Genomic DNA, 120000 nt, shown 5'->3' on the forward strand with positions numbered 1-120000 from the left:
TCATCGCTATCTTCCTCCTGTGTAGACGCATTGAAGTCGAATGGCATGGTTGCTGTTTCTTCAGAATCGCCTTTGTGACAATTCTCGTCGCACCAGCGATTTTGTAGCAAGGCTCTTTCAAGGAGAAAGCTGATACGATAACCTTTGGACCATTCGTCATCGCTATCTTCTACCTGTTGTGCATAAAGACAGTTGGAGAATTGGTCCGGTTTTTGATGCTGAAAGGCAGCACAGATACTCGAAACCACGAAAACAGCTGTATAGTCACTTTTACTTGCTGCCGTTGTCATGAGAAACTCCCACACCTGCCAGTACTTATCAACAGGACAAAGCTGTCCCAGAAGGGTGGCCTCGTCCTTGTCAGTAGTTAGCAATTCATGAGCCAGGTGAAAAGCGGCGAAATATTCCTGACAAGTCTTGTGGATAACTGCATAGGTTGTCTTCGGTTTGATTTTGCTTGCACTGGCCTCTCGAGAAAGAAACCCAAGCTCAAGGAATTCAGTTGACTGACTTTTCAGCTCCTCTAAAGTGAAGGTTAATTCATTTTCTAAGAGAGCTTCTAGGGCCAGCTCTCCTAACTGATTTAGCTGGTCTGTGTACTTCTCTACGGGGTCTTTGTAGTCCAAAGAGATTTCTTTTTTAGAACAATATCTTTTAAGAACACAGTTGACAAGTTCACAATACAACGTGGTTTTGTTGTGAGGCAATATTCCACCTGTATCTTCAAAAACAAGACACAGAAGAGCTGTGTTCAGCGCATCGGCAGTCAATTCTCTAAGCTGTGAGTCCCTGTCTATTTCCATGATCAGTTTCTCAACAAGAATCGGTTTCTCGTGGCTTCTAAAGTACTTAATAATATAATCGTCTGCGTCTTCCTTGGTGTAGCCCACAATCTCAAACAGCGCGTCACAGTGTCGCCGAACTTTCATCCCTGCTTCGTGTCGAGCTGTTAACATGACATAGGTCAAAGGAAATACTCTCCCTGAAATCAAAGGCATAAATTCTTCGAGCAGGTTCTTCGGTAATTCATCCAAACCGTCAAGCACCAACAAGATTCTTGTTTGGTTGTGGCGAATGAAATGGAAGAATTTTTTCTTGTCTTTCTTGTCTACAGTAATCGGTAAAAGTTGATTATCGATAGCATCTTCAATTTTAGCAGTCTTCATGTCACGACAAGTCAGCCGAAGAAGCATGTCCACTTTAGGAAAAGAGGATTCAGTTGTAATGTTCCCCACAGACCAATCATATGCAAGCTTCTGACAGTAAGTGGTTTTCCAATCCCAGGTGGCCCCTCGATCAACACCACTCTTGGTTTTTCACGTTCACAATCACATTTAGATTCACAATCACATGCTTTGTATGGTCTAAACACATCAGTCCTTTTGACGGGAACATTTGTCAACTTCGCTCTTTCTTTCTTCCGGCTAACAATTGTCAGTCTCGTAAATATCTTGGACAGTTCAAACAGCAATTCATCCTCACACTAAGGGAAGGGACACAGTACAGTCCCTTTGTACTCGCGTGTGATCACTTCAACAAGTATATCTCTGGGTAATCTGGAAAGTTAAATTTAACTCTGCTATGATAAGTCACTCGACACACACGCGGTCGCCCGTGATCCTCGTCTCCATCTCCCCCCCTCTTTCCTTAGCTTACTCCGCGTCCTTAATTGTTAGAGAAGAAAGAGAACGCGGCAGCGCAAAAAAGAGAGAAGACAAACACAAAGAACTATTTCCCTGACAACCAAATGAGTCAGCATACGCTTGCTTGCCATTTTTTTACCTGCTTACTCGGTAGCCTAGCAAGGGTTACCCCCCCCCCCACCCACCCTCTCTTATAAAAAGCCACGCCCCAGACCATAAGGGAGATCATAAGGGAGATTCCTAAAGATGGTGTCCGCTATTTCAATCCGTTTTCTTCTAAGAAATACCGATCACATCTTTATACTTAACGCGTCCGTTCAACATTCTGGGGTCCATATTAGAGATAAGTATGTTTTGAGGAATAGGACTGTTTGAAAAGCTTACCAGTCGACTTGGGGTTTTCCGGGCATTGCATAGTTACGTCAAGTCCTACCGATTTTGTTATGTCTTGCACTTCATCTGCAAGAGACAGTCTGTGTTAGGAAGACTTCCACAAAGTGATAAAGATTGAAAAAGAACTAGACGCATTTCTTCCAAATAGCTTAACAGCTCCATTATCAATTCTCAGTTCGAAGGCTTTAATCTAAGTAACAAAGTATTTGCAAATTGTCGTGACCTCTGTTAATAGCTAAAATGATCGTAAATAAACCCTCATAGCAAGTCCAACCCTTACAATCCATCTCAAACCCCTCCTACATAAATCTTGTAAAAAGTGCACTCAATCCTTTCACTCCAAAGTGACCAGATAGGATTTTTTTTCGCAACTCCATCGATGCATTTTCAAGCGGAAGGGCACCATTTAAGAATTTTTTCACGCTTAGAGTGCGTGTGTATCGAGTAGCGGACGCACGCGGGAAGTCTGGAGAGCACGAAACATGCGTAAGAGTAGCTTTTTAAGGGCTCTCCAAACTTCACGCGTGCATCCATAACTCGATATAGGCACAGCTAAAAGCATGAACAAATTATTTAATAACAGAGTGACAATAACGATCTGCGCAAAGAAGCTTTTTTATTGTGATGGAGTGCAAAATTCTCACAACGCACAAAAAAAGTAAACAAACGTCCCTAAATGGCTGGTCAAAAACACGCCACATATTATACTTTGGTTTGTGCGAGAACATTTGATCCAGTTAACTGATAACTTTGAATGAAAAGCTCAAACGTAACGGGAAAAATGGTGAAAATCAAAGCTAAAGACCAATTGGTGACTTTTTTCTTCCCAGTGAATGTCTTTCGGCCAAAATTTGCTGCAGTTGGTCTACCGGAAAATTTGCGAAACGCGCAACTTGCGAGTTTTTTCGGCTTTTTTTGGCTGCTTGTTGGATCAACTTTATCCTTAATATCGTCATATAGTTGAGAGTTTTCCCTAACAGTACACGCTCTCATTGGTTACTTTGGGGTCATATGGCTAGAGTATCACAGTGGGCAAAATTGCAAAATCAATGATGCCAAAGGGTAAAAGTGCGATGTTATCAGCGAATCTTCACAGATGACCGTGTTCTCTCGTTGGCTTAAAAAATTTCACACTATTCCCATGGCAAATAGTTTCATTAATTTTTTCCCTTTGGACCAGTCGCTAATTGTTAAAAATTTCTCTAAAAGAAATGAAAATAATATAACACAAAAACTGTAAAGTTTAGGTTTTAGGACAAAGCATATTGATAGAAAATGGAACAATGATAAAAATATTAATGATGATGATAATAATAATAATAATAATAATAATAATAATAATAATAGACCAATAACTTGTCTAAACACCTGATATAAGTGGTACACTTCGTGCTTTCTTATTGATGTAAATCATCACCTACTGAGTTATGGTCTAATGCAAGGAGACCAAAGAAGGGCTAAACAGGACTGTTCGGGGACTGTCGACAACCTGCTCATTGATCGCATGGTGTGCTAGGATGAACATAGAGGTCATAGAAATCTGAGTATGGCGTGGATTGATATCTCTAAGGCGTACGATTCGGTGGATCATCGATTGTTAGTTGAGATGTTTAAGCTTCATAGATTTCCGGAATGGTTTTGCGTTTTGATAGGAAAACTCTCTAGGAGTTGGAAGACATGAATCATTACGGCAACTAAGCAGGGCTACGAGAGTTCAGAGATTATCCATTTCAAGAAGGCTCTGCCACAAGGTGATTCTCTCTGTCCGACACTTTTCACCCTGTGCTTAAACCCTAGTGCTTGTAAGTTGCAAGCCACCAGTGGTTACAAGTTATCAAAACCGATCTCCTGTAAGGTCACACATCTGTTATATAATAAGGATTTGAAGATGTATGTATCATCAGAAAGCAATTTAGAACGTCATGAGAACTGTAAAGGGAGGAATGGAATGCATCGGATTGAAATGGAACGAGAAAAAAGTGTGCGGTAGTGCATGTGAAGAGAGGGTGCGTAAAAAAAATGGTGAACATGAAGATTGATGAGCTGAAGTCGATGAAGAGCCTTGGAGAAGAAAGTACGTACAAGTTTCTGGGTGTAATAGAGAGTTCCAAGCAAGAAGATATGCTGGTTCTTGAAAACGCGTCGAAGGAGTACTTGCGCAGATTAGCGATTGTTTCTTCCAGGCTACTCTCAGACCATGCTACGGTAGCTGCAACTAACCAGTATGCCAGTATGCGCTACCTGTATTATCGTATTTTATGTGGACGCTGACGTGGCCACTGGCGCAGCTACAGCAAATAGACAGAGATACAAGAAAGATCATTGTAGACGGGGGAGGGGGGTGAAATCACCTTCAAGGATCAACAGCTATACTATACATGAGCAGGAAGTGTGGGGGCAGAAGATTAAGATTGGTGGAGACAACATACAAGGACATCAAGATCAAGGCGGCTATGAAGCTCTACAGTAGCCCAGATCCATCTATGGAGGCAGTAAAGATGTTTGAAGAGAAGTCAGCGAGAGTAGCGTGTCATTCAGTTATCAAGGATGGAAGCAAGTATGCTGAGGAGATGGGACTTCAACTCAAACTAGTGCACCCGAACCAACATGCATCAACGAGGACGGAAAAGCAGTAAAAGGAAAGAAAGTTAAAGGCTGTATAGCTAAGGCGCGTCAAAGAGAAATGCAAGCCAAAGAGAAAGACGAAAAGTGGCGGGGGAAGATGATTTGTAACAAATGGGAAGATGAGCAGTTAGACCAAGGAGATTGCTTTGCTTGGCTTAGCTGTTGGAAGGCGGCACCCACACACGTAGTTGCTGGTGTACAAGAACTTTACCAACAACTTCTTCCAACAGACGTTTTCTATCATAGGAAGACTGGGACGAGTGTTAGCGGAGATGAGAGGCGTCGAATGTGTGGTAAGACATGAGAGAGTGTCTCACATATCTTAGCTGGTTGAGGGGCTTTAGCTCAGACGTTGTATTTGGCAAGGCATAATAACGTTCTTGGGATTTTATTTTTTCAAGTGATCAAGGCGTTGGATCTAGTTGCATCAAAGGTTCCGCGGTTTTCACAGACCCAGCCAAAGCCTACGTATGAGAATGAGAGGGCAATAGCATATTGGGACATTTCCCTTTACGCAGATGGCACGCATGTAAAGGCGAATAGGATCGACGCCACCATGGTGGACAAGGAGAACAAGAAAGTATCGGTGATCGAGATGAGCTGCCCGTGGGTTGAAAACAGGGAGGAGAAAGCTGCCTAAAAAACAACAAAGTATGGGCCACTGCGCAGGGAGCTTGCACAGAAATACCCAGATTATCGTGTGACACAATACAATATTATTGTGGATGTAATCGGAGGTTATTCAAAAAATGTTAGAAAGGCACTTAAAGAGCTAGTGGGAGATGAGAGCGACACAACAGCTCTGCAAATACAGAAGTCAGTCATCACAAGCTCGCTCAACATTGCGAGGCGCTTTAAGATTTTGAGATAAGGGATAATAGATGTTTTATCACATTAAAGCGTTACCATGGCGATGTTAAGATCTTTCAGTATTTAGATTTAGGATTTTACTAAGTAGTGATTACGTTTAGGACTAAGGTTTTTATGATTACGAATTGCCATAGTTCGCTCAATATGGCGAGGCGAATTAAGATTGAAATAAGAGATTTTAGATATTTTATTACATTTGAGCGTTTCAATAGTGATGTATGGAACCTTTAGTATTTTGATTGAGGCTTTTCCTACATAGTGATTAAGTTTACGACTTTTATTACTAGGGTTTCAAGATTAGGAATTGCGATAGAAATTTTAACTGTAAGGACTTTGGTCGTTGCATTGATTGACTATGGCTTGCCGCCGCATCATTGTTTAGGATATCTGGGCATCCAGAAGGTTTTACTGCCATAATAATAAACATGGCTCTAATAGAAGAATCCAATTATAATAACAAGGGTTAACTATATATTTCGCTAACCCTGTTTGTAACTTCGAATTCTCTGTTGAACCCGCTCGTCTTGAGTCACAGAGGCAACAGGAAAAGGACTCTTTCCATATTCAAACCTGAATGGGAGAAGTGACCACTTGGGGTGCCTTTATTCCAAAAACAAACATCACATCAGTTAATTACGACCCCATAAATTGATTTCACTGATAAAAGTGGAGAAATAGACAGTCAAAGACTGCTTGTGGCTACTGATTAAGCACAATTTGTATAGCATCACTCTGTTGAATAACTCAACATATCGTATATCGCAGCTTGCTCGCTTCACAAATTTAGCAGCTCTTTTCCACATACGTCACTGATTCAAACAGTAAATTGCTCTCTTTTTGCAGAGAAAAAATTTCCTCAAAGCGGCCATGATGTGCAGATCCCATCTAATGAGATGTTTCTGCAAGAAAAACTTTTGATTTTAATTAGATGTAGGTGGATGCCTCCGTGAAATTATTTTGAGATGTTTATCGTCTTTAGTAGTGTCACGCCTGAAACAGAAAATGTTATGTCTACCTACATTTTTTTTCCAAGATTGAGGTCGTGCACAATCCTGTTCTTTTTTCCAACTAACTTTCATTTTTCATCATCTTTCTTCTTTTTTTATTGGTTATTCTATTCTTAGGTGCTTTTTGAACATTGTATGCTATGGGTAATCAAATGATTTTGAGTGCCTACTGAAACAGAGAACCGCAGGCAAAATTTTCAGACATACACAGTTGCACCAGTCCATTTGACAACAAATCGTGTGGTAACTTATTAACAATGTACCATACTCGTCAAATATACTTTAACCAAAAAACATACATAGAACGTATAAAACATTACATGCAAGTGTGTATAAAAAAAATTGCACACTAAAATTTCGCACGTGCGCGCATAACCTTCACAAATCTTCCTCAACAGTATGTATGAACAAGGCATTTTGAATAAGTGAATGAGTGAACGAGATGAGTGACTACCCGGAGAGCCTTTCAGAGCTGAAACAAACATAATATCAGTTAATTACAACCCCATCAATTGATTTCAGTGTTCAACATGGAAAGACAAGGGGATGGTTTTGAAAGATATCCTGGCCTACTGGTGAGCTTTACAAGGCATGCAAGTTTGGGATACTTGAAAATGAACAACAAAATTTGGCATCGTTTAACATCCTGATATTACCTTCAAGGTGATCAAAATGAAGCAGTGCCCCTCTGAGTTGTTTAGAAAGGTGATCCCCAAAAACAGTGCAAGGTGACCTCTTATCTTTAGCAGCAATCACAGGTCTGCCTTCTGAACCTACAGGTACAAAATCACAGACTTATATCTGACAGATTGATTCTCCCTATAATTTGCTCATAAGTTCTCTTTTCTAGGTGCATGTAGTTGCATCTGTCACTGAATAATTATAAACTTTTATAGTAAGCAGAGTGTGATTGTGGGGTAGGGTGAAGGAACATGAAATTGTAGCAGTGCAGTAAATTGCAATTGGTTTCTTTCCACATCCTGTCCTCTACTTTCCTTGTCCTGCTTTAATTTTATAACACATCACATTAACATTGGTCTTGAGGCAAACATGCTGAGTTTAATATGTTCCCCATTGGACCACTTGCTGAGTGTTTTAAAACATTTCTAAAAAAGAGATATAAATTAAAATAATTATACAAAAAAACTGTAAAGTTTAAGTCTTTGAGGACAAAGCCTTGATAAGAAAAAAACTGTAAAATTTACGACTCTGAGGAAAAAGCCTTTAAAAGAAAAGGAAATACAATAATAGTAATAAGAATAATAATAACAATAATAATAATAATAATAATAATAATAAAAACTGCTTTACATGAAAAGTTTAAGTATGATAATAACTCTTCATGACTAACTTTCAGTGTGACCTCCCTCTTGAACAAGTTTGTCTTGATTGACAGAGGTCGAAGGAAGAGGACACTGTCCATATTTCATAGAAGAGTGAGGAATGAGATGACTGACCACCAGAGGAGCCTTTTAAAGCTGAAAGAGACACAGCCCTGTCACTTAAGTTCAATAATAAAAATTAAAGGAAAGACAAAGGCATGGTTTGGAAAAATATCATGGGCTAGAGGTAAGCTTTACCAGGCATGCCAGCTTCGGAGTCAATTGAAAATGAACAAGATGACTGACGTCGATTAATATCTTGATATTACCTTCCCGCTGGTCATAGTTAATCGGTTTTCCTCTGAATTGTTTAGAATGATCATCACCTAAAACAGAAGAGGCTGGTCGCTCATCTCCTTTTGCACTAACAGGTCTGCTTTCTACACCTAAAATGCAAAATTACACTATTATAATGTGCTTCTTTTAACATCTGGTGGTAATAAACTAGCAATTAACTTACCAATACTTATACTTTGTCTGTTTATTTGTTTTCTTGCTAAGCCATCAAAAGTTTATCTGAGACACCCACACTTGCAAACAACCACTTCATGACCACTAATGTGTCTGCAGGTGTGAAGATGACCACTGGCCGAGGGTATTTCCTCAGCTTAGAGGTACCTCACTTTTATCATTAAATGAGGCTAAATGAAATATAGGCAAGGTTAAAATCAAGGCACGATGGTCAGCGGAGGACATGCTACGGGGTGCCCCCTTTGCAATTGCAGGGTCACGAGGTTTTCAATACGTTTTAAGATCGTCGCGGATCCTAACGTGAGCCGCCTCTTGTGCTGAAACATTTTACCGTATTTTCCGCTTTCACTCCGTTCGGATTAATGGAAGGACGCCAGACTAGAAATAGCCTTTCTGCTGCCTGCTTCAGCGTCAATGAAGGCCATCCAACATCGGCTGTTGCGTCCACGGTAGTTCCGTCCTCGTCGGCATGTAATACGCCACCTCTCGTAAACTCGCCAAGCATGCCGTCGGATATGCTTGAAATGGTTAGGCTGGTGGCTTCTCAAGCAGCTTTAGCGGCAGTAAATTAATTACAGGGCTGTTCACTACCATCCAGCACCACGTCAGCTACGACGAGTGGGAATTTGCTCGCTACGACCACTCCACCCTCGTCAGTGTCGAATCCATCGGTGGGCAACCACGTGGAAAGCTTCCTGGCAGCAGGTTCTACCTTGGGGTTCTCTGAAACGACTTTGCCAATCTCGGCTACAGGTACGTCTGTTTCTTATTCTGTACCGGAATTTTTGAGCACGTTCCCTATGCCTACGACGAACTCTACTCCGGTTAGAATGGCGATGCCAGTGACGGTCTGTAGTTTCCCCTCGCTTTCATCGAGTTTGTTCGATCAGCACTTCGTTGTTGGCCCGGGGTTTTCTCCAATCCCTCCAAAGATCGTCAATTAAATTTTGGCGGGCAAATTTACCGACCTGAGTGAGCTGCTTACGCCAAATCTTCTCCAGGCGCAAACCGAGCCACAGTTGTTGTTCGACGGCAGAGTAGTTCTAACGTCGAGCGGAAAAAAGCCTCGCCGTCGGATCGAAGACGTCGTTAGTTGGGTCGAAGCGTTTACAATTTTCATGCTGGTCATTGCATCGTCATTCCCGCATCGGTGGCGTGATCTAACGGCATATAAGCTCTTAATCCTACGCACGTACCGCCAATTTGGTGGCCAAGTTTGGCTCAACTATGACCTAGCGTTTAGGCAGCATGCCGCCGCGACAAAACTGACAGACTGGTCAGCGATGAACGTGCAGTTATTTAATTTCCATGCGGCAGGGACAACTAACCACTCTTACCCTGGCCGTGTGATCGTCTAGGGGGAAGCGACTGGATCACATTCCTCTGACATCATTTGCAGATCCTGGAACCGTGGCCAGTGTTCATCTCCTTATAAGTCCTGCAAATTCGCTCATAAGTGTAGCTCCTGCAATGGAGATCATCGCGCTGCAGACTGCCAGAGCTCAGCCTCCAGACGAAGGTCACGCTCCCCAAGCTATTCTAGGGATAGTGGGAGAAGCAAGAAACGCTAAGCACTGGCCTTTAAGGGCCCAATCGTCCATAGACGTTGTTCTTGTTGTTAGTTCTAATTTGTAGCATTAGTTGTTATAGTTCTTTAGACTACCTCCTGTCACCAGGTTCTGTTATCCACGAAGAAGGCGAATAAATACCATATATTTTGGCTATACAGTGACTAGGGCTGGGGTCAACCCCCCTACTTAATTTTTATGTGTCTTTCACCCACAGTCAGCCTCCCCCCAGTCTCTGTAGTGTCTCCTCTGAAACCAGATCGGTTTGAAAATGAGCTCAGGAGTCATCCAGATAGAGGGCAAGTCCTGTATGTCCTCGAAGGACTGCGTGCTCGCTTCAGACCCCGCTTTACTCCTTCGGGCAATCTTAAATCGGCAAAACGAAACAAGCCTACAGCATATAAACACGATGGAGTAATCGATTCCTACCTAGCTGACGAGGTCAGATTAGGAAGAGTAGCGGGCCCATTCGCATCCCCCTCGTTGCCCAAGTTGCATATCAGCAGCCTCAGCGTGATTCCAAAAAAGGGTCAAACAGGCAAACGGCGCCTTATAGTGGACTTATCCTCCCCTCAGGGGCTCAGTGTTAATGATGGCATAGACCTGGAAGAATTCTCGATGCACTACATACGGCTGGATGAAATTATCAGGATGGTAGGCGCACACGGGATTGGGGCCCTGATGGCAAAATTCGATGTGGAATCAGCCTATCGTAACGTCCCTGTGCATCCAGAGGACCGTTACCTGCTTGGACTTAAGAAGAGAGGCCAGTACTACGCTGACTTAGCACTCCCCTTTGGTTTGTGGTCCGCTCGCTATATTTTGAATTCCCTTGCGAATATGGTTCAAGGGATCCTTGTACACAACTATAAAATCTCAGACATGGTTCATTACGTCGATGATTTCATATTAGTGGCCCCCCCTGGTTCCCAGGTGTGTCATCATAACTTAGCTACAGCCATCACAGTCTGCCAACAATTAGGCCTCCCGTTGCATCCTAAGAAGTGTGTGGGCCCATCAACTGCTCTTACTATTCTCGGCATTCACCTAAATTCGGTTCGACAATCAGCAGAACTTCCGCAGGATAAGTTGGCAGCGCTTAGGGAGTTAATCGCAGCATGGACTGCGAAGCGCTGGTGCACCAAGAAAGAGCTGGAATCCCTGATAGGTCACCTTCACCATGCAGCCAAAGTCGTCTGGCCAGGTCGGGCCTTTATTCGGAGGATGATCGATCTCCTGAACTGCTTCCGCAGGCAGGATCACCCTATTCGGTTGAGTCAGGAGTTTAGACTTGACCTCAAGTGGTGGCGCCAGTTCCTGTCACAGTGGCACGGTGTTGGTTTCTGGCTATTCCCGGGGTTGCCCCTCCCCCAGACTTGGAAATTATGACTGACGCATTAGGGGCTATAGGATTCGGGGCCATCTGGGGCTCAGTGTGGTTTAACGGTTCGTGGCTACATCAGCAAATTGATAAGTCCATTGCCTATAAAGAGCTATTTCCCATTGCAATTGCCGCCGCAGTCTGGGGCCATAGGTGGCCAAGGTTGCACATAAGATTTCGATCCGACAATGAGGCAGTGGTCGCCGTCCTCAGTTCGAGAACATCAAAGGTGCCAGCCATCATGCACATAGTGCGCCATCTTTTCCACTCAGCCGCAAAGTTCCAGTTTTCCTTCTCAGCGCTGCATATCCCCGGACTCTGTAATTCAGTTGCTGACGCCCTTTCCCGTTTTCATTGGCAGGACTTCAGACGCCTGGCCCCAACGGCACTGGCAGAACCAACCCCAATCCCCCCAGATGTGATATGCGACTTCACGTCAGCTCTCTAGAATCCAAGTGCATGCATTTCTTCCAAGAAGGCCTAGCTCCATCCACACGACGTTCCTAGGCTTCTGGTCAAAAAAGGTTCATAGAGTTCTGCCAGCAACTGGGTAAGCTTCAACCCTCTGGGTCTCCTTGCCCAGTTCACGAGTGGACATTGTGTCTGTTTGTGTCCCACCTGGCCGGATCCATTCCGTACTCTTCAATCACCGTTTATTTGTCTGCTGTGCGTGCCCTTCAGATTGAGCAGGGCTTCAATGACCCTTTGTTAAATTGCCTGCGCCTACAGCCAGTTCTTCGGGGGATCAAGCAATCTCAGGGCGCAGTCAAACGCGAACGTCTGCCGATCACAGACAAGCTCATGATGGTGATTGTCAAATCTTTGGATCTACACAATTTTGACCACTGCATGTTCTGGGCGGCCTTTTCCTTGGCATACTTCGGTTTCCTAAGAGCCTCGGAATTCACAGTTCCCTCCTCATCCAAGTTTTCCCCCTCGGTGCACCTACAGGTGAAGGATTTGGCCGTAGACGCATCCCTAGACCCAACATAGACCCAAAAAAAAAAAAAAAAAACATGCTTACAGATCTTCATTAAAGCCTCAAAAACAGACCCTTTCAGAAATGAGGCAACCCTTCACTTTGGCAAGGGATCTCCGCCCTTGTGCGCGTTACAGGCAGTGTTATCGTACTTTTCACGTAGGGGAAACGCACCTGGCCCTCTGTTCAGGCTCCAATCGGGAAAACCGTTGTCTAGACCCCTACTCAACAAGTGGCTGAGCACCATTATGGAGACAGCGGGCATCCTTGGGAAGTTTTCGAGCCACAGCTTCAAGATTGGGGCAGCCACGGTTGCAGCTCGCAATGGGATTCCAGACCATCTGATTCAGACACTTGGTAGATGGTCGAGTAATGCATATCAGATGTACATACGGACACCGGCAGATGTCTTGGCTAGATTGTCACAGCAGTTGTCCTGACTACCGGTATGTGCATATTAGTGTATAAGCAAAGGTAGGGGGAATGGTGCTTGGTGGGGTCTCGGGTTGGAGGTACCATGGCTCAACCTCGGTCCCTCTTGTTTCAAGCACCATTATGGGGGTGGACCGAGGTTGTGTTGCCATGGTAACCTCCCTGCTGTGGGTAGTCAGCGCGACTGCCACAGTGCTACGGCACCTTCCTCCAAGCTCATCAGTGCCGATGAGTTTAAATGAGGCTAAATGAAATTTAGGCAAGGTTAAAATCAAGGCACGATGGTCAGCGGAGGACATGCTGCGGGGCGCCCCCTTTGCAATTGCAGGGTCACGAGGTTTTCAGTACGCTTTGAGATCGTCGCGGATCCTAACGTGAGCCGCCTCTTGTGCTCCCACCCTCCCTCCTCTATGGTGGGCCAAGAGCAGGTAAGTATAAAACAATTCCACTGACTTGTCAGTGTGACGGGTGCCAGGGGGGTGGACCGAGGTTGTGTCGCCATGGTAACCTCCCTGCTGTGGGTAGTCAGCGCGACTGCCACAGTGCTACGACACCTTCCTCCAAGCTCATCAGTGCCGATGAGTTTAAAGAAAAATAATCCTGCTTAACCCTTTCACCCCTCACAGTAACTATCTTCTAATTTCTCCTTTCAGTATCACCTTTGATTTAAACGGAAATGATCAACAATTTATGAAGCTCCTGATTTTTTAACAAGTAGGTAAGAAGTAGATATCAACAAATTCACTTTTCTTAATTAGAATGATTTTCCCAATATTAATGTAAAATAGCTTACCAAATATTAGACTGTACATCCTCTCTACAAGACTTCTAATGGGCTCTTCCCAGCTGTACATCTCAAGGTACTTTTCACAGAGTAACTTTGTTTCTGCTAGTCGTTTACTCCTCTTTTTCTGTCGCACAGCCTTGATTTCTTTGGCCCAGTCTTTGGGATCTTCAGAGTCAATTACACACACTGATCCAAAAGGCACCTCCCTCAGAGCTTCTCCAAATCCTGAATTACCACTGACAAGTACAGGCAAACCTGAAGATTAGGCTTCAAGAGCATTGACTCCAAACCCTTCAGTCTTAGATGGTATTATGGCAAGATCCACCTCACAGAGTATATCAGCAAATACTTCTCTACTGTCACTGAGGCTGTGGATGAGTAGCTGATTACGATCAATGCCATGCTGAGGGAACTTATCTGCTATTTCAGCTCCTTTCCCTCTTGGTGCACCAACAAACTTCAGTTGGTAGGATTTATCATTTAACTCAGCAATTGCTTGAGCTGCAAGGTCAAAAACCTTTCAAAATAAAATCTTCACAGCAGTCACCACTTCCAATGACTAGGACACGGAATGTTCTTTCTTCAGCTGCTTCCTCCAAATCCAGACATTCAGAGAATATGCCTGGAGTGACTTCAAAACCACTTTCATTGCTCTTTATTATTGTGACGAAGGTAACGCTTGTAAGTGTCTGCCAGCTTGGGTCCAATTGCCACAACTTGATCAGCCTTCTTACACAATGCTACTTCAGTTTTTTGCAGTTGTTCACCTCGTGAAATGCTTTGTACATTCCAAGTTCTTCTGGGGCAGTGTGAACAACTTGGATCCATTTGCATTGGTGATGTTTTCTGATGACCTGCACTTATTTGCCAAGAGTTACTCTATGTCCTATTACACAGTCCATGGCATGTCCATCTGGGACAACCATTAGACAGTCAACTGGATTCATACCAGGTAGTGTTTCAGCAACAACAAGCCGAACATCATGACTTTCTGCATTGTTCCTGTCTTCTTCACTACATTGTGGAAGAAAGACACTAACTTCCTCATTGGAGTGTTTAGCCAACTGTACGGCAAGCTCTCTGTTGATGGTTGACAGGTCTCCATCAGTTGATGATCTCCACTCCCTGCTCAGCAAAGTGACTTTCAGTGTCCTGTTTTCTTGGCCTTCATGTGAATCAGATATAGAGGCTACACTGGGAATGTCAAAATCCTACGAAAGCAAAAGGAAAAGTATTCAAAATAATTTGCAAGTCTGCTCAAAGGAACTGCTTGTTTAATTGTGTAAAAAATATATTCTACCCATTTCTGTCTAAATTTGCTTCCCGCTGTGTTCTTCCTAATGCCACAAAGTCACGTACATGAATGAGACGCATCAATTCTAAGTTTAATCAAGCTCCTAATTTCTACATAAGGTTTAACTGTCGATATAATGCATATAACAGATATCTTCTTCTTTAGGACTAACTTCTTTTTTTTTGAAACTCAACATGTACCAGGAGGTGACCATCCTATTTGCTTGTTATTGGTTAGATGTTGTAAAACATGTAACCAAAGATGGTGTTTTCTTGTTTAAAAGTCTAGTAGTATTTTCCGTGGTGCTAAAAATTAAACTACACAGCCTCACAAGAAGATTCAGCTATCGCATTCCTCTTACCTTTGATAGCCCAGACATCACTGAAGACTTTTACTACTAAATGCTGCAGCTAAAAAGGAAAAAACAATAAACTGTCAAACTACCTTCACTTCTCTACACTGAGCGATATGGGGCTCAACAGGTGAGTTGTAGAAAATTGAGAGGTTCAAAAATAGATTGAAAGTGTGGTTTTCCGCTGGCTGAGGGACGAAAGAAGTGAAAAATGTTTTTCTCACACACAGCTGGGAGAATGGGTTCGAGTGTGTGGGGGTCTCCAGGTCACATGGCATTTCAAGGTTCAGTTCAGTTGTTTTATTGCCCTCTGCCATTGCCTGACCTTCCCCACCCACCCACTCTCCATATGTTTTAAGGGATATAGGATTTCAAGTAGTGCCTTAGTTCCAGTTATTTGTGCATGTCAATCTTCTGTGTCTAGGCTCAGTTTCAGCTGTTTTGTTAGTGTTGTAACCCTAATGGCTCATTGTGTTGATAACATAAAGGTCGGGCTGCATGGTCGGCTTGGCATGGCTCCCAGTTGTGTGTGAGAATAAGTTTTTGTGTAAGAGAAAAGTTAGAAATCTAAAACATGGAACACCTTGAAAATAATCTAAATAGCAGGAAAGTTAGAGCAAAGAAAACTTGAACAGGAAGGTACAGTTAATATCAACCAATTCCAAAGAGTCTAATGCCAAAGAGCCATTAACTGGAAGAAAACTTTAACATGAAAAGTTGTTGGAGTAAACAACAATACCAAAGAGGAATTACCGGTACCTTGCACCCCTCTGGTCATCCACAAGAGATGTCTGTTGTGCAGTAAGGATTCCATCAAGATCTTGAATCCCAGTATGACTCTCCAACCCTTGAAGGTAACTGTACAAAAATAATTATTGTAACGAGATGTAACAAAGTAAAGATCAGCATGCATATTCTCCATACTGTTCTCTGTACATTTCCTAAGGTTCTGATAAGGAAATTCCTTTGGCAACCTAGAGCTCCTGAAACTGGTGATGATTTCCTTTATTCTTGTAACATCTGTGTGTGATTCAAGGGTGATATTGTACGGAAACATTACATGTAGATGCTAGTCATTCTTAAGTGTTAAAGGTCTAAGAAATATGCTAGGATGACTTTGTTTAATATCTACTGGAAACATTTCTACTCAAAACATTTCAGAGTTCTGTGGGAAAGTAGAATATTATGGCGATGTTTTGCAATAATTCAGACTTAAGTCAAGAAGTAGCTTAGACACATTAATGATACTACAACTGACATAACACTTTGAAATTGAAAACTAAGTTTATTTAATTGCTCAGTCTTATGGAACGCCATAACTGTCTCATGATATTTTTTTTCTTATCCGTGGTACTTTTCTTATCATCTTCGGTGCTTTTATCATGATGTTCGGTGCTCTGGTTGCTATAATCGGTGCCAGTCACCTTATACTCGGCTCTTTATTCAAGGTGCTCGGTACTTTCCACATTATACCTGGTGTTAAAGCCATTATACTCACTGCTAACCGCTTTATACTCGGTGCTTAGATCAATTTTAGCGGTGCAGCTTTCTTTATATTCGGTGGCTAGTTTGTCATGCTCTGTGCTTTTTCCATAGTCAGTTTGCACCTGATTTGCGGTCAGTTTAGCATCTGGTTTGCTGCGAACATCTTGTTACTCCGTGCAAACAACTTGCTACTCGGTGCTCAGCGATTCGGTTCATATGCATTATATTTGGTGCCTTTGCAACATGGTGGTCGCCGAGCCAGTACATCTGGTCATCTAAACTACTCCAAAGCTCATGCTCGCATCGTATTCGTGAGACTGGTCCCCAGAGCCCACCGTTGAGATTGATCACGTGGTCACCGCGCGGCTACGGTCAGTGAACATGTACGATACATGACGTACAGACCGATAACGCGCCAAGAGCAATTTCTTCCCGCCTCCCGTCTCCTCTACTTACTATGGTACAAACCGTAACCTTACAGGTCATTTTCATCTATTAAATTTATGGATGACATACCTCGAGAACTGAATTTGGGAACTCTAGTTGACAGATTTAATGATGAGAAAGTGGAAGTTGACACCGTAATTTCAGCTTCAGACAGCGAGTTAGCTCGACTTAGTGTTTGTACCATCGGCGAACGCATATGTCTTCGCAGTCTTTACAAGGCAAGGAAGGAAGCACCCGTGCCCTTCTGCCACATCCTACTATACGGGTGAAGTAGTGAATATTTAAAGCGCAACCAAAAAATTATCGAAAAATCTGTCTCGAATGATTGTTCTGTTGTATTTGAGGTACCAGGATGAGGAGCACTCGATGAAATCTCTATTTCCAATTTGTTTCAGACACACACTCTTTTGATCACTCCTCTAACCCATTTTGAAATGCACCTTATGTAATATATTCATACGTCATCATACCCATGATGCATTGTGAATAAAAGGAGAGAGAACACACCATGTGGTTGTTGTGGTTTTCTTAGCTAAAATACAACATTTCTGGCGACGAGGATGGCTGCTAGTGCACCTTTAGGTAAAGTCGGGGAGTTTAGTCCCGACAAAGAGACGTTCAGCGCCTATGTTGAAAGATTTGAGATGTTTTTCACTGCAAACGGTATCGTCGAAGGAGCGGGCGAACGTCAAGAGGCGGCCAACGAACTGGTCAAAGAAAGACAAAGGGCAATTTTTCTCACAGAAGTTAGGCCAGAAGTTTATTCTACACTAAGCAATCTTGTGGCGCCCACGAAACCGAAGGAAATTCCACTGACCGAAATAATCGAATGTCTGGAAAAACACTACAACCCGCGTCCACTCGAGATTGCCGAAAGTTTTCACTTTGGCACACGTAATCACAGGTGGCCCAAGCTCTGTCACAGGCTCTTTCACAGTGAATAATTAAAGAGTTTGTATAGTGGTTTAGTTGGACTTGCTTTTGAGCTCCGTAAATGTAAATTTGTGGGAAATTATCAAAGAACTAAAGTCTTACCTTCGTAGATAGTAGTCTGTGTTGTTCTCCTCGCGATTTGAGGCCGTTTTGACGTGTTTTAGCTTGACGCCCTAAATTACCGCGCATAAAATACGGGAAGGTCGAAAACTTCTGTTGACACATGCTCGCCAAAGTCGCTCGAAAACAACACTTAAATACTTTCCCTCGATTCAAAAATCGGCAGCACGAAAGCCAAATAATTGCCCTTTAAGTTCACGGAAAAAAATCCCACAAAAGTCGGTTTGTCGAGCAACCAATCCAGCGAGAATTTCAAATTAACGGCCGTTCGGAATTCTTCTAACTCGTGGAAGGAACTTCTTGTGCAGCTGAGAGACAGTTGTCAACCTGGAACCTAGTCAAATCTCTCTCAACAGGTCCTCCCCATAGTCTTCTAACACCAACTCTTCACACATACTAAGGTACCCCAGGTAAGAGGAAATTTGTTAAATCCATTGAAAACTGTAAAGATGGACAATGTCGACGATCTAGTCAAGTCGATGAGTTTACTCGTGGTACCTTAGTATGTGTGAAGAGTTGGTATTAGAAGACTATGGGGAGGACCCGTTGAGAGAGATTTGACTAGGTTCCAGGTCGACCGCGCATTAACGGTCTCTCAGCTGCACAAGAAGTTCCTTCCACGAATTAGAAGAATTCCGAACGGCCGTTAATTTGAAATTCTCGCTGGATTGGTTGCTCGACAAACCGACTTTGGTGGGATTTTTTTCCGTGAACTTAAAGGGCAACTATTTGGCTTTCGTGCTGCCGAGGTTTGAATCGAGGGAAAGTATTTAAGTGTTGTTTTCGAGCGATTTTGGCGAGCATGTGTCAACAGAAGTTTCCGACCTTCCCGTATTTTATGCACAGTAATTTAGGGCGTCAAGCTAAAACACATCAAAACGGCCTCAAATCGCGAGGAGAACAACACAGACTACTATCTACGAAGGTAAAACTTTATTTATTTGATCATTTCACACAAATTTACATTTACGGAGCTCAAAAGCAAGTCCTACTAAACCACTATACAAACTCTTTAATTATTCACTGTGAAAGAGCCTCTGACAGAGCTTGGGCCACCTATGACGTAGTCAAAAGCAAGGTGAATCCGTGAATGACTTCATTGTTGCAATAAAGAAATTGTCTATACACTGCAATTATGGACTGTTTCTGGACAGAGCTCTGAGAGATCGATTTGTTTGTGGTCTCAACGCTGTCAAGATACAAAACTAGTTGCTGAATACCGAAGACCTTACGTTTGATCGAGCATGTCGGATTGCAAAGTCCATGGAGATGGCTGAGAAGAATTCACAAGAATTTCGCCCTGCTGCTGCCGTAGGAGAAAGTGAAAGAGGAACTGTTAACCAACTTAAAACTGAGAAAAATAGCGCAAAGGAACACTCGTCCAACAAATCATGTTTTAGATGTGGAGGAAAACACAACTATAATAGTTGTAAGTTTAAAAGTGCTAAATGTTTTAGGTGTTCAAAAATAGGGCATATCGCCGCAGTATGTCGTGCTAAAAGTGAAGAAAACAAAGTCAACTCGTTTTCGCCTAAGGGTAGCATTCAAACGATACAAAGTAATGATGAATATGATAAACTGGGTTTATTTTCTGTCGAAACCACTGTCTCGAAGAATCATAAGTACAAAGTTAACATGTCACTCAATGGTTGTATGTGCGAGATGGAAGTGGATACTGCAGCAGATCGCTGAATTATGAGTAATAGTACTTACTTACTAAAATTTAGTAACTTCACCCTTGCACCTTCAAACGCTATACTTAAGACCTACACGGGGGAGCTGGTAAACGTGAGTGGAGAAATGAGATGTGATGTGGTATACAAGGGCCAAACGTACTCGTTACCCTTGTTAGTTGCAGATTACACAGAGAAACCAACTTTGCTTGGGAGGGATTGGCTTAGTTGTGTTAAGTTGGATTGGGAAAAAATCTTTCAGATTAGAAGCCCACTGAGAACCTCATGGAAACACAAGTCAGCTTGACAACTTAATTTCAAAGCACAATTTTCTCTTTGAGGATAGTTATGAAGGTCTTCAGGGGTTGGAAGCCCATATAACTATTAAAAAAGGGGAAAAACCTGTTTTCTTTAAACCCAGAAAGGTGCCATATGCCTTAAAAGATGCAGTTGAGAGTGAGCTAGATAAGCTGGAGAAGAATGGTGTCATAAAGAAGGTTGAGAGGTCTGAGTGGGCAAGCCCAATAGTAGTAGTACCCAAAGCTGACAAATCAGTCAGAATATGCGGTGATTATAAGGTCACTATAAACCAGTCAATGGAGGATGAACCATACCTTCTTCCAACTACACAGGACTTGTACAATGCTCTTAGTGGCTCCAGAGTCTTTAGCAAACTTGATTTGTCGCACGCTTACGCTCAACTTAGTGTTGACAAAGAAAGCCAAGAATACCTTACCATAAATACACATAAGGAGCTGTATTCTTACACCAAGCTTCCTTATGGGGTTAAATCCTCCCCAAAACTCTTCCAGGCAAAAATGGACCTTACATTACAGGGAGTAGAAAGGTGTGTTTGCAAGCAAGATGATATTCTCATAGGTGGTGCAGACTCTCAGGAAAAACTGAGAATCCTTTCAGAGGTATTAGAACGCCTGCACAAATATAATGTACACTTGAAGCTATCCAAGTGCGAATTTCTGAAAACAGATGTAGTTTACCTTGGCCTACGAATAAGTGAAGCTGGACTACAGCCGGTCGAAGAAAAACTTGAAGCAGTTAGAAAAGCACCAGTACCACGTGATGTAAGTGAGTTAAGCTCATTCCTGGGAATGATCCAATATTACAATTCCTTTCTTCCAAACCTAGCGAGTACTCTAGCACTCCTTCATGATCTTTTGAAGAAGGGAAAGGCATGGGTTTGGACTACTGAGTGCCAAAAGGCCTATGATGCCTGTAAAGAAGGCCTTAGAAGTGACTCTCTGCTAGTTCACTATGACGTCACTAGAGAGCTTAGGCTGGCCTGTGATACCTTCAGTTATGGGTTTGGAGCTGTCATTAGTCATGTGATGGATGACGGCAGAGAAAGGCCCATTGCTTATGTCTCAAGAACTTTAACGTCTAGTGAAAGGAATTACGCCCAGACTGAGCGTGAGGCACTGTCTATCATCTATGGGGTAAAGAAGTTTCATCAATTCTTATATGGGCGGAAGTTTACTTTGGTCACCGATCACAAACTCTGCTGTCAATTCTTGGACCAAAGTCGGCCATTCCCACATTAGCTGCAGCCCGGATGCATCGATGGGCCCTAGTTTTGTCAGCATATGACCATGAGATTGTATTCAAACGATCGGAAGATCATGCCAACTGTGATGCATTGTCACAACTGCCACACAAAGGCTCTGATCTAGCTAGTGAAGTTTCAATTTATCGTGTAAGTGCTGTTGATGATGATTTTCCCATCTTAGCCAAAGACATTGCTAGAGAAACCCAACATGATCCAGCAGTGAGCAAGGTCCTTCATTTTATGTCTAGATGGCCAAACAGATGTGAAGATGAAACACTAAAACCTTATCACAATCGTAGGCTAGAGTTGTCCTGTGAGCAAAGCTGTATTCTTTGGGGTTCAAGAGTAATCATCCCACCTTCTCTAAGAGTCAAAATGTTGAAGGAGTTGCACTGGGAACACCCTGGTATGTGCTTTATGAAGGCAATTGCACGCTCATGTGTGTGGTGGCCCAAAATGGATGAGGAAATAGAGGATGTAGTGAGGTCTTGTACAGTGTGTCAGAGCACTAGGAGTTCTCCACCATGTGCACCTTTAATTCCATGGAAATGGCCAAGTAAACCATTCCAGAGAATTCATGTCGATTTCTGTCAAAAAGAAGCTGATTACTTCCTAGTAGTTGTTGATAGCCACTCCAAGTGGATAGAGGTCAAACATGTGACCTCAACCACGGCTGATAAAACAATTGATGAGTTACGGTTGATCTTTGCAGAGCATGGTTTACCAGAAGAGCTAGTCTCTGACAATGGTCCACAATTTGTGTCCCATGAGTTTTCTGAATTTATGCGTAAAAATGGAATAAAGCACACTTTGGTCCCTCCCTATCATCCACCATCCAATGGGGCAGCTGAGAGGTCTGTAAGAGTGTCGAAAGAAGCATAGATAAAGCAAGTATTGGAGGGAGCCAAGGGAATATCCATGAAGCATAGATTGGAAAATTTTTTGTTTAGGTATCGCACAACCCCTCACAGCACCACTGGTGTGACCCCAGCAGAACTCATGGTAAAGCGTAAATTAAGAACAAGGCTAAACTTAGTTAAACCTGATCTAGAACAAGCTTTTCAACTCAAGCAAATTAAGCAAGAAGTTTATAAGGATCCTAAAGTTGATGCAGAGAGATTTTTCCAAGTATATGATAGACTGCATGTACGAAACACCAAACCAAAATCTCAGGTTGATAGGTGGGTTCCAGGGACAGTTGTTAAAGTCTGCGGTCCCAGAACATATATTGTTAAGACAGGATATCGGAATCGTTCTGTTCACACTGATCACATGATAAGGGCTTGTGTCAATGCACCTGATAAGGTTGAGGAAGCTGAAGTTATGGTTCCTGAATCATATGAACAGCCTGAGCAAGAGGAAAATCCTGACAAAACCTCAGAATTGTCACAGATACCAGATAACTCAAATCCAGTTGTGCCAATGGCACCTATTTGTTTAGGTCATGAGGCCTCCGCCTCTCCATGTGTTTTGAGGAGATCCGAAAGAATGAAAAAACCTGTTGATAGACTTAACCTTTGAGCATCTAGGTATTTTCATTTGTTGATTGTTATTGTTGAGTTATGTTGAAAAAGAAACCCCATTTTGCTTTGTGGGGGAAAGTAGTGTAATATATTCATACGTCTTCATACCCATGATGCACTGTGAATAAAAGGAGAGAGAACACACCATGTGGTTGTTGTGGTTTTCTTAGTGTGATTATCCTAAAATACAACACCTTACCTATTTTTATTTAAAGTTTTCCCTCCCGTGAAGTGGCAAATCTCATGGTACAGTAGTAAAGCACTGGATTGGTAGACTGACAGCCCGAGTTCGAGGCCCAGCAGCCGCGAGTACCTAACTGAGATTTTCTCTTATCCCCTTCTTTTTTCTACTTTTCAGTTCTACTGCTTATACTTTACAGCTATTACCTTCTTTCCTTTCTCCGTAGAAACTACTGTTGAACTTCCATGTACCAGCCTTTGGGCGAGAATGGATGTTTGCTTTGAGATCTCATCTGTTTTTTGTATCGATCGATCGATCATCTACTTTGCTGCTTTCGAAAAATATCTGTTTTCTGTTGCTTTCAAGTCGTCTCCTTTTTGCTCTGTGGAAATACCCTGTACACTACTTACTTATCTGATTTAAAGTACGGTAATCTGCTTTATAGATTACTGACCTGATTTGCATATTAAAAAAAAAATTGCGGGCACCCACAGAACCTGTGCCTAAGTTTGATTTTGGGTTAAGGTGGCTCAATGAGGTTATGCAAGATCACGAAGCGCGCGCCAGTGACATCAGTCGAAAGTTAATATTCTCGTTGTTTTTGCTATTTTTCAAATCAAAGCTACTGAAACATAAAAAACAAGGGCCTAAAGTTGTTGTACAACAGTTACCTCTGAAGTCAAGGCTTTTAGTTCCAAATTAAAACTACTCAAATATCGCCATTTTTTGACGTCTGTTTGACTTTGATTTCAATTTTCTTCAGTTTCCTTCGGTAAAATTTTCTATTATTCTCCGACCGGGTAGAGTTTGACAAGACGAAACTTTTAAAATCGAAAAAAATAGGGGTTGTCAAGGTAGTTTTTTCGCTTTTAGCATTTTTGTTGTTTTTTAGCTGAGCGAAAAACTTGTCTTACAAATTTTTCTGATAAATTCACAGCAAGAAAAGCTAAAAGGGTATAACATCTCTGCCAGATTTTAAGGAATTTCACCCAAGGAAATACGAGAAATCTGAGGGGGAACTTTCTATTTTCTCACCTCAATGGAAAATTACGTCATCAGAATAGGAACTCGCCAAGATCGCTATTTGAGCATGCGCGAACTTTCGAACCACGCGGTTTTGTCGAGGACGAATGTGTAAACACGGGAGGTCTTTATCTTTGACGTTTTTGTACAAACTGCTTTTGACCTGAAAGTCAGTTGAGAACATACCTTAATTCACTATGTCGCAGAATCCTTGGAAATCTCTACGAAGTGTTTCAAAATTGCGGAGATTATTCTAAACGTGTTTGTGACCCTTGGAAGCGATGAGCGACTGGACAATGGCGGTCTCGTCAAAATACACACAAGACCTTTCCGTCCAAATCGTTGGTGCAAATTATTTAAATCCTCATATCTCAGGCCACTGCCAGAAATTTTTTCGGCAATGCGTTACCTTATTGGGCTATCCGCATGACCTGGATTGTACAGCTTTCCTCGAAAAGACAGGAGTCTCTGATGACGGTAGTCAACTGAAGATATTTCAGGTCTTCGGCGGCGTCCTGACAGGGATTACAGAGCTTCTGTTCACCAGCATTTCATCAGACAAAGCCAACCTAGACGAAAGCAAGATTCTTCGAAGAGCGATCACGTCCTCTAGGGCGTCGTGGGCATCAAAGGTGGTTTGAAATAAATGTTCGTAAACAGAACTCTGCCCAGGCTTTGGAAATTTACCTTCTGCGCTTTGGAGGGAAGAGTCCTTGCTTTTGATGAGTGATTTCATCAGTGTCAGAGTGTCTGCAAACCGGATGGAACTGAGCTCCGCGATAAAATTTTCGCCACCGTTTCGAAGAAGTATTGGAATATCCAATGTGGCGGCGTTGTGTCCAGCCAAGATTGTGCAAACGGAGCTTTGTGGACCGTGTTGAAGCTGAATCTATGCTGGCCCTCAAAAAAGTTAAGAACTGCCTAAGTACTTGCGATAACTCAAAGGCTTCTACTCGTCGATTATCTTTGAAAAGTCGGCGGATTCCATTGACAGTTTTAACTGTAAGTTTTTTTACCTTTGACGCGTGAGAATCTATGTCTCTGGTTGGTAGAATATAGCATGAGAGTTGTTTACCTGACCTATCCACGGCAGCGAGCTGACATACTTCTGCTGATTTCCCCGTTGAATTTGTCTCTATGTCAAATAAAGCAAAGTGATAAAATTTTTCCTTTTGAACTGCGGGTCTCGAAGTGTATTTCGGAACTGCATTTTCGTACTGTTCTTGTTGTTGTTTCGTGATAGCAGTGGTTATATCATAAAGATCACTGATTGAAAGTTCAGAATTGTTCAACTCCATTGTTGTCGCAGAAGAGTTTAGGTTCAGGCCAATGCCACTTTCATACATAGTACCTTCTTTGCCCTCGTTTTTCGAGGTTTCTGAAATCTAGTGTTTGTGTAATTGTGATCGACGTCGCTTCAATGCAACTGTTGATTTCCTTTGTTTGTCCTTCGAACTTTTCATGTCCATTTTCGTATTATGGTCTACAAAGAAAAGACCTGGCTCTATGTTAAGTGACGCTAGAGTTTGAGGAATATACCTGTAACCTAAATTTACTTGAGGGACACTGCAGGACACTCGATAATCATTGCTTTCACTTCTCCCGTAAAAGTGAATTTTGGTGTTCTTCGAGCCCACCACACTGTTCAGAGACTCATTACGTTGAGAATTTGCTGCAGGTGCAAGTTTGTTTATAACAATGTCTGTGCTATATTCAACAAATAGAGATTTCAGGGCTGATTGAAGGCTATCTCCTTGGAGGTCTTTGCCATAGGGAAGATCTCTGTGACAATAATGAGAAGGGTCTTTCTTGTATCGACACCATGTTTCTCTACAACCAGTATGGTCACCAAATGCATGAGGCACAATGCTTTGAATTGCAGATTTCATGTTTGTAGCATCCCCCTTAATTTGTGCAATACAGTATGTAAAGGATTTGACAAGGTAATTTATGACTTTCTGTGACAACACTGAACTGTTGGGGAACTTACTTTGTTGGCTCAAGTTGTGTAGGCGTGTTGTAAGGGATCTTTTTATGTGAACTGTATCACTCAATTTTTCCACACCATAGGGTACCTTTTACTTTAGGTGAGATTCAGTCATTGAATCATCATCCCTGGTGTAAATTGAAAATTTGACTTTTGATTTAGTTACCTTATTGAAAAGTTCAACTGCAGCTAAAGGCTCCAATGACTTTGAAAAGCCTGAATGATTTTTTCTACAGTCGTGGTCATTTGGTTGTTTTCCTTCCTTTTTTAGCTTCGTCACGGGAGCGGCATATTTTATTTTTAGTTGTGTTGTCAAGGACCTTACCAGTTGAAAGGCCCATGACTGCAGCATGTCCAGTCTTAGAGTTGAAACCTCGCCCCCGTTTCTGTCACCCCATGTCGTAAGAACAGGCAATAGGTACAAAATTGTTCTGGTCAGTCTTGTTACCATTTTCAATTGCCTTCTCTCGTTCAAGGTTTAGGAATTGCTGGCAACTATTCTTTGCTACTAGCTCTATTGCCTTTCCAGCTTCCCTTTCCCGATTTTTAAAAGTTGATGAGTTCAGTGCAGGCACATTGAGGATTGAAAGTAAATGTTTTAAATGGGTGTTGCCCACTCTTGTGTGTAAACAGCCAAGGGCAGCTCTTGTGTTCACATCAAAGGTTAATGGACTGCGTGCACCAGATCTGTGTTCTTTTGATGTTTTATGGTGTTTTCCGCATTGCATTGGCTGCATATAACAGTAAACGTGCTTGCTAAGCCACTGTGCTGTTCTTCAATAACATTGCCAAGAGACAAAGGGCCTAGAAATATTGTAAAATACACTGTAAACTAACAGGGAAAAAAGACTCCATCCACAATATTTGTTATGTTCTTTTATATGATAATGGTGTAAAATATGCTATAGTACAGTTAAAAATAGTGAGAATTTACCGCTATGACAAAATGAGCATTCCTTCAGACCATCTGCAAGGGTTTCTGAGTCCACCAGTCTGGATCCTTGTGGCAGGTTTGCCTTCCTGTTAGCTTTACTCTGCTGATGGGAATCAGGGTTGGAGTCAACAGACCAGGTAGGCCGATAATTAGGACAAGCTGGGCAGGAAAGTCTTACCACAAATTAAGACTTCTGAATAGAGAAAAATGTACTGACCTCACGTGCTCGTGTCATTCGTTTTGCTGGGGGTTCGTTTTCCTTGGATATGTTATCATACTGGAGCTTTCTTTTGGCATTCACGTTTTGAACCCTTCGTGTAACCTTTTTATTTTTGTTTCTTTCCTGGTTTCGATCGCTTCCACTTTCCGAAAACGACCTGACGCATTACGGATGTTGTGTAGGCGTGGTGTAAACTTCTGGTCTTTGACTGTCAATATTGTGCTCATTACTGTAAAGTATCGATGCCGTTTCACTCTCGTCAAGTAAACTTCGCGATTATGTGGCAAAAATTGTGCACTCGCGTGAAGCCGCCATGTTTGTTTATATGTTTGATGCCATTTCAAAGCTCGCGCCATTTTCTTCGCGCGGCCAAAAAACCCTATTGAGCCACCTTAAGTCTAAAAGCAACTCGCTATTCCAATACCACACCCCTCTCCCTCAACTCTAGAAACCCTCTAATTCCGTTTGCCATGCTTATTTCTTGCCTAGGCCTGCACTGAATACAGCTACAGTTGCTTTTAGACTTTCCACTTTGGCCCCTAACATATGTCTTGTATCACTCGATTCTTTGAATGATACACAGGGATTACTGACTTTCAGGATTCATGACATCATATTAGCAATTTCTGAGATAGGGATGTCTTCTTCCAAATAACATTCAAGCACTGACTTTGGAACATCGAAAGCAGGAAGTCCGAGATCACTTGGAAAGTTCATTGCTTGTTCCGCATCAAACGTTACACAGGCTATTCTTAAAGTCATTATGTCGCACCGATTTTGTAGCCCAAGTTCCTTGAGTTCATGCAGGGGCAGTTTACAAACAATGTCAGGCGATATTTTTTCTTCTTCCAACCGATGTAACAAACCTTCCATTTTCAATTTTCTCAACACCAAAGACATAGTCAACATTTTGTGATTGGTGAATATACGTCATGTTCACTGACCGCAGATATCGCCAATTCTCGTCCCAGAGCCGCTCGCTGACCACATGATCAATCGAAACGGTGGGCTCAGGGGACCATTCTCACGAATACGATGCGAGCATGTGCTTTGGAGTAGTTTAGATGACCAGATATACTGGCTCAACGAATACCATGTTGCAAAGGCACCGAATATAATGCTCTATGAACTGAGTATAATGCTCTATGAACCGAATCGCTGAGCACCGAGTAGCAAGTTGTTTGCACCGAGTAGCAAGATGTTCGCACCAAACCAGATGCTAACCTGACCACAAATCAGGTGCAAACTGACTATGGAAAAAGCACAGAGCATGACAAACTAGGCATGCACCGAATATAAAGAAAGCTGAACCGCTAAAATTGATCCAAGCACCGAGTATAAAGCGGTTGGCAGTGAGTATAATGGCTTTCACACCAGGTATAATGTGGAAAGTACCGAGCACCTTGAATAAAGAGCCGAGTATAAGGTGACTGGCACCGATTATAGCAACCAGAGCACCGAATATCATGATACAAGCACCGAAGACGATAAGAAAAGCGCCACGGAGAAGAAAACAAAATATCATAAGACACTTATGGCGTTCCATACAGTCTGCTATTTACCGAGGTTTCAATAATCAGAAATCTCTGATGGAGTGCTCTACAGCAGAATTTGAGGAGCAAAGTACCATTCACTCATCACAATAAGAAAATTTCACAATGCCATCCTACAATACAATACAATGTAAGATGCTACTTTTATCATGCAGGACTAGTTCTACAGTATGAATTTTGCAACCACATACACATTGCTGCATTTCTTTTGTTCACCAGATGACCTAAGTAATAAAACATAATTATGCAGAAAAGTTGTTCGCTTTGTCAATGTTGAATTCAGAGATCACTGCTCAGTTAATTGTGTACACAACCTTCTACTCTGATCTCTGTCTTATTGTGAACAAAACTTTAAAACTGATTCACATTGAGCATGCACAAAGTAATATGTTTCAGTTGAAGTAAAACAACAATCATACATTAGCACTCACAAATAGGTCTCACACGTACTCGTACATTTAATTACAGGTAACATAATACTGGTGCCACTGAACGTTTCTATGTAGCACAATTGTTGTTTTGAGTTGATCTTTGCAGCCCAAAGAACCAATCAAACCACTGAACTCTAAATATTAGAGACAGAAGGCTTTCCTCGAAGAGAAAAATTAATGATATAATGTTGCCCAGGTTAAGGTTCTGCATGCACGTAAGATATGATAATTCAAGCAATATTTTATATGCACTCAACTGTTTACAAATTTTTATAACATCTGCGATGTGTTGTTATTTCTTGTTACCTAATTTTCCCTTTAACTTTTGCCTACATTCTTAGAAAAAGGGGTAATTTAGAGCATCACAAACATATACAGAAAAATCAACAGAAGAAAGTGACACAAAGAATTAAAAACTTAAATTAGTCTCAAAGAAAATTACTACAGAGGTTTGAAGTGAAGCCTCACAATGTGTTAGCCAATTTCCACCTCCGCTTTTCAAGTGTTGTAACGGGATTCAATCACTAATTGGGTTTTCCTGTGTAATTGTGTGTAATCAATTACTTTTATATTTAATTCTAAGAATGCCTAATCGACACTTCTGAGCAAAGCAGGTCCACATGTACATACATTCACAAATAATAGTGAAATTAATACACCTAATAACTTCCAAATACAGCAAGAATAAGCCGATCAAGGAACATTCCACTAGAAACGCACTTCTAGACTAAAAACGTAGTACGTAATCGAATCCAAATCTAACATTTTTAGGTTCTTGGATAAACTGAAAGCTTCGAACAATAGACTTTTATTTTCCAGTTCCAGTACTACAATAAGACCCGAGTGGTGCTGATGAAAGTTGCTGCAGCTTATTGTGAAAAACGAAACAGGTTTTTCAAAAACGAACGCGAATAGCCATCGAAACAGGCCTCATATCCCTTGTGCTCACGCGGAAGTTATATATCATTAGACCTCAACTCAAGACAGCTCAGATTTTAACCAAATTCGCCAATGTACATTTTGGCTAACGCGGTGATTACTCTTCTGGATGTTCTGCAGTTTTCTTTTTCCTTGAAAGGCGCGTTTTCGAGTTTTTTCTTCTGATCTAACAATGCGATGCGTAATCAAAATATCTCAAAACGGCTCGTACAGCTCGTACACGCTCTGAAAGCTGCCTCGTTATCGCGTTGCTGAAAGAATGGGGCGAGCTTTACTGCATTTCCTCGGATGAGCGCCTAATGCCGAATAATCCCCGAGACGAAGTCGAGGGGATTATTCGACAATATTCACCGAACCTGAGGCGAATAATTCTTTTAGTATAATTTCAGAGCTAAACAACAGAGAAATCTCTAAAATCATAACATTTTAGTAACATTTATTAACATTTTAGTTTAACATTTTTTTATAAATCGCGCTGAGCGGTTTATATAGCGTCATATAAGGAACCGCTCGACCAATCAGATTGCTGGAAACTCTTTACTCAGCTCTGAAATTATACTAAAGGCGCTTATTTAAATTACTCCCAAAAGGGGGGGCGCTTATTAAAAAGGAGAGGGACTAGATACATACATACCTACATACATACATTTATTGAAGCTCCCTTTAAAGGGCTTTTCAGTCACAATATACTAAAATTACAAGATAAGACAAAGGAATGAAAGGTAATAACTAATGAAACGACAACTTTGAGTTTAAATTTACAAGACATGTTTCGACATTCTCATGTCATCTTCAGTTGCAAATGAGTATTTAACGGTTGTACATTTGAATTTATATTAAGGTACGTTACAAATTACGTGTCAGGGCTTACGTTACATTTGAATGTTAAAAACGCGAGAAATGTAAATAGCGCGCTTGACTAGATAAAAAAAAATTAATAAAATAATAATAATAATAAATTAAAAGACCAAGGAACAACATAATTAAAAGGAAAGAGACAATTCTAGATGTTTTAATTGCTGAATAAATTCAAATGTACAACAGTTAAATGCTCATTTGCAATTGAAGATGACATGAGAATGTCAAAACATGTCTTGTAAATTTAAACTCAAAGTTGTTGTTTCTTTTTTGAAAGTTATATTAAGGTACGTTACAAATTACTTGTCAGGGCTTACGTTACATTTGAATATTAAAAACGCGAAAAATGTAAATAGCGCGCGCTTGACGAGATCAAAAAATGATAATAATAATAAATTATTACACGACTCGGGGAGTCAGAGGGCCAATAACTAAAATCAACCAATCAAAATGCTCTATTGCCGGTCCAATATTCTCTAAGTATTGGACCGGACACTGTCCCGAATGGTCCCGAATGATACCACACATGTGTCGCTTTGAACTTCAGTCGTATAATAAATCTCTTATTAACCAAGCTTGCTCGGGACCGTACTGGAAGAACATCGGCCCTCGGCCTTTTTTGTGCGGACCTCGCTGCGCTCGGTCCGTACTGTCAAGACCTCGGGCCGATATTCTCCCAGTACGGCCTTCGCGCTTGGTTAATAAGATATATATAAAAGACCAAGAAACAACATAATTAAAAGGAAAGAGACAATTCTAGATGTTTCAATTGCTGATTAAATGGGTTTTCCCACTTAAGGTTACTTCCTATCTTCGCGGATGTCCATTGGGAAAAATTCGTACGCGCGCTAGTTTGAAGAAAACCCTAGCAAACTACGCATCAAAACAAAGATTAATAAATACAGTTTACGTTAAAAATATAATTTAGGCGATTTTTCCATTTAGCAAGTGGCAAGAGCCGGTAAGGCGCGAGACGACGGAGCGTCCTACTATTGAATTTATCGAGTATCGGATCCCGCGGCTCGGGAAAAATGGCTGCACAGTCTCATTCCCAAGGCATCAATCAACAAAAGCGTGTCAGGCTTTACCGATGTTCTGATTGGTTGTTTAGATATTCGCATCTAAAGTGAGAGTAGCAAAAGTTATGCGAAGCGTGTTGCGTATATGAACACCACGTAAAAATATTTCAAATATCAAAATTTCCTGACACACTTTTGTTCGTCATCATCCCAGGAATGTTTTAGCGAAATTTCACGAAAATCGGTCAAATCTGCATACCCTATAAATTCGCTCAAAGTGGATGTGTTCCTCTCAAAATTAAATGCGAGATTTTAGCTGCTGAAGGTTTCTAACAACCTCTATTCCGTTTTAAAATGCCACGGAAAGTCAAATTGTAAGTGAATGCAAATATGTGTTTTGGAGTTGTCAGTCTGCTTGTTTGTACCTTGCTGGAAGAGGCGCTTATTTGTTAACTTCCTCTACGGTCCACGTAAAAATAAAGTCCTCTGCGCTCGGCCTGTTAAATCTTCTTCGGGCATGCGCCTGGCAATTATCCAAGTTTGTGGATGATCTGATTTGCAAAACCGGTCAGAACCTGTTTTAAACACGATTTTATGCACACGCATCCTATTTAGCTATATAGCAAGACCGAGTACTACCGGGAACTAATTTGTTTCTAAGCAACAGGCCGCGCATGCTTGACGAAGATTTAACAGGCCGAGCGCAGAGGACTTTATTTTTACGTGGACCGAAGGGGAAGTTAACAGATAAACGCCTCTGCCAGCAGGGTAGCTTGTTTGTGTTCTGTAATGGCGTGTGTAAATCGGTTTTTCTTCCACCAGAGTTAATTAACTCTGCTTCCACCGAAAAGCTGAAGTCAATGAGACTCTTTCTACCTAGACACAAGGAGATTTAATGCGACTTTTATTTATCGAATTCCTGCGTTTCTGCTGTGAAATTTACGACGAAAGTGTATTTTAGGATTTTGAACTGGTGCTGAATAAAATTCTCTCTTAGCCTAAACTTGTAAAATCGTTTGTATCTGGCGCTGTGTCAAACCCATTTGTGGCTTAAAGGTCAAACAGGGATTGTCACTCACTAAACCGTCGAAATGCATTGGCATAACATTAAATGGACAAAATTTTTAAAATTGGCTCGCCATTAAGTCTTATGATTGCCTTTGTATGAAAGTGTTTTGTTGTTGCTGTTGTTGTTAAGTCCGCGTTCTACTAGTCCGCGCTTTACTAGTCAGCGTTTTACTAGTCCTCGTTTTACTAGTCCGCGTGTTACTAGTCCGCGTCTTACTACTCCGCGCTTTGCTAGTCCAGTCCAGTCCAGTCCAGTCCAGTCCAGTCCAGTCCAGTCCAGTCCAGTCCAGTCCCCGAAATACCATATGCCGTCATAGTTCCAATTTGTTGTATAACTTGCCATGGTCTAAACTCCAGTATTTCATAAACATTAGATTTATCTGAGTATTCAAGAGAAGTAAAGAAGTAATGGCTCTTCCGTGCTACATAAAACTGTAGGCGATTTAAGAATAACGATAATTTTGAGCATGTGCCTTTGATTAAAATTTCGTAAGATTAAGAATGACAAAACCCGAGTTAACGATCTTTCAAACTATGTAAAGTTTACTTTGGGGAAATGAATGTGGAATTTTTAAGAATTTTTTGAAAATCGTCAACGAAATACTTAAAATCACGCCATGTTGTGTATGCGTGACCATTAACAAAAACAAAATCGCTTTTGTTTTAGAAATCATGGCAACTCAAAAAGCGTAAAGAACAATGCAAAGGACTGACCCCAACTCGGATATGATATTTTCGAATTTTCAAAGTGCTTCATTTTACCGTCTGGTTAATTTCATTCGTGAGGTTTATTATGAACAGAGAAGCCGGCCGCTGCAGCCACGATCAAAACCGGCTTAGTTTTCAACGAATTCTTCGTAGCTCACTTTTCAAATTTGTCTTCTTTATACTGTTAATACAGATTTTTCTGAAAATTCTGAAGGAAGCCATAAAAGGGCTGACAATAAAGCCAACTAGTTCAAGCATGTGTTCCCGTGCAGTTTACTGTGGACCGTTTTGAGACTATATGCAAAGACTGCAAATTACGTCTTGCTCACAAAGCACCACAAAATTTGCATATCAGGCTGAGCCAGAGTTCGTGACAGTAATTGGTACATAGGGTGGACAAGGTTGGGTCTTTTAGCCATATGCCTCTTTTCTTTTGTTTCTGACGATCGTTGTTCCGAAGTTTTCATTCAAATCAGTTCAAAGCAGGAAAGAGGTCTCGATGGTTTTCAATTGACAGAACTACCCTACGTAATTTGCATAGCGCGACATTATAATATGATAAATTTGCGAACATGGACTAGCGACTATACTCCCGAAAGAGCAAAAACCTCGACCATTTCTCCAAGAGCAGGAACACGCAACGTATTGTCTTTCTTAAATTTAGAATTTTTATTTAGTTCACGCGGGAAATAAAACATGCACTAATGAGGTTAAATTAATTACATAAAATTGAAGTGTTCGATTCTTCGAAAGTTAGTAACAAGAAGGATAAATTCTTGGTAAAATAGTTTATTAGTGATCTAAAGAGAAATCTGGTACCCCAAAGCAACGCATTGTAGAGAAAGATGCCGCCTGCCGTCGTTTTTGCTAGAGGTAATTGGCGTGAACGAAAAGGATCATTCAAAATCAATTTCCCCCCCCCCCCTCCTCAACGGGTTCAAACCACGTCAGCTTTGATTTGATGAATAGGATCAATGAAAAAGTCTTGAATTCTTACTTTTAAAACAGTCTACAGCCGGTCAATGAGTCAAAACTTTTTATAGTTCTCTTATATCCAATGAGAACTCAAAGTACAAACAAGCAAACTGCCAGAAGCGCGGGATAATGCGAGTGACTAAGTCGCGGTTGGTTATTTAGTTTTGTATCTGATTGGTTTAACAAGTGGCGCGAGATTTCTGAAATAATCACACAATGTAGTAGACGAAAACCAAAGAAATCTCGGATAACTTACATCTCACAACTAAAAATTTCTCTACAACTGAACGACTCTCTTCAAATACACACTAGTATTTCTGAACGCTCTCGCTCTGTAATGATACAAAAACCCAGACTGCTGGAGCAAGAAGTCTGAAAAAAAAATGAGGACAGCTCGCATGAAGTTCCAAAATTCTAATATTTCATTTAGTCCTGTTTGGACCTACTCATAACAGCGAGACAAATTCTACGGGCAGGTAATGTTCATGAATTCCTAATCCACTTTACGCCGGGGGTGAAAACAACGGACCTACATTCGTCCGGTTCCAATCGGCCGCCCAAAACCTCGAAGAGATCTCTTCCTGACTTAGTCATCGGATTTTGTATCAAGCCTAAAAACATCAAAGTCTTGTTGCGCTGAAGAACCTCTACAAATTCTTTAGCCCCGTCATCGCTGATAAAGTTTTCTCTCAGCTGCAAATGCGTCAGGGTCTGATTTGTTTTCAGCGCCTGCGCAAGAGCTACTGCACCTGAACAGTCAATGCGGTTTTGACTTAAATCTAGACGTTCAAGAGTACCATTGACCCTGAGACCCTCTGCTAGGATTATAACACAAGGTGAGCTGATTGAGATATGGTTTAGAGCTAAACGGGCCAGCTGAGTGTCACCTGACTGAAGAGCCTTTGAAAACGCTTTTGCTGATGAATCACCAAAAAAAGGCATTATAACTTTGGAATACACCATACTCAAGAAATTTGGAAGAAATTGCGCACACCCCACGTATAGATGAGTCAGAGAATAGTTTGACTGAATAGCCTTTCCAAGCTCAGCTAATGATAAGTCACTAACACGTTGTTCATGAATATCTTTTAACCTTTCATCAACAAAAGGCCCATAAAGATATTCAGTACAAAAATTTAAGCACCTTAATTTTCGGTTAGACACCAAAGCTTGAGAAAGTGCTACGGCTCCCTCATTACCAATGTTATTCCGTGCGATATTCAAGTCCTCCAATACTCTATTGAACTTTAAAGCTTCTGCTAAGGCTTCAACTCCGATATGTGAGATCTTATTATCAGCTAAGCACAAATGAGTCAATGTGTGATTTGACTGCAGAACTCTTCCGAGTGCTTCGGCTTCCACATCACCAACTCCAGCTTCACGCATATCTAAATGCGTTACCGTGTGATTGGCCTGAAGAGCTGGAGTAATTGATGTGATGTACGAGCCGTTCGTCAAACGTAAGTGCTTCAGAGTATGACATGCTTTAAGAACACTTACAAGTGCTGCTGCAGCTGATACATTGAGTTCCCAAGTTAATTTGTTCAGTTTGCAGTTGCCATTAAGAAATTCGAACATAACAAAAAATTGAGAGTTCAAGGTAAAGTAATGACCATTCACTGTTATTTCATCCATTGGAAAACAGCGTGCGAGTGCACCGGCCATCTTGATTTGGTAGGGTTTGATTCCAGTATTAGGATGTTCACATTGAGCAATAGCTGCAATTGTTTTCACTACGAAAGACTCCCTGCCGACTGGAAAAGGCATCCCCCGATTAAGTGGTTCCCAATAATACTTAGCATCTCTGCAGACATCGTCGTATTTATAGGGAAGAGTGAACAACACTGGTTTGTCATCCCTGTCTTTTGCTTGCTGTACATAAGGACGGTAAAAGAATTGACCTGGTTTTCGATGCGGAAAGGCAGCGCATATACTGGAAACCAGGAAAGCAGCTGTATCATCACTTTTACTTGCAGCCATTGTGATGAGAAACTTCCATATCTGCCAGTACTTATCAACTGGAGTAAGCTGTGCCAGCAGGGCGGCTTTGTCCCTTTCAGTAGTTAGCAATTCATGCGCCAGGTGGAACGAGGCGAAATATTCCTGAAAAGTCTTGTGGATAAATGCGTACGATGGCTTCGGTTTAATTCTGCTTGCACTAGGCTGTCGAGAAAGAAATCCAAGCTCAAGGAATTCGGTTGAATGACTTTTCAGCTCTTCAAAAGTGAAAGATAATTGATCTTTGAGCAGAGCTTCGAGAGCCAGCTCTCCTAGCTGATTTAGCTGCTCTGTGTACTTTTTTACGGGATCTTTGTCGTCCAAAGAGATTTGTCTTCTTGAACAATATCTTCTAAGAACACAGCTGACAAGTTCAAAATACAACATGGTTCTGTTGTAAGGTAATACTCCGCCTGTATCTTCAAAAACAAGACATAGAAGAGCTGTGTTAAGCGCACTGGCAGTCAATTCTCTAAGCTGTGAGTCCCTGTCTATTTCCATGATTAGTTTCTTACCAAGAATCGGTTTCTCGTGGCCGCTAAAGTACTTAGTAATATAATCGTCTGCGTCTTCTTTGGTGTAGCCCACAATCTCAAACAGCGCGTCACAGTGTCGCCGAACTTTCATTCCAGCTTCGTGTCGAGCTGTTAACATGACGTAGGTCAAAGGAAATACTCTCCCTGTAATCAAAGGCATAAATTCTTCGAACAGCTTCTTCGGTAATTCATCCAATCCGTCAAGCACCAACAAGATTCTAGTTTGATTGTGGCGAATGAAATGGAAGAACTTTTCCTTGTCTTTCTTGTCTACATCAATTGGTAATAGCTGATCATCAATAGCATCCTCAATGTTCGCAGTCTTCATATCCCGACACGTCAGCCTAAGGAACATGTCCACTTCAGGAAAAGAAGGTTCAGTTGTAATTTCCCCCACAGACCAATCATATGCAAGCTTCTGACAGTAGGTGGTTTTGCCCATCCCAGGTGGCCCCTCGATCAACACCACTCTTGGTTTCTTACCTTTACATTCGCATTCACATTTGCAGTCACATTTTTTGAGTGCTCTAAAGACCTCAGTCATTTTGACGAGGTCATCTGTTAACCTCTTTCGTTCTTTCTCACGGGAAACGATCTTTAGTCTTGTAAAGATCTTGGCCAGTTCGAATTCCAATTCATCCTCACACCAAGGGAAGGGAAACAATACAGCACCCTCGTACTCTCGTCTGATCAGCTCTACAAGTTGCTCCGGGTAATCTGAAAAATCGAATCACACGCTGTTGTGTTAACCTAATAATTACAATTTTTTCTTAGTAATTTACTACTTATTTAAATAACTCATTCCTTAACCCGTTCCCCCAAGAAATACTTCCTTTTATAAGAGCAAGGTTGTCTCAACAGAGAAATTTAACCCTCTCAATCATATGTTGTCCCTCTCTATAACTGTGATAATTGTGTCTTCTTACTGATTGTTAGAAAGTTTGTGATTTTAACAAAGTTCTTTAGACTGAATGTCATTCAATTTCTCATTAGATTTTTCCATATTATTTCTAACGAGCACAAATAAAGATTGTTGATATTGTCATGTCCTACCAAAAGAAGACTGACGAGTAGAAGTACTGTTTTACCCGCAAACAAATTATAATTACTGGATGAAGTGGAGCATGCTAGGGAGAGATGTGTGCGAGGGCGTTGCTAGAGGGGGAGGGGGAGCCCTGGCGTGCATCAGACCCCCTACCTCAGTTGAATAACGTGTTTTCAACATACAACCCATGCATAAATTCAGGTGGATGATACACGTGCTAGAACATCGGTATAAGCCACCTCATGAATGACGGACAGAAATTACAAACCGTGATCCACCGCAGTGAAAACATGGATTGTTCACGCCGTAAGCCTTCGGATGGCCGGGGAACTAGCATTATGATATGCTGGTTCTTCCGCTGCTTTTTCTGACTCCGACAATTTAGTTTTTAACGGATCGTCAGCGTCGCAGTCATAGGCGAAATCGGAAGAAAACAAACCTGTTCTGATTCTTCTCGCTGCGACTCTATCTAGCTAACGACTCTACTTACGGCTCCGAATTTCGATTATTCACCGATTGCAAACGTTCTTACGATTCCGACCACAACCCCAATGTTGCCAGTTGAAACCAGCCCTAATGCCAATTCTCAAGGCTGTCAGATAGTGAAATAATCACACAAAAAAAGACAAAAACAAAAAACATTAAATAGTGCTAGACCCTATTGACGCAAAACGTTGCGATTATCGGTGTCTTGGAAGCAAATTATTAACCGAAACCAAAGGCTGACGAAAATCATTAGCTTCTTAGAGCATACAAGCCCACTTTTCAAAGATTTAAATGTTATCAAATTATTTGATGAAGTAACTGTCCACATTGCGATTTTTATGTATAAATTTAAAAACCAACTTCTTCCCACTAATTTTAATGTTTTTTTCACTTCAGTAAAAGAAACTCATAATTATAATACAAGCAGGGTCCGAAATTGCGACCGACTGGTCGCCAATGCGACCAAAAATTAGGTGTTGGCGACCAGAATTTTAGAACTGGTCGCCAGGAGGCGACTAACATTTTGTCCCCTCGGCATTTGAAATTCCAAGGTAAAAGGAAAAGAAAACTTAAAGCTCCCGTGGATAACTGTAGTAAAACGAAGCGACGATCGCCATATTTACCTAGCGCCATATTGTTTCAGCGGCTTCTTTCAATACGGATATCGCGGACAAAATCCGTGACGAGATCGAAAGCGTCGGCAGAATCACATGCGCTTAGTCCTCCATCAGGCGGTGTGCGCACTGGGATTGCGATGCATTGTGAATGTACAATTTTCAAGATGGCGGCGAAAACTTGTTAAGTTGGTGAGTTTCGGAGAGCATTTTCGACCTAAAACAGAATGTATCTCTTTCGTTTTTTTGCCGAAATGTCTCTTTCAACTTCCCAACAGTTAAAAAACATGGTTTTTGGGTTCAAACAAAAAATGCTCTTCTGTTTTTAATAGCCCATTTTATCTACGCTATTTTACTGTGAAATTGACACCTTTTCTTAAAAGCTTAGAATTTCTTACCTCTGTTACTTTGAATGATAAAAAAGGTGTAAAAGGCTTTTTTGATCTTCGTTCTAACCCTGTATATAAACGCTCCCCAACGCTCCCCAGTGCATCTTCAGATATAACCATTTGAACATGGTTAACTTTTAGGGAAATATGGCGATCAAAGACAACAAACGGCCTTACGCCGGCGCTCATCACCGTCCGTAGAAAGCTTTGAAATATACTATCAAATCTTCAATTGAAAACAAAACATACTAGACTTTTATAATCGAAAAAACACCTTCCTAAACGAAGTAAAAGGATCATCACTAAAATTTCTCACCTCTCTCGATTTCCACGTTCACTTATGGACAAATACAAAGCCTTATGTATCCAACAAGAAGCATCGATAGCCGCAGTTTGGCCAGAAAATTCACGCAAATTGACTTTTCTGCTGATTTTTTCCAGAAAAGGCCAGAGACAGTTGATTCCCATTACGCATTCAATCAGCTAGCCCCGAAGAGATGTTTACCCCACGGCGTCTGCATGCAAATGACTTAGATTTCAAATTTCACCCATGAATCAGCGTGATCCCAGTGAGCACACCGCCTGGTCCTCAATAGTTTACTTAAATACCGGTTCGAGCAATAAGAGTGTGAGGGCCTGGCACAAGCACATTGATCGTCGTTGCGTTTTCGTTCCGTTTCAACGAAGCACTCTTAGTTGAATCTAGGTATAGAAAGAGGGCCCCCATATGTCTTATACACAGAACTTAACAGGGTACCAGCATAGTTCCAACTAAATGGAAATAATAAGAGAAAGACACCCGAAGCCTTCACAAGAACGTTCTTCGAACGGACAATCACGCCCATTGAGATGTAGGACTCTGTTACCGTTACACGGCTTTTGTGAAGTATGTATATTGCGTTAAATGAAAACATTTTGTTGAAAGGTTAAATTTTGTGCTTTACTATAAATTAAGGTATACCGTGGCCGGTATGGACAGATTACGTACGTTATTTACCCAAAACACATGCAAACTTAATAATTGGCGGACAAACTTAACTAAAAGCCAGCCAACTTAATTAAATGCACGCAAACTGTAAAAAGCGCGGACAAACTTAACCACCACTGAAATACTTGTTCATGCATTTGTATCTTCAAAATTGGATTATTGTAATTCATTACTCGATGGACTACCGAACTACCAAGTAAAAAAGTTACAGCACGTCCAGAACGCCGCTGCTCGTCTCATCTCACTTTCAAGAAAACATGAACACATTACGCCTATTCTAATAAATCTTCACTGGCTTCTGATACATTATCGCATTGTGTTTAAAATTCTACTCATCACGTACAAAGCTCTTAACAATCTTGCACCATCGTACATTCGTGATCTACTCACACATTACGTTCCAGCTCGTCAACTGTGTTCATCATCTAAGAATCTCCTTGTGATTCCTCATTTTAATTTGAAGACATACGGTGCAAGATCTTTTTCTGTACCTGCCCCCACACTCTGGAACGCTTTGCCGTCTGATATCATGGACAGCTCATCAGTGTTCGTTTTTAAAAACAAACTTAAAACTTTTCTTTTTAAAAAAGCCTTTTTCTAATTTTACAATTGTGTCACTCTTGTTAAGCGCTTTTAAACTTTGAGGAAACTAGCGCTGTATAAATACTTTATTATTATTAACTATTATTATTATTATTATTATTATTAATAAAGGGCATGCAAACTTTACAAAATAACGCGTACAAACTTTATGACAAGCACGCAAACTTTAAAAATAGCACGCAACGTCAAAGTGAAACACATACAAACCAAAAATGAAACGCATACAAAGTTAAAATGAAAAACACAAACTGAAAATGAGACACGCAAACTTAATAAAACGCGCGCAGACTTAAAGTGAGACACGCAAACTTAATGAAACGCGCTCGAACTTAAATTGAGACAAACAAAAATGAGAATAAAACTTGAGAATAAAGACGCACGCAAACTTAATATAGAACGTACACAAACTTAAAAAAATACGAACACGTACGTTCTACTTTAAGTTTGCGTGCGTGTTTACTCCTAAGTTTGCAGGCGTTTCATTTCAAGTTGGTGTGCATTTCATTTTCAGTTTGTTCGTCTCATATTAAGTTTGTGCGCGTTTTATTAACTTTGGGTGTCTCATTTTAAGTTTGTGTTTTTAATTTTAACTTTGTACGCGTTTCATTTTTAGTTTGAAAGCGTTTCATTTTAACTTTGCGTGCTATTTTTAAAATTTGCTTGCCTGTCATAAAATTTGTACGCATTTTACTAAGTTTGCATGTCCTTTATTTAGTTTGTGAGCGCTTTTTACAGTTTGCGCGCATTTAATTAAGTTTGCTGGCTTTTTGTTAAGTTTGTCCGCAAATTATTAAGTTTGCATGTGTTTTGTGTAAATAACGTACGTCCCTACCGGCCACGGTAAAGGTAAGTTATACCATGGGTTCCAGAGGGATTGTTTTCTTTAGTTTGCGGCAAATTCAGCGGCGAAGCCGCGATCGTGGCGATGCAAGCAAGAAACCAGAAAAAAAGGAAACAAACAATTAGTTTTGGCGACCAAACCCGTCCATCTGGCGACCAAAATTTTAGGTTAGTCGCCAGTTGGCTCCCTTAGGAATAAGTTAATTTCGGACCCTGAAAAGGCTTTCCTCTAGAACGACTTTATCTCTGCCAAAGACAAGAACAAACTATGGTATTTTTAATATTAGATATCATGGCGCTAAGGTTTGGAATGCAATCAGTGATGACATTAAGCTTCTATCACTTAAACAATTTAAGAAGAAGTTAAAATCAAGTATTCTTGCAAGTTACTAACTGACTTAATTATACCACACACTTTCTTTCTTCGGTTAGTTAATCTGCCTAACAAACTGTATTTTCCTGCTTATCTTCGCTAATTTGTATTTTTAGCTTGTAACTAGTTTTTGTTTGTGTGTTTCTGTGTTTGTTATACGTGTTACTTTAAGAAGTCTTAAGTACCTGACACCGTTAGTCATTACAGTATTTAAAATCTTAAGGATGGCTGTTCAATTATATTAGCCTGGTGGTTATTTTGGGCAGCCATGCACTTTATTTTATTTGTTTTATTACTTTTTTGTAAATTTAATTTAATTCAGGGGTGCAAATAAAGTTGTTGTTGCTGTTGTTGTTGTTATTGTTGTCGTAGAGTTACAAGGTTTTTCACACAAGGTTGTGAAATTTCTCGCCATCATTTTCAGTGTCATCCAACAACTGCTTAATTAATGTTTACGAGGTAATATAGGTTAGTTGTTATGTATCACCAACACAAGGATAAGTATGGAAGGGGTGTATGGGAATAATAAGGGAGACAGCCGACGGATCCTGTAGCTATCACAAATCCTTTTTTGTCCCCAGAAATATCAGCCTCGTCGTCTACTCCAATCAGTTCATGTTTGGTTCATGGAGAAGATCAATACGTTTTACAATGTAGATATGAAGTTCATATATTTTGAACTGCGGTATTAAATACGTATTAATACATTTTGATACAAAATTATTTTGGTTTTATCAACTGAGTTTATAATGTAAATTGGCCACCGTAAAGAGTTTCTATAACTATGAATATTTGCACTACACCGGCATTGCAGAGGTCATGAGTTCAAGTCTCGTACAGGCCTGAGTGATTTTTCAAGCTTTATTTTCACTACTGCTTAAGTAGTGTCCATTACTGCAAAGATCGCTTTCACAATCATCTCTTAAACTGCGGTTCACATAAATGATTTTCATACATTCACTGGGGCGGATCCACGATTTAGTCAAAGGAGAATTGTCCGAGAGCATGCTCCCCCAGGAGATTTTGAAAATTAGGTCTTCGGAAACATGATTTCCAGCATTTTGCGGGACAATTAAGGGATTCAACCGAGCCACGCGAACCACCCCTGGATCCGCCTCAGATTCAGAGTCATAATCTAAAGAGACAATACCTACACAAAAGCTGAAAAGTTTAGGTTTCATGAAAAAAACGTAATAATAGAATATACAATAATAATAATGATAACGAATTAATAGACAATGCTTTGCATGAAGAATCCAAAGTATAATAATAACACCTTGCTGTAAATGTCACTAGCCCTGAGTGTGATTTTTCTCTTGAACAGGATTGCCTTGAGTCACAGAGGCTGAAGGAAGAGAAAACTGTCCATATTCAGTTGGTAAATGAGATGAGTAACCACCAGAGGAGCCTTAGACCCAAAACAGACATAGTATCAGTTAATTACAGCCCTGTCGGTTAAGGGGATAGTTTTGAAAAATATTATAATTATATTATGTACAGCACTAGCGAGCTTTACAAAGTAAGCAAGTGTGGGATGTGAGAGTCATTTGAAAATGAACTAATTTATTGGCATCACTAAATATCTTGATGTTACCTTCAAGGTGATCATATTTAATCAGTTTTCTTTTAAATCGTTTGGAATGATGATCAAGAAAATCAGAAGAAGATGGCCTCTTATCTCCAGTTGAAATAAGTGGTCTGCTTTCTGGACATAAAGGTGCAAAAAAGAAAAATTACACGATTAGAATGTTTCTGTCAACATTTAATATTTGTCAACTGGTACTTTTTAATTGAGAATATTAATAGTTGACAGAAAGATTCTAATTGTGCAATTTGAAGTTATAACTTCATTTTCTTCAATTTTGTCCATTCATCTTTTCCTTTAGAAACATCAAGAGATAAAACTGAATCCCATCAACTTTCTCAAAACAACCAAATTTAAACGCTTACAGTGCATGTACACGTATAGGCATCTACATGTAAAATAAAACATCTACTCCAGTTACTACAGCTCAGTACACCCAAAAAAAGGAAGCTGAGCTTCATCTACAACAGTTACTTTAATTTGGTCGACAATAATATTTCTTATTGAGATAAAGAATCCAAATTCTATAACCACATCTTTACCATTGATTTCACTAACCTTGAGTGCAATTATTTTCTCTGTTGACCAGGTTTTTCTTGAGTCACAGAGGCTGTGGGAAAAGGACTTGGCCCACATTCCATATATGAATTTGAGGAGTGACTACCAGAAGAGCCTTTTAAAGTTAAAACAAACATCACATCAGTTAATTACAACCCCATCACATGATTTCACTGTTAAATCATATGCAAAAAAAAAATGTCAAGTTTATGTCTCTGAGGACAAGGCCTTTATAAGAAAAGCAAATACAATAATAGTAATAATAATAATAATAATAATAATAATAATAATAAACAATGCTTTACAAGAAAAGTTTAAGCGTAGTAATAACTATTCACCACAAATTTCATTAACTTTCAGTGTGACCTCCCTCTTGAACAAGTTTGTCTTGAGTGGCAGAGGTCGAAGGAAGAGGACACTGTCCATATTTCATAGAAGAATGAGATGACTGACCACCAGAGGAGCCTTTTAAAGCTGAAAGAGACACAGCCCTGTCACTTAAGTTCAATAATAAAAATTAAAGGAAAGACAAAGGCATGGTTTGGAAAAATATCATGGGCTAGAGGTAAGCTTTACCAGGCATGCCAGCTCGGGAGTCATTTGAAAATGAACAACAAGACTGACATTAATTAATATCTTGAATTATTACCTTCATGCTGATCACAGTAAATCGGTTTTCTTCTGAATTGTTTAGAATGATCATCACCTAAAACAGGAGAGGCTGGTCTCTCATCTTCTATTGCAATGACAGGTCTGCTTTCTAAACCTTAAGATGCAAAATTACAAGAAATTATAAACCCTTTCTATTACAAAGCCAATGATAACGAAAACAGCTCATAACCTCTTCTCTTTAGCCTCCCATCCTCCTTGAACAATGCAGAAGTAGTATATATAATTAGCTTATTTTTACTCTCCTTCTTTTCTTCCTTTTCTTTTCTTTCTTTTCTTTTCTTTTTTTCTCCCATTTTTCTTTTTTATTATAAATTCTAAATGTAGTATATTATTGCATTGTATCAATAAGTCTAGTATTCATTCCATATATTTATATTAAAAACTATTCTCTTAATACCCTAATTTATTATTACCTCACACTTGTATCTTGGATCTCTCTATTTACTTATTTGGGACAGTGACCAACACAAAAGCTACGGCTACTTTGGTCACTGTGCACACATGTACAAACCTGCATGATATCTACTCCTCATTATCTTCTTCACCTGGTTCTTTAAGTCATCTTATACTGTATTAATTTGAATAGTGCAAAATAAGCTTGGACTCTGGACTCTCTACAAATGACATCATCAGAATGTGCTTCTTTTAAGATCTGGTGGTAATAAACTAGCAATTCACTCACCAATACTTATACTTTGTCTGTTTATTTGTTTTCTTTCTAAGCCATCAAGAGTTTATCTAAGACATGCACACTTGCAAACAACCACTTCATGACCACTGATGTGCCTGCAGGTGTGCAGATGACCACAGGCTTAATGTATTCCCTAGGCTTAAGGCACCTCACTTTTATCATTAAACAAAATAAATCTCTTTAACCGTTTCACCCATCACACTAACTATCTTCTAATTTCTCCTTTCAGTATCACCTTTGATTCAAATGGAAATGATCAACAATTTACAAAGCTCCTAGTTTTTGAACAAGTAGGTAAGAAGTAGATATCAATAAATTCACTTCTCTCAGCAAAAATCATTTTCTGTAGCTTACCAAATATGAGACTGTACATCCTCTCTACAAGACTTCTAATGGGCTTTTCCCAGCTGTACATCTCAAGGTACTTTTCACGAAGAATCTTTGTTTCTGCAAGTCGCACACTCCTCTTTTTCTGTCGCACAGCCTTGATTTCCCTTGCCCAGACTTTAGGATCTTCAGAGTCAATCACACACTGTGATCCTAAAGGCACCTCCTTCAGAGCTTCTCCAAATCCTGAATTACCACTGACAAATACAGGTAAACCTGCTGATAAGGCTTCCAGAGCATTAATTCCAAATCCTTCAGTCTTGGATGGCATTATGGCAAGATCCACCTCACAGAATAAGTTGGCTAAAACTTCTCTCCTGTCACTGAAGCTGCGAACAGTTAGCTGATTATGATCAATACCATGCTGAAGAAGCTTATCTGCTACTTCATCTCCTTTCCCTCTGGGTGCACCAACAAACTTGAGTTGGTAGGATTTATCTTTCAACTCAGCAATTGCTTGAGCTGCCAGATCATAACCTTTCAAGATGAAATCTTCACAGCTGTCACCACTTCCAATGACTAAAACACTGAATGTTCTTCTTTCTTCAGTGGCTTGCTTTACCTTCAAAAATTCAGAGAATACGCTTGGGGTCAGGTCAAAAACATTTTGCTCTTTTTGACTGCAACGAAGGTAACGCTTGTAAGCATCTGTCAGCTTGGGTCCAATTGCTACAACTTGATCAGCCTTCTCACACAATGCAACTTCTATTTTTTGCAGTTGTTCGCCCTGTGAAATGCTTTTGTACATTCCAAGTTCTTCTGGGGCAGTGTGAATGACTTGAATCCATTTGCATTGGTGATGTTTTCTAATAACCTGCACTTGTTTGCCAAGAGTTACTCCATGTCCTACTACACAATCCATGACATGTCCATCTGGGACAAGCATCAGACAGTCAAGTGGATCCATACCAGGCAGCGTTTCAGCAACAACCAGCTGAACATCATGACTTGCTGCATTGTTTCTGTCTTCTTCACTGCATTGTGGAAGAAAGACACTAACTTCTACATTGGAGTGTTTAGCTAACTGTATGGCAAGCTCCCTGTTTATGGTTGACAGGTCTCCATCAGTTGATGATCTCCACTCACTGCTCAGCAAAGTGACTTTTAGTTTCCTGTTTTCTTGGCCTTCTTGTGATGTAGACGCTACACTAGGAATGTCAAAATCCTGCAAAAGCAAACGAAAGGGCATTCAAAATAATTTGCAAGTTTCCTTTGGGGAATTGCTCATTCATGCGTAAAATTACATATTCCATCAATGTCTGTCTAAATTGGCTGCTCCTAATGTCACAAAGTCAGGTGCATGTACATGTATGAGATGTATCATTTCAAAGTTTCATCAACCTTGTGACTTCTACATAAGGTGTAACTGTCCATGCAATGCATGTAACAAATAATGTTCTCCTTGAAGAATAACTTCTTTTCTTTTTGAAACTCAATATGTACCAGCAAATGACTATTCTGTTTGCTGGTTGTAAAACATTAACCAAATAATTGGGTTTTCCAGTTTAAAAGTCTAGTACATGTAGTCTGATAGTATACCGTTGAACAGAAAATGAAAGATATATATGCATTTCTTAATTAAGCAGCATTTTTCTTCGTGATAAAAATTAAACTACACAGTCCTACAAGAAAATTCAATTATCACATTATTGTTACCTTTGATACATGTAGCTCAGACATCACAGAAGACCTTTAATACTGAATAATGCAGCTAAATAGAAAAAACATTAAAATGTCAAACCATGTTCACTTCCTTTCACTAGGCAATAATTTATGGGTGAGTTGTAGAAAATTAAAAGGTTCAGAAATAGAAATGAGTTCAGTGTAAGGGAAAATATAGAAATGTAAAACATGGAACATTATTTCATAAATCAATGTAAAAAGTGGGAAAGTTGCAGCAAAGAAAACTTGAACAATGAGGCACAGTTAATTTCAACCATTTCCAAAGGGTGTAACGCCAAGAAAGCCATGCACTGAATGGAAACTTTTACATGAACATTTGTTGGAGTAAACAACAATAGCAAATTAGAGGAATTACCTTACACTCTTTCTAGTCATCCACAAGAAATATCCATTGTGCAGAAAGGAACCCATTGCAATATTGAATCCCAACATGCCTCCCTCGCCCTTAAAATTGACAATAGAAAAATAATTATTCTAACGAGATGTAAGGAATTAAAGATCAGCATGCATATTCTCTATACTACTTTATCAACATTTCCTAAGATGTTGAGATGGAAAATTTGTTATACAATCAACAACTTCTCTAGTTGGTGATCATTTCCTTTATTCTTGTGACCTTAATGTGGGATTCAGGGGTGATATTGTAAGGAGAACTTAGATGCTTATATCATAATTATAGTCATTCTTAGGGGTTAAAGGGTTCACGGAGAAGTAAAATTACATGAAATATACTGAGATTGCTTTATTTTTTCTACTGAAAATATTTCATAGTTCTAGTGAGTTAGGGATTGTAGAATGATACCCAGAATCTGCATTTCAGACTTATGCCAAGAAGCAGCTTAAACATATTACTGATTCTACAATTGACACAGCACTTTAAAATTGAATTTTAGGATTATTTAATTATTTATATATTAATCTGCTTTCTTACTGAGGTTTGAATGACCAGAAATATTGGCTGGAAGTGCCTAATAGCAGAGTTTGCTGAGCAAAGCACTATAGCTTAGAAAAACTGGTAACTCATAACACCAGGAAAATGAGACTGCACTGTACTCTCACACATCACTTACAATCTCCTGCATGGACATTTACTGTTCAATTAATTGCATATGGCCTACTCTGATTTAAATCTTGTTGTAGAGAAAATTTTATATAGCATCACATCAAGCATTGACAAAATAGTATGTTTTCAGTTTAAATGAATCAACACTCACAAATGCATTCAAACACATAGAAGTACAGATAACATTATACTGAATGTTTCCATTGCACAATTTTTGTTGATGTTGTTGATGTTGATCTTTGCAGCCCAAAGAGCCAATAAAACCACTGAGCTTTAAATATTGGAAACACAAGGCTTTCCTCAAAGAGAAATAATAGAATGTTCAGTATGCACTTAAAATCATAATTCAAGCAATATTCCTTTTATTTATTCAACTGTTTACAAAATTTTTATAACATATGTACAGTATTGTTACCTTTTGTACCTTAGTTTAATCTTAAGTTTTTCCCTCAAAATCCTGGAAAAAGGGGTGACTAAATGAATCACACATATACAAACAAATCAACAGAAAACAGTAACATAGAGAATTAAGAACTAAATAATCTTAGAGAAAATGATCGCAGAGGTTTGAAGGGAAAATCTTATATTGTGTTAGCTAATTTCCACCATTGCTGAAAAGAGACAGTCGCTTGTGGATCGAGTTTGTCTTTGTAATTAACAATTATTCGCAGAAGGCGAGGTGAATATCGTTGAATAATCCCTGAGACGAAGTCAAGGGGATTATTCGACAATATTCACTGAGCCTGAGGTGAATAATTGTTTTAGTATAATTTCAGAGCTGAACAACAGAGAAATTTCTAAAATCATAACATTTTAGTAACATTTATTAACTTTTTATTTTAACATTTTATATAAACCGCGTGGAGCGGTTTATATAGCGTCATATAAGGAACCGCTCGACCAATCAGATTGCTGGAAACTCTTTGCTCAGCTCTGAAATTATACTAATTGGAAATATCAATCACTTATGTGCAATTAACTACTTTTATATTATTCTAAGAATGCCTGGTCGACATTTTTCATCATCATCATCATCATCATGACTTTATCATAGTGTCAAAAAAAGCTATAAGCCACTTAGTCAAGGGTAAACAAAACCCTCTACTAATTGGGGACACTGAAATAAAACCAATTTTAAGTTAAAACAATTAGCCTAGGTAAGTATACTAGAAAATAAAAATAGATAACTATTAATAATAATGAATTCACTTGATATTTACAATAAGATAATACATTATTTAGATTAACTAGAGTATATAACAAATAATAAATAGATAAATAGATAAATAAAATAATATAAAGAAATAGATCAGTATGTATGTCAATTGCTACATAATAGGCAGTTCTCATAGTCAGGTTTAAGCTTTAGCGAAAGATTGATACCATGAATCTGTCGTTTAAATTATTGCAATGATGGTAAATTTCTAAGATTGCTAGACAAGCTATTCCATAATTTTGGTCCTAGATATCTCAATGAATGTTTCCCAGAAGTTACCGAATGAATTCTGGGTATGTGAAAACCAGCCCCTCTAAAGTTGTAGCCAGTGCTATTTAATGACAACAAGTTGCTGATGCTCTGAGAACACATGCCATGCTTCAAGCATGCTGTATCTTGAAGCCTCCTTTCATACAGCTTCTCGTATTTGGATTTACCATCCCTAAAGACTGCACGCAGACCCCTCTCCTGAATGCGCTCTAGTTTCCTTTTGTCGCTCACACAGCACAAGTGCCATGTAGGATGACAATAAGTTAGACTAGGAAGTATTGCAGCTTTGAAAAGTTGCAGTTTTGCAGCCGTGGCACTATTTTTTAATCTCATCAATACACCAATCCTTTGCCTTGCTTTTTTACATGTGATATGTAAGTGTTCACTAAAATTAAGCTTGTTATCGATGGTCACACCTAATAACTTAAAGCTATACATGCATATAGTCCGTTCCTTGAACCCTTACGCCAAACTCATCGCCTACTTGTTTACTGGTGATTAGCATAGTATGATATTTGGAAAGGTTCCCCTTGAGTAGATTATAGATTCATACCATACTGAGGCTTTTGTGGCATTTGCATTAAGGCTATGATTAACTGTAGACACATTTTCATTATCTCATAAAGCTGATGGTCATCAGCATATATGCTGAGGTTCTGATCAATTTCATAAGCTAAGTCATTTTGGAAGATGTTCCACAATAATGGTCCCAATGCTGAACCTTGGGGACAGCCACGGTTAACTCTTCTCTGGGAACTTTTTTGAGATGCCAACTCACTCTGTTGTAATGGTCGCACAAGTAACTACACAACAGTCTGATTAGGCTTTCTTGGAAACCATAAGCTCTGAGTTTACTTAGTAACAGAGCTGGATGCATCGAGTCAAAGGCCTTCGACATATCAGTTGTTAACATTCCCACAGTCTGTTTGTTGTCCCTTGCCAGTCTCCAGAGCTCAGTTAAATTAATTAGGGTGGTCTCACAGCTGTGAGTTTTGCGATAAGCTGTTAGAGTCTGTTCCAGATGATGGTCGAATATCCCCACTAGCTGTTTAGCTACAATCTGCTTAAAAACTTTGTCCACCACAGGGAGGACAGTGATGGGTTTATAATTCTCCTTTAGTAAGGGATCATCACGCTTGAAGACCAGCACCCATTCTCTCTTTTTCCATAAATGGAGCCAATGTTCCTCATATATACCTCTGTTTAATAAATTGGTGAGTGAGGTAGCAATTTCTGCTGTTCCAACTCTTAGCACAAATGGGGGGATAGAGTCATAACCAGATGCCTTCCTAGCTTGCAGTGTTTCCATCACTTGTTGAACTTCTGCTTTTTGAATAGTTTTGAATGCAAGAGCTTCATGTTGGATAGAATGCTGTGCTATTTTTAAGACACTTCAAGGGTGGTTAGTGAAATCACTCTCGGTTTGAGAATTAACATTCTCCCCACTGATATCGTTGCAAAGTAGCTGCCCAGGGTTTCAGCTACTTCATCTTGATTCCTGATAATTTCTTCACCTACTTTAAGATCTAATTGGGAGCTGTTTTTGTCCGTCGTTGTGAAACAACGTTTTTGTTTGTCAACAACTGACGAGGTCGTAGACGAAACTAGTTTTTAAGTTTTCGCAGTGGTGTGTTGAAAGTAGAAGTTAGTTGGAGTTTGTTCACTTACATGGTTTATCTGGTGTTTTTGCCCGCCTCTGAATTTAAGAATGGCATAAAAGTTCTATAGAAGTCTGCTGGGTTCTCCTTAAGATGATTTGATTTATCCCTCCAATACGACTTGATTGCTCTTTGTCTCTGTCTTGTGGCTTTATTACAACATTTGACTAGCTTATCCCAGTTGGAGGTTGATCTATCCTTGTAATAATTTGCTAATGCCTTTCTCTTAGACCTGATAGCATTCTTCCAACTTGTTGTCATAATTATTAAACAGTAAGAGAGGTTCAAGTTTCAAAAGACTGTCAAATATTGAATGGAAACCTAATATTAATTGCTTTTGCAGGATGTTGACATTCCCAGAGTAACCTCTTCATCACAAGAAGGCCAAGAAAAGAGGAGGCTAAAACTCACTTTGCTGTGCAGTGAGTGGGATGAATCTCATCAGTAATATTAGTCAACAGAGTACAATACAATACAAACTTTATTGACACTCCCTAAAGAGGGTTTATTGGTGACAATGATCTAAAATTACAAAATTACAGTATTAAAAAGTATAATAGAAAAATTAAGGAAGCTAAAATGTTGATAAATGTTCGCCAAAGTTAAAACTAAGAGTGATGAGAAAGGAAAGCAGCAAGTAATTTGGCTCTAAGTTTACGCTTAAAATCATGAGAAGAATTAGAGTTTGAGGGTATCATCTAAACAGGGTATCATCTAAGCTAACAAGCCAACTGGGAGCAGGCCATCAAATTAATTCGATATAAACCCGTAGATGATAAATCAAACAACAACAAACATATGAAACATATGTGTGAACTGCGGTTATGAGACGTATATGAGAACGATCCTTCGCAGTAAAGCACTATTTGAGCAATAGTGGAAATCAGACCTGAAAAAAATCGAAGGATCGTTCTCATATACGTCTCATAACCGCAGTTCACACATATGTTTCATATGTTTGTTGTTGTTTGATTTATCATCTACGGGTTTATATCGAATTAATTCGATGGCCTGCTCCCAGTTGGCTTGTTAGCTCAATTGGTAGAGCGCTGCACTAGTATCGCAGAGGTCAGTGGTTCGAATCCCGTACAGGCCTGAAATTTTTTTCAGGTCTGATTTCCACTATTGCTCAAATAGTGCTTTACTGCGAAGGATCGTTCTCATATACGTAGAGTTTAATGTTGTATGAGCAAAGAGAAAAACTGATAGTAAACAAGGCGGACAAATGCAGCTAAAGCAATCCATATGTTGAAATTCTCTGTACTGCTTTGGAGTAACCTTGCCACACTTTATGTGGCACCATGAGTCACACTGGTCACAACTTAATGCTCAATGGTTGCGAGCGACAGTTTTGAGAAAGACAGCGCAATTTTTGGGCCCTGGATTTTCACTGCTGTCCAGGGCTCGATACTAATGGTGGCCCACTAGCCACAGCCTAGTATAAATTCAGTTTTGGCTAGTGGTTTTCAATTCTCACCAGCCAGTTTGCCTAGTAAACAGACTGAAATTGTCGTAACATCTAAAAACATCTAAGATGTCACTAGCCACTTGGCTAGTAATTTGAAAAGTTAGTGTTGAGCCCTGGATGTCGCCGCTAACAATCAGAGGGATTAGTTGAAAACTACGTTCCAAATCAGAGTAGTAGTGCACTCTTGAAGCAAAATATCCTTTACCACGAGGGAAGGATCCAAGATGGCAGACATGCTTCCAAAGGCATGCATACTGCTTTTGAGGTGGAATTCCCTTTGTGTGGCCGCCAGAATTCAACCGAGAGTGGAAAGGGCCACTCCGAAGGCTTCCCAATGTATTTTCACTCACATGCGTTGAGATAAGTGCCAGAAAAATAAGAAAAAACTGAGAGCAAAGAAGAACTCGACTTCTCGCCGTGCTAACCCTTCAAGCAAAGCAGTACTACCTCTCGCCTGTACTTTAAAACTTAAAGTAGTACTAGTTTCACATGCACATACTTTCACACACAATAATGACATTCAACAGTAAAAACTTCCAAACACAGTTTGAATAAGCCGATCAAGGAACATTCCATAAGGGACACTGATCTAGATCGGGAAATTATATACGTATTTTGTATAGTAAACAAATCCAAAGCGAAAGTTGTTGTTTGGTTCTTGGGTACAAACTAAATGCTTTCAATCAAGCGACTTTTATTTTCAGTTTCAGTGCTGCTATATGACTCTAATGGTGATGATGAAACATGCTGCTGCCCATAGTGAAAAACAGAACAGGTTTTTCGAAAGTAAAAGCGAAAAACCATCGAAACAGACTGTACATACCTTAATGCTTGTGCGGAAGTCAAATGTCATTGCACTTCAACTCTTACTGTTACACACTCAAATCAACCAGATTAATGAAACACAAGGTTATATTTATTTCCAAAACTTCGAGCACATGCGTTTTTCTCCCTTTTACCCGACACCCTTTTGGGTTCATGAACTCGACAAAACATGTCACGCACTCTACACACTCCCCCGCCGAAAATGAAAGTGTTCTTCTAAATATTACAAAACTATTTATCAGGGTTCTCTGCAGCTACTGTAACTGTTGTTTGATATTGTCTCCTTCAGCATCTTGTGTGCTTTTGATTTTCTTTTTTTTTTTTAATGTTTGAGTCTTATAAGAGGCTCCTCTCAAGCCCTCGAGTAGTAGACAGGTTGGAAACAGCATGGCCACACCCAGAAATACAGGGGTGTTCCCGGAGGAATAGCTGTGATAGCTGGAGCTTGAATGGCGTTAACGCGTGAACTGCTGAATCCTGGCTCAGCCGACTGGTACTGTGGGTTTCCCAGGGAGTTGTAAGTTAAGATCTGCGGCGGTCTCCTTTGGCGCTGCGGCCGAGTCCACATGTCCTGCTCAGCAATATCCTCTCCCTCTGATCCGTCATTGTCAGCACTTCCTTCATTTGCAAGTTGTATTTCGCTGGATGGCCCATTGGTGCCCTCAGTAGTCGCAGAATCCTCAATTGACTCTGAAGGCAAATCGCGTCCTGGAGACACTGAGTTTGAAGTTCTTACTTCAGTAGGTATTTCCTCTACAAGGTCCACACTACCGAAATCATCATCATCTTTCCCCGAATTCTGTAGGTCATTTCCCGAAACAGACAAAAGTCGTTTCTCTACTGCTGATTTTGGGGGTCGTGTACCAAATCCCAGATTTGGGGCATCTGCTTCCAAAGCGTCACAAGGCAGTAGTAAATTCCGGTGAAGTACTCTTGCGCGGCCACCTCCACTCTCGGGCTTCACTTTGTAGACTGGGCTTTGAGCCCCCATTCGTTTAACCACAACGTGGATAGCGCACTCCCAATGGGATCGTAATTTTCCGGGGCCACCGCGCTCTGTTAAATTTCTAACTAGCACCCGATCGCCTGGCTGAAGAACGCCACCTGAGACTCTCTTGTTGTAATATTGCTTGCCGCGCTCGGCAGTCTTCTTTGCATTCTGTTGAGCTATCCGGTATGCCTCCTTCATATCATGCTGCCAGTTTTGGACGTAAGTGTTATAATCTCCCTCTGCACTCTCTTGATTCAAATTGAAAATCAGGTCGATGGGCAGGCGGGGTGTTCTTCCAAACAACAAGTAATACGGAGCGTATCCTGTCGCCTCATGCTTCGTGCAATTGTACGCGTGGATCATCTTGTTGAGTGATTCATCCCACTTTCGTTTCTTCAAATCTGGGAGTGTTCGCAGCATAGACAATAGCGTGCGGTTCATCCTCTCCACTTGCCCATTCCCTTGAGGGTGGTAGGGGCTGGTGCGAGACTTGGAAACGCCAGACAACTTATGTAGTTGATGGAAGAGATTGTTCTCAAATTCTCCTCCTTGATCACTGTGTATACGGGCTGGGAATCCGAATCGTGGTACAAAGTCATTGTAAATCTTTTCAGCCACCGTTCGTGCTGTCTTGTTTCGGGTTGGGTAGGCCTGTGCAAACCTTGTGAAGTGATCTACTATCAGCAAAATGTATTCAAATCCCCGTTGGCTTTTCTCCAAATGAAGAAAGTCTATAGACACCATCTCAAAAGGGGCAGTTGTCGTAATGCTCTCCATTGGTGCTCTAGGGGAGGTTTGGGGCTTCTTTTGCTGGATGCAGTGACACTTGTTGGCGATGAAATACTCGATTTCCTCTTGCATGTAAGGCCAATAGAACCTAGATCTCGCTAGGTCCACCACTCGATCTGCACCCAGATGACCCATTTCAATGTGAAGCTCTTGGTAAACCAACTGTTTAAACTTTGTGGGTAATACTAGCTGCAATCGACTCTTAGTTTGGCGCCACAGAATCCCGTCCGCTGATATATGGAGTTTATTCCATGCTCTCAAGTAGCAAGATGTTGTACGAGTCTCATTTTTCCGCTCTCCTCCTGGTGGGGGATATCCCCGTTTCTTGTAGGCCAGGATTCGTGAGATGTCGGGGTCTTCCCGTTGAGCCCTTAATATTTCTTCTAAAGTAAGTTGGCGAAAAACCAAATCTGTGACGCCCGGTTCTGCGTGAGCAATGCCAACTCTTGCTGAAACTGCTGCCACCCAGGGTGTGGCGTCTGTTTCCTGATGTATCACTGCTTGACTTGTTGCACAAATTGCGTCCTTTTCCATTTCTGCAATACAGGTTTCCATGTATGCACTGAAATCTAGCGGTAGGCGGGATAGTACATCCGCATCAATGTTAGATTTGCCAGGCCGATACTTGATGTTAAAATTAAAATCTGTCAGTTCTGCCACCCACCGGTGCCCTACTGCAGACAACTTAGCTGACGACAGAATGTAAGTTAGTGGATTGTTGTCGGTGTAAACAGTGAAGAAGGTGGAGTAGTACAAGTAATCACGGAACTTCTCAGTTACTGCCCATTTGAGGGCAAGGAACTCCAGTTTTCCCGCGTGCATGTGGTAATTTTTCTCTGCTGGAGTTAGTGTCCTAGAGGCATAACCTAGAACTCTGAGCTCCCCGTCCTGTTCTTGATACAATACAGCTCCAAGTCCCTCTTGTGAGGCGTCTGTGTGAAGTACAAATGGCTTCGTAAAGTCGGGAAATGCCATCACTGGAGGAGAAGTTAGTCGGTCGACCAGCATGTCAAGCCGCTTCTGATGTTCCTCTGTCCATGTTACCTTATGATTATTAGCCAATAGATCAGGGCCAGCCATTAGATCGTACAGGGGCTTAGCTATGCGTGAGAAATCCTGGATGTATTGCCTATAGTAACTCAGGAACCCCAGCAGTTTACGCACATCACCCACTGTTGCTGGTTTTTGTTTCGCCAAGTTGTGTACGGCGGCCGTGTCCTCTGGGTCTAGAGAGTAGCCATCGCCAGAAACAACCCGCCCCAAATATCTAACTTGTCGTTGGAAGAGCTTGCACTTTGATGGCTTTAACTTTATCCCATGTTCCTGCAGTCGACGCAGGACTTGTTGGACATCCTGAACGTGTTGCTCAAAGGTTTTACTATACACCAAGACATCATCCAGGTAGGGGATACAGATGTTGTCACGTAAGCCATCTAGGCATTCATTCATGCACCTTTGGAATGCCGCCGGTGCATTCATTAGCCCGAACGGTATTCTATTCCATTGATACAATCCCCAGGGGATCACGAATGCAGTCAGGGGGCGGCTTTCTTCTGTCATAAAGCCTTGGTGGTAGGCCTTCCCTTGGTCCAGAACTGTAAACCATCTGTTGCCGCCTAGGCCATTTAAGATATCCTGTATACGGGGAATCGGCTGTCGTTCTGGATATGTTTTCTTGTTCAATTCTCGATAATCAATACAAAGTCGCAGACTTCCATCCTTTTTGCGAACACAGACCATGGGTGAGGAGTAAGCCGAACGGGACTTGCAGATCCAATTTCGATTAATCAAGTCTTCTAAGTACTCTTTCACTTCCCCATAGAGTGGCTTGGGGATGGAGATATAGTTCTTCTGTACTGGCTCATTGTCCTTTAACTGGATATCCAGCACCAAGTTCTCCACGCAGCCAACATCATCGTCGTTTCTTGCAAAGGCTCCAGCTTCTTGCCGTAGCATTTCGTGGACGATCAATTGTTCATTGTCTTCTAGCTGACTCAAGTCAACTGGTGGCTCCCATCCATCTTGTTCCTGACCAGGATGCGAGGTAGCTTCAGGGTAAGAATCCTCGTCTCCTCGAGAGTACGAGTCGGGAGTGTTTGGAATTGGTAGAACTGACTTTACCAGGTGTATCCGGCCCAATTCTGTTCTGCGCTTTAACAAGATGTTTCTGTCTGTATTGTTTTGGACCACGACGGCCACGTGACTAGAGGTTCCCGGGGTTATTTTAGTAAGTTCCTCGCCCAATTCCAGTCCGTCTGGGAGCTCGCTGTCTTCCTTGGGCTCAAATATTACTGGCATCCCCTCTGGAACTGGTCCGAGGTGAGTTTGACACTTAACTGTCGTTGCCTCTCCTTTTGGCAGCATAACATCTCTCTTTCCGACTTTAACAGCTGCAGTACCGGTATCCTGTGTTCTTGACTGGATCAGATTGATCAGGGTACCTATGCGAGTATGATGAATTGAAGGGAATGACTGCTGAATGATGTTACTTGCCGCTTGGTGGTTTCCACCATATTGAGCGAGGATTTCTTCTATAACATTGAAGCCAATGATTGGGTACTCTTGTTCCTTTTGTCCCACCAGTACTGGAACTGTCAGCTCATGAGCAGTTGTATCGTCCCCAGCCAACTTAAACCCGATCTCAATCCAACCGTCAAATGGAATGTTTGTCCCATTCATCGCTTCCAAATTCAGCTCTTCTCCTGCTCCCAACAACTCTTCAACATTTCTTAACACCTCCTGCGGTAAGTGAGTTTGTTGCCACTTCCTTGACACAACACAAACCTGGGAACCTGTATCCCATAATGCCTCCACTTCCTTTCCCTGCATTAGGCATTTTACCACGCACCTCCGTCCCACGATTTTTGTCAGTCCGAGCTGCTGCCTTGGCGTCAGGTGGCAGGGAAACGTCGTGTTCAAATCATGGCCATCATCTCCGGCTGTTTTCTGTTTCTCAAGTTCCTGTATAGCCATGCAAACTGGTTTATGCACAGCTCTGTATTTTACTTGACATTCTTTTGAATAATATCTATTGGTCTTACAGGCTCCGCCGCGGTTAAGTGGTACATGGTCTGTGCTTTGTTTTCCACACTGCACGTAACGGGACTTGTTTTCTTGCCTGGTCACACCCTGTCCCATGGACGTGACCTCTGGCCGTTTCCCTGGAATTCTGCTGGAGAGCGTCGGCTGAATTGGGCATTACACTCGCGTACATAATGGCCACTCGCCCCACACCTGAAGCAATGGTTGCACGGCCATCCATTCCCACTTTGTTGGCAGGTCCTACACCGTGGGGGTTGTCTCATAGGCTGTTGTGTGAGGGGGGTTTGAACCCGGAGTGGGGCCCGAACTCTCTCTTTGACTGCGGCCACCTCTGCCTTGAGCTCCCTTAGTTCTTTCATGAGACCTTCCTCCACCCCATTATTCTTTGTCTCCTGCTTGTCCCCTCCCTTTTGAACAGTATTTACCTTGGGGGTTAGCTGTGAACCGAATTTCTGTGATCGCTCCAGTTCGTCACTGAAACACACATTTAATTTCTCGAATAGTTCTTCATCGCTTATAAATTTCTTTTCCAAGTAGGGCTTCATTTCGATCTTAATATTCTCATTTTGCAGGCCAAGGGAAAAACTATGGACAAACATGCCATGTACTAAGGTAGGATCATATTTCAGGTCCGAGTCAGTTTCTTGAGATGCAAACAAGATCTTCTGTTTCAAATCGAGAAGGCGGATCAAGAATTCTTGAGGTTTTTCCTTTGGCTGTTGGACAGTTGAGCTCAACTGATGATATAGTTCGGTTGCTGTTCTCTCCTGATAATGAGAACGCATAATTCTCCTCAATTTGGCCAGTGTTAAATCTACCTTACCCTCCAAATAACTTCTTAGGCTTAACGCCGGATTTATCGCTTTTATCACAGCCTCTTTGATTTCATCCTCTGTATAGTCGTTCTTTAACCCATTCTCAATTTGATGTACTAGCGAGGAAAAACTCAAACGATCCTTTTGCGACGCGTCGCCAATCTGGCCCGAAATCTTGAAGTCGCGTTTGAATTTTGAAATTGACACCGCGGGATTTTGCTCTATTTTGACGGTCGCCTTACTATTTTCAGAAGCTTTCGGCGGTTCCGTTTTCTGTTCCGGTACAAATTTTCCCTGCATACTTAGAGATGACGACAACACTTTGAGCTTCTCATTATCTAATTCTTCCGTTTCGAGGTATTTATTTAGAGCTCGGATAAAAACCAACCTTCCCTTGCTCTCAGGCGGTACAGTAATGTTCAGCCCACTACAAACTTCTTTAAGCCTTTCCTCGCTCAAGGAACACAACGCGGCCTGAATTTCGATCTGCAGACTCTCGGTGTCCATCATACTTCCAAGAAATAATCTTTCGTACTCACCAATAGTGCAATCAGCCGTTCACAAAAGAAATGCGACACTTTACGTCAAGATCAGTCCGCCGTCGACAGCAATCGACCACAACCAACTCGCGCTCGACGAATCAATCAAGCGTGCCAATTACTTTGTCCTTCACAACCCAAGGCAGTTCTTCGTCGATGATAAGCCTCTTCGGTCCAGTCCTGGCAGGGTCGCCAATGTTACACACTCAAATCAACCAGATTAATGAAACACAAGGTTATATTTATTTCCAAAACTTCGAGCACATGCGTTTTTCTCCCTTTTACCCGACACCCTTTTGGGTTCATGAACTCGACAAAACATGTCACGCACTCTACATTACCAGCTCATTTTTTAACCAAATTCGTCAATGTACATTTTGAATAACGCAGTGATTACTATTCTGCATGTTCTGCAGTTTTCTTTTAGCTTGAAAGGCGCGTCTTCGAGTTATTTCTTCTGATCTAACACGATGAGGCAAGTTTCGAATTGTTAGTGCGAGAAAGTCTGGTAACTAGTTTTTAGCACCAAGACGAGGCTGAGGGGAACAGAAGTCGTCTCAGCAAGGCAGCGAACCATGCCTACTTTGCCGATATGAAAGTATCTGAGCTTCAAAAGTTTTTAAGAGAAAGAGATATTCAAATTTCGATTAACGGTAAGAGTAGGAGAAGGGCAGAACTACTGGAGCTATGTAAGAATGCAGCGGAAATAAAAGTTCCAAAAATTGAAGAGGAATCAACGAACCGCGATGAGTTAATTAATTCCAAAATAACACTGCCAGGAGGAAAATTACTTCCCCATCCACTTGGGCTCAGACTCTATCTAGTTGCATCAAATACTGCCGAAGGTTACTAGTAGTCTAGGCACAATAATTCTCACACTCTTCGCCGCCCGTGCCGTAGTGCTAATAAAAATATATCGACTTGTGTTTACGAACATATGGTCACGTGACAGGTCAAATGAGGGTCTCAGTGACGATAACCCTTTGATCAAAACATTAAAAGAATTCTCGAACGTGATTGGTTACTGAGTTTATAACGTTAACTGGCCACCGTAAGGGGTTTTAAAATCACACGTTTCCAGCGTTAGCCCTTCGTCAGAGCGAATGACGAAGGGCTAAAGCTTGAAACGTCAGCTATATTATTAACTTTGTTGATAAAACCAGATTACCTTATTAGCCCTACCGACGCAGCACAACAGTTTGTTTAGAAACTTACTCCCTGAATTCATTTGCGATTGGTTATTGACCAACCCAACTTGAGCACTAATAGGGCAATTAAATAGCACAGTGTACCCGTCTGTTGTAGTCCTTAATGAGATAGCTTTCCTCAGTAATAATGTAATAACATTTCGTCCAAAATGATTAGTTAAGCTCAAAACAGAATGATAAAGTACTTGAAAAAGCTTTGCGTCTGAAAAGTCTCAATTTTTTCTTTTCTCTACTCTTAATTCATTTTACAGATTTCTATGAACGTTTCAATTTTTTTTCACTTCTTTTGCAACAGCGTTTGATTCTTTATGTCTTCGCTTAAAATTTGTGCGCAGCTGGCCAGAATTGATCCCCTCGCGCATGCCCAACGTTTGACCGCTGATTTCAGTCGTTTTACAGTTATGCCTTAGAGCAGAATGCTTTGCACGTTGCCTCCAACAAGGTCGAGCTATGCTTCATAGACGTCTTCCGCTAAAGCAGGGGGTTTCCTGTTCCCTTCTTAGTTTTCACGATCTTTATGGGCCACACACCTATCTCGCATTAATGCTAATAATGCTGAACCATAACGGCTAAAACAGTATATCTCATGTTGAATCAATGCAAGTTTTAGCGTTCTTAATTCGATCTAGTTTTACTCACATCTCAGAGCGAGAAAGCGTGAGCACAAATTTTACAACCTTTAACATAAATAGCCATTTTTAAAGTGCAGGTCAGCAGCTTCTTCGTCATTTACACCTGATAAATGTAAGTCACTGAGTATATAATTTGAGCAGACCAATGCAGTACCTTTTTCGTCTGTCGGATTTGTTGCATGCATCTCAAAATCAAGACAACATATTTTTTCTCAATTATGTTCTCTTATGGAGGAAAATTATCTTGTCTTTATTCATGTAATCACGAGAATATTCGAGACTTTGGAAGCAATATCTCTCTAAAGAGCTGTCACAAGGTCTGAATTGGGAAACAAAATGTGCATGTTATCTAGGTCTGATTAAGAAAGGAAAGATAAAAATTGTACATCCGAGCCTGCAAATTGTCCGACCTACAAGTCTGCAGACTCCCTTGTCTAAGTTTGTAATTTAGTTGATGACTTGTCAACTCCAATACTGATAAGAACACATGCTTACTACTGTGACGTAACGACGCCCATTCCCCTCTTGCTCGGCCAGACATTTTATCTACGTATTATAGCGCTTGATGAAAATTCAGAAAACGGTAAAATACCGCTAATGTTGCTAAAACATGTTCTAGAGTCACATTTTGATGTAAAATAATAAAAAAATAAGTGTCATAGAGACTTTAAATGCTGCACTGGTTGCCGCTGCACTTCCGCATTGAATTTAAAATTCACTCTTTACGTATTAAAGTTATCAAAGGATTAGCCCCTTTATATCTTTCAGATTTAATAGAAGTTCTCTCACCGCCAAGGTATAATTTACGCCGTAATAGTAACGGTATTCTATGAGCTAAGAAGACAGTGGGTGACCATGGGTGACAGTGGGTGACAGTGGGTGACAGTGGGTGACAGTGGGTGACAGTGGGTGACTGTGCGTTTATGAATGCTGCTTCAAATGAAATGGAATAGACTGACTTTATTTGTTAGACAAGCAGCCACCGTTAGTACTTTCAAGAAATTATCAAAACCAAAAGATTACATACAGTTTATAATCTCTCATAATGACTCACTTATTTTCTGAGATATATGATTGGGTTATTACATTATTTCATCGATTACTGATGTGGAATTTTATCAATTCATTTACTTAATGTTTATTACTGCAATATTTATCACAAGGCTTAATGAATTGATGGAAGTTATATTTTAATGCATTTATCGTTATCTGTAATGAGTTTTTACTATTAGTATCAATATTTTAAGGAATTGATATGAGCACAGGATTAGTTTATGAAATATGCGCCATACAAATGATTAATATCATTATTATTAGTAAGCGACCGCGACTTTCTGGTCACTAAACGAAATGGGGTTAAGGTTAAACTCTTAAACGAAGTAAGGTTGAACTTTTATGTTTACAACAACGTATCCGTGTTTTCACTGAACAGATTTTATTCCTAAAAATCTACAGCATATTTAAGTCTCACGGACACGATTTCTTTATCACTCAAGTTGAGAACAACTCCTGAATAGAATCTGCTGATGATTTTTGTTAAGATCTCTTTGATTTCTTTCCTAGCTTAATGGGTTTCTATGTCTAAGTGTTGCGCATGCGTTGTGTTAAAACTTCCGACGAACTAGAGCAATGCTAAGGTGTAGACGTTCCCGGATTCAGTTGTCCGCGAATACTATAAGGTGGCTGAACACAGTTTTTGATACCTTTGTTTCTTTCACCATTTTCTCAAAAACCCTTGATCTCTCGGTCACCAAACTGGCAGCTAGCAAATTAACAACACAAAATTTCTTTTTTCGATAGTTAAGCTGACGTATGTGACGTTACCATGGCGACATGAACAGATATAAATAGGCGATTAAAATCGGTTTTGTTTCTTTCTAGAAAATCTAGTTATTAGATTTTCTTTCTAATTTACATGCAACGAGCTTGTAACGATACTCACAAGTTAACACCATTTTGCTGACAATTTAACAGAGAGATCTTTGATTATCCCTTTTGATTATCCCTTGTTGATTATCCCCTTATTTCCTAAAGTATTTTCGTGCCAAATTTCGTGAAATTCTAATGAGTGGTTCTCAAGGAATAGGCATATTTCCGAGAAAGCAATTTTCATTCAGTCGCAATTTTTTTACTTACTACGCATGCGCTGCATTTGACTGGGTTCTTTCGGTAAACGACGAAAAAGCTGAGAATTGCTGGGTTCTTTGCACCGTTAACTTTTCTAACATATCTTTGCAATAAAAGATTAAAGCTCTCAATATACTGTGCTAACTATAGAGAAAAATAGCACAGATAGTGCGGATACGTGTTGAGTAAATAAAATAACCGCTCTATTGACGGCATGTTTGTTTTTTGTAATCCTTGTGCGCGCGCTGAATTGCATCAGCAGAAACGCGCGCGAAAACTGTGTTCAGCCACCTTAAGTGGCACCTTGTACCTACGGCGATACGCCATCATACGTTTTCGGCTTGATGGGTTACTATCGAATTCGTTTAGGACGAGGCTTCGCGCGCCCTACTTCATTATTCTTCAAACACGCATTTATCTTATTCTGTTCACTCACTCATTTTAGACCAACATGAAAGAAAGCAGAGACTAGGAGCAAGTCTGTTCAGGGATCTTGTCGCATGTATCATTATCGCCTGATTTTCACATATCGTTGCACCACTGCCTAGATTCCCACCGAACACTACATGACTAGCCTCATCTTCTTTGAAGCGAGATTCATAGCTCCTTGGTGGAAAAAATCTCAGCAGATTGTTGATCAAAATTACTACTGGAAGATCGCGTATTTCGGATTTCCGCTTCGCTAGGCTGCCATTGAAAGAAACCTACAACCTGCCATCCCTTTCGCCAGAACTAACGAGCGGGAACAAAATTAAAAGGAACTATTTAAATTTAACTCCCCGGGGAAGGCTTCCCCGAAGGTTTCAAAGACGGTTCCTCCACTTTACGTTGACAGTTAAAAAAACCTCACGCATGAGCTGAATGAATGGGATCAGCGAACAAGTTTCGAATTTTTATTTCTTAAACGGTCAAACCTCTTAATTCACTTATAATCTACTGAAACTCTTAAAAACCGGACAATACATTTTAAGGTGTCTGGATGACAATTGTTGGAATAGAGCGCATGGACCATAGAGCGCTTTTGGATTAAGTGTCGTAAACCCATGAACCAAAGTATCGATAATCTAAGGGACCAATCATGTCACATGAAAGGAAAATATCGTAAGGGCCAATAAGAACTCGAAGTAGAAACAAGCAAAACTGCCAGAACCGCTGGAAAATGAGAGTGACTAAGTCGCGGTTGGTTTTAGTTTTGCATCTGATTGGTGTAAAAAGTAGCGCGAGTTTTCTGAAATAGTCACACAGCGTAGTAAAGTAAAACCAAAGCAGTCTTAGATAACTTACATCTCACAAGTGAAAATTGTGAGATGTAAGATTGTGAGATAATTAATAATTGTGAGATTTCGTCTTAGTAAGATTCAAAGTTAGCTTATTTCCATGTAGCCACTGGGCAACTTGCAAGAGATCATCATTCAGTGCCTCTTCCAACAGGTGTGGCTCCTTAGCAAAGTAGTACAGGACCGTGTCATCAGCATACAAAGTCACCTTGCAATTATTTATAGCCAGAGGAAGGTCATTAATATAAACCAAGAAGAGAAGCGGTCCTAGAATACTCCCCTGTGGCACCCCAAAGGTCATCGGGAGAGGGTCAGACATAGCATCACTACAGGCAGTCTGCTGTTTACAATGACTCAGGTAGGACTTGAACCACTGAAGCGTGCTAGGCGAGACACCGATAGCCGATAATTTAGATAACAAGATCTTATGGTCAACGGTATCGAATGCCTTGGTCAAATCTAAGAACACTGCACCACGCAGTTCTCCACTCTCCATATGCAATAGGACCTCATCTGCAAAACTGGTGAGAGCTGATGTTGTAGACAGTTTGGAACGGAAGCCAAATTGTTTGTTTGAAATGAGGTTATCTGAATTTAGAAAGTCATAGAATTGGAAGTGGACGACTTTTTCCAGTATCTTACTCATCGTTGGCAGAATAGAAATTGGGCGATAATTTGACGCATCTGTCCTATCTCCAGTTTTGAAAAGTGCAGCCACTTTCGAGCATTTCCATATTTCAGGAAAATTGTCAGTGCGAATAGAGAGATTCAATAACTTGGTGATCGAGGGACAAATAACACGCGCGCCACACTTTAAGAGTCTCGCACTGATGTTGTCCAAGCCAATAGCTTTATTTGTCTTCAGAGATAGCAGATGCTTGAGTACTGTTTCCTCATCAACTTCGTAAAGCGAGAAATACTGTAATTTCGTGGTCGATCTGACTGGGAACATAACAGTAGCTGATATTTTATGTGCAAGACTTCTGCCAATGGAAGCGAAATAATAGTTGAGCACGGATGCAATAGAGGCTGGAGTGGTGTGTTCAACACCATCAGCTACGATACATTGTGGGCTCGAGGATTTAGTCTTGTGAGAAGACACCTCATTCACCGCCTTCCAGATCTTCCCTGAATCCCCTTTTGCCTCTAGAATCAAGTGACAATAATACCTAGATTTTTGCTGCCTTGACTTCGCGATTGACCCTATTTCTTAGCTTCTTATAGCAAGCCCAATGATAAACAGAATTGGTTTTCACAGCTTTACGATGGTGAAAATCACGATCTTTCATCACCTCGCTGATTTTATCATTCAACCACGGGAGCGGAACACCTCGTATTCTTCGCCTTTTTACAGACGAATCCAGGTCAGCTATTTCAGAGAACAATTGATTCCAAATAAACACGGCGTCGTCGATATCTTCCTCGTTTTCAGTAACGTGCCATGGGACGCTATTCAAGTCCGCTAGGAAGGTGTTCTCATGAAAGTTTTTATAAGAGCGGTATTCAATTGTTTTTGGTGGTGCCTTAATTATACCTGCTTTTAAAACACAATGGACGAGGTAGTGATCACTCAGTGAAACAGGAACAACACCGGAGTCAGTGATGCGGTGATAATTGTTCACTAAAATCACGTCAAGCAAAATTTGAGAGGTTTCCGTCACTCGGGTAGCCTTAGTAATGAGTTGCGTAAGATCGTGTGAAATTGCAATTTTTTTAAGCTCTTGTTTTTCTTTCTTCCTTGAATATGGCAGCATATTTGCATTAAGGTCGCCAAGAAGCACGAAATCACATTTATCCAGGTTAACTTTTATCATAGATATCTCCAAGTTTGAAATATAGTTCGCAAAGTCAAAAACGGGAGCTCTGTATGCACAACAAATCAATACTGGGCGACATTTAGTGCGCGTTAGCTCAATCCAAAGGCAATTATTTGCGGCTGAGTGAAGATCGTTCCTAACACGAACCGACAAGCCCTCCTTTACATAGATTGCTACTCCGCCAAATCCTTCTTTGATTCTAGACCTATCCAGGCGAATGCAATTGTATCCCGGAATAGTAACACGAGAATCTCCATAGCAGTCATCTAGCCAAGTTTCACTGAGTGTAAGAATAACGATCGTTTTGTTATCCAAACCCTCCAGGCGCAGCGAGTCGGATCTGTTTTAGATTAGCAATCTTTAGTCCTCGTGAACTTTTAACATCCTCCAAACTCCTATATCCAGGGTCGAGTGCAACATCTCCGGAGAGCGCTATTAGAGCCAAGGCTAGAGATGCATGAAGTAGAAGCTTGCACGTAATAAAGCCTTTCTGGAACGCTCCGACTGCTCGGTGTTTTGCTGGTCGTCGTGCCAGAGAGTGAAAATATTGAATTTAAACCCCGCAAGCTTATTGGTAAGCAAAATATAGGTTGCAACTATTGCTTAGTAGCTTCATTGATGTTTAGTCTTGTTTTATGCCGTTCACGATAAGAAACAGGAATTCGGTTTAACGACTTTTCAGCTCTTCAAAAGTGAAAGATAATTGATCTTTGAGCAGAGCTTCAAGAACCTGCTCTCCTAGCTGATTTAGCTGGTCTGTGTACTTCTTTACGGGATCTTGGTTGTCCAAAGAAATTTCATTTATCTTCTAAGAACACAGCTGACAAGTTCAAAATACAACATGGTTCTGTTGTAAGGAAATACTCCGCCTGTATCTTCAAAACCAAGACATAGGAGAGCTGTGTTTAGCGCACTAGCAGTCAATTCTCTAAGCTGTGAGTCCCTGTCTATTTCCGTGATTAGTTTCTTAGCAAGAATCGGTTTCTCGTGGCTGCTAAAGTGCTTAGTAATATAATCGTCTGCGTCTTCTTTGGTGTAGCCCACAATCTCAAACAGCGCGTCACAGTATTGCCGAACTTTCACCCCTTTTTCGTGTCGAGCTGTTAACGTAACGTAGGTCAAAGGAAATACTCTCTCTGTAATCAAAGGCATAAATTCTTCGAACAGCTTCTTCGGTAATTCATCCAATCCGTCAAGCATAAACAAGATTCTAGTTTGATTGTGGCGAATGAAATGAGAGAACTTTTCCTTGACTTTCTTGTCTACATCAATTGGTGATAGCTGATCATCAATAGCATCCTCAACGTTCGCAGTCTTCAGGTCACGAAGGTCAGCCTAAGGAACATGTTCACTTCAGGAAAAGAAGGTTCAGTTGCAATGTCCCCCACAGACCAATCATATGCAAGCTTCTGACAGTAGGTGGTTTTGCCCATCCCAGGTGGCCCCTCGATCAACACCACTCTTAGTTTCTTACCTTTAAAATCCTTGAGCATCAGCAAAAGTTAAAGTCGTTTCCGTCGTCTCTTCCGGTCTTTCAAAGCAGTTAAATTCATAATACAGAGCTGTGAATTGGGTACAGTGTTCGAAATAGCAGAAATCAACACAAGTGGCAAGGCCGCCATATTGTGGAATCCAATCCTCCCTCCGAGTTTTTTACTTCTGCTGCGGTCCGGACACGATGCCAAAGAGTGGTACGAAAACCTATCCGATACATGACGATTCACTTTCAAGATCGAAGCGGCACAGCGTCGCTCCGTTGAAAAAACCGCGCCGAAATCAGCGTTGTCTTTGTGAACAGAAGCCCTATCCGATATGGTTTTTGTGTCGGCGCACGAGCTATCCGTTATAGTGTAGACATAGCCTAAATCTTTCTATTTTTTTTGTATAACTTGCTGTAACTTTTGCAAGTATTTTTGCTTAAAAACAATAAAGACCTATTTATTTATTTATTTATTTATTTATTTATTTGTGACTGAAACTTTGCCAATCCCGTGAAGTTATTTCGTCGCACGGGCTTCGCAGGTATGTCGAGCAACTAGCGCTAACGCAGCTTTCTGTGTGCGCCAAATCTAATCTAATCCTCTCTTGAAAAAAAAGGAAAGCTAAGCGTGGAAACTTTTGTTTACTATAACAAAACCAAAGCAAAGCGCGCGCTCTGATTGGTCAATTTAGCTTCCCCCATTTTCCCATGGGTGTACGCTGCTGACGTGAGCAAATGCAAAGACTATTTTTCCGCGCGCGCTTGTTTTTTCTGGTCGCGTAAGATTTGTTAAATAAAAGGGAACTCTTTAGCTACAATGTATCAATGTTATGTTATGAAACAAATGGTAAACACCACAGCTTACACTATTGAGTTATGGATGCACGCGGGAGGTTTGCTAAGCACGAAAGAAGCTAGAGTCGCTCTCGGCTATTGCCTCGAGCGACTCCGTACGCTTCTTTCGTGCTTAGCAACCTCCCGCGTGCATCCATAACTCAATAGTGTACGCTGTGGTGTTTACCATTTGTAAATTAGATGTGGGTAGATGACCCTGTACTAAGCTGTTATTTACAATAAAACATACCTACCCTTTCCATCCAATATTTCTTGGTCTTTGGTTTTGTTTTCCCCAATGAAAGCAGCATCGATTCCCAATGATCAAAGGTATTTAACCTGATCTTCAACAATCGACAAAAGAGGTCAAATGACAATGACCAAGGAACTAGAAGAGAATCCGTGGCCTTTCGAGCTCAAGAATTTGAACACTCTAGGAAGCAGTTGAAAGATTAAGCTCTTTCCAAACCCCTTCGGTAACTGTCCGAAAACATCTCTCCTTCCCACGATGTTCTCGATAATAAGTTTTTGTTCAGATGTTAATTAGCTGACCGGAAACACAGCTAAGCTTTCTCTAAGCGCTTGCTGGAGGTCGTCCACGAACTTAACGTTCTCTGCAACCTTGGCCATATTGTGAAAGACTTTACTACAAAGCGAAGATTAGATTTTGGCGCACACAGGAAGCTACGTAAGCGTAAGCGCCAGTTCCTCGACATACCTGCGTGGCCCATGTGACGAAATAACTTCACGGGATTGGCAAAGTTTCAATCACAGCAAATTATACAAAAAAATCTAGAAAGATTTAAGCTTACATCTCGTTTAAACGTTTAAAGCGACATATGAACGCCTGCAACCATTGTGTTTTATACGAACCTCGCAAAATTTTAAACACGTTCTCTTGTGATACCTGCGAAAGTGTTCAGTATAATTTCCGGTGAGATTTTTGCGGACAATCTGATCGATTGTGTGCCGAGACTGAAACTTTTCACCCCGAGCAGAGCTCCGTCGTACGGCCCAAACAAACATGGCGAACAACTAAGCTTCTTGTATATAGCCGTGTTAAAACACACGAAAGGAGTCTAAAACACACTTCACTCTGATTGGGCAGAAAAACACAAAGATTTTCTGGAACCAATCAGATGCCAGAGCGACTGCGACCGTTTGGAACTAGTCTTGTAAGATAATGTCCCCAGGGGCTCTTCCGCCCTAACTTGAAATCGACTCACAGCCCCTGGGTCTCCGAGGATGCGGTATAGCTGCTTGGGGCCAGGCAGCTCAGAGTGATTTAAAAAAGATTCTCACCTTACAAAAGCGTGCACTCCGTTTGATTTTCTTCTCCAGCAAAATATCTCATGCTATCTCTCTTTTTAAAACTTCGAGTATCCTACCATTAATATGCTCTATTTTGAAACCGTTTCTGCCATAATGCATGACGTTTCTGCGAGCTCTACACCTAGGAATATTCGCGAACTTTTTATTAATTCTACTGACGTCCATACATATAACACGCGTTTCTCTTGCACAGAGAATTTTTATGTACAGAAATCTAGATTGCATGTGAAATTTAAGTCTTTCTCTGCGTCTGGTACGAAGTTATGGAACTGTCTAAACCCTGACTTGCGTAAGCTCACGAAAAGAGCAATTAAAAGGAAAATTCATAAGTTGCTTTTGACTATACTTGGGATTGAGTACTATTATGTTGACGCCCATTCCGGTTACCTCAATTGGCTAGAGCGCTGGACTGTTGTGCGGGAGGTCGAGGTCGATGGTTCGAGCCCCGGCCGGACCAACACTCAAGGTCTTACAGTGACACGAACTCAACCGGGGCCACCCAACGTTTTTTAGCCAATCACAAGACGAGTTTAGAACAAAAAAATTGAAGTTCGTTCATCAGCGGATCAATCACTAGTTCGTTTGACTAGATCAGATGTGAAGGTATGCAAAAGCTTATAGCTTTTTTAAAGCTATAATATTTTTCATTTCTATTACGGTAAAGGTGAATAAATATTTACCGAATGGCGGCCGGTAATTTCGAAGACTAAACTGACTAAAGTTAAATTTACCAAATTGCGGCCGACTCACTTTATACAATATATTTTCCGAAACACGGCCTGGAATGCCGAAGGCGAGAGCTTATGTAATTTACTGAATATTGCGGCCGCGAATTTTGAACACGAAGCGGGCTCGATCAAAGTAAATAAATATATCAAATTACGGCCGGCTAAACCTCAAGGCGAAACCGGCTCGACAGAAATATATTTTTAAAGTATCATTGAAAAACGGCCGTATCTACAATTTTACCGGGAATTTTAGTAACCAATCATAAGGATAAAGAAAATTTCAAAGTTAGTGTTTGCATGTATTACCGGTGGTTGATTCCGTTTGCGTTGTAGTTTGAAAGTCGGGAAGTATTTCAAACATTTACTGATTTGAGGTAAAACCGTTTCGTCTTCAAAATCTCAGGCCGTGTCAATTCCGCAAATACATTTGTATTGAGTCCGTTTGGTCTTCAATATTCCCAGCCGCATTATTCCGTAAATTATATAAGCTTTCATCCTCGACATTCCAGACCGTGTTTCGAAATTTATATTTTCTAAGTTAACTCGTACGTAATTTAGTAAATTTCTTTAAGTCTGAGTCCTTTCAGTCTTCAAACTTACCGGCCCCAAAATTCGGTAAGTTATACAAGCTTTCTTCTTCAAAACTCCATACCCTATTTCGAAAAATTTTTGTTATAAAAGTTTACTCAGCCGTAATTTGGTAAATTTACGTTGAGTTCGTTCAGTCTTCAAAATTCCCGGCAGCAATACTCGGTAAATTATACAAGTTCTTGTCTCCGACATTCCAGACCGTGTTTCGAAAAATAAATTTCGTTGGTTTACCCAGCATTATTCGTTACTTACGTACGTTGAGGCTGTTCAGTCTTCAAAATTACCGGCCGCTAATAGGGAAATATTTATTCGCTTTTACCGTAAACGAAATAAACAACATATTTATTTCACTGTAAAAAAACTAGAAGCTTTCGCATGTCTTCACATCGACTCCAGTCAAACGAACAGTTTAATTTGACCGCTGGTGAACGAACTCCCATTCTTTTGTTCCGTACTTGTCTTGTAATTGGCTAAAAAACGTTGGGTGGCCCCGGTTGAGTTCGTTTCACTGTAAAATAACTGAGGAGAATGCGCTACCTTTCTATATTATCAAGAAATGGATAGACATTCTAGTCTTCTTGGATAAGGACGAATAAACCGTAGGTCCCGTCTCCTGCATCTATTAGTTAATTTGGTTAGGCAGGGGACGTTGAAGAACCCACTCACGAGATTACTGTGATGTTGTCTGGCCTGTTTACTAGGAATTGGGGAGAAGGGGGCATCTATAAATAAGTTTCCTTCGATTGTTTGTAAACTGCTGATGCAGTCCGGCCAAAGTCCCCCGAAAAGTATTGTGATGCGCATTTGATCATATCCACATGTTAATTTGCGCAATATAAATATTAAATTATTATTATTATTATTATTATCATTCACTAATATTGAAATTCAATACCAATGATTATCGAATATTATAACTGTAGTACCTCGCTCATATCCGTATGCGACAGTTCTCTCCTCTCTACTTTCCAGTCTGCTCTGCCTGTATTTGATTATTATGTCTTGTTTTAACTCACTAGTAATTTTATGTATTTAATTTGTATGACAACCGTACGTATATTTTAGCTTATAATGTAGTAAACTAATGCATGGCTTATAACCCCAGTAATACTGTAGTAATGAAATCTCTTCAGCTTACAATGTGTAGTATTTACTTATTTATTACTAATACCCGCCAAGACTAGCTAATGCTATATGCGGGTTGTGTGAATTTGCTTTTAATGTTCCACACCAGGAAATACCTCTAAAGGGGGTACCCTTAACAACTTATTCACGATTTCATCACAAGTCGATTTCACTTCTGTAATGGACTGTTTTAAGCGGTTTCAGAATATCAGATAAAGAAACTGAAACGAGTTATGAACGCTTTCGCTTGGCTTGTTTACTGTGTGCCAAAGTTCCGCCATGTCACTCCAATAAATGTACTTATAAAGCTGCACTGGTCGTCGCTGTACTCGCGCATAGAACTTTAAAATTCTAATCTTTACTTCTAAAGTTTTCAAGGAATTAGCCCCTAATTATCTCTCGGATTAAGTAGAGGTTCTCCCCCTGTCGAGGCATAATAGTAACGGTATTCTATAAGCTGGAAGTATGTTAAGAATTAAGAAGACAGTGGATGACTGCGCGGTCACGAATACTGCTCAAATATCATGGAATAGATTGCCTTTATTTTTTCGACAAGCAGGCACCGTTATTACTTTAAAGACATTATTGAACACCAAAAGGTTATGAACAGGTTATAATCTCTTAGAACGACTTACCTTTATTCTGAGATATATGATTAGTTTAGTACATTGTTTCATCTATTACTGATGTATAATAGATTTTATTTATCTATTTCATGTTTATTATTACAGTACTGATCACAAGGCTTAATAAATTGGCACGTACGTATTTTGAACGGGCTCTATGAGCTCCTTGACGCTACGTGGGTAAATAAAGTATTGATTGATTGATTGATTGATTGATGAACTTTACATTTTAATGCATTTATTATTACCTGTAATTACTTTCTCCTACTAGATTTAATATTTTTGAGGAATTGTTCCGCGCATATGATTATATTAAGAAATATGCGCTATACAAATAATAAAAATCCTGATTATAATCTTAATAGGAGACCGTGACTTTCTACTCATTGACCAAGCTTCAAAACCCGGACCTTGGAGACCCTTTCTTCTGAGCTGTTTGCGCTCGAAAGTGACCTTTTTACCTTTAAACACCTCCATATTAAAAGATAAAGCACATGTATTTCGATGGAAACACTAGTCACTTCCAGTCCAAATTCCCCACCCCAGCAAAGGAAGGTTCCACTTTCCCATCCCGAGCACAGACGACAGTTAATTGCTGGTGGTTTGCCTGGGAAGGGGAGGTGGGGGAGTCGAGTTACCATGATCGGCGTATAATGCGATTATGACTGTCACATTCTATCTGGTAAAACGTATAAAAGAGTGCTTAGTGGACGCTGCACTCCTTCCCCTTTGATCAAACTTTTGCGACCGAGACGACACACATTGCTTTACGTGACAGAGACGCTGCCTGCTGCATGAACCTGGATGAGCGTGACGATTTGAGATCAGTTTTGTTAATTTCATCTCTAGTTACGAACCAAAATCAGCAAAAAGTTCGTGTAGCTCGGATTTCCGCTGCGATGAGCCGCTAGTAAAACCTGCCCCCTGCCATCCTTTTTGCCAGAGCTAATTGGCGTGAACGAAAGGGACCATTCACAATCAACCCCTTCCTCAACGGTTTCAATACACGTGAGCTTTGATTTGATGAATAGAATCAATGAAAAAGTCTTGAATACTTACTTTTAAAACAGTTTACCGCCGGTGAAGGAGTCAAAACTTTTTATAGTTCTCTTACATCCAATGGGAACTCAAAGTACAAACAAGCATACCGCCAGAAGCGCGGGATAATGCGAGTGACTAAGTCGCGGTTGGTTATTTAGTTTTGAATCTGATTGGTTTAAAAGGTGGCGCGAGTTTTCTGAAATATTTACACAGTATAGTAGAAAACCAAAGAAATGTCGGATTACTTACATCTCACTATTAAAAGTTGCTCTACAGATGAACAACTCTCTTCAAATACGCACTGTTATTTCTGAACGCTCTCGCTCTGTAATGATAAAAAAAAAAACCCAGACTGCTAGAGCAAGCACTGCATGAAGTTCACGGGAATCCCAAGTAGAAACCTCAAGCAAAACCCAGCATGGTTACACCCAAGAGAAAAAAATAGAAATGAGATCATGAGAACTAAGCTGTGAGGCAGACATACAAACAAATTAAGAGACAATTTCCATTTATTGGCTTTCCCGAAGCTGATAAGTTTATCACAAAGATTGACTCGTCGTCAACATAGCATTGCTCAGATTCTATCACTAAACAACTATAACTAGATTTCTTAACGAATCAGCTCTTACACTATCAGTGTCTCCTTTTTCAGTGTTTTGAGATTAATTCATGAATCACAGAAACATAAAATGATTATTTACCTATTTGCGCACGGATGGGTCTCACATTTGGAAGCAAAAAACCGAAAACCAAATTCTTATTATGGTACACCAAAACTAGAGTCTACGCTACGCTATCATGTGATGCTTGTATGATCATAGTCTCAGTTGGTCAGTAGTGTGTCTCAGAGTACTCTGTATGTACGTGTAACCATCTTCTTTCCCTAGTTTCGAAAGTGAAATATTTTCATTTAGTTCTGTTTTGGGCCAACATAATAACAGTGAGAGAAATTCTACGGGCAGGTAACGCTCATTAATTCCTAATCCACTTTAGGCCACCCACATTATTTTGTAGACGCGATTCCAATCGGCCGCCCAAAACCTTGAAGAAGTCTATTCCTAACGCAGTAATACAATTCCATAACAAGCCAAGAAACATCAAAGTCTTATTGCACTGAAGAAGCTCTACAAATTCATTAGCTCCGTAATTACCGATATGGTTTTCTCTCAGCTGCAAATGCGTCAGGGTTTGATTTGTTTTCAGTGCGTGTGCAAGAGCTACTGCGCCTCGATTTTCAATGTAGTTTTGACTCAAATCTAAACGTTCAAGAGTGCCATTAACCCTGAGACCCTCTGCTAAAGTTATTACACATGATGAGACGATTGAGGTAGATCGTAGATCTAAACGGGTCAGCTGAGTGTCATGTGACTGAAGAGCCTTTGAAAACGCTGCTGCTGATGAATCACCAAAGCGAGATGCGGATGCGGGAAAAGAGTTCTCCATCCCCAGGCATAAGTGAGTCAGAGAACATTTTGACTGAAGAGCCTTTCCAAGCTCTGTTAGTGATGAGTCATTAAAACCATGTCCATGAATATCTAGGTAAGTCAGCGAACTATTATACAGGAGAGCGTGTACTATAACTCTCATCCCGCAGCCACCAATACGCACATGTAAACTGTCACCACTCACATTTAAGCACCTTAAAGTTCGGTTAGACTCCAAAACTTGCGAAAGTGATACGGCTCCCTCATCACCAATGTCATTCTGTCCGATATTCAAGTCCTCCAACACTCTATTGAACTTTAACGCTTCTGCTAATGCTTCAACTCCGATGAGTGTTAACTTATTATCAGCTACGCACAAATGAGTCAAAGTGTGATTTGACTGGAGAAGTATTCCGAGTGCTTTGGCACCCTTATCACCAATGTTGTTTTTTCCGATATTCAAGTGCTTCAATACTTTATTGGACTTCAAAGCTTCTGCTAAGTTTTCAACTCCGATAGGTGTTATCTCACTATCAGCTGCGCACAAATAAGTCAAAGTGTGATTTGACTGGAGAAGTATTCCAAGTGCTTTGGCTCCCTTATCACCAATCCCATTCTTCCCGATATTAAAGTGTTCCAATACTTTATTGGACTTCATACCTTCTGCTAAAGCTTCAATTCCGTTAGGTGTTATCTCATTATCAGCTACGCACAAATGGGTCAAAGTGTCATTTGACTGGAGAACTTTTCCAAGTTCTTTGGCTCCCTCATCCCTTAGTCTGGCTTTACGCACATTTAAATGCGTTAGCGTGTGATTCTCCTGAAGAGCGGGAGTTAGTGATATGATGTACGAGTAGTCCGTCAAATATAAGTGCGACATAGTGTGACTTGTTTTTAGGACATCAGCAAGTGCTGCTACTACTGATTCGTCTAATTTTGCATTTGATACGTCGTTTTGCCAAGCTAATGTCTTCAGTTTGCAGTTGGCCTTTAGATATTCAGAGAAAACGAATGGAAATCGACAGTTAAAGGTAATGCCCGAACCACTATGATTCACTGTTATTCTATTCCTGGGAAAACAGCGTGCTAGCGTACCGGCCATCTTGATTTGGTAAGGTTTAAGTTCACTTTTAGGTTGTTCACATTGAATAATAGCATCAACTACTTTCAATAAGAACGAAAACTGCTCGTCAACTGGAAAGCGTACCAATGTCGGTTGCTCTAACTCCCAATCATAGTTAGTATCTTCAAAAACAAATACGTAACGTAAATATTTAGTATCGCTAGAGAATTGGTCAGGTTTTTCATGCTGAAAGGAATCGCATATACTCGAAACCAATAAGGCAGCTGTATCATCACTTTTACTTGCTGCCATTGTGATGAGAAACTTCCACACCTGCCAGTACCTATAAATAGGACTAAGTTGTTTCAGCAGGGCGGTCTTGTCCCCGTCAGCAGTTAGCAACTCATGCGCCATGTGGAATGCGGCGAAATATTCCTGAAAAGTCTTGTGGATAAAAGCGTAAGTCGGTTTCGCTTTGTCTCTGCTCTTACTGGCCTGCCGAGAAAGAAATCCAAGATCAAGAAATTCGGTTGACTGATTTTTCAGCTCCTCTAAAGTGAAACCTAATTGATCTTGTAGCAGAGCTTTAAGGGCCAGCTTTCCTAACTGATTTAGCTGGTCAGCGTACTCCTCTACGAGATTCTTGTCGTCCAAAGAGATTCTTTTTGTTGATCTATTTATACGATATCTTCTAAGAACACAATTAACAATTTCAATATACAACATGGTTCTGTTGTAAGGTAATACTCCATTTGTACCTTCAAAAACAAGACACAGAAGAGCTGTGTTCAGTGCATTGGCAGTCAATTCCCTGAGCTGTGAGTCCTTGTTTATTTCCTTGATCAATGCCTCAGCAAGACTTGGATTCTCGTGCTTTCTGAAGTACTTCTTGATGTAACTGTCGGCATCGTCTTTGGTGTAGCCTACAATCTCAAACAGCGCGTCACAGTGTGGTCGAACTTTCATCCCTACCTCGTGTCGAGCAGTTAACATAACAAAGGTAAAAGGAAATGCTTTTCCTTTAATCAAAGGCAAATATTTTTCAAACAAATCATTTCGTAATTCATCCAAGCCGTCCAGCACCAACAAAATTCTAGATTGATTTCGGCGAATAAATTGGAAAAAAATTTCCTTGTCTTTCTTGTTTACATCAATTGGTAGTAGCTGAGCTTCGATAGCGGCCTCGATGTTGTCAGTCTCTATGTCACGACAAGTCAGCCGAAGAAGTAAGTCCAGTTTAGGAAAAGAAGATTCAGTTGTAATGTTCCCCACTGACCAATCATATGCAAGCTTCTGACAGTAGGTGGTTTTTCCCATCCCAGGTAGCCCCTCGATCAACACCACTCTTGGTTTTTCATTTTCACATTCACATTTCTGTTTGCAGTCACATTTCTTAATTGGTCTATAGACCTCAGTCATTTGGACGATGTCATTTGTTAACTTTGTTCGTTCTATCTCCCGGCTAACCATCGTCAGTCTTGTAAAGATCTTGGACAGTTCGAATTGCAATTCATCTTCACACCAAGGGAAGGGACACAGTACAGTGCCTTTGTACTCTCGTCTGATCAGCTTCTCAAGTTGCTCCGGGTAATCTAAAAGGTTCAATTTAAGATTGTCATGTTAATCTTATTATTATACATTGTAGTCACCCTCTGTCTTCTCATTGGCTAAACGCCTACTGTTAATTCTGGGAAATAACGCAACCTACAGATTAGTGAATAATCTGTAGGTTGCGCGCGCAATGCATGATTTCCGGTGGAGCAATGTCAAGTTCTCAGACAGCGAAGGAAGAATGGCTTCTCGATTCGCTTCATCGACCAAGCGAGAAATTGAGAAATTACTTGAAGATAAAGATTCGGAAAATACTAAAAGAATATACAATAAAACAATTATTGGATTCGGTTTTTGTGATATGCGGAATAATCAAGGTCTCGGTTAGTGTTATCAGCCGAAGCCGAAAGCTGAGGCTGATAACACTTAGCTCGACCTTGATTATTCCGCATATCACAAAAACCGAATCCAAAAATTGTTTATAATCGTAGCGCGCGCAGCGTAGCTCCATAATTAAACAAAATAGTAGTAGTAACCCATCCAGCCGAAAAAAGTTGGTCTTATGACCGTACGGGTGTCCGTACAAGGTGCTACTTTCAGCATGCGCGGTCAACTGTACCGCGGGCACGCCAACGCCGCCGCTTTAGTCTTGTCCAGCGAGCGTTTGAGCACATCGCGTGCGCTACACTTGTACATAGCTGAGGTGACTGGGTTCGAGATGAATATATATTAACACTAACTTTATCCATAGTAGGAGCTTTAGTTTTGTTGACGAGACGTGCGGGAAAAAAAATGCGAGCTCCGCTTTAAGGCTTAGCTAAATCTATATATTACTTGTAATAATAAACTAACCAGGTAACACCCTTATGGGATTAATTATCTACATAACAGAAATTTGTCTAGTCAGTAAGGAGCCACGAATAGGAACCCGCTTACGCAAACGATAGAGCAGGGGAATGAGTCATTTCACAGAAGACACACAAATTCTCCCGTGACTCTCTGGCCCTCTTCCCCCTCCTCACTCCGTATTAAGCCCTTTCCAGGCTCTCAGTCATTGGAGACGAACGAAAAAGCAGCAACCCGAAACAGCACGAAGACAAATGCAAAGAAGTTTTTCCCTGTTTCCTGTAGCATGCTTTGAAACAATTCTCGTTCGATGCACTTTATTCTTCCTCTCCATCACCTGTCAGCCCCTCTTGGTTCCTGAAAAATATCTACCTACAAATAATGGTCTGCTCTTAGTAGTAATCCTAACTCAGTCTTGGTCCATGCAAAATGATGAATGTTTCTCTAGGCTATCAGAGAGTGAATTCCACGGATATGGGGAAGAAAAATAAAACTCAGTAATCGACTGACCAAGCTATTACTGCACTTTGTTGATATGATATCAACAAAGTGCAAGTTGAGGTTGAGCAAGTGAGGTTGAGCAAGATAGCTTGAGGTGAAAAAAAAAATTACCCCAAGATCCAATTAGTAATTCTCCCCACTTAATGCCATACTTGTCCTTCTGAATTAGACTGGAGAATTTGGTCTCATTCCAAAGTAACGCCTTCAAGCTGATAAGCTTGTTTGTTCTTATAAACTGTTTACAAGACAATTTATTAGAATTGCTAGGAGAAGTTCCGAGTTAATCCCTTCGGGGAGATGATTTACGTTAGCCTTCGGTTTCGGGTAACAATTTATATCTCAGACACTGAAAATCAAGACGTTGATATGATATCATTAAACCCTTTGATCGGCGCAGTTATCTCCTAAGAAAAAAACCAATTAGTATTCGAATACATAACTAATGTCGCTATGGAGGGCCCCTGTACAAGTCAATAAGGACTGTGGGGCTATCTCAATGCAAAGTCACTACACTTGTCCTACATATTTTTTTTATATGTGTAAGCATTCCATAATTTTTTCTGAGGTGTCTAACTCATAAATAATTAGTAAACACATGATTTCTTGCGTAGATGATAATTAGGTATAACTGAGCATAGTGACAGGTAATTTTATTCAGATTAACAGACAATGCTCTTGCCCAGCAATTTGTGGTCTGAATAATTTGCAAGTGATTATTATTACCAAATTACACAATCAAGAATTCATGTAATCACTCATAAATAATATACACGGAAAAAAGAAAAAAGCAAGACAAGAAATCAAAATATTAAGTAAAATTCTCACGGCCCATTATTTCATTTGATATGAATGTTTTATTTTTTTTAACAAGACCATAATACATGCCACTGATATAGTTGAAGCACGCTCATACAGTTTAGTTAAGAACATGTCAATGCGTTAAATCTGATGAGTTAATTTCTGCACGATTTTCTTCAACAATTGTAGTACTGTAAAGCTCTATAAACCTATTCACTCACAGGATCTAAATATCAGTTTTCTTCATTTTAAGAAAGTGTAGCTCTCTGAATCTGGTATTGAATAAAAAATATCCATTTGTTGATATTTTTTCTTGTCCCATCACATTAAGCTTGAAAATGAATGACATTGTACAGAGAAACATGTACACATCTTTGGCCATAAACAGAAATGAAAAGGTGAAGGAAGTTGAGATGAATGTCCCTTATTTGTGTTTGGTTAGTTGAGGTGAAGTTCCAGTCTGTCTCACTGATATAAGATAAGAGGGTGGTCAATCAGTGAAATAGATCTTGTATACCTCCTTTGTCTGTTATTTTGTTCCCCTTTGTCTTTTAAATTAGTTTGTAAATGTTGTAGCTTGGTAATTATTCATCTAGTCTATTTTCGAAGTATGCATCTGTCACAGACTATAAACTTTTACTTTTCATCACCTTTCTACTTTTTTTTTTTTTTACTTGGTTAATATTTAATTTTTAGGAGGCTTTTAAACGTTGTATGCTAATTGGGTAATCACATGATTTTGAATGCCACTTGAAATAAAGAAGAACATTTAAATTTTTCAGGTAATCACACAGTTGCACCAGCTAGCCCATTTCACAAGAAATCATGTGGTAACTTATTAACAATGTACAGTACCGCTCAGATATACACTGACCAAACAAAAAATTCCAAATGCAGTAAATGGTTTGAACCCGGGGGTAACATGTGAAGGTGTAGTCTGATCGTCCGGGTGAGTGTAGTCCTGAGAAGGACTGTTGTCGGTGGCAGTGACTGACGTTTCGACAACCTGTGCGGAAGTCATCATCAGAGTCAAGTGAGTGATTGTTGTCAGTAGAATGTTCTTATTCCAGTTCGTGTGACTATCACTGACTATCACGACAAAATGGACGCACTAGTTAACGACAAACGAACCTACGAAGAACTCAAACGTGACCCAACTCCTGCCCTTCAACGTAAACTCAACAGTAAACTACTGACACTCAAGAAAACGAACGCCTTTGACAACCAACGGTACTATCGACTGAGGTGCTCGGTACCACAGCCACCGAAACTCTACGGTTTGCCGAAACTAAACAAACCTGGTTTCCCGATGCGACCTATTGTTTCTTTCTGTGGCTCTCCCACATACCAACTATCCAAGTACCTGACGACAATACTACAACCGCTAACCGACAAATCCAGACATAAACTACAATCCACTGAAGACTTCATTAACGCTACCAAGACTGTTCAGATACCTGACGACTACAAACTAGTGTCATTTGATGTGAAATCACTGTTCACAAGTATTCCACTTCAATTAGCATTACAATGCACTGAGACTGCAATCCGAAAATCTACCGAACCACTACCGCTACCGACAGACGACATCATGGACTTGCTAAACATTTGCCTAACGTCTACTTACTTTCAGTACAACGGTAAACACTACAAACAGTTACACGGCACTGCCATGGGGTCTCCAGTTTCTGTTGTTATAGCAGAAATTGTGATGCAGAACATCGAGGAACGCGCCCTTTCGACTTGCCGACAAACGATACCGCTTTGGTTACGTTACGTTGACGACACATTCACCGCCGTTCGACACGACGAAATTGACGCATTCCACAACCACCTTAACGAACAAAACACTGACATACAGTTTACCAGAGAAGTCGAAGAAAATGGCAAACTTCCTTTTCTAGACTGCCTGGTAAGCCACAACGACAACTCATTACGAACGACAGTTTACAGGAAACCGACACACACCGACAGATTACTAGACGAGTCATCCTACAACCCTACATCACACAAAGCCACAACTATCAGAACTCTAACACGACGCGCACAACTAGTATGTGACTCGACAGACAGCTTATCCGACGAGAACAAATACCTTCACCGTGTTTTTACGAAGAACAACTACAACAACGACTTCATCCGACGAAACACTCACCGACCCACTACCACTACCGAAACAAACGACACCGCAACCCCTACGACTACAGCAACCATACCGTACATAAAAGGTATGTCTGAAAACATCTCGCGCATCTTACTACCCTTCAATATCCGCGTCGCCCACAAACCCATCACCACACTACGTCAGTTACTAACCAACGTTAAAGACAAAGACGAACCGAGGAACAGACAGGGAACGATTTATAAGATCAATTGTTCCGACTGCCAAGCCTCCTACATCGGTGAGACTGGCAGAAACCTCACAACAAGACTGACTGAACACAGACGGGCGACGAGGAAAGGTGATGTCAGCAATCACATTGCTGAACACCATCGACTTACCAACCACAACATTGACTGGGACTCTGCGCAATGCCTAACCTACAGCACTGACTATTTTCAACGACTGACTCTGGAAAGCTGGTTTACTAACTTAGAACAGACTCCCCTAAACAGATGTCAACAACTACCCGCCCCATACAAACGACTCATTCACGACATAAACATCACAAACGACCGAAAAAGAACAACCTAGCTTTACCGACAGACCGAAACAGACCAATCACGAACGACTTACGTCACTTGAGTCTTACAGCCAATAACATCACGGCAAAACCAACCGATCATTTCACACGAACTGGAATAAGAACATTCTACTGACAACAATCACTCACTTGACTCTGATGATGACTTCCGCACAGGTTGTCGAAACGTCAGTCACTGCCACCGACAACAGTCCTTCTCAGGACTACACTCACCCGGACGATCAGACTACACCTTCACAAAAAATTCCAAAACATGCCAAAAATTGCATGCTAATGCAAATAAAAAAAAATATGTACACCAAAATTGCACACATGTGCACATAAGCTTGACAAGTCTACCTCATCAGTATGTATGAGCTAGGCTTGTTGTTTTTCTATGATTGACAGTTCATTGTTTAAAAGAGAATAGGCAACAATGTAAAAGCACTAAAATACTCCATGGCTACCAACACCGACATAATTGTAATATTTTGTTTCAATCACAGCTCAAACTGGCCTTTGTGATAGAATACGTATTACATACTGATGCAACTTGATATTTGGAATATATAAATGATTCATCATTTTCCAACAAAATTCCTTTATCAAAGTAGCTGTTTCTTAATTTGTAACACATCCCTTGCAACCGCTAGGAAATGTACATGGAAATGAAAAGTGCAGTTCTTAAGGAGAAGATAGGAAGACTGTGACATTACTTATTATTTACTGTCTGTTTTATGCTTTTAGTCATCAGAAAACCCTCAAAACATCAGCTTTCAAAATTTTCTCCTACAGTTTTTTAAGCCTATACCTTTAACAAGCTCCTGTTGTTAAGTATCTGAGCATAACTCAAAAAGCCTGTACTTATACCTCACTTTAATATGAACATTTTAACTGGATTTTTTCCCTTACAGTACACACACTCTCACTGGTTTCTCTAGGGTCACATAACAAAAGTATTCTGCTCAGGCAACATTGCAAAATCTATGATATCAGAGGGTAACAGTACAATGTTATTGGTGAATGTTGATTTACTATTGCTGTTGCACATTAAAAAGTGTAATTGAAGGTAGGATGAAGGTGGCATGAAATTTAAGTGATGAAGTATTTTGCACTTGAATTGTTTCCAAAATACTTCCTCTCCTTTCCTTGTTATACTATTAAAAAATTGCACTTTCAGACTAGTCCCATAGCAAACAGTTTAATTTGTTTCCCTTTGGATCACTACACTAGTTGCTTAACTTTTCTCTAAAAGAAATAGAAATAATTTTATACAACAGCTGTAAGGTTTAGGTCTCAAGACAAAGAAAAATAATAGAGAATACAAAAATATTAATGATAATAATAATAATAGTATCAGTAATAATAATAATAATAAGCATCTCTTTACATGAAGAATCCAAATTATAATAACAAGGGTTAACTTTAAACTTTACTAACCTTGGGTTTGAGTTCTCTGTTCAACATGTTCTTCTCCATAATCCATTAATGAATGAGACAATTGACCAACAGAAGTGCCCTTTAGGGCTAAAACAAATATCGGATCAGTTAATTACAGCCCCATCAACTAATTTCACTGATAAAAGAGGAAAGACCAAGGGAAGGTTTTGAAAAATATTGTGGCCCACTAGTGAGCTTTGAAAGACATACATGTAAGTGTGGCAGTCATTTGAAAATGAACCAGATTATTGGCATAATGTAATATCTTTGATATTACCTTCATAGAAATCATATTTATTCACTTCTCCTCTGAATTGTTTAGAACGATGATCACCAAAAACAGTAGAAGCTGGCCTCTTATCTCCAGTTGCAATAACTGGTCTACTTCTTAAACCTTATGGTGCAAAATAACAAATTAAACAATTAGAATAAGATTCCCCCACTACTGAATTTTTATCCACTGTAACTTCATTTTCTTCTATTTTTTCCATTCTTGTCTTCCTGTACAAATATGATGAGATCATCCCGAATCTACCAACTTTCTCAAAACAACCACATTTAGCATAATAATATTGCTTAAAGTGTTAGTACAGTGTAAATGTACAAGCATCTCCTATAAGAAAACATATACTGCAGTTACTACAGCATAGTACATCTGAAAAAGGAAGTGGAACCTCATTTACAAATGGAGGTTATAGTCCTCTTACATGCATGCAGTTCATAATTTTCTTTCCAATAATCCTTATGTTGGAGGATGAAAAATTTATGCAATTTTCATCAATTTTTTACTTTCTTGACATTTTTTAATCAAGTATTTATTTGCCTTTTCAGGCTTTGTAAGAAACGAGTTTGTTTTTTTTAATCAAGAGATTAGAGCCATTTCTTATTTTGTTTGCCTTGCTTATTAAAACAACAGAATAAAAAGAATGTAAAGAAACTTAAACTAGACATTTCACCAACCCTGAGTGTAACTGCTCTGTTGAACAGGTTTGTCTTGAGTCAAAGAGGCTGTAGGAAAAGGACTCTGTCCATATTCCATAAATGAGTGAGAGGAGTGACCACAAGAAGAGCATCCTAGAACTAAAACAAATATCACATCAGTTCATTACAAACCCTTCTATTGATTTCACATTAATTTTTGGAAAGACAAATAAAGGGATGGTTTGAAAAATATTGTGGTCTACTAGCGAGCTTTGCTGTGGCTGCCTCCCATAGACATAAAAAGAGGAGTTTTAAAACCCAGATCTTTGAAGTTTATTCACAAAGTCTTGAGATAACATTCTAGTGAAAATAAAAAGGTTAATCATGCAATTATCTAACCTCAAATAATCAAGCCAAATACTAAAGAAATGCTCTTACCTTTAGGTTGTATACTTTGAAGTTATAGATCCAACGGATCACAATTACAAACTAACTGGAACTGACTTAGCAAATACAGGTGAAAAGCAAAAGTAAAACAAAACAGTGGCTAGAAACAGAAAAAAGACGGGGTGGTCACTGAAGACTTGTATCGCTGGCTGAACTAATTGCACAGCGCTGCAGTTACACTTACAAAGCATGCAAGTTTGGGATACTTAAAAATGAGCAAAAAAATGGGCATCATTTAATATCCCAATATCACCTTCATAGTGATCAAAACGAAGTAGTCTTCCTCCCAATGGTTTAGAATGGTGATCCCCCAAAACAGTGGAAGGTGACCTCTTATCTCTAGTAGCAATAACAGGTCTGCCTTCTGAACCTACAGGTACAAAATAGAAAATCACAGAATTACATTTGAAGGATTGACTCCCCTTATGATTTAGCTCATAAGTTCTCTTTTCCAGGTACATGTATGCAGCTGTAACTGACTATAAACTTTTATAGTAAACAGAGTATGATTGAGGGTTGGGTGAAGTAACACAAAATTGTAGCAGTCACTCAGTTATGGTAGTAAACAGCAATTGGTTTCTTTCCACATCCTGTCCTCTAGCTACTTTCTTTGTTGTGCTATATAATACATCCCATTAACACTGGTCTTCAGGCAAACAGTTTCATTAATAGTAATTATGTTTCTCATTGGACCAGTTGCAAAGCGTTTTTTAAACAATTCTAAAAGAGATATAAAATAATTACAACTATACCAAAAAAATTGTAAAGTTTACGTCTCTGAGGACAATTAAAGCCTCAATAATAAAAGGAAATACAATATTCTAAATTAGTAATAATAATAATAATAAACATTGATTTACATGAAAAGTTCAAGTATAATAATAACTCTTCACCATAAATTTCACTCACTTTGATTGTGACTTTCCACTTGAACAAGTTTGTCTTGAGTGGCAGAGGTTGAAGGAAGAGGAAACTGTCCATCTTTCATAGAAAAATGAGATGACTGACCACCAGAGGAGCCTTTTACAGCTGTAAGAGACACAGTCCTGTCACTTAATTACAATAATAAAAAAGGAAAGGCAAAGGGATGGTTTGGAAAAATATCAAGGGCTAGAAGTGAGCTTTAACAGGCCTGCAAGCTTGGGATTCATTTGAAAATAAACAAGATGACTGACATCAATTAATATCTTGATATTAACTTCATGGTGATCATAGTAAATCAGTTTTCCAGTGAATTGTCTGGAATGATCATCTCCTAAAACTAGAGAGGCTGGCCTCTCATCTCCTTAATTGGAATGATGGGTCTACTTTCTGAACCTTAAGATGCAAAATTACAAATTATGCCATTAGAATAAGGTTCTTTTAACATTTGGTGGCTATAAATTAGTAATTCACTTACTAATAGTTATCATATAATTTGTCTGTTTATACATTTTCTTTCTTAACCATGAAGAGTTCATCCTGAGGCACTCACACTTGCAAAAAACCACTACTGATGACCACTGATGTGCCTGCAGCTGTGATCATGAAGTCAAGACCCCTGGCCAAGAATAATTTCCTAAGCTTAGGGCACCCCACTGTTATCACAAAACAAAATAAATCTGTGACCGGGCACAGGATTTCGTACACTAACGCTTTTTCGTTAAACGGTTGAAAATAAACGGTTTGTAAACGGATAATAAACGGGTAGTAAGAGTGTTTAAACGGTTTGCATATCCATTTAAACGGATAATCCAAAGCGTTAAACGGTAGGGCAAAGTCCAAAAACGGATTCCGTCAACCGTGAAACGGCCGAGAAAAAAAATAAACGGATGGCTTAAAACGTTAAACGGTTGAACAGGATCTATTAATGGATAGCCTAAAACGTAAAATGGATGGACAAAACCCTTGAACGGATCAGGAGGGCTATAGAACAGCGGGATAAGCCATGCACGTAACTAACAGAAACCGTTGCGAACAATTATACGAATAATATTGTTCTTGCGGAACACTGACGTTTCATGCTAATATTATATTCGACTGACACCAGTAGAAAACGAAGTAAAATTAAATTACTAGCCTGCAATTAAGCTATCCACTGGCGAGTAAAGCGAGCCGAGAGCGAGTCTCGCACTGGAGAGCTCGCAATGCGTTTGAAAATTTGCATAAAATATAAGCAGAGGAAGCAATCTGTCAATCATGACAAAAAAAAAAAAAATTAGAATCGAGAAGTCTTTTTTTTTTTTCATGTTCCTACATTGTTTCTTCTACATATTGACCAAAATGAAATCGCACTATCAAGTGAAAAACCTTAAGAAAAGGATTATACGTAGGTAAAAGTAGCTGCCGATTTTGTAGATTTCACCGTCGGTTAACCATCGAAACAATTTTGCTTACGCAACTTTCTTTCGCTCATGTTTCATCTAGCGTTCGATTTCGTAAAGTAATTTGTAATTATAGCTTTTATAAAGCCATTTTCGTTTCCTTTCAATCGATGGAAATAAAAGATGAGAAACCCAATGGCCACCGATTCGGTAAATAGTTTTGCCGTACACGTCTATCGAAATAAATTTGCATAAGCATGAAAACAAATCTCGCTCTTCTCATGTTACTTAACGAATATCATTCCGTTTTCGTAAGGTAATGCGAGCTCTCGTGTCTCAATATCTGAGTGAGAATTCTACTAATCGAAGACCTTCTCATACCAGAGATTTGCAAACAGTAAGTTGTAGCGAAGACCAACGTAGCCGCTCGATCGAAGCGTGATTGATTTTGAACGGGTGCTTCTTGGGACTGTTTTATACCGTTGCTCTTCAAAAACGTTGAACGGATGCAAGTAACCGCTAAACGGATGGATTTTTTTTAAAACGGATAGGTTAACCCTTTAAACGTTTAGTCGAAAACGTTAAACGGATGAGCAAAGCGTTTAAACGGATGAAGAAAGCATTTAAACGCTTTGATGATCCGTTTTAAACGGATGATAAACGGATAGTAAACGGATTATTTCGTTAAACGGTAAAGCGTTAGTGTACGAAATCCTGTGCCCGGTCACATCTCTTTAACCCTTTCACCCCTGACAGTAACTATCTTCTAAACTTCTCCTTTCAGTATCACCTTTACATATGGTGCACGATCCTAAAAGTAGATGGCACTATTTAAGCAATAGCGAAAATCAGACCTGAAAAACAAAATCAGGCTTGTACGGGATTCGAACCACTGACCTCTGCAATACTAGTACCGCGCTCTACCAATTGAGCTAACAAGCCAACTGGGAGCAGGCTGTTAAGTTGATTCGTAATAAACCCGTGAAAGTGATAAATCAGATACAATGAGATACATGAAGTTCATATATTTTGAACATATGTATTAGATACATATGGTGCACGATCCTCGCAGTAGATAGCGCTATTTAAGCAATAGCAAAAATCAGACCTGAAAAAAAATCAGGCCTGTATGGGATTTGAACCACTGACCTCTGCAATACTAGTGCAGCGCCGTTAAGTTGATTCGTAATAAACCCGTGAAAGTGATAAATCAGATACAATGAAATATATGAAGTTCATATATTTTGAACTGCGGTATTAGATACATATGGACCTAATACCACGGTTCAATATGGTATATGGTATATTCAATATGGTATATTCAATATGGTATATAACCCATCAAGAGTTTATCTAAGACACACACACTTGCAAACAACAACTTCATGACCACTGATGTGCCTGCAGGTGTGCAGATGACCACAGGCTTAATGTATTCCCTAGGCTTAAGGCACCTCACTTTTATCATTAAACAAAATAAATCTCTTTAACCGTTTCACCCATCACACTATCTTCTAATTTCTCCTTTCAGTATCATCTTTGATTCAAATGGAAATGATCAACAATTTACAAAGCTCCTAATTTTTTAACAAGTAGGTAAGAAGTAGATATCAATAAATTCACTCCTCTCAACGAAAATCATTTTCTGTAGCTTACCAAATATGAGACTGTACATCCTCTCTACAAGACTTCTAATGGGCTTTTCCCAGCTGTACATCTCAAGGTACTTTTCACGAAGAATCTTTGTTTCTGCAAGTCGCACACTCCTCTTTTTCTGTCGCACAGCCTTGATTTCCATTGCCCAGACTTTAGGATCTTCAGAGTCTATCACACACTGTGATCCTAAAGGCACCTCCTTCAGAGCTTCTCCAAATCCTGAATTACCACTGACAAATACAGGTAAACCCGCTGATAAGGCTTCCAGAGCATTAATTCCAAATCCTTCAGTCTTGGATGGCATTATGGCAAGATCCACCTCACAAAATAAGTTGGCTAAAACTTCTCTGCTGTCACTGAAGCTGCGAACAGTTAGCTGATTATGATCAATACCATGCTGAAGAAGCTTATCTGCTATTTCATCTCCTCTCCCTCTTGGTGCACCAACAAACTTGAGTTGATAGGATTTATCTTTCAACTCAGCAATTGCTTGAGCTGCAAGATCATAACCTTTCAAGATGAAATCTTCACAGCTGTCACCACTTCCAATGACTAAAACACTGAATGTTCTTCTTTCTTCAGTGGCTTGCTTTACCTCCAAAAATTCAGAGAATACGCTTGGAGTCAGTTCAAAAACATTTTGCTCTTTTTGACTGCAACGAAGGTAACGCTTGTAAGCATCTGTCAGCTTGGGTCCAATTGCTACAACTTGATCAGCCTTCTCACACAATTCAACTTCTATTTTTTGCAGTTGTTCACCTTGTGAAATGCTTTTGTACATTCCAAGTTCTTCTGAGGCAGTGTGAACAACTTGAATCCATTTGCATTGGTGAAGTTTTCTAATGGCCTGCGCTTGTTTGCCAAGTGTTACTCCATGTCCTACTACACAATCCATGACATGTCCATCTGGGACAAACATCAGACAGTCAACTGGATTCATACCAGGCAGCGTTTCAGCAACAACCAGCTGAACATCATGACTTGTTGCATTGTTCCTGTCTTCTTCACTGCATTGCAGAAGAAAGACACTAACTTCCACATTGGAGTGTTTAACCAACTGTATGGCAAGCTCTCTGTTGATGGTTGACAGGTCTCCATCAGTTGATGATCTCCACTCACTGCTCAGCAAAGTGACTTTTAGTTTCCTGTTTTCTTGGCCTTCTTGTGATGTAGACGCTACACTAGGAATGTCAAAATCCTGCAAAAGCAAACGAAAAGGCATTCAAAACAATTTGCAAGTTTCCTTTGGGGAATTGCTCATTCATGCGTAAAATTACATATTCCATCAATGTCTGTCTAAATTGGCTGCTCCTAATGTCACAAAGTCAGGTGCATGTACATGTATGAGATGTATCATTTCAAAGTTTCATCAACCTTGTGACTTCTACATAAGGTGTAACTGTCCATGCAATGCATGTAACAAATAATGTTCTCCTTGAAGAATAACTTCTTTTCTTTTTGAAACTCAATATGTACCAGCAAATGACTATTCTGTTTGCTGGTTGTAAAACATTAACCAAATAATTGGGTTTTCCAGTTTAAAAGTCTAGTACATGTAGTTTGATAGTATACCGTTGAACAGAAAATGAAAGATATATATGCATTTCTTAATTAAGCAGCATTTTTCTTCGTGATAAAAATTAAACTACACAGTCCTACAAGAAAATTCAATTATCACATTATTGTTACCTTTGATACATGTAGCTCAGACATCACAGAAGACCTTTAATACTGAATAATGCAGCTAAATAGAAAAAACATTAAAATGTCAAACCATGTTCACTTCCTTTCACTAGGCAATAATTTATGGGTGAGTTGTAGAAAATTAAAAGGTTCAGAAATAGAAATGAGTTCAGTGTAAGGGAAAATATAGAAATGTAAAACATGGAACATTATTTCATAAATCAATGTAAAAAGTGGGAAAGTTGCAGCAAAGAAAACTTGAACAATGAGGCACAGTTAATTTCAACCATTTCCAAGGGGTGTAACGCCAAGAAAGCCATGCACTGAATGGAAACTTTTACATGAACATTTGTTGGAGTAAACAACAATAGCAAATTAGAGGAATTACCTTACACTCTTTCTAGTCATCCACAAGAAATATCCATTGTGCAGAAAGGAACCCATTGCAATATTGAATCCCAACATGCCTCCCTCGCCCTTAAAATTGACAATAGAAAAATAATTATTCTAACGAGATGTAAGGAATTAAAGATCAGCATGCATATTCTCTATACTACTTTATCAACATTTCCTAAGATGTTGAGATGGAAAATTTGTTATACAATCAACAACTTCTCTAGTTGGTGATCATTTCCTTTATTCTTGTGACCTTAATGTGGGATTCAGGGGTGATATTGTAAGGAGAACTTAGATGCTTATATCATAATTATAGTCATTCTTAGGGGTTAAAGGGTTCACGGAGAAGTAAAATTACATGAAATATACTAAGATTGCTTTATTTTTTCTACTGAAAATATTTCATAGTTCTAGTGAGTTAGGGATTGTAGAATGATACCCAGAATCTGCATTTCAGACTTATGCCAAGAAGCAGCTTAAACATATTACTGACTCTACAATTGACACAGCACTTTAAAATTGAATTTTAGGATTATTTAATTATTTATATATTAATCTGCTTTCTTACTGAGGTTTGAATGACCAGAAATATTGGCTGGAAGTGCCTAATAGCAGAGTTTGCTGAGCAAAGCACTATAGCTTAGAAAAACTGGTAACTCATAACACCAGGAAAATGAGACTGCACTGTACTCTCACACATCACTTACAATCTCTTGCATGGACATTTACTGTTCAATTAATTGCATATGGCCTACTCTGATTTAAATCTTGTTGTAGAGAAAATTTTATATAGCATCACATCAAGCATTGACAAAATAGTATGTTTTCAGTTTAAATGAATCAACACTCACAACTGCATTCAAACACATAGAAGTACAGATAACATTATACTGAATGTTTCCATTGCATAATTTTTGTTGATGTTGTTGATGTTGATCTTTGCAGCCCAAAGAGCCAATAAAACCACTGAGCTTTAAATATTGGAAACACAAGGCTTTCCTCAAAGAGAAATGAAAGAATGTTCAGTATGCACTTAAAATCATAATTCAAGCAATATTCTTTTTATTTATTCAACTGTTTACAAAATTTTTATAACATATGTAAAGTATTGTTACCTTTTGTACATGTACCTTAGTTTAATCTTAAGTTTTTCCCTCAAAATCCTGGAAAAAGGGGTAACTAAATGAATCACACATATACAAACAAATCAACAGAAAACAGTAACATAGAGAATTAAGAACTAAATAATCTCAGAGAAAATGATCGCAGAGGTTTGAAGGGAAAATCTTATATTGTGTTAGCTAATTTCCACCATTGCTGAAAAGAGACAGTCGCTTGTGGATCGAGTTTGTCTTTGTAATTAACAATTATTCACAGAAGGCGAGGTGAATATCGTTGAATAATCCCCGAGACGAAGTCGAGGGGATTATTCGACAATATTCACTGAGCCTGAGGCGAATAATTGTTTTAGTATAATTTCAGAGCTGAACAACAGAGAAATTTCTAAAATCATAACATTTTAGTAACATTTATTAACTTTTTATTTTAACATTTTATAAAAAACCGCGTGGAGCAGTTTATATAGCGTCATATAAGGAACCGCTCGACCAATCAGATTGCTGGAAACTCTTTGCTCAGCTCTGAAATTATACTAATTGGAAATATCAATCACTTATGTGCAATTAACTACTTTTATATTATTCTAAGAATGCCTGGTCGACATTTTTCATCATCATCATCATCATCATGACTTTATCATAGTGTCAAAAAAAGCTATAAGCCACTTAGTCAAGGGTAAACAAAACCCTCTACTAATTGGGGACACTGAAATAAAACCAATTTTAATGTAAAACAATTAGCCTAGGTAAGTATACTAGAAAATAAAAATAGATAACTATTAATAATAATGAATTCACTTGATATTTACAATAAGATAATACATTATTTAGATTAACTAGAGTATATAACAAATAATAAATAGGTAAATAGATAAATAAAATAATATAAAGAAATAGGTCAGTATGTATGTCAATTGGTACATAATAGGCAGTTCTCATAGTCAGGTTTAAGCTTTAGCGAAAGATTGATACCATGAATCTGTCGTTTAAATTATTGCAATGATGGTAAATTTCTAAGATTGCTAGACAGGCTATTCCATAATTTTGGTCCTAGATATCTCAATGAATGTTTCCCAGAAGTTACCGCATGAATTCTGGGTATGTGAAAACCAGCCCCTCTAAAGTTGTAACCAGTGCTATTTAATGACAACAAGTTGCTGATGCTCTGAGAACACATGCCATGCTTCAAGCATGCTGTATCTTCAAGCCTCCTTTCATACAGTGTAGGAATAATTCAGCAGCTTCTCATATTTGGATTTACCATCCCTAAAGACTGCACGCAGACCCCTCTCCTGAATGCGCTCTAGTTTCCTTTTGTCGCTCACACAGCACAAGTGCCATGTAGGATGCCAATAAGTTAGATTAGGAAGTATTGCAGCTTTGAAAAGTTGCAGTTTTGCAGCCGTGGCACTATTTTTTAATCTCATCAATACACCAATCCTTTGCCTTGCTTTTTTACATGTGATATGTAAGTGTTCACTAAAATTAAGCTTGTTATGGATGGTCACACCTAATAACTTAAAGCTATACACGTGTATAGTCTGTTCCTTGAACCCTTACGCCAAACTCATCGCCTACTTGTTTACTAGTGATTAGCATAGTATGATATTTGGAAAGGTTCCCCTTGAGTAGATTATAGATTCATACCATACTGAGGCTTTTGTGGCAATTGCATTAAGGCTATGATTAACTGTAGACACAATTTCATTATCTCATAAAGCTAATGGTCATCAGCATATATGCTGAGGTTCTGATCAATTTCATAAGCTAAGTCATTTTGGAAGATGTTCCACAATAATGGTCCCAATGCTGAACCTCGGGGACAGCCACGGTTAACTCTTCTCTGGGAACTTTTTTGAGAAGCCAACTCACTCTGTTGTAATGGTCACACAAGTAACTACACAACAGTCTGATTAGGCTTTCTTGGAAACCATAAGCTCTGAGTTTACTTAGTAACAGAGCTGGATGCATCAAGTCAAAGGCCTTCGACATATCAGTTGTTAACATTCCCACAGTCTTTTTTGTTGTCCCTTGCCAGTCTCCAGAGCTCAGTTAAATTAATTAGGGTGGTCTCACAGCTGTGAGTTTTGCGATAAGCTGTTAGAGTCTGTTCCAGATGATGGTCGAATATCCCCACTAGCTGTTTAGCTACAATCTGCTTAAAACCTTTGTCCACCACAGGGAGGACAGTGATGGGTTTATAATTCTCCTTTAGTAAGGGGTCATCACGCTTGAAGACCAGCACCCATTCTCTCTTTTTCCATGAATGGAGCCAATGTTCCTCACATATACCTCTGTTTTATAAATTGGTGAGTGAGGTAGCAATTTCTGCTGTTCCAACTCTTAGCACAAATGGGGGGATAGAGTCACAACCAGATGCCTTCCTAGCTTACAGTGTTTCCATCACTTGTTGAACTTCTGCTTTTTGAATAGTTTTGAATGCAAGAGCTTCATGTTGGATAGAATGCTGTGCTATTTTTAAGACACTTCAAGGGTGGTTAGTGAAATCACTCTCGGTTAGAGAATTAACATTCTCCCCACTGATATCGTTGCAAAGTAGCTGCCCAGGGTTTCAGCTACCTCATCTTGATTCCTGATAATTTCTTCACCTACTTTAAGATCTAATTGGGAGCTGTTTTTGTCTGTCGTTGTGAAACAACGTTTTTGTTTGTCAACAACTGACGAGGTCGTAGACGAGACTAGTTTTTAAGTTTTCGCAGTAGTTTGTTGAAAGTAGAAGTTAGTTGGAGTTTGTTCACTTACATGGTTTATATGGTGTTTTTGCCCGCCTCTGAGTTTAAGAATGGCATAAAAGTTCTATAGAAGTCTGCTGGGTTCTCCTTAAGATGATTTGATTTATCCCTCCAATATGACTTGATTGCTCTTTGCCTCTGTCTTGTGGCTTTATTACAACATCTGACTAGCTTATCCCAGTTGGAGGTTGATCTATCCTTGTAATAATTTGCTAATGCCTTTCTCTTAGACCTGATAGCATTCTTCCAACTTGTTGTCATAATTATTAAACAGTAAGAGAGGTTCAAGTTTCAAAAGACTGTCAAATATTGAATGGAAACCTAATATTAATTGCTTTTGCAAGATGTTGACATTCCCAGAGTAACCTCTTCATCACAAGAAGGCCAAGAAAAGAGGAGGTTAAAACTCACTTTGCTGTGCAGTGAGTGGGATGAATCTCATCAGTAATATTAGTCAACAGAGTACAATACAATACAAACTTTATTGACACTCCCTAAAGAGGGTTTATCGGTGACAATGATCTAAAATTACAAAATTACAGTATTAAAAAGTATAATAGAAAAATTAAGGAAGCTAAAATGTTGATAAATGTTCGCCAAAGTTAAAACTAAGAGTGATGAGAGAGGAAAGCAGCAAGTAATTTAGCTCTAAGTTTACGCTTAAAATCATGAGAAGAATTACAGAGTTTGAGGGTATCATCTAAACTGCTCCATAGGCTTACTGTACGATAAAAGAAAGTCCTCTGTCCAGATTTAGTTCTATACAGGGGTATATGCAGGAGTTGGGAGCTTCTGGTCGTGCAACCACTTATCTCACCACGTGTTAGAACCTTCGAGTAGAGATAAGTAGGAGCGGAGCCGGTCATACATTTAAAAGCAAGTACGGCGTCAAGGAGATATAGCTGAGATTTAATAGGTAGCCAGTGCAGTTCTCTCAGAAGCAGAGTCACATGGTCAAATTTTCTGAGACCACAGATAATCCAGGCTGCAAAATTCTGGACCACTTGTAGCTTGAGAAGGTTAGTGTCTGCTGCATTGGACAAGACAGAGGAACAATAAAATAATTTACTTAACACTAAAGTGTTAATTATTATCAACAGGGTCGATCTGTCAAACACGTGCTTAACACGATTAATTTGAGCTAAACTTGAGAAGCAAGAGGAAACTGTTTTAACAATATGCTCGTGAAAAGTAAGGCTTGAGTCAAAAGTCACGCCTAAGTATTTAACGACATGCACCGGTATTAGTTCCTTTCCTAAGAGGGAAAGACGAATAACCGGATATGATTTAAATTTTTTCGATTTCCATAAATAATAAGCTTAGTTTTATCAGGATTCAAGAGAAGACAGTTTGCGAAACATCACTTTCGAATCTGTAGAAGATCAGCGTTAAGATCTACAACAGCCTTAGCCCAGTCTTGGACTGGGAAAGAAATGTAAAGTTTTGTGTCATTGACGTAACTTTCAGAAAGACAGGACTGGGGGGCAAGAGGTAAATTGTTTACATAAATATTAAACAAAATGGGTCCTAGAACGCTTCCTTGTGGCACGCCTGATATAACGGGTAGAGGATCAGACAACGCAGAACTTATGCACACTACTTGTCGTCTGTCAGAGAGATAGCTGGTGAACCAGGCAACACTGGATGGCGAGATTCCAATATCCAGCAGTTTGTTGAGCAAAATTCCATGATTTATTGTGTCGAAAGCCTTGCTCATATTGAGTAAGACAACAGCGATAATTTTCTTCTCGTTAATAGCACTTAAGATAGCATAAGTTGTTCGTATTAAGGAGGTTTCTGTAGAGTGCAGTTTCTTATTACCACTTTGCCGAGTAGATAACCTTTTGTTTGACACTAGGAACGGCATAATTTGATTAAGTGCAGTCCTTTTGCATACTTTCAAAAGAATGGGCAGCAGAGAGATAGGCCTATTACTGTAAGGTTCTTCGTGATTACCTTCTTTCGGAATAGGCGACACGACAGCTAATTTCCAAGATCTAGAAAATTTTCCACGAGAGAAAGAGGCATTAATTAACAATGTAAGCACCGAGAGAATAACAGGAAGGCTATCTTTGATTACACGCACCGGAATATTGTCTATCCCAGAGGACTTATTAGCTAGCATTGACCTGACAATCTGAGCAACTTTGTTACAATCTACGTGCTTAGAATTGAATTGATCAGTCACTGGTGAAATTCCTAGATCAAACGCAGGTGCAGAAAGGTCGAAATTGCAATCATTGGCAAGGGAATTAATCTTGTCATCAGCAACTCGGCCAACAGACGTAAAGAACTGATTAAAATCATTTGCAACGGTCCAGTTATCTTTGCTAAATGATCCCTCACTAGTAGAATTCCTTGGAATAAACGATCGAATAATCTTCTACAACTGGCTTGAATTATTAAGGTTGCTCGTGATCTGGTCCAAGGCGTAAGTGCATTCAGCTGATCTTATTTCTCTCTTAACATCATTCCTTAGGTTTCTATAGGCTGCCCACAAATCAGGATTATTTGTTCTTCTTGCTATCTTTTGCCACCAGTCCCTTGATTTCATGAGCTCTCTGATCTCGTCAGTTATGTAAGGAATGAGTATTCCAGAGTAATAATAATAAGAGTATTCCAGTATAATAATAATAATAATAATAATAATAATAATAACTTTATTATACACAGAATTAAAAAAGTTGACACTTATTTACATTGAAGCTGTGTACAGAATAAATTGTAATATACATAATTATATTTAAATAAATTTAATTAATTAATTAAATAAATAAATGAGCATAAAGGCTAAATATATATACAACTAAAATTACATACAATCATTTCTCAAACCAATAGTTTGAAGTAAAACTCCTTATCAATTCAGAATTCTTTACATGATTTGGTAAGTCATAAAAAAGCTCAGCGGCTGCATAAGAAAATGATCTTCTTCCTGATTTAGATGAAATCCTATTCAAAGGAATATTACTACGCCCCTCGTATTATAATTGTGTACATATCCAGATTACAAGAAAACAAATTCACTAAGTAGGATGAACAAAAACCATTTATGCAGCGGAAAACTTGAAGACATTTGTGGAAGGTCCATCTCTCAGTTAGTGGTAACCAACCTAACTCCTTAAAGAGCTGTTCAGAGCTCCAATCTTACACTTAAGGATAATATGAGCACCTCGTTTTTGTAATCTTAACAGCCTATTCAAGCATGTTTTATCTGAATTGGACCATACAATATCGCAATACTCATATAATGGTTGAACGATTGAATTATGCAATTGCTTACAAACATCAATGCTACTAAATTATATTATTTTCCTAATTATACTCAAGAGTCCAAGTCTACGAGAAACTTTCGAAGCTATAGTATCAATGTGTCCATGCCTGTTCAAATTTAAACCAAAATCAAAATTGACTCCTAAGTATTTAGAAAAATCTTTTACCAGAAGAAGTGATTCTGACATTTTTAGGACAGGCCTACTGGCTTTAGCCAGACGCTGACTTGTGCCAAACACCATGACATTTGTCTTGGAGCAGTTCAATATCAGACCATTATCACAGAACCAATTGCTCAAGGAGCTAAGCTCTACTTGAAGGACATGTCCGATGATCTTTACATCTTTGCTGGCGAAGAACAGTGCTGTGTCATCTGCATATAAAACAAACTTGCTTTGCTTAACACAGTTTGGAAGATCATTGATAAAGACAAGGAATAACAAGGGTCCTAAAATGGACCCTTGTGGTACACCAAAGTTCAAATCCAGGGGCTCAGAGGTGGTTCCACTGATGCAGACAAACTGAGTTCTACCAGTCAGATGATTATCAAACCAGTGTAAAGCATGTCGAGTTATACTAACGGGAGCAAGTTTAGTTTTCAAGATGGACTTGGTCATCCAAATCATCAAAAATTTCTCCAACACCCCATGGGGCTTCAGAGAGGTCCTTGGAAAACTTACCACAATCAAAGTTTTTATAACTTTGAAAGGTTATAACGTTGTTAGGTTGGCACGGAGGTTTAAACTTTTTCCTTCAGGATTCCATAAATAAGAGCATGATCACCGAGTGAAGGGTGGTAGATCCCACCACATTTAAATTGGTTTGGCTTATTCGTTAACAGTATATCAATGAGGGTAGAGGTTGTTATTGACCATTTCTACACTGTGCGTGTAGCTTTACGAATAAGACAAGTGAAATCATTTTCCACCTCTAGGTCCAGGAGTAGTTTTCCTAGTGGATGACTACCTGACACCGGTTTGGGTGGATGATATATGCCAATGATGATCACGTCAGTAGAACCAATTCTTATATCAACTGCAAGAGGTTCAAAGGTTTCAAAAGTCCCATAGATCCTCAGCCTCCTACATGGTAGTAGCATTAACATATAGACCGGAATGCCACCTCCACCCTGCTTCCTGTAATTGCAATGTAAGGTGTGGCCAGGAATGGTGAATTAATTATCACAGTATCAGAGTCCAACATCTCCGCTATCCCAGTAGCCTGAGGCTAGTAAAAATTTGGTGGGACTAGTAAAAAACTACATTTGATAGCACGCTGGCTAGTAGAAAAAGTGAAAGAAATTATATATAATTAGTTTACTTAAAGTTCACAGTTGAGTAAAGAAACAAGACAGTTTAAATTTTAATGATAATGTCTGAGGCTAGTAAAACTTTGGTGGGGCTAGTAAAAAACTACATTTGATAGCGTGCTGGCTAGTAGAAAAAATGAAAGAAATTATATATAATTAGTTTACTTAAAGTTCATGGTTGAGTAAAGAAACAAGACAGTTTAAATTTTAATGATAATACCAAAGAAGAAGGCACAAGCCTTTCATCTTCTGGTGTCTTTTTTTGTCTTGCATGTTGATCGTAAACTTTGCAAGATCCCAGACTCTGCACTTAATGGTCAATGTCTTCCCCTGTCTTCTCTATACCAATGCTTCGCACTTAAAGTGATTGTACCATTCTTCATCGTTTTAAAAGATCAATAAGTTTAAAGGAAGATTTGCATGTATGGGGTAGAAGTAGACCTCGAGGGAAATTGATCCGGACTACCAAGTTGTATAACGGGCCAGCAAATTTTAGAAATCACTAGCCCACTCGTTAGTAATGCAGGTAAACAGGTGTCAAACCCTGGGGTATGTTGAATCAATTTTTTTTTTCGCTGATGAAAATAATGTGAGCCTTTAGTTTTCTGATCACTGCAGCAAGTTCTTCCTGTTTGTTTTTAATACTATTAATATTCAGATGACATAGTAAGATATCAGTACAGTGTTTCCTTTTATTTTCCAGTTGCTCATTATCTTATAGAACGTAAATGCCATTTGAATCATCATGAGCTCCGTCATTACTCTCAGAGTCAGTGGATGAGTTAAATTAAGGTCGAATTTAATGTTGTATGAGCGAAGAGAAAAACTGATAGTAAACAAGGTGGACAAATCCAGCTAAAGCAATCCATGTGTTGGAATTCTCTGTACTGCTTTGGAGTAACCTTACCACACTTTATGTGGCACCACGAGTCACACTGGTCACAACTTAATGCTCAATTGTTGCGAGCGACAGTTTTGAGAAAGACAGCGCAATTTTTGGGCCCTGGATTTTCACTGCTGTCTAGGGCTCCACACTAATGGTAGCCCACTAGCCAAAGACTAGTAGAAATTCAGTTTTCGCTAGTGGTTTTCAATTCCCACCAGCCAGCTTGCCTAGTAAACAGACTGAAATTGTCGTAACATCTAAAAACATCTAAGATGCCACTAGCCACTTGGCTAGTAATTTGAAAAGTTAGTGTTGAGCCCTGGATGTCGCCGCTAACAATCAGAGGGATTAGTTGAAAACTACGTTCCAAATCAGAGTAGTAGTGCACTCTTGAAGTAAAATATCCTTTACCACGAGGGAAGGATCCAAGATGGCAGACATGCTTCCAAAGGCATGCATACTGCTTTTGAGGTGGAATTCCCTTTGTGTGGCCGCCAGAATTCAACCGGGAGTGGAAAGGGCTACTCCGAAGGCTTCCCAATGTATTTTCACTCACATGCGTTGAGATAAGTGCCAGAAAAATAAGAAAAAGCTGAGAGCAAAGAAGAACTCGACTTCTCGCCATGCTAACCCTTCAAGCAAAGCAGTACTACCTCTCGCCTGTACTTTAATACTTAAAGTAGTACTAGTTTCACATGCACATACTTTCACACACAATAATGACATTCAACAGTAAAAACTTCCAAACACAGTTTGAATAAGCCGATCAAGGAACATTCCATGAGGGACACTGATCTAGATCAGGAAATTATATACGTATTTTGTATAGTAAACAAATCCAAAGCGAAAGTTGTTGTTTGGTTCTTGGGTACAAACTAAATGCTTTCAATCAAACGACTTTTATTTTTCAGTTTCAGTGCTGCTATTTGACTCTAATGGTGATGATGAAACATGCTGCTGCTCATAGTGAAAAACAAAACAGGTTTTTCGAAAGTAAAAGCGAAAAGCCATCGAAACAGACTGTACATACCTTAATGCTTGTGCGGAAGTCAAATGTCATCGCACTTCAACTCTTACCAGCTCATTCTTTAACCAAATTCGTCAATGTACATTTTGAATAACGCAGTGATTACTATTCGGGATGTTCTGCAGTTTTCTTTTAGCTTGAAAGGCGCGTCTTCGAGTTATTTCTTCTGATCTAACACGATGATTCTGATCTAACACGATGAGGCAAGTTTCGAATTGTTAGTGCGAGAAAGTCTGGTAACTAGTTTTTAGCACCAAGACGAGGCTGAGGGGAACAGAAGTCGTTTCAGCAAGGCAGCGAACTATGCCTACTTTGCCGATATGAAAGTATCTGAGCTTCAAAAGTTTTTAAGAGAAAGAGATATTCAGATTTCGATTAACGGTAAGAGTAAGAGAAGGGCAGAACTACTGGAGCTATGTAAGAATGCAGCGGAAATAAAAGTTCCAAAAATTGAAGAGGAATCAACGAACCGCGATGAGTTAATTAATTCCAAAATAACACTGCCAGGAGGAAAATTACTTCCCCATCCACCTGGGCTCAGACTCTATCTAGTTGCATCAAATACTGCCGAAGGTTACTAGTAGTCTAGGCACAATAATTCTCACACTCTTCGCTGCCCGTGCCGTAGTGCTAATAAAAATATATCGACTTGTGTTTACGAACATATGGTCACGTGACAGGTCAAATGAGGGTCTCAGTGACGATAACCCTTTGATCAAAACATTAAAAGAATTCTCGAACGTGATTGGTTACTGAGTTTATAATGTTAACTGGCCACCGTAAGGGGTTTTAAAATCACACGTTTCCAGCGTTAGCCCTTCGTCAGAGCGAATGACGAAGGGCTAAAGCTTGAAACGACAGCTATATTATTAACTCTGTTGATAAAACCAGATTACCTTATTAGCCCTACCGACGCAGCACAACAGTTTGTTTAGAAACTTACTCCCTGAATTCATTTGCGATTGGTTATTGACCAACCCAACTTGAGCACTAATAGGGCAATTTAATAGCACAGTGTACCCGTCTGTTGTAGTCCTTAGTGAGATAGCTTTCCTCAGTAATAATGTAATAACATTTGGTCCAAAATGATTAGTTAAGCTCAAAACAGAATGATAAAGTACTTGAAAAAGCTTTGCGTCTGAAAAGTCTCAATTTTTTCTTTTCTCTACTCTTAATTCATTTTACAGATTTCTATGAACGTTTCAATTTTTTTTCACTTCTTTTGCAACAGCGTTTGATTCTTTATGTCTTCGCTTAAAATTTGTGCGCAGCTGGCCAGAATTGATCCCCTCGCGCATGCCCAACGTTTGACCGCTGATTTCAGTCGTTTTACAGTTATGCCTTAGAGCCAGAACGCTTTGCACGTTGCCTTCAATAAGGTCGAGCTATGCTTCATAGACGTCTTCCGCTAAAGCAGGGGGTTTCCTGTTCCCTTCTGAGTTTTCACGATATTTATGGGCCACAGACCTATCCCGCATTAATGCTAATAATGCTGAACCATAACGGCTAAAAAAGTAAATCTCATGTTGAATCAATACAAGTTTTAGCATTCTTAATTCGATCTAGTTTTACTCACATCTCAGAGCGAGAAAGCGTGAGCACAAATTTTACAACCTTCAACATAAATAGCCATTTTTAAAGTGCTGGTCAGCAGCTTCTTCGTCATTTACACCGGTTAAATTTAAGTCACTGAGTATATAATTTGAGCAGACCTATGCAGTACCTTTTTCATTTGTCGGATTTGTTGCATGCATCTCAAAATCAAGACAACATATTTTTTCTCAATTATGTTCTCTTATGGAGGAAAATTATCTTGTCTTTATTCATGTAATCACGAAAATATTCGAGACTTTAGAAGCAATATCTCTCTAAAGAGCTGTCACAAGGTCTGAATTGGGAAACAAAATGTGCATGTTAACAAGGTCTGATTAAGAAAGGAAAGGTAAAAATTGTACATCCGAGCCTGCAAATTGTCCGACCTACAAGTCTGCTGACTCCCTTGTCTAAGTTTGTAATTTGGTTGATGACTTGTCAACTCCATTACTGATAAGAACACATGCTTACTACTGTGACGTAACCACGCCCAGTCCCCTCTTGTTCGGCCAGACATTTTATCTACGTATTATAGCGCTTGATAAAAATTCAGAGAACGGTAAAATACCGCTAATGTTGCTAGAATATGTTCTAGAGTTAACAAATGGTAAACACCACAGCGTACACTATTGAGTTATGGATGCACGCGGGAGGTTGCTAAGCACGAAAGAAGCGTGAGAGTCGCTCGAGGCGACAGCCGAGAGCGACTCTAGCTTTTTGAGTGCTTAGCAAACCTCCCAAGTGCATCCATAACTCAATAGTGTACGCTGTGGTGTTTACCATTTGTTTTATAACATAACATTGATACATTGTAGCTAAAGAGTTCCCGTTTATTTAACAAATCTTACGCGACCAGAAAAAACAAGCGCGCGCGGAAAAATAGTCTTTGCATTTGCTCACGTCAGCAGGGTACACCCATGGGCAAATGGGGAACGCTAAATTGACCAATCAGAGCGCGCGCTTTACTTTGGTTATGTTATAATCATATTTTGATGTAAAATAATAAAAAAATAAGTGTCATAGAGACTTTAAATGCTGCACTGGTTTCCGCTGCACTTCCGCATTGAATTTAAAATTCACATCTTTACGTATTAAAGTTATCAAAGGATTAGCCCCTTTATATCTTTCAGATTTCATAGAAGTTCTCTCACCGCCAAGGTATAATTTACGCCGTAATAGTAACGGTATTCTATGAGCTAAGAACTGACAGTGGGTGACCATGGGTGACAGTGGGTGACATTGGGTGACTGTGCGTTTATGAATGCTGCCTCAAATGAAATGGAATAGACTGACTTTATTTGTTAGACAAGCAGCCACCGTTAGTACTTTCAAGAAATTATCAAAACCAAAAGATTACATACAGTTTATAATCTCTCATAATGACTCACTTATTTTCTGAGATATATGATTGGTTTATTACATTATTTCATCGATTACTGATGTGGAATTTTATCAATTCATTAACTTAATGTTTACTACAGCAGTATTTATCACAAGGCTTAATGAATTGACGGAAGTTATATTTTAATGCATTTATCGTTATCTGTAATGAGTTTTTACTATTAGTATCAATATTTTAAGGAATTGATGTGAGCACAGGATTATTTTATGAAATATGCGCCATACAAATGATAAATATCATTATTATTAGTAAGCGACCGTGACTTTCTGGTCACTAGACGAAATGAGGTTAAGGTTAAACTCTTAAACGAAGTAAGGTTGAACTTTTATGTTTACAACAACGTATCCGTGTTTTCACCGAACAGATTTTATTCCGAAAAATCTACAGCATATTTAAGTCTCACGGACACGATTTCTTTATCACTCAAGTTGAGAACAACTCCTGAATAGAATCTGCTAATGATTTTTGTTAAGATTTCTTTGATTTCTTTCCTAGCTTAATGTGTTTCTATGTCCAAGTGTTGCGCATGCGTTGTGTTAAAACTTCCGACGAACTAGAGCAATGCTAAGATGTAGACGTTCCCGGATTCAGTTGTCCGCGAATGCTATAAGGTGGCTGAACACAGTTTTTGATACCTTTGTTTCTTTCACCATTTTCTCCAAAACCCTTGATCTCTCGGTCACCAAACTGGCAGCTAGCAAATTAACAACACAAAATTTCTTTTTTCGATAGTTAAGCTGACGTATGTGACGTTGCCATGGCGACATGAACAGATATAAATAGGCGATTAAAATCGGTTTTGTTTCTTTCTAGAAAATCTAGTTATTAGATTTTCTTTATAATTTACATGCAACGAGCTTGTAACGATACTCACAAGTTAACACCATTTTGCTGACAATTTAACAGAGAGATCTTTGATTATCCCTTTTGATTATCCCTTGTTGATTATCCCCTTATTTCCTAAAGTATTTTCGTGCCAAATTTCGTGAAATTCTAATGAGTGGTTCTCAAGAAATAGGCATATTTCCGAGAAAGCAATTTTCATTCAGTCGCAATTTTTTTACTTACTACGCATGCGCTGCATTTGACTTGGTTCTTTCGGTAACGACGAAAAAGCTGAGAATTGCTGGGTTCTTTGCACCGTTAGCTTTTCTAACATATCTTTGCAATAAAAGATTAAAGCTCTCAATATACTGTGCTAACTATAGAGAAAAATAGCACAGATAGTGCGGATACGTGTTGAGTAAATAAAATAACCGCTCTATTGACGGCATGTTTGTTTTTTGCAATCCTTGTGCGCGCGCTAATTGCATCAGCAGAAACGCGCGCGAAAACTGTGTTCAGCCACCTTAAGTGGCACCTCGTACCTACGGCGATACGCCATCATACGTTTTCGGCTTGATGGGTTACTATCGAATTCGTTTAGTACGAGGCTTCGCGCGCCCTACTTCATTATTCTTTAAACACGCATTTATCTTATTCTGTTCACTCACTCATTTTAGACCAACATGAAAGAAAGCAGAGACTAGGAGCAAGTCTGTTCAGGAATCTTGTCGCATGTACCATGATCGCCTGATTTTCACATATCGTTGAACCACTGCCTAGATTCCCACCGAACACTACATGACTAGCCTCATCTTCTTTGAAGCGAGATTCATAGCTCCTTGGTGGAAAAAATCTCAGCAGATTGTTGATCAAAATTACAACTGGAAGATCGCGTATTTCGGATTTCCGCTTCGCTAGGCTGCCATTGAAAGAAACCTACAACCTGCCATCCCTTTCGCCAGAACTAACGAGCGGGAACAAAATTAAAAGGAACTATTTAAATTTAACTCCCCGGGGAAAGCTTCCCCGAAGGTTTCAAAGACGGTTCCTCCATTTTACGTTGACAGTTAAAAAAACCTCACGCATGAGCTGAATGAATGGGATCAGCGAACAAGTTTCGAATTTTAATTTCTTAAACGGTCAAACCTCTTAATTCACTTATAATCTACTGAAACTCTTAAAAACCGGACAATACATTTTAAGGTGTCTGGATGACAATTGCTGGAATAGAGCGCATGGACCATAGAGCGCTTTTGGATTAAGTGTCGTAAACTCCTTTCGTGTGTTTTAACACGGCTTTATACAAGAAGCTTAGTTGTTCGCCATGTTTGTTTGGGCCGTACGACGGAGCTCTGCTCGAGGTGAAAAGTTTCAGTCTCAGCACGCAATCGGTCAGATTGTCCGCAAAAATCTCACCGGAAATTATACTGAACACTTTCGCAGGTATCACAAGAGAACGTGTTTAAAATTTTGCGAGGTTCGTATAAAACACAATGGTTGCAGGCGTTCATATGTCGCTTTAAACGTTTAAACGAGATGTAAGCTTAAATCTTTCTAGATTTTTTGTATAATTTGCTGTGATTGAAACTTTGCCAATCCCGTGAAGTTATTTCGTCTCATGGGCCACGCAGGTATGTCGAGGAACTGGCGTTTACGCTTACGTAGCTTCCTGTGTGCGCCAAAATCTAATCTTCGCTTTGTAGTAAAGGCTTTCACAATATGGCCAAGGTTGCAGAGAACGTTAAGTTTGTGGACGACCTCCAGCAAGCGCTTAGAGAAAGCTTAGCTGTGTTTCCGGTCAGCTGATTAACATCTGAACAAAAACTTATTATCGAGAACATCGTGGGAAGGGGAGATGTTTTCGGACAGTTACCGAAGGGGTTTGGAAAGAGCTTAATCTTTCAACTGCTTCCTAGAGTGTTCAAATTCTTGAGCTCGAAAGGCCACGGATTCTCTTCTAGTTCCTTGGTCATTGTCATTTGACCTCTTTTGTCGATTGTTGAAGATCAGGTTAAATACCTTTGATCATTGGGAATCGATGCTGCTTTCATGGGGGAAAACTAAACCAAAGACCAAGAAATATTGGATTAAAAGGGTAGGTATGTTTTATTGTAAATGTCAGCTTAGTACATGGTCATCTACCCATATCTAATTTACAAATGGTAAACACCACAGCGTACACCATTGAGTACGCTTCTTTCGTGCTTAGCAACCTCCCGCGTGCATCCATAACTCAATAGTGTACGCTGTGGTGTTTACCATTTGTAAATTAGATGTGGGTAGATGACCATGTACTAAGCTGACATTTACAATAAAACATACCTACCCTTTCCATCCAATATTTCTTGGTCTTTGGTTTAGTTTTCCCCCATGAAAGCAGCATCGATTCCCAATGATCAAAGGTATTTAACCTGATCTTCAACAATCGACAAAAGAGGTCAAATGACAATGACCAAGGAACTAGAAGAGAATCCGTGGCCTTTCGAGCTCAAGAATTTGAACACTCTAGGAAGCAGTTGAAAGATTAAGCTCTTTCCAAACCCCTTCGGTAACTGTCCGAAAACATCTCCCCTTCCCACGATGTTCTCGATAATAAGTTTTTGTTCAGATGTTAATCAGCTGACCGGAAACACAGCTAAGCTTTCTCTAAGCGCTTGCTGGAGGTCGTCCACAAACTTAACGTTCTCTGCAACCTTGGCCATATTGTGAAAGCCTTTACTACAAAGCGAAGATTAGATTTTGGCGCACACAGGAAGCTACGTAAGCGTAAACGCCAGTTCCTCGACATACCTGCGTGGCCCATGAGACGAAATAACTTCACGGGATTGGCAAAGTTTCAATCACAGCAAATTATACAAAAAATCTAGAAAGATTTAAGCTTACATCTCGTTTAAACGTTTAAAGCGACATATGAACGCCTGCAACCATTGTGTTTTATACGAACCTCGCAAAATTTTAAACACGTTCTCTTGTGATACCTGCGAAAGTGTTCAGTATAATTTCCGGTGAGATTTTTGCGGACAATCTGATCGATTGTGTGCTGAGACTGGAACTTTTCACCTCGAGCAGAGCTCCGTCGTACGGCCCAAACAAACATGGCGAACAACTAAGCTTCTTGTATATAGCCGTGTTAAAACACACGAAAGGAGTCTAAAACACACTTCGCTCTGATTTGGCAGAAAAACACAAAGATTTTCTGGAACCAATCAGATGCCAGAGCGCCTGCGACCGTTTGGAACTAGTCTTGTAAGATAATGTCCCCAGGGGCTCTTCCGCCCTAACTTGAAATCGACTCACAGCCCCTGGGTCTCCGAGGATGCGGTATAGCTGCTTGGGGCCAGGCAGCTCAGAGTGATTTAAAAAAGATTCTCACCTTATAAAAGCGTGCACTCCGTTTGATTTTCTTCTCCAGCAAAATTTCTCATGCTATCCCCCTTTTTAAAACTTCGAGTATCCTACCATTAATATGCTCTATTTTAAAACCGTTTCTGCCATAATGCATGACGTTTCTACGAGCTCTACACCTAGGAATATTCGCGAACTTTTTATTAATTCTTCTGACGTCCATACATATAACACGCGTTTCTCTTCCACAGAGAATTTTTATGTACAGAAATCTAGATTGCATGTGAAAGTTAAGTCTTTCTCTGCGTCTGGTACGAGGTTATGGAACGGTCTAAACCCTGATTTGCGTAAGCTCACGAAAAGAGCATTTAAAAGGAATATTCATAAGTTGCTTTTGACTATACCTGGGATTGAGTACTATTATATTGACGCCCATTCCGGTTAGCTCAATTGGCTAGAGCGCTGGACTGTTGTGCGGGAGGTCGAGGTCGATGGTTCGAGCCCCGGCCGGACCAACACTCAAGGTCTCAAAATAACTGAGGAGAATGCGCTACCTTTCTATATAATCAAGAAATGGATAGACATTCTAGTCTTCTTGGATAAGGACGAATAAACCGTAGGTCCCGTCTCCTGCATCTATTAGTTAATTTGGTTAGGCAGGGGACGTTGAAGAATCCACTCACGAGATTACTGTGATGTTGTCTGGCCTGTTTACTGGGAATTGGGGAGAAGGGGGCATCTTTAAATAAGTTTCCTTCGATTGTTTGTAAACTGCTGATGCAGTCCGGCCAAAGTCCCCCGAAAAGTATTGTGATGCGCATTTGATCATATCCACATGTTAATTTGCGCAATATAAATATTAAATTATTATAATTGTTATTATTATTATCATTCACTAATATTGAAATTCAATACCAATGATTATCGAATATTATAGCTGTAGTACCTCGCTCATATCCGTATGCCACAGTTCTCCCCTCTCTACTTTCCAGTCTGCTCTGCCTGTATTTGATTATTATGTCTTGTTTTAACTCAGTAGTAATTTTATGTATTTAATTTGTATGACAACCGTACGTATATTTTAGCTTATAATGTAGTAAACTAATGCATGGCTTATAACCCCAGTAATACTGTAGTAATGAAATCTCTTTAGCTTACAATGTGTAGTATTTACTTATTTATTACTAATACCCGCCAAGACTAGCTAATGCTATATGCGAGTTGTGTAAATTTGCTTTTAATGTTCCACATCAGGAAATACCTCTAAAGGGGGTACCCTTAACAACTTATTCACGCTTTCATCACAAGTCGATTTCACTTCTGTAATGGACTGTTTTAAGGGGTTTCAGAATATCAGATAAAAAAACTGAAACGAGTTATGAACGCTTTCGCTTGGCTTGTTTACTGTGTGCCAAAGTTCCGCCATGTCACTCCAATAAATGTACTTATAAAGCTGCACTGGTCGTCGCTGTACTCGCGCATAGAACTTTAAAATTCTAATCTTTACTTCTAAAGTTTTCAAGGAATTAGCCCCTAATTATCTCTCGGATTAAGTAGAGGTTCTCCCTCTGTCGAGGCATAGTAGTAACGGTATTCTATAAGCTGGAAGTATGTTAAGAATTAAGAAGACAGTGGATGACTGCGCGGCCACGAATACTGCTCAAATATCATGGAATAGATTGCCTTTATTTTTTCGACAAGCAGGCACCGTTATTACTTTAAAGACATTATTGAACACCAAAAGGTTATGAACAGGTTATAATCTCTTAGAACGACTTACCTTTATTCTGAGATATATGATTAGTTTAGTACATTGTTTCATCTATTACTGATGTATAATAGATTTTATTTATTTCATGTTTATTACAGTACAGATCACAAGGCTTAATAAATTGGCACGTACGTATTTTGAACGAGCTCTATGAGCTCATTGACATTACGTGGGTAAATAAAGTATTGATTGATCGATTGATTGATGAACTTTACATTTTAATGCATTTATTATTACCTGTAATTACTTTCTCCTACTAGATTTAATATTTTTGAGGAATCGTTCCGCGCATATGATTATTTTAAGAAATATGCGCTATACAAATAATAAAAATCCTGAATATAATCTTAATAGGAGACCGTGACTTTCTACTCATTGACCAAGCTTTAAAACCCGGACCTTGGAGACCTTTTCTTCTGAGCTGTTTGCGCTCGAAAGTGACCTTTTTACCTTTAAACACCTCCATATTAAAAGATAAAGCACATGTATTTCGATGGAAACACTTGTCACTTCCAGTCCAAATTCCCCACCCCAGCAAAGGAAGGTTCCACTTTCCCATCCCGAGCACAGTCGACAGTTAATTGCTGCTGGTTTGCCTGGGAAGGGGAGGTGGGGGGGAGAGTTGAGTTACTATGATCGGCGTATAATGCGATTATGACTGTCACATTCTATCTGGTAAAACGTATAAAAGAGTGTTTAGTGGACGCTGCACGCCTTCCCCTCCGATCAAACTTTTGTGACCGAGACGACACACATTGCTTTACGTGACAGAGACGCTGGCTGCTGCATGAACCTGGATGAGCGTGACGATTTGAGATCAGTTTTGTTAATTTCACTTCTAGTTACGAACCAAACTCAGCAAAAAGTTCGTGTAGTTCGGATTTCCGCTGCGATGAGCCGCTAGTAAAACCTGCCGCCTGCCATCCTTTTTGCCAGAGCTAATTGGCGTGAACGAAAGGGACCATTCACAATCAACCCCCTCCTCAACGGTTTCAAAACACGTGAGCTTTGATTTGATGAATAGAATCAATGAAAAAGTCTCGAATACTTACTTTTAAAACAGTTTACAGCCGGTGAAGGAGTCAAAACTTTTTATAGTTCTCTTACATCCAATGGGAACTCAAAGTACAAACAAGCATACTGCCAGAAGCGCGGGATAATGCGAGTGACTAAGTCGCGGTTGGTTATTTAGTTTTGAATCTGATTGGTTTAAAAGGTGGCGCGAGTTTTCTGAAATATTCGCACAGTGTAGTAGAAGAAAACCAAAGAAATGTCGGATTACTTACATCTCACTATTAAAAGTTGCTCTACAGATGAACAACTCTCTTCAAATACGCACTGTTATTTCTGAACGCTCTCGCTCTGTAATGATAAAAAAGAAAACCCAGACTGCTAGAGCAAGCACTGCATGAAGTTCACGGGAATCCCAAGTAGAAACCTCAAGCAAAACCCAGCATGGTTACACCAAGAGAAAAAAATAGAAATGAGATCATGAGAACTAAGTTGTGAGGCAGACATACAAACAACTTGAATTAAGAGACAATTTCCATTTATTGGCTTTCCCGAAGCTGATAAGTTTATCACAAAGATTGACTCGTCGTCAACTTAGCATTGCTCAGATTCTATCACTAAATAACTATAACTAGATTTCTTAACGAATCAGCTCTTTCACTATCAGTCTCTCCTTTTTCAGTGTTTTGAGATTAATTCATGAATCAGAGAAACATAAAATGATTATTTACCTATTTGCACACGGGTGGGCCTCACATTTGGAAGCAAAAAACCGGAAAACCAAATTCTTATTATGGTACACCAAAACTCTGTGATGCTTGTATGATCATAGTCTCAGTTGGCCAGTAGTGTGTCTCAGAGTACTCTGTATGTACGTGTAACCATCTTCTTTCCCTAGTTTCGAAATTGAAATCTTTTCATTTAGTTCTGTTTTGGGCCAACATAATAACAGTGAGAGAAATTATACGGGCAGGTAACGCTCATTAATTCCTAATCCACTTTAGGCCACCCGAAGCAAAGTCTAGCTGCGATTCCAATCGGCCGCCCAAAACCTTGAAGAAGTCTATTCCTGGCATAGTAATCACATTCCTTAACAAGCCAAGAAACATCAAAGTCTTATTGCACTGAAGAAGCTCTGCAAATTCTTTAGCTCCGTCATCACCGATACGGTTTCTTCTCAGCTGCAAATGCGTCAGGGTTTGATTTGTTTTCAGTGCCTGTGCAAGAGCTACTGCGCCTCGATTTTCAATGTCGTTTTCACTCAAATCTAAACGTTCAAGAGTGCCATTAACCCTGAGACCCTCTGCTAAGGTTATTACACATGATGAGACGATTGAGGTAGATCGTAGATCTAAACGGGTCAGCTGAGTGTCATGTGACTGAAGAGCCTTTGAAAACGCTGCTGCTGATGAATCACCAAAGCGAGATGCGGGAAAAGAGTCCGCCTTCCCCAGGCATAAGTGAGTCAGAGAACATTTTGACTGAAGAGCCTTTCCAAGTTCTGTTAGTAATGAGTCATTAAAACCATGTCCATGAATATCTAGGTAAGTCAGCGAACTATTATACAGGAGAGCGTGTAGTATACTTCTCATCCCGCAACCACCAATACGCACATGTAAACTGTCACCACTCACATTTAAGCACCTTAAAGTTCGGTTAGACTCCAAAACTTGTGAAAGTGATACGGCTCCCCCATCACCAATGTCATTCTGTCCGATATTCAAGTCCTCCAACACTCTATTGAACTTTAACGCTTCTGCTAATGCTTCAACTCCGATACGTGTTATCTTATTATCAGCTGCGCACAAATGAGTCAAAGTGTGATTTGACTGGAGAAGTATTCCGAGTGCTTTGGCTCCCTTATCACCAATCCCATTCTTCCCGATATTAAAGTGCTCCAATACTTCATTGGACTTCATACCTTCTGCTAAGGCTTCAATTCCGATAGGTGTTATCTCACTATCAGCTACGCACAAATGGGTCAAAGTGTCATTTGACTGGAGAACTTTTCCGAGTTCTTTGGCTCCCACATCCCTTAGTCTGGCTTTACGCACATTTAAATGCGTTACCGTGTGATTCACCTGAAGAGCTGGAGTTATGATGTACGAGTAGTCCGTCAAATATAAGTCCGACAGAGTACCACTTGTTTTTAGGACATCAGCAAGTGCTGCTACTACTGATACGTCTAATTTTGCATTTGATACGTCGCTTTGCCAACTTAATGTCTTCAGTTTGCAGTTGGCCTTTAGATATTCAGAGAAAACGAATGGAAATCGACAGTCAAAGGTAATGCCCGAACCACTATGTTTCACTGTTATTCTATTCCTGGGAAAACAGCGTCCTAGCCTACCGGCCATCTTGATTTGGTAAGGTTTAAGTTCACTTTTAGGTTGTTCACATTGAATAATAGCATCAACTATTTTCAATAAGAACGAAAACTGCTCGTCAACTGGAAAGCGTACCATTGTCGGTTGCTCTAACTCCCAATCATAGTTAGTATCTTCACAAACAAAGACGTAACGTAAAGAGTTAGTATCGCTAGAGAATTGGTCAGGTGTTTCATGCTGAAAGGAAGCGCATATACTCGAAACCAATAAGTCAGCTGTATCATCACTTTTACTTGCTGCCATTGTGATGAGAAACTTCCACACCTGCCAGTACCTATAAATAGGGCTAAGTTGTTTCAGCAGGGCGGTTTTGTCCCCGTCAGCAGTTAGCAACTCATGCGCCATGTGGAATGCGGCGAAATACTCCTGAAAAGTCTTGTGGATAAAAGCGTAAGTCGGTTTCGCTTTGTCTCTGCTCTTACTGGCCTGCCGAGAAAGAAATCCAAGCTCAAGAAATTCGGTTGACTGATTTTGATTTTTCAGCTCCTCTAAAGTGAAACCTAATTGATCTTGTAGTAGAGCTTTAAGGGCCAGCTTTCCCAACTGATTTAGCGGGTCAGCGTACTCCTCTACGAGATTCTTGTCGTCCAAAGAGATTCTTTTCATTGATCTATTTATACGATAACTTCTAAGAACACAATTAACAATTTCAAAATACAACATGGTTCTGTTGTAAGGTAATACTCCATTTGTACCTTCAAAAACAAGACACAGAAGAGCTGTGTTCAGTGCATAGGCAGTCAATTCCCTGAGCTGTGAGTCCTTGCTTATTTCCTTGATCAGTGCCTCAGCAAGACTTGGATTCTCGTGCTTTCTGAAGTACTTCTTGATGTAACTGTCGGCATCGTCTTTGGTGTAGCCTACAATCTCAAACAGCGCGTCACAGTGTCGTCGAACTTTCATCCCTACCTCGTGTCGAGCAGTTAACATAACAAAGGTAAAAGGAAATGCTTTTCCTTTAATCAAAGGCAAACATTTTTCAAACAAATCACTTCGTAATTCATCCAAGCCGTCCAGCACCAACAAAATTCTAGATTGATTTCGGCGAATAAATTGGAAAAAAATTTCCTTGTCTTTCTTGTTTACATCAATTGGTAGTAGCTGAGCTTCGATAGCGGCCTCGATGTTGTCAGTCTCTATGTCACGACAAGTCAGCCGAAGAAGTAAGTCCAGTTTAGGAAAAGAAGATTCAGTTGTAATGTTCCCCACTGACCAATCATATGCAAGCTTCTGACAGTAGGTGGTTTTTCCCATCCCAGGTAGCCCCTCGATCAACGCCACTCTTGGTTTTTCATTTTCACATTCACATTTCCGTTTGCAGTCACATTTCTTAATTGGTCTATAGACCTCAGTCATTTGGACGATGTCATTTGTTAACTTCGTTCGTTCTATCTCCCGGCTAACCATCGTCAGTCTTGTAAAGATCTTGGACAGTTCGAATTGCAATTCATCTTCACACCAAGGGAAGGGACACAGTACAGTGCCTTTGTACTCTCGTCTGATCAGCTTCTCAAGTTGCTCCGGGTAATCTAAAAGGTTCAATTTAAGATTGTCATGTTAATCTTATTATTATACATTGTAGTCACCCTCTGTCTTCTCATTGGCTAAACGCCTACAGTTAATTCTGGGAAATAACGCAACCTACAGATTAGTGAATAATCTGTAGGTTGCGCGCGCAATGCATGATTTCCGGTGGAGCAATGTCAAGTTCACAGACAGCGAAGTAAGAATGGCTTCTCGATTCGCTTCATCGACCAAGCGAGAAATTGAGAAATTACTTGAAGATAAAGATTCGGAAAATACTAAAAGAATATACAATAAAACAATTATTGGATTCGGTTTTTGTGATATGCGGAATAATCAAGGTCTCGGTTAGTGTTATCAGCCGAAGCCGAAGGCTGAGGCTGATAACACTTAGCTCGACCTTGATTATTCCGCATATCACAAAAAACCGAATCCAATAATTGTTTATAATCGTAGCGCGCGCAGCGTAGCTCCATAATTAAACAAAATAGTAGTAGTAACCCATCCAGCCGAAAAAAGTTGGTCTTATGACCGTACGGGTGTCCGTACAAGGTGCTACTTTCAGCATGCGCGGTCAACTGTACCGCGGGCACGCCAACGCCGCCGCTTTAGTCTTGTCCAGCGAGCGTTTGAGCACATCGCGCGCGCTACACTTGTACATAGCTGAGGTGATTGGGTTCGAGATGAATATATATTAACACTAACTTTATCCATAGTAGGAGCTTTAGTTTTGTTGACGAGACGTGCGGGAAAAAAAATGCGAGCTCCGCTTTAAGGCTTAGCTAAATCTATATATTACTTGTAATAATAAACTAACCAGGTAACACCCTTATGGGATTAATTATCTACATAACAGAAATTTGTCTAGTCAGTAAGGAGCCACGAATAGGAACCTGCTTACGCAAACGATAGAGCAGGGGAATGAGTCATTTCACAGAAGACACACAAATTCTCCCGTGACTCTCTGGCCCTCTTCCCCCTCCCCACTCCGTATTAAGCCCTTTCCAGGCTCTCAGTCATTGGAGACGAACGAAAAAGCAGCAACCCGAAACAGCACGAAGACAAATGCAAAGAAGTTTTTCCCTGTTTCCTGTAGCATGCTTTGAAACAATTCTCGTTCGATGCACTTTATTCTTCCTCTCCATCACCTGTCAGCCCCCCCTTGGTTCCTGAAAAATATCTACCTACAAATAATGGTCTGCTCTTAGTAGTAATCCTAACTCAGTCTTGGTCCATGCAAAATGATGAATGTTTCTCTAGGCTATCAGAGAGCGAATTCCACGGATATGGGGAAGAAAAATAAAACTCAGTAATCGACTGACCAAGCTATTACTGCACTTTGTTGTCGCCGGCAAAACGTCTTGATTTTCAGTGTCTTAGATATAAATTCTTACCCGAAACCGAAGGCTAACGTAAATCATCTCCTCGAAGGGATTAACTCGGAACTTCTCCTAGCAATTCTAATAAATTGTCTTGTAAACAGTTTATAAGAACAAACAAGCTTATCAGCTTGAAGGCGTTACTTTGGAATGAGACCAAATTCTCCAGTCTAATTCAGAAGGACAAGTATGGCATTAAGTGGGGAGAATTACTAATTGGATCTTGGGGTAATTTTTTTTTTCACCTCCAGCTATCTTGCTCAACCTCGTTGTTTCACCAACACAGGGATTCGTAAGGGATCATAAAAGAAGATAACCGAGGGATCGTGTCTGCTGTTTTAAATCTATTTTTCCCCAGAAATATTAGCCTCATCGTCTGTTGTACTCTGTAGGTGTTCATAATAGAGATTATCATACACTGTAGTCGCCATCTGTCTTCTCATTGGCTAAACGCTCACAGTTAATTCTGGGAAACAGCGCAACCAACAGATTATTCACTAATCTGTACCTACAGATTAGTGAATAATCTGTGGGTTGCGCGCGCAATGCATGATTTCCGGTGGAGCAATGTCAAGTTCACGGACAGCGAAGTAAGAATGGCTTCTCGATTCCCTTCGTCGACTCAGCGAAAAATTGAGAACTGTACTTGAAGATAAAGATTCGGAAAATACTAAAAGATTGACAATTTTCTTCACTGATACTTTCTTTAGAAATACATTTAGCTTTTCTGCACTTGATTGTTTTATAAAACGGTGAAAACTTGTTTTACCACACAGTTGTACATTCTAAGTGTTCGGAAATAAACCTTGTTCGCTGCGATAATGCGTTTGGCATATTTTCTTTAACAAAAAAAATGTATAATAAAACAATTATTGTATTCGGTTAGTGTTATCAGCCTCAGCCTTTGGCTTCGGCTG

At 39.9% G+C, this 120000-nt stretch overlaps 3 protein-coding genes and 4 pseudogenes across 5 annotated transcripts; 2 read left to right on the plus strand and 5 right to left on the minus strand.

Moving 5' to 3' along the window:
- Nucleotides 1-1979, minus strand: part of LOC148727228 (uncharacterized) — a 3884-nt pseudogene extending 1905 nt beyond the window's left edge.
- A 7242-nt stretch (nucleotides 1980-9221) lies between these two features.
- Nucleotides 9222-9962, plus strand: LOC148727229 (uncharacterized; annotated as a pseudogene).
- Nucleotides 9963-11806: 1844 nt separating this feature from the next.
- Nucleotides 11807-12759, plus strand: LOC148727230 (uncharacterized; annotated as a pseudogene).
- An 11569-nt stretch (nucleotides 12760-24328) lies between these two features.
- LOC148727231 (uncharacterized) lies at nucleotides 24329-26518 on the minus strand (annotated as a pseudogene).
- An 8353-nt stretch (nucleotides 26519-34871) lies between these two features.
- On the minus strand, nucleotides 34872-61459 carry LOC111346169 (uncharacterized). Its single transcript, XM_088728639.1, is given in 13 exon segments — nucleotides 34872-38090; nucleotides 43784-43858; nucleotides 43991-44105; nucleotides 44292-44402; nucleotides 44841-44853; nucleotides 44855-44955; nucleotides 45195-45314; nucleotides 45547-45606; nucleotides 46558-47755; nucleotides 48247-48301; nucleotides 48629-48717; nucleotides 54772-54813; nucleotides 61286-61459. Coding segments are annotated over 10 exon segments (4599 nt in total). The 5' UTR covers nucleotides 48271-48301; nucleotides 48629-48717; nucleotides 54772-54813; nucleotides 61286-61459; the 3' UTR covers nucleotides 34872-35308.
- A 14799-nt stretch (nucleotides 61460-76258) lies between these two features.
- On the minus strand, nucleotides 76259-104054 carry LOC111346170 (uncharacterized). Of its 3 annotated transcripts, XM_088728246.1 has the most exons (11): nucleotides 103850-104054; nucleotides 93473-93561; nucleotides 93091-93145; nucleotides 91402-92599; nucleotides 88352-88471; nucleotides 87696-87812; nucleotides 87035-87154; nucleotides 86352-86468; nucleotides 86075-86161; nucleotides 79013-79846; nucleotides 78615-78749 (listed from the first exon to the last, which is right to left on the minus strand). In XM_088728246.1, the coding sequence occupies exons 3-11, from the start codon at nucleotides 93112-93114 to the stop codon at nucleotides 78742-78744; spliced, it is 2625 nt and encodes an 874-aa protein (XP_088584372.1). In that variant the 5' UTR covers nucleotides 93115-93145; nucleotides 93473-93561; nucleotides 103850-104054; the 3' UTR covers nucleotides 78615-78741. The 3 variants fall into 3 exon arrangements, with proteins under 3 accessions (XP_088584370.1, XP_088584371.1, XP_088584372.1); XM_088728244.1 differs by having other exon boundaries at nucleotides 76259-79846; XM_088728245.1 differs by lacking the exon at nucleotides 93473-93561 and having other exon boundaries at nucleotides 76259-79846.
- Nucleotides 104055-114314: 10260 nt separating this feature from the next.
- LOC148727232 (uncharacterized) lies at nucleotides 114315-117737 on the minus strand (the record flags this gene model as incomplete). Its single annotated transcript, XM_088728640.1, has 1 exon — nucleotides 114315-117737. A coding segment is annotated over one exon (2961 nt), but the record flags the coding sequence as incomplete, so codon positions are not given.
- Between the last annotated feature and the right edge of the window lie 2263 nt (nucleotides 117738-120000).

The sequence above is a fragment of the Stylophora pistillata genome, chromosome 7, assembly GCF_964205215.1.
Source record: "Stylophora pistillata chromosome 7, jaStyPist1.2, whole genome shotgun sequence".
In the NCBI taxonomy this organism is placed as follows: Eukaryota; Metazoa; Cnidaria; class Anthozoa; order Scleractinia; family Pocilloporidae; genus Stylophora; species Stylophora pistillata.

Coding starts and splice junctions, on each gene's coding strand:
- LOC111346170 (XM_088728245.1), bottom strand. CDS start 93,114: ATGTCTGAGCTACATGTATCAAAG. Junction 88,472..91,401: donor GATGTACAGTCTCATATTTG/GTAAGCTACAGA, acceptor TGTCTCTTACAG/CTGTAAAAGGCTCCTCTGGT. Junction 86,469..87,034: donor ACAGAGCAGTTACACTCAGG/GTTGGTGAAATG, acceptor TTGCACCATAAG/GTTTAAGAAGTAGACCAGTT.